The sequence below is a fragment of the Micromys minutus genome (assembly GCF_963924665.1).
Source record: "Micromys minutus genome assembly, chromosome: 1".
Classification (NCBI taxonomy): Eukaryota; Metazoa; Chordata; class Mammalia; order Rodentia; family Muridae; genus Micromys; species Micromys minutus.
The window spans coordinates 93,307,908-93,452,086 of NC_137969.1; the positions used below are offsets into that span (position 1 = coordinate 93,307,908).

General features: G+C 37.8%; 3 protein-coding genes and 1 pseudogene across 4 annotated transcripts; all 4 read left to right on the top strand.

The window, feature by feature from the left end:
* Positions 1-7,700: 7,700 nt before the first annotated feature.
* Positions 7,701-102,263, top strand: LOC308438992 (cathepsin 7-like; the record flags this gene model as incomplete). The annotated part of the gene is made up of 7 exons (XM_080940562.1): positions 7,701-7,826; positions 98,860-98,982; positions 99,091-99,234; positions 99,727-99,951; positions 100,393-100,555; positions 101,037-101,154; positions 102,167-102,263. The coding sequence occupies 7 exons, from the start codon at positions 7,701-7,703 to the stop codon at positions 102,261-102,263; spliced, it is 996 nt and encodes a 331-aa protein (XP_080796688.1).
* On the top strand, positions 14,987-15,793 carry LOC308436152 (E3 ubiquitin-protein ligase RNF138-like; the record flags this gene model as incomplete). The annotated part of the gene is made up of 1 exon (XM_080936970.1): positions 14,987-15,793. Exon 1 carries the CDS (start codon positions 14,996-14,998, stop codon positions 15,791-15,793), a length of 798 nt encoding a protein of 265 aa, XP_080793096.1. The 5' UTR covers positions 14,987-14,995.
* Positions 32,059-38,588, top strand: LOC308436194 (necdin-like; annotated as a pseudogene). The gene is made up of 2 exons: positions 32,059-32,066; positions 38,014-38,588. The product of its transcript is annotated as a necdin-like (transcript).
* A 20,166-nt stretch (positions 102,264-122,429) lies between the features above and the next one.
* Positions 122,430-127,526, top strand: LOC308438983 (cathepsin 8-like; the record flags this gene model as incomplete). Its single annotated transcript, XM_080940549.1, has 7 exons — positions 122,430-122,555; positions 122,830-122,952; positions 123,046-123,192; positions 124,728-124,952; positions 125,390-125,552; positions 126,386-126,503; positions 127,427-127,526. 7 exons carry the CDS (start codon positions 122,430-122,432, stop codon positions 127,524-127,526), a joined length of 1,002 nt encoding a protein of 333 aa, XP_080796675.1.
* Positions 127,527-144,179: the final 16,653 nt, after the last annotated feature.

Here is a 144,179-nt window from a genome sequence, read left to right on the forward strand (position 1 = left end):
CCTACTGGCACTCAGCATGAAGAAGAACAAAAATAGACCCTTTCTTATCTCCTTGTACCAAGGTCAAGTGCAAGTACATCAAAGATCTCCACATTAAACCAGATACACTGAAACTATTAGAAGAGAAAGCAGGGAAAATCTTAGAACACAAAGGCACAGGAGAAAATTTCCTGAATAGAACACCGATGGCTCATGCTCTAAGGTCAAATGTCGAGAAATGGGACTTAATAAGATTGCAAAATTTCTGTAAGTCTAGGACACTGTCAAGAAAACAGAATGGCAGCCACCAGATTGGGAAAAGATCTAATGAACCTCATATCTGATAAAGTCCTAATGTCCATGGTAAAGAAAGAACTCAAGAAGTTAGACACCAGAGAATCAAACAACCCTTTTAAATAATGGGGTACAGAGCTAAACAAAAAGTTCTCAATTGTGGAATATTGAATGTCTGAGAAGCAAATAAGGAAGTGCTCGACAAGAAGGAGAGTAACAGCTGGAGTGTTTAAAAAAGAAGTAATTTAAAAAACACTAATCTCATCCCCAGTTTCATACCACAAGACTTTCTGTAGTAATCCTTCTTCTCACTACCTTCCAAAACTTTCTTCAGAACTGCCCATATACTCAGACATAAAGCAACTTTTGATAGATACCAAAGATAAATTAATAATAACAATAATGGAATAATTTCCTGCATCCTAAGTGATCATCACATATTAAAACTGGATGTCTACAACATCTGAATAATATGATGTTTACAAAACAATATAGAACAAACAACTCTACTGGAAGAAGGTGAGGAGGAAGAGAAAGAGGAAGCAAGGGAGGGATGGAGGGAGAGAGTGAGAAGGAGAGGGAGAGGGGAAGGGAGAGGAAAGGGGAGAGGGAAAGAGAGAGAGAAACAATGTTTATTTGAATTCAGAGACTGGGGATGTTGGCTCAGGCCTGGAAAGGTCTGCACCAGGTCCACTGGACATATATTATGGCTTCCAAGATAGTGTTTTTATGAAATTTCTGAGTGTGTGAATTAGTGGAGCTGTATTAGTTATGCCTTCACTTGGGCATTTTTGATTCTGATGATATGTGCTTTCCACCTTTGATGTGATAGTTTTATTTTTATTTATTTTATATTTTTAATTGAACAACACTATTTTAAAAATAGTGATAAATGTACAATTTAGAAGCATTTTGCATAAAGTATATGAATACATTTTTGTCAGTACTTGATTTTAATAGTATGCATTAAAATCTTACTACATACAAGGAGCATAAAGTACATGTAAAACAAGATGGAACCTGGAAATAGTCAAAGTTTTCTTGCTGTGTAAAGATTAACCATAATAATTTTTCATTTTTCCTTTTTTTTTTTGGCCTTTGAATTTCTTGAACTTTATATAGTCTGTGAGTTGTTTCTGGAGTGTTCAGAGTTTTCTGGTATTAGTATCCAATTATCAGTGACCACATATTATGTCTGTTCAAGTTCCTCATCTCATTACTCATCCTCCTGTCTCCAAGAGGATGTTCCCCCGTGTCTCTCTACTCTCTGGGGTCTCTAGTCTCTCGAGGGTTAGGGGAGTCTTTTCCTAATGAGGGGTAACAAAAAGAGAGATAAATTCTGCAGTTAGCTTATCTGCTTTCTAGCATTAGTGGCTTATGGGTTCAGAGGGAGTGCTTGGTAGAGTTTTGGGGTAGGATAAAAAGGAGATTGGGGGAGGTTATGAGGATAATATCTCTGCAGATCACTGGAGATGAGTTTCTGGGAACTGCCACAGATGATCTACTGTATAGCTAGGGATGAGACTGTAATACTAGACTTGGTGGAAGGGTAAAGGTTTGCTGTTAGCCTACATGCCTTTCTTTCAGGAGTAGCCTGTGGTTTCTCAGGGAGTTGGGTACCTGTATAGAGCAACCTGTGGAGGGAGGAAGGTTGGAAGAATAAGAACTTGGAGGAGTGGAAGACAATAATCAACATATTTAAATTTAAAATTGTTTTAAATAATAAAAGATACAATAACAACCCAAATATCAAGAGAGAGTCTTAAGATAATAAAGGATGATTTTTTTTTGTCTTGTCTCTTGGCTTTTTTCTGTGTGTCACTCAAAACAAGAGAGCTAGGAAAGCAACTGGTCCATTTAGGAAGAAATTAACAGGAACTTCCTAATAGAACTACCCAATCCCATTCCACAATGGCAGGCCATTTTGGAGCCTTGCTATCCTTTGTGTCAAGGAAGAAAAAACTTTCATTTACATGTGAAATGACTTTCATTGACATGGTGCTATGCATATAGGCAGTAAGGTGCCCTTGAAACCTGGTCATTATTTTCGAATTGTAGGGTTTTCCTTGTAAATCAGCCCTGAACAGTTATGCTCTCCAGTGCTAGGCACCCATGATTATCTTTTCATTATTCAGTTTGGCCAGTGAGTTCTTTTCTCTCAAGAATAGAGTAGGTGTGAACATGTGTATGGATGTTGTACAGCAGAAGGAAGTTGAATATGAGCATCCGGATGATCTGAACTGTATGTAGGAATACTTGCAAGGCTTTGAAGCAGCAGCGCAGATGTTTTGAGGCCAGGTGCTGCTCTTCCTTTTGCTCATTTTCCTGCTGATTGTATCATAGGCCTGAGGAGATAATTTACTATGCTGCTCTTCCTTTTGCTCATTTTCCTGCTGATTGTATCATAGGCCTGAGGAGATAATCTACTACTGTAATGCTGTTAAAACCAAAGCTATTAAATGAACTCATGACTTATTATACTCTCAAGTTAATGGATCTCTCAGACCTTTTATGGAAGCTTCTACTTGAGGTGGATGTCAATGGACACAAAGAACTATAATAGCTCAAGCAGACTAAGATACTTCAGAGAGGCAATCAGGCAATGGAATAGTTCTACACACGCCTTCCTCCGTGGTTCAGATATTACTGTGGAAAGCTGAAAGGATGTGTGAGAGCCCGAGGTGGTTGATGACAACAAGGAAATAGTGTCTTCTGAATGCAGCAGGACAACTGTACATATGAACTCTTAGTTAATGTGAAACACACATGTGTAAGACAAACAAAATGAATCCCAGCATGAATAAGGCAGCTAGGCATAAAATCCCCTTCTGAGACATGGAGCAAATTTTAGTTTCTGAAAGAGGCAGAATCATTGATCTCTAAGACTATATACTCTGATAGATCAACCACATCAGTCAAAGACCACACACCCACAGATATTTGAGGATCAACAATTAGTTGTGATATTTCAGAAAATGTCACAGAAAAGTGAGTAGCTAAAGTTGCTCAGATCTCAGAAGGAAAGTAGAGTGGGATGAGTGTGAGCTAATAAGACACAAGAAATCTCAAAGAACTAATTAGAGGAAAGATAGAATTCCAGGGATCAGGTCTATAGATTTTTAATGTTCTGGTTACTGAGGTTCCTCTGTCAGGATGGAGTGTGAAAGTCTCTGTAGCCAATGTGATAATGTGAACATACTAGAGTCATCTACAGCTTGATGCTGTCTTGGTTAGATCTAATTCTGTAGAGTTTGAAAAGCTTTATAGTCTCATTTTCTCTCATGCGAGCACTTTCCTGTTGTCCTTGAGAGTCTGTGGTAGAATAGCAGTAAGAACGGGTTGAAAATTCAGGTGAGATCAGTGTATAATGAACTGTGATTAACTTCAGCACAGGTGAGAGTCTAATAGTTTAGACAGACTTCCAAGCACCAAGCAGCACTCACCATTAATGCGTCATAATGGAGGACACCAGCAAGCTTTGGCCAGACCCTCCTTTGAGAGTCACATAGTGGCCTCTCATTAATGTTATTATAGATTACTCCCCCACCTCAAGGTCTCTGGAAAATACAGAGAGTCTCTATCTCAGTGTACCTCCACTAAAGACAAGCTTGTACTCCATATATATACCACTATTCAGAGCCCCTCAAAGTGAAATTCTAGACAGACTTTTAGGACAAAAGACAAGATTCACCAACTTTCTGTACATACAGAAGGTATCTTTCCCTAAATTAATTCCACTTAAAATTAGTAATATAGCTAAACAATGTTAATACATTTAAATTCACAAGTCAAAAATATTATGGCGTTCTTGTATCTAAAACTTCTGAAACCTTAATTTCTTAATACACACTATGAAGATTTGTGAATATGGAAATTCTAATGAATGTTTAGGATAAGGCCAAGAAAATTATTTAATTAATGTTTTAAATTTCATTTCCAAGAGGTTTTAAAAAATATAGCATAAACTTATACTTTACTCTACTTTCTCTTATGCCAAAAATGGATATAGCAATATTTGGCACAGTATTAGATTCAAAAAGCATGATATTAATTTTTACTAGAAAATATATGTGTATCTACAGAACAGGTCATTTCATCCATTTCATTACTGAGCTCCTCTCCAGTTGAGGTCATCTTTTGTTAAACATTTATACGGGACATAAATATCTTCTTATCCTTTATACATTTAGAAAAATCTATTCACATACATTCTTTCCAGATGTCTTTCTCACCAATTTTCCTAATTGCAATCTTTCTAAGTCCCTGACCATCCAGACACTCCAATGACTAAAGACCACATGTCAATAATTATACATCTGGCCATTTCTTCTTCCAAACAAACTGTAGTACTGTGGGTACTGACCAGTGTTCTGCTCACTATGAAGATTCCCCTTTACCAGGTCACTGTAGGAAGAGGCAGTAATGCTGCCACCATCCATCAGTGTTTAAAGCTACCTCTGAGATGATCAGCCTTGAAAACTAGGTCCAACTCTGTGTCCCACTTCAAATTATTCAGGCCAGGCTGGCTCCAGGCAATGAGTTACCAAGTATTGTGAGATACTTACATATTGTCTTCCTGTCAGTCTTATAACCACTATTCATGGGCCTTTTTAAACTTCAGTTAGGTTAATACCAACCTAGGAACTTGAGAAACCTTAAATATCTGAATGTAATTTTCTGCAGTTCTGGTTCGGTAGATCATGGGTAGGTTTAAAAATTAGCTTCCCTAGGGGATGAAGTTGCCACTGATTATGAACTCACAGGTATGAAACTGTGCATTAATGATGAGTTGCTTTATATGAACAAATGTATACATAAAAGTGTTCACTGAAGCAAAAGATGCAGATTAAAAGTGATTTTTTAAAAAAAACGATCCTTATTACCTTCCTAATGTGATGAAATAATATTAAGTTTGGCCATGATAGAACAGTTTAGAAAAGGCAGGTGAGCTTTGAATCCTTCAACTATATTTTTTGACCACACTTGGTTTTTGAGGCCATCTGAGAAGATCCCTAAGTTTGTACAAGAACATGGTCATGATTTGATGAATGTGCTTTGCACAACTGGTGCTACACTGGATAAAGAAACTCTAAGTTGTTGCCTAAAAGGAACTGTGATACTCATTATGCAAAACTAGAAACATCTCTAGAAATAGACTGGTTGAGTTTAAATGTTATGCAAATTTGTTAGTGTAGGATTCAGGATAGATAGGTATCATACATATCCTGTCTGATCAAAGGGAACAACAATGTTACAATGAATGTACAAACAGAATATGGGGTATGAATGTCATAGAAAAGTCATATTACTTGGATAAAGAGAATATTTTGACATTAGCTACTGGTGACTGGTTGTGCATTCAATATTAGCATAGTAGAAATTTACTTCACAGTGAAAATGGTGAGGTATAATACACTGTCTATAGTGCCATGCAAATTCCTAAACAAAGCAAGCAATGCTGAGACTGAGGACAAGGTTTGGAGGATTATTGTTTAATCATTTTCTGATTTCCTGAAAGCAAATAGAATCTTCCCAGAGATCTACTTGGTGATTTCTTTTTTTTTTTCCAATGATGGTGTTCTTTAGGTCACTGAGATTTTTATCTAAAATGGTAAATGTCAGAAATTTTAGGTAATGCGTATGTTACTCAATGAAATGATTGATAGGTCTGTTGTTACCTTATGATGGATGCTCAATTTAACATCAAGCAGAAAAATTTGAGTCAGTTTTGTGAGACTACAAGCACCAGAGCATTCATTTCCCTCCTTAGTTTTGGCCTTGAACAATACTTCCTGTATAAAGATATCCATCTAACCTTGAACTTCTGAGACCTAATATTTTCCTCATGACAGTTTAACAAGGCATGCAAAGGTCCATGTTCACAAAGGATCCCAATGTTGTTTTGAATTAAACATGAAATACAAGACTAGAATATCCTGACTAGTCAACTCCAAGATGATAAACTAAACCTCTTATTTTAAAATAAGTCCTAACACAAAATCTTACATTGCTTTACATGGAAACTCCTCACCTCCACTTGATGACACTGTTGACATAAAATACCCATTTATTATGTTGTCTAAGCCAGGAATGTTTGTTTCCTAACTTCTTGTGTGAATGACTCTAAGTTCCCCTTCACACAGACCACTCAGAGAGCCCACACCCACCCCTCTAGGATAGATAATATCAGATCTCAGTATGACCTTGGAGACCCAGTCCAGTGACCCGGTAGTTAATCAGAAGAAGGGAAATAATGATTGGGAGGGCTTAGTAGCTTGAGATGTGGGATTTAAACCCGAGTGAGGTGTTGCCTGGTCAGATTCTGACACCTCAGCAACCTCTGAAGAACTCTGGAGTACAGCAAGGCAGCAGTGATCACCCCAGGTGAGGCCCTACCTTTGTCAAGGCAGAAAGAGAAGTGAGCCTGGAGGAGAACCTTGAGAGACTCCTTGGAGAATCAGGCAGAGGCCCAGAAATGAGAATGACCTAACTTTCATGACCCTACTGTGTGCAGGTAGAGGAGGGTGGGGAAACCAGAGAGGAACCAGACACTTCCTGTGTCCAAGTTTATATAGGTTCCAGTTTAGTGTAAATTTTTGTCCAGAAAGGAGAATGACAGCTGGTACCATGCACACCAGGTTCATGCTCATTTCATCCTGAGCCCACAACGATCATTATATTGCACATCACCCCTGGATAAATGGTTCTTTTTTATGATTGAGATGGGCAGAAGGAGGAGCAGGTGGCATGCTACTTGTTGATTCTTTCTTATGGGGTGTGTTGGTTAAGAGTCCCAGCAAGGCTTGATTCTGAAAGTTCAGAGTATCTTTAATACTCCATCATCACAGTATCTCTGGTTTCCTATGACTTTTCCATTTGAACCTTTTCTTATTGAGTTAATGAATGTGAGGCAAAATGCAACGGTTAGATAGAGTACTAGGAATTTTGATTTTTCTAATATTTTTAAAGCAGGACAGTTTAGAATGTCTTCACTCAAGAGAGAAAGTTTTAAATGAGCCCAGATCCTGCTCTGTATTAAGAAAGTCTATGATGAAATGTAATCTCAACTTTTGGGGAAAATTTGTACATAGAATCAGATGACACACAAGAGAAGTTTTGTATATTACAAATCCTTAGTTAATTATTACAAGCCCCCAATTAAGTAGAATTTGAAATTTTATGCCTATGCCATTTCTGACCATGTAAGTTTATAGAACATGCCAGTTTATATTTCTAGAATTTTGCCCACATGCTGTGTAATTTTAAAATAGCTGCACAAGAAGTCCAAACTCATATTTAGCAATTTCCAAAATCTTGAGTAAATATTTGGGAGAGTAGTTTGAATATTTTCATCCAGCATCAATGACTTAATTTCTCAATTAAGTCATACTCTGACTGATTTTCTTCACTCTCTAGGTGCTTGGGACATGACTCCTGTGACCTTTCTGGCTATACTATGGTTGGGAGTGACCTTGGCTGCTCCATCACCTGATTACAATTTGGATGCTGAATGGGAGGAGTGGAAAAGAAGCTATGAGAAAACATATAGCCCAGTATGTCAAATGGACACACAAAGAGGGTCCCTGTAGAAAATTTTAATTTCTGTTGTGGGCTCATGGATATAATAGCATCCTTAGATGCCACAGCCACCTGAAGTAGGAATGTAATACGGGGTGAGCACATGGTAGTTCTTGTCTCTCTTAACTAGGGTGTTGAGAGTGGCTTACAGTGTTTTAGTGGTATTGCTCTATGTGATCTCTAGACATTTGTAGTAATGAGTTCACCTGGTCAGCTAGGGCAGAGGCATAATCAGAAGTAAATGCTGCCCATTACATTTATTTCCAGGAGGAAGAAAAACAGAGGAGAGCACTGTGGGAAGAAAACGTGAAAATGATCAAACAGTACACTGTGGAGGATGGCCTGTGGATGAACAACTTCACTGTAGAAATGAATGAATTTGGTGACATGGTGAGTGTGACTCTAATTGTATTATACTTTTGCCTTTGTTGTTTTGTTGTTTAAATGGAGTCTTGATGTTCTTTTCTGTGAAGACCAGTGAAGAAATGAAAATGATGGTAGATAGTTCAACTCTGACTCTACAAAATGAGAAACGCATCCAGAAACGCAACATCAAAATCCCCAAAACGTTGCATTGGAGAAAGGAAGGCTATGTGACTCCTGTGCGAAGCCAGGTTTGACAACATCACATGGCTGTATTACCCAACTATTAAAAGTACAACACAGTATTGGCAGTCTTTGTTATTTGACTGTAAAATGACATGCTATTCATTAAGCTCTTTTCTACAATCTGAGAGGTACAGGTACTGTCCTTAGCATTCTGTTGCTAGTAACAAATGTTTCTTGATTGTCCCAAAGAATGAGGAATTCCTAATGCATGCATGCCCTAGCACTTGCAGGGTCTGTACACGCATAGTGTCATTTTCATGAATTACTTACTCTTAAATATCCACCTATGGTTCAACTGTATTTCTTTTCAGACTTTATTTAAGGACATTCATCATACCTAGAGACTAGTATATCATGGCTGCTTATTCAGATGCTTGCGTTTGTTTGTTGGGCTAGCCATTGTAGCATGAGACACTGCCCAGTGGAGACTGATTATTCTTTCCTAGGCATCCATCAAATGTTAACAGTTCATTATTTGATAAAGAACTCCATTGTACAAATTATTGTTCCAGTATGTTTCTTCATAGATGACTGTCTTTTCTTCCCTGCTCAGGGAGCATGTGGTGCATGTTGGGCTTTTGCTGTGGCTGGTTCCATAGAAGGACAGCTGTTCAAAAAAACAGGCAAATTGTCCCCACTAAGTGTTCAGAACCTAGTAGACTGTTCTAAATCTTTTGGCACTATGGGATGTAAAGGAGGCAGGATCTACAATGCCTTCCAATACGTGAAGAACAATGGAGGTCTGGAGGCTGAGGCAACCTATCCGTATGAAGCAAAGGTGAGTGAGCTTCTTGTATTGTCATTCCAGTTAAGGTTGGGCAAGAGAAAAATGTTAGTTAAATACACTGTATTCAGGGTTCATATTGACTGTAGAATCTTATGTAGTTGTTTCTGCTTCTATGCACATGGAGAATATGTTAATCACTTTATAAATAATATTGACTTAGTTACAAATCGCCCAGAAATATTTCATTTCCTCAAATAATTTATACAGACCAGAGGTAGGTATGTCAAAGTACAGCGCAAAGAACAGACATCCTTTGTTGTGCATTTGACTCATGATATCCAGAGGGTAGATGGAGTTAACCAAGTCTCTTAACTTTTTACTCTTTAAAGGAAGGACACTGTAGGTACCATCCAGAACATTCTGTTGCTAAGGTCACTCGCTTTTTGGTTGTCCCAAGGAACGAAGAAGCCCTAATTCAAGCTCTAGTAATGAATGGGCCCATTGCTGTTGGAATTGATGCTCAACATGAATCTTTTAAAAAATATACAGGAGGTAAGCTTATGTTCTTCTAGATATTGAAAAAGGATGCTTGTGACTTTTTGGGACATGCCAGGTTGATGTCTTAATATTGTGTAAAACTTGAGGCTTTGTTACTTTGGCACTTGCCCATGAAAAAAAATCATGTGTGGCATTTCTTTGTGATATAACATCTGATGCATATGAGCACTTCATTACTTATTATTATCATCATTTAGTTTTATTTACCCCACTTTGCTTGGTGTATCTCAAGATGTGAAGGAATTTTCTTTCTAGAACTAAGTTACAGAAAGCATCTTAAATTAATTATGTTCTATTGTGGTTTCTTGGAGTGGTGTTTTGTTAGAGAAAACACAAGAAGTGTTTGTCAACAAAGTTATGTTCATTTTTACATTTCTTATATTTTGTTGAGAACTTGAATGAGGATTTCTGTCAGCAATGATTTTGATTTTTTACTGTAATTTCTGTCATTTCAATTGAATTAGAAAATGTCTCATTTGCTGCTGTTGACCATGATCACTATCAGGCTCCTGGTGTCTTTTATTCCCTTGATCTTCTGTTTCAGGTATATATCATGAGCCGAACTGCAAACGTGATTCCCCCAACCATTCTGTGCTGTTGGTTGGCTTTGGCTATGAAGGCCAAGAGTCAGAGGACAGAAAATATTGGTTGGTAAAAAACAGGTAGGAATTGCTAAACTTATTCCTACTTTAGGTTTCAAATATACATCGTGTTTATTGTTGGAGTTTACATACAAGTCACAGAAAGCATGGTTGAAATTAAGTTGAAAAAGAAACCCGTTTTTTTTTTTTTTTTTTTTTTTTTTTTTTGTTCAAATGTGTGTGGTGTGTGTGGGTGTGCATGCACGCATGTGCAAGGGCATGCATTTATGTATAGACCTGATGTTGACATCAATCATCTTCCTAAGCTGTTCTCCACATTATGTATTGATGTGGTGAATTTTATTGATGCTGTATTTTTCTATGTTGGGTAGTGTGCTTGTCTAGTACCTCCTATTTGTTTCCTGACTTCTGCAAACTATTTTCCTGTGGAAGAATGCCCAAGTGCTCCTAGATACCAATCCCTATCTTCAGCTTCATTTTGGCTTTAAGAAAAACTTAAACTCAAACTCAAAACTTTACAGTTGTGTAATCTGCCTTTACTTTTCAGTACTTTTCTATGCCTAGAAGAATAATTATATAATACATTGTCACATAATTTGGATTCTGTCACTGGTTTCGTTGGGACAAATAACATATTTGTCCTGTTTGGAATTTGTTATATCTGAACAACCTGTGAATGGAAAGATGTCCTAAATTTTTGTGCTGAAAAATTTACCACCATCGGTACCCCAGAATCGATCCTCCAAATTTTCTGATGCAATCTAATTTATTTGGTATCTAGCCTCATACTCAAACTAAGATTTATTGTAACAATCCACTGTATTGTGTCTTTTCTACTAAATAGAAAACATGTTTTATTTCAGTCATGGTGAACAATGGGGTGAAAAGGGCTACATGAAGATTCCCAGAGGTCAGAACAACTACTGTGGAATTGCTTCTTATGCCATGTACCCTGTACTGTGAGCTGCCTGGAGATAACCGTGTAGGAAAGGGCAACACATCCAGAAGAGCTTTGTATTCTTCCAAGTGGTGACTCTGCTGTGTGTAGAAAACACGTCAGTCATTAGAAAGCTAGGGTAAGATGTGAATTCTGTGATGTGATTCCTCTAGTAAGACATGGCTGCTGGTGTAATTGATGTTTTGCCTTGGTCTGTACTGAGAACTTTTGCAATCACTTGATCTTATTTTATTTTTCATTGTACCAAATGATGTCTTTAAGAAATAAAAGTCAAATTAAAATATGGGATCTGGCATGTATTTTTTTTTGGAGCAAACACAAAGTTCATCTTTTTTTATGATATTATATTTATTTTTTGATTCTTTTTTATTGAAAAACTATATTTTAAAAAACAAAGATAAATGTACAAATTTTAAGTATTTTTGCATAAAAGCATATGAATACATTTTTAAAGGTTGTAATTAAGTATTTGTGGGTACATATATATATATATACATATGTATATATGTAACAATAATATAGAAAAAGAGGCTATTAAATTAAGGGGATAGGAGAGAAACTAGGAGGGGTTGTAGGGAGGAAAGGGGGATGTGATACAGTTCTATTTTAATTAAAATATATTCTTTTGTTTTTGTTGAACTTCACAGAGTCTGTGACTTGTTTCTGGGGTGTTCAGAGCTTTCTGGGGTTAATATCCCATTATCAGTGACTGCATATTCTGTCTGTTCTTTTCTGACTGGGTTATATTACTCAGGATGATATTCTCTAGATGCATACATTTTCTTAAGAATTTCGTTAAGCCATTGTTTCTGATAGCTGAGTAGTACTCCATTGTGTAAATGTACCACAATTTTTGTATCCATTTATCTACTGAACAACATCTGGGTTCTTTCCAACTTCTGGCTATTATAAATAGAGCTGCAATGAACATTGTGGTGCATGTATCTTTGTAGTATGTTGGAGCGTCTCTGGGGTAAATGCCCGGAAGTGGAATAACTGGGTATTCAGGTAGTAATATGTTAATTTTTCTGAGCAACCACAAGATTGATTTCCAGAGTGTTGTATTAGTTCACAACCCCACCAACAGTGGAGAAGTGTTCCTCTTTCTCCACATCTGAGGTATCATCTGTTGTCATCTGAGTTTTGGATCTTGGCGAATCTGATTGGTGTGAGGTGGAATCTCAGGGTTGTTTTGATTTGCATTTCCCTGATGGCTAAGGATGTTGAGCACTTCCTTAGATGTTTCTCAGCTATTATATTCCTCGATTGAGAACTCTTTGTTTAAGTCTGTACCCCATTTTTTAATAAGGTTGTCTAATTATCTGGTGTCTAGCTTTTTGAGTTCTTTGTATACCTTGGATATTAGACATCTATCTGATGTAGGGTTGGTAAAGATCTTTTCCCACACTGTTGGCTTCATTTTGTTTTCTTGACAGTGTCTTTAGCCTTAGAGAAACTTTGCAATCTCATTAAGTCCCATTTGTCAATCTTTGACCATAGAGCTCCAGCCATTGGAGTTTTGTTCAGGAAACTTTTTCCTGTGCCTATAAGTTCTAAGGTTTTCCCTACTTTCCCATCTAATACTTTCAATGTACCTGGTTTAATGTGGAGATCTTTGATCCACTTACACTTGAGCTTTGTACAAGGAGATAAGAAAGGGTCTATTTTCATTCTTCTGCATGCTGAATGCCAGTTAGACCAACACCATTTGTTGAATAGGCTGTCCTTTTTTCATTGAATGTTTACAGCTCCTTTGCCATAAATCAAGGCCTAATATCCAAGGTGTACAAAGAATTCGAAAAGCTAGATACCAGATAATTAAACAACCCTATTAAAATGGGGTACAGACTTAAACAAAAATTTCTCAATTGAAAAATATTGAATGGCTGAGAAACATCTAAGGAAGTGCTGAACATCCTTAACCATCAGGGAAATGCAAATCAAAATAACCCTAATATTTTACCTCATACCAGTCACCTTGGCCAAGATTCAAATCTCAGATGACAACAGATGCTGGTTTGGATGTGGAGAAAGAGGAACACTTCTCCACTGCTGGTGGGGTTGTAAACTGATACAACTGCTCTGGAAATCAGTCTGGTGGTTCCTCAGTAAAATGGACATAGTACTACCTGAAGACCCAGTTATTCCACTTCTGGGCATTTACCCCAGAGACGCTCCAACATACAACAAAGATACATGCACCACAATGTTCATTGCAGCTCTATTTATAATAGCCGGAAGCTGGAAAGAACCTAAATGTCCTTCAGTAACTGAATGGATACAAAAATTGTGATACATTTACACAATGGAGTACTACTCAGCTATCAGAAACAATGGCCTAACAAAATTATCAAGAAAATGTATGCATCTACAGAATATCATCCTGAGTGATATAACCCAGTCACAAAAGAACAGACATAATATGCAGTCACTGATAATGGGATAGTAAGCCCAGAAAGCTCTACACCCCAGAAACAACCCACAGACTGTGTGAAGATCAAGAAAAAAAGAAAAAAATAATCTATTTTAATTAAAATAGAACTGTATCACATCCCCCTTTTCTTCCTACTGCCTTTCCCAGTTTCTCTCCTATATCCTCAAATTAATAACCTCTTTTCCTATATTATTGTTACTTATATACATATGTGTATGTATATGTACACACAAATACTTAATTACAACCTTTAAAAATGTATTTGTATACTTTTATGAAAAAATGCTTAAAAATCTGTATATTTATCTTTTTTTTAAAAAAAATAAAGTTAAAAGGAAAGAATTTTGACGAAGTTGAACATTTATACAATTAATAGTAAAGACTATTTTGGGATAAAAATATGAGAGAACAATAATGGTAGCAGACAAAATGAAGACAGTGATGCTAAGCTGAGAGGCTTTTTCAGGTGGACTTAACTGATTCAGAAGACATTGACATTTGAAGACTCATCTGAGGTCCTTTCCTGATTCACAGGAATAGCTGGGGATGGTAATTATTTGGTGCTCCATTGTTATCTCATAGGATCACAAAGCTGACCAGGGTTGAGCAATACTGAAACAGTAACTGCTCCTAGGCATGCAGGCTGACCTTCTGCTTCATGATGTGATTTCTTGCTTAGCTACCCTCCAGGTTTGATAGAAGGGGGCCTCAATTGGGAAATTACTCCTGTCTCTCAATATAAACATGTGATAGTTTGCTTATACAGCAAACCCACTGGGATATCCTTGATTAGTAACTTAGCTTTTTCCCCTGTATTTGAGATTCCCTGGCAACTTGATACAGAGGCTCATCTACTTTTGCAGAACTAGAAATGGAGAACTGTGGTAAGTCCTTACTCTCAGAAATTCTCTATTGTCTTAAGTGTTTGGGGATATGAGAAGACCAATGTAGATCTGTCTTGCTCTCACACTAAGGCTCTTGCTCCTTGAAAAATTAATGAGAAAGTCGACTTTAGTTTCCACAGCCAGGCATCCATCTCATAATATCTGCTAACTTCTGAGCTAGAAAATTTTGGAAAGATTTTTTTTTTTTTTTTTTTTAAAAAAAAAACATTTTGTTGATTCCCTCCCCCCTCAGGGCTCTCTCCGGGCGTCGGGCTCTCTCTGGGCCACAGCCGCCACCACCACCATCACCACCACCACCACCACCTCAGCTCCTGCCGGCACCGCCGTCGCCTCTCCCGCCCACCCCTCGCCATGTCCGAGGAGCTCTCGGTGGCCACGTCCTACACGGAAAATGACTTCTACTGCCCTGTCTGTCAGGAGGTGCTCAAGACGCTGGTGCGGACCGCGGCCTGTCAGCACGTTTTCTGTAGAAAGTGTTTCCTGACTGCAACGAGAGAAAGTGGAATACATTGTCCCCTATGTCGAGGAAGTGTGACTAGAAGAGAAAGAGCATGTACTGAACGGGCCGTATATCTTGAAGAAATTATGAGGAAGGTTTCTGGTAGCTGCAGATGCTGTTCAAAAAAGATTAAATTCTATCGCATGAGACATCATTACAAATCTTGTAAGAAGTATCAGGATGAATATGGTGTTTCTTCTGTCATTCCAAACTTTAAGATTTCTCAAGATTCAGTAAGGAGCAGTAATAGGAGTGACACATCTGCATCTGATAATACAGAAACTTATCAAGAGGATACAAGTTCTACTGTGCATCCCACCTTTAAGTGTCCCTTATGTCAAGAGTCAAATTTCACCAGACAACGTTTATTGGATCACTGTAATAGTAACCACCTATTTCAGATAGTTCCTGTGACATGTCCTATTTGTGTGTCTCTTCCTTGGGGAGATCCTAGCCAGATTACTAGAAATTTCATTAGTCATCTAAATCAAAGACATCAGTTTGATTATGGAGAATTTGTGAATCTTCAGCTAGATGAGGAAACCCAGTATCAAACGGCTGTGGAAGAGTCTTTTCAAGTAAACGTGATGTGTATAGACATCTCTGCCTCCTTGCTACCTACAAGTGCCATCTTTAAGGAGAAGACATGAAGTCACCGTTTTCAGTAATTTGCTGTGCTTATTAATAAAAATAATAATCAGTCTACTTACTGTATTAGGTTTTCAATTGAAAATAAAGGTGGGCCACCCTAATTCCATTTTCTAGACAAATACTTTAACAGCGTGGAAAGGGTTGTATTTCACTTGTGTGGTGACAAGGGAATCTGTTTTTTAATTCCTTGTATTACATATTCTGAATGTTTCTTTAAGTTGTCTTTGATATTTGGTATAGTTCCTTCTATTTAGTACAGAGATAACAGCAAATTCTGAACGATGTGATTCCTATAAAACTAATAAACCTGATAAACCTGAGCCATTTGTCAGAACTGCAGAATGGAAACTTGAAACGCTAAGTGGGATAATCCAAAGGGATTTTTTTTTAAAGTAGAGATTCTAACTGAGGAATACAATAAGAAAATTGTATTTATATAATGTTTAGTATTTTTGAAGACTGGTGAGATTTCTTTAATAATTTTGACTTTGAAAGCGTATTGTACAAATGTTTCTTTTTTTTTGCTATTAGAAGAACATATCAGTAAAAGAGGAAAAGTTTTCTTTGGTGGTTATTTCAATCTAGGTTGAGTAATTTGTAAACTAAATATGTTATAGGACAGTCCTTTGTAGTAAGAGTTTCTCACTAGCTGATGAAACTTTTAGTCAGTGAGTGATACATACACTTTGTTTTTTAAAAATCCAAAGTTGCAGATGTATGAGGATATGTACATAGACTTTTGCATGTATATATACACATATATATCTTTGCCTAGAATTTGTCAGGTTATGTATAGAATTTCTATTAAAGAGTTTTAATAATGGACAAGCAATATAGGATTGAAGTATTTATCTCATTTGTTTAAAATTTTGTATGTTACCAAGTTTTTAAAACAGTAAGCCAAATATATGGTACAGTTGGCTGTTATTACACCTGAAAAATGTGTTAAATGGTGCTCAGTTGTTATATTTGAAAATGATTCATAGCTGATGTGTGGTGAGAGATTTTTACCAGCTACTGTTCACTACATTTTAGTCAAAACCAAGTTTGCTCTTAATCTTTGGTATAAAGTATTGTAGAGAAGGCCAGTTCACAGAGTAAAGGGTGAAGAGGGAATTCTGACATTCCACACTAACATAACACTGTTATGCTTTAAAATAACTAAACGCAAAAGAAGATCTCTGAAGTAGTTTGCTGCTAATATATACATATATTGTACAAAAGGTATATTTTGATTTTCTTAATACCCTTGTTGACTTTTCTACAATGAACATTTTTTAACTTGATTTAATAAAAATGTTAATTTTGGATGTGCAGTTTTGTAAAAACCTTTCTCAGTTAAACAGTAATGACTTTATTTATGTTCAGTAATATAGACTCACAAGAAGCCAAAAAAAACATTTTGTTGTTCCTTTGTCAGTTACAAAGTATGCACCCCAATCTGACTTATCTTCCTGTTCCTTTGTGGCCACCCTTGCAAACTCAGGCTAAAAATACAATATTAAAACAAAATAAAAGAAGGAAAACCAAATCAAAGCATAAAAAATCTTATTGTGGAAACCACATCATTCTATAATGTGTGACACAGTATGTCTCTTTGTCAATGTGTTTTATATTATGATTTTTTTTTGTCTATCCAGCTTTATTTACTACATTGTAAGGTGCATTGCAATGTTCATTGTAAAGAGTCATTCTGGTTAGAAGCATCTAGCATTTCTTCTGCGCTATCAATTCTGCCTACTATTGTAGAAGTTTTCAATAAGTTCTGATAGAATCCTAAACATCATGGGTTATTGCCCATGCATTTTCTTGCCCCTAACAACTAGATGCTAAGATCCTGTTACTGAAGACACCTTGAGTCTCAGAACAACGATATATCAACTTGGTACTGACATGAAACTTTGATTCCTCTAACTAGCTTTCACAGTGCTGGAATGGACTGTGCACACTACTGAAGAAGAAAAGTAGCCACCATCTTTAGAGAATCATATGAGCTCCAGTAACGCTTAACCCGGAAATACAACCCATGGGTGCAATAGTGGCACAAGCACAATTTTAGTTATCAACTATCTTTTAAATTGGACTAAATCCTTCTACACAGGATGAAATCTATGCATGACATAATTGTTGGGACAGAAATCAATTACAATGCTTCAGTCTTTGATAATTTTCCATTGGTTGATATGTCTGGTTTTGTACCAGTACTGCATTCATTTGTTTTTCATTTTATTTTATTTTATTTTTTTAACTTTCTTTAAAAAAACAAAGATAAATGTACAGATTTTTAAGCATTTATACATAAAAGTATACAAATATATTTTTATAAGGTTGTAATTAAGTATTTGTGGGTACATGTACATACCAATATGTATATATGTACTAATAATATAGGAAAAGAGGTTATTAATTTGAGGAGATAGGAGAGAAAATGGAAGGGGCTGTAGGGAGGAAAGAAGGATGTGATTCAGTTCTATTTTAATTAAAATATATTCTTTTTTTCTTTTATTCATGATTTTCACACAGTCTCTGGGTTTTTTCTGGGGTATTCACAGCTTTCTGGGGTTAATATCCCATTATCAGTGACTGCATATTATGTCTGTTCTTTTGAGACTGGGTTATCTCACTCAGGATGATATTCTGTAGAAACATCCATTTTCTTGAGAATTTTGTTAGGCCATTGTTTCTGATAGCTGAGTAGTACTCCATTGTGTACCACAATTTTTGTATCCATTCAGTTACTGAAGGACATCTGGATTCTTTCCAGCTTCTGGCTATTATAAATAAAGCTGCAATGAACATTGTGGTGCATGTATCTTTGTTGTATGTTGGAGCATCTCTGGAGTAAATGCCCAGAAGTGGAATAACTAAGTCTTCAGAAAGTACTATGTCCGTTTTTCTGAGGAACCACCAGACTGATTTAAAGAGTAGTTGTATCAGTTTACAACCCCACCAGCAGTGGAGAAGTGTTCCTCTTTCTCCACATCCTCGGTAGATCTATTGTCATCTGAGTTTTGGATCTTGGGCAAGGTGGCTGGTATGGGGTGGAATCTCAGGGTTGTTTTGATTTGCATTTCCCTGATGGCTAAGGATGTTGAGCACTTCCTTAGATGTTTCTCAGCCAGTCGACATTCCTCGATTGAGAACTCTTTGTTTAAGTCTGTACCCCATTTTTTAATAGGGCTGTTTGATTCTCTAGTATCTCACTTTTTGAGTTCTATTTATACCTTGGATATTAGGCCTCTATCTGATGTGGGGTTGGTAAATATCTTTTTCTACTCTGTTGGCTGCCATTTTGTTTTTATGATAGTATCTTTAGCCTTAGAGAAACTTTGCAATCTCATAAAGTCCCATTTGTCAATCTTTGACGTTAGAGCTCGAGCTATTGGTGTTCTGTTTAGGAAATTTTCTCCTGTGCCTATGAGTTCTAAGGTTTTCCCTATTTCCTCATCTAATACTTTCAGTGTGCCTGGTTTAATGTGGAGATCTTTGATCCACTTGCACTTGAGCTTTGTACAAGGAGAAAAGAAAGGGTCTATTTTCATTCTTCAGCATGCTGAGTGCCAGTTGGACAAACACCATTTGTTAAATAGGCTCTTGTGTTTCCATGGAATGTTTACAGCCCCTTTGTCAAAAATCAGGTGACCATATCATTGAGGGTTCATTGTTGGATTGTTATATTCTACTCCATTGATCCACGTGCCTATTTCTATACCTGTACCATGCAGTTTTCTTGTAATATTTTAATTGTAATATTATAAAAAATTGCCTTGTAATATCACTAGAGGTCAGTGATAGTGATTCCAACAGATGTTTTCTTGTAGTTGAGGTTGGATTTCGCTATTCTAGGTCTTTTGTTATTCCAAATGAAATTGCACATTGCATAAATGAAATCAGTGAAGAACTGGGTTGGAATTTTGATGGGGATTGCTTTTGGTAGGATTGCCATTCTTAAAATGTTGATCCTTCCAATCCATGAGCATGGGAGATCTTTCCTTTTTCTGAGATCTTCATCGATTTCCTTCTTTAGAAGTTTGAAGTTCTTGTCATACAGGTCCTTCACTTGCTTAGTTAGAGTCACACCAAGGTATTTCATATTTTTTGTCACTGTTGTGAAGGGTATCTTTTCCCTTATTTCTTTCTCCACATGTTAGTCTTTTGAATATTGAAAGGCTACTGATTTGTTTGAGTTAATTTTATATCCGGCCACTTTGCTGAACTTGTTTATCAGCTGTAGTAGTTCTCTGGTGTAATTTTGTGGTCCCTTAAGTACACTATCATGTCATCTGTAATTAGTGATGTTTTTACTTCTTCCTTTCCAATTTGTATCCCTTTGATTTTCTTTTGCTGTCCAAAAACTCCGGCCAGGACTTTCAGTACTATGTTGAATAGGTAGGGGGAGAGTGGGCAGCCTTGTTGAGTCCCTGATTTTAGTGGGATTGCTTCAAGTTTCCCAGTGTTAAGTTTAATGTTGGCTGTTGGTTTGCTGTATATTGCATTTATTATGTTTATATGAGCATTGGATTCCTGTTCTTTCCAAAACTTTTAACATGAAGTGATTTTGAATTTTGTCAAATGCTTTCTCAGCATCTAGGGAGAAGACCAAGTGGTTTTTTTCTTTGAGTTTGGTTATATGGTGGATTACATTGATGGATTTCCATATGATCAACCATCCCTCATACCAGGAATGAAGCCTACTTGATCATGGTGAATGATCATGTTGATGTGTTCTTGGATTCGGTTTGCAAGGATTTTGTTGAGTATTTTTGCAACAATGTTTATAAGTGAGATTGGTCTGAGGTTCTCTTTCCTTGTATGGTCTTTGTGTGGTTTAGGAATGTGGGTTATTGTAGCCTCAAAAATTGAGTTAGGTAGTGTTCCATCTGATTCTATTTTGTGGAATAGTATGGAGAGTATTGGTATTATGTCATTAATAAATATCTGATAAAAGTCTGCACTAAACCCATCTTGTCCTGGGTTTTTTTTTAGAGCCATGATATAAAAATCTTTAATGAATGAATATTTCAAAGAAAAAACAAATAAATAAAATTGTAATTATAACTAATGAATCAAAAATACACATTTCTACATATGACCAAAATTATTATAGGTTTACTAATTCAACTTTTTTTTTTGTTTTGTTTTCTTTTTTTCTTTGACTTCACACAGTCTGTGAGTTGTTTCTGGGGCAGTCCGAGCCTCTGGGGTTAGCATCCCACTATAAGTGACTGCATATTATGTCTGTTCTTTTGTGACTGAATTATCTCACTCAGCATGGTAATCTCTAGATGCAGCCATTTTCTTAAGAATTTGGTTAAGTCATTGTTTCTGGTGGCTGAGTAGTATTCCATTGTGTAAATGTACCACAATTTTTGTATCCATTCATCTACAGAAGGACATCTGGGTTCTTTCCAGCTTCTGGCTATTATAAATAGAGCTGCTATGAACATTGTGGTGCATGTATCTTTGTTGTATATTAAAGTGTCTCTGGGGTATATGCCCAGAAGTTGAATAACTGGGTCTTCAGGTAGTACTATGTCCAATTTTCCGAGGGATCACCAGACTGATTTCCAGAGTGGTTGTATCAGTTCACAACCCCACCAACAATGGAGAAGTGTTCCTCTTTCTCCACAACTTCGCCAGCATCTGCTGTTATCTGAGTTTTGGATCTTGGCCAATCTGACTGGTGTGAGGTGGAATCTCAGGGTTGTTTTGATTTGCATTTCCCTGATGGCCAAGGATGTTGAGCACTTCCTCAGATGTTTCTCAGCCATTCGATATTCCTCAATTGAGAACATTTTGTTTAGCTCTGTACCCCATTTTTAATAGGGTTGTTTGATTCTCTTGTGTCTAGGTTTTTCAGTTCTTTGTATATCTTGGATATTAGGCCTCTATCTGATGTGGAATTGGTACAGAACTTTTTCCATTCTATTGGCTGGTGTTTTGTTTTCTTGACAATGTCCTTAGCCTTACAGAAACTTTGCAGTCTCATTAAGTCCCATTTGTTAATCTTTGACCTTAGAGCATAGCCACTGTTGTTTCCTTCAGAAAATTTTCTCCTGTGCCTATGTGTTCAAAGGGTATTCCTACTTTCTCATCTAATAGTTTCAGTGTATCTGGTTTAATGTGGAGATCTTTGATCCACTTACCCTTGAGCTTTGTACAAGGAGATAAGAAAGGGTCTATTTTCATTCTTTTGCATGCTGAGTTCCAGTTGGACCAGCACCATTTGTTGAATAAACTGTTTTTTTTTCCATTGAATGTTTATGGCTTCTTTGTCAAAAATCAGGTGACCATATACTTGAGGGCTCATTTCTGGATCTTTTATTCTATTCCATTGATCCATGTGCCTATTTCTGTACCAGTACCATGCAGTTTTCAGCACAATTGCCTTGTAATATAGCTTGAGGTCAGGGATAGTGATTCCCGCAGAAGTTTTCTTGTTGTTGAGGATGGATTTCGCTATTCTAGGTCTTTTGTTATTCCATATGAAATTGCACATTGATCTTTCCAACTCAATGAAGAACTGGGTTGGAATTTTGATGGGGATTGCATTTAATTTGTAGATTGCTTTTGGTAGGATTGCCATTTTTAAAATGTTGATCCTTCCAATCCATGAGCATTGGAAATCTTTCCAATTTCTGAGATCTTCTTCGATTTCCTTCTTTAGAGGTTTGAAGTTCTTGTCATAAAGGTCTTTCACTTGCTTAGTTAGAGTCACACCAATATATTTCATAGTTTTTGTGACTATTGTGAAGGGTATCTTTTCCCTAATTTCTTTCTCCACATGTTTGTCCTTTGAGTATAGTAAGGCTACTGATTTGTTTGAGTTAATTTTGTATCCAGCCACTTTGCTGAACTTGTTTATTAGCTGTAGGAGCTCTCTGGTGGAATTATTGGGGTCCCTTAAGTACACTATCATGTCATCTGCAAATAGTGATGTTTTTACTTCTTTCTTTCAGATATTTATCCCCTTGATCTTGTTTTGCTGTCTAATTGCTCCAGCTAGGACTTCCAGTACTATGTTGAATAGGTAAAGGGAGAGTGGACAGTTTTGTCGAGTCCCTGATTTTTGTGGGATTGCTTCAGGTTTCCCACCGTTAAGTTTGATGTTGGCTGTTTATTTGCTGTATGTTGCTTTTATTATGTTTAGGTATGGGACTTGGATTTCTGTTCTTTCCAGGACTTTTAACATGAAGGGGTTTTGAAGTTTGTCAAATGCTTTTTCAGCATCTAGTGAGATGACCATGTGATTTTGTTCTTTGAGTTTGTTTATATGGTGGATTACATTGATGGATTTTCTTATCTAAAACCATCCCTGCATCCTAGGGATGAAGCCTACTTGGTCATGGTGATTGATCGTTTTGATGTGTTCTTGGATTCGGTTTTCACGTATTTTGTTGAGTATTTTTGCATCAATGTTCATAAGTGAAATTGTTCTGAAATTCTCTTTCCTTGTAGGGTCTTTGTGTGGTTTAGGAACGAGGGTTATTTTAGCCTCAAAAAATGAGTTAGGTAGTATTCCATCTGATTCTATCTTGTGGAATAGTTTGGAGAGTATTGGTAATATGTCCACAATAAATGTCTGATAAAATTCTGCAGTGAACCTGTCTGGACCTGGACTTTTTTTGGTTGGGAGGCTTTTTTATGACTTCTTCTATTTTTTTATGTGTTATGGGATTATTTAGATGGTTCAACTGGTCCTCGTTTACCTTTAGGATTTTGTATGTTTCTAGGAATTCTTCCATTTTCTCCAGTTTTTCCAACTTTGTGGAGTATAGGTTTTTGTAGTAGGATCTGATGATTTCTTGAATTTCCTCAGTTTCAGTTGTTATGTCTCCACTTTCCCTTCTGATTTTGTTAATGTGTATACTCTCTCTTTGTTTTCTAGTTCATCTGGCTAGGGGTTTATCAATCTTGTTGATTTTCTCAAAGAACCAGCTCTTGGTTTGTTGCTTTTTTTCAGTGGTTCTTTTTGTTTCTATTTGGTCTATTTCTGCCCTAATTTTGATTATTTCTTGCCGTTTACTCTTTTTGGGTGTATCTGCTTCCTTTTGTTCTAGGGCTTTTAGCTGTCCTGTCAAGTTTCTGATGTATGCTCTCTCCACTATCTTTTTGGAAGCACTTAGGGCTATGAGTTTTTTTTTTCAGTACTGCTTTCATTGCATCCCATAGGTTTTGGTATGTTGTGTTTTCGTTTTTGTTGAATTTTAGAAAATCCTTAATTTCTTTCTTTATTTCTTCTTTATCCCTGCTATTGTTTTTTTTAAACGACTTTATTTTAAAAAACAAAGATAAATGTACAGATTTTAAACATTTTTTGCTTAAAATTATACATTTTTGTCATTACTGTTTTTTCAGACATTAAAATAATTTTTACATAAAACCATGTGAATATATTTTTTAGTCAGTACTTGATTTTTTTCAAGGGCTTGACAGTATGCATTGAAAACCTAATAGTTACAATAAGCGTATAGTACATGTAAAACAAAATGTAACATGGAAATAGTCAAAGTCTTCTTGTTTTGTAAGTATATATATATATATATATATATATATATATATATATATATATATATATATATATATATATATATATATTGTTTTCTTTATTTCTTGGACTTCATACAGTCTGTGAGTTGTTTCTGGGGGAGTGCAAGCCTCTGGAGTTAGCATCCCACTATCAGTGACTGCATATTATGTCTGTTCTTTTGTGACTGGGTTATCTCACTCAGCATGGTAATCTCTAGATGCAGCCATTTTCTTAAGAATTTGGTTAAGTCATTGTTTATGGTGGCTGAGTAGTATTCCATTGTGTATATGTACCACAATTTTTGTATCCATTTATCTTCTGAAGGACATCTGGGTCCCTTCCAGCTTCTGGCTATTATAAATAGAGCCGCTATGGACATTGTGGTGCATATATCTTTGTTGTGTATTAAAGTGTCTCTGGGTTATATGCCCAGAAGTGAAATAGCTGGGTCTTCAGGTAGTACTATATCCAATTTTCTGAGGTATTGCCAGACAGATTTCCAGAGTGGTTGTATTAGCTTGCAACCCCACCAACAGTGGAGAAGTGTTCCTCTTTCTCCGCAGCCTCGCCACCATCTGCTGTCATCTGAGTTTTGGATCTTGGCCAATCTGACTGGTGTGAGGTGGAATCTCAGGGTTGTTTTGATTTGTGACTCTAACTAAGCAAGTGAAGGACCTGTATGACAAGAACTTCAAACCTCTAAAGAAAGAAATTGAGGAGGATCTCAGAAAATGGAAAGATCTCCCATGCTCATGGATTGGAAAAATCAACATCTTAAAAATGGCCATCCTACCAAAAGCAATCTACAGATTCAACGCAATCCCCATCAAAATTCCAACCCATTTCTTCATCGAATTGGAAAGATCAATGTGCAATTTCATATGGAATAACAAAAGACCTAGAATAGCGAAATCCATCCTCAACAACAAAAAAAACATCTGCAGGAATCACTATCCCTGACCTCAAGCTATATTACAAGGCAATTGTGCTGAAAACTGCATGGTACTGGTACAGATATAGGCATGTGGATCAATGGAATAGAATAGCAGATCCAGAAATGAGCCCTTATGTATATGGTCACCTGATTTTTGACAAAGGAGCAATAAACATTCAATGGAAAAAGGACAGCCTATTCAACAAATGGTGCTGGTCCAACTGGCACTCAGCATGCAAAAGAATGAAAATAGACCCTTTCTTATCTCCTTGTACAAAGCTCAAGTGTAAGTGGATCAAAGATCTCCACATTAAACCAGATACACTGAAACTATTAGATGAGAAAGTAGGAAAAACCTTAGAACACATAGGCACAGGAGAAAATTTTCTGAAGGAAACAACAGTGGCTCTGCTCTAAGGTCAAAGATTAACAAATGGGACTTAATGAGATTGCAAAGTTTTTGTAAGGCTAAGGACATTGTCAAGAAAACAAAACGGCAACCAACAGAATGGGAAAAGATCTTTACCAATACCACATCAGATAGAGGCCTAATATCCAAGGTGTACAAGAAACTCAAAAAGCTAGACACCAGAGAATCAAATAACCCTATTAAAAATTGGGGTACAGAGCTAAACAAAACGTGTTCAGTTACGGAACACCTAATGGCCGAGAAACATCTGAGGATGTGCTCGACATCCTTAGCCATCAGGGAAATGCAAATCAAGACCCTGCTATTGTTTAACAAAGCATTGTTTAGTTTCCATGTGTATGTGGGCTTATTGTTGTCTTTGTTGTTGTTAGAGACCTGCTTAGACCATGGTGATCTGAGAGGATGCACGGGAGTATTTCAATCTTCTTATATTGATTGAGACTCGGTCTGTGTCCAATTATGTTGTCAATTTTTGAGAAGGTGCCATGGGGTGCTGAGAAGAAGGTATATTATTTTACTTTAGGATGATATGTTCTGTATATATCTATTAATTCTAGTTGGTTCAAGATCTCTGCTAGTTTTACAGTCTCCTTGTTCAGTTTCTGTTTCCATGATCTGTCTATTGGTGAGAGTGGAGTATTAAAATCTCCCATTATTTTTGTGTGGGGTGAAATGTATTTTTTGAGCTTTAGTAGGGTTTCATTTATGAATGTAGGTGCTTTTTTATTTGTAGCATATACGTTAAGGATTGAGAGTTCCTCCTGACAGATTTCCCCTGTAATGAGTAAAAAGTGTCCTTCCTTATCTTTTTTGATAACTTTTGGTTGGAAATTTACTTTATTGGATATTAGAATAGCCACTCCAGCTGGCTTCTTGGGGCTGTTTGCTTGAAAGTTTTTTTCCCGCCCTTTTACTCTGAGATAGTGTCTGTCTTTGTCTCTGAGATGAGTTTCCTGTATGCAGCAAAATGCTGGTTTTTGTTTATGTGTCTAGTCTAATAACCTATGTCTCTTTATTGGGGAGTTGAGTCCATTTATGTTAATAGATATCAAGGAATAGTGGTTTCTGTTTTCTGCTATTATTGCTTTTGTAGGTTGAGTTGTGTCTGTGTCTTTTTCTTCTTTTGGTTTTCTTGCTAAGGGGTTTTCTTGTTTTTACTAGGATGTAGTTCCCCTCATTGTATTGGGTTTTCCACCTATAATTGGTTGTAGTGCTGGGTTTGTGGTCAGATATTGTGTAAATTTAGATTTGTCTTGAAATATCTTCATCTCTCTATCTATGGTGATTGATAGTTTTGCTGGGTATAGCAGCTTGGGCTGTCAGTTGTGCTCTCTTAGGTTGTGCATGATGTCTGTCCAGGCTCTTTTAGCTTTTATAGTCTCTGTTGAGAAATCAAGTGTGATTCTGATTGGTCTGCCTTTATATGTTACCTGACCTTTTTCCCTTACTGCTTTTAGTATTCTTTCTTTGCTTTGGGTACTTGGTGTTTTGACTATTATGTGTCCGGAGGAATTTTTTTTCTGGTCCAACCTTTTTGGATTTCTGAAGGCTTCTTTTATGCTCGTGGTCATCTCATTCTTAAGCGTAGGGAAGTTTTCTTTTATGATTTTGTTGAAGATATTTACTGTGCCTCTTAGTTGATACTCTTCTCCCTCTTCTATTCCTATTATCCGTAGGTTTGGTCTTCTCATTGTGTCCTGGATCTCCTGGATATTTTGGGTTAGGAGCTTTGTGTTTTTTTGCATCTTCTCTGGCTGTTTTGTCTATGTTTACAATGTTTTCTTCTGCCCCTGAGATTCTCTCTTTCATCTCTTGTAGTCTATTGGAAATGCTTCCTTCTGTGACTCCTGATTTCTTTTTTACGTGTTCTACCTCTAGGGTTATCTCTTTTAGTGTTTTTTTTATTGTGTCAATTTCCATTTTAAATTCCCTCTTCCATTCCTTCATCTCTTTGGTTCTGTTTTCCTCTAGTTCTTTGAGTTTTTTGAGTGTTTTTCTTGTTTCCTTTTTAAAAGCTTCTGATTCTTTTTGCTTTTACTCCTGTTCTTGTTTAAGGATTTCTATCAGCGTCTTGAGGTATGCTTTCAGGTCTGAGTCTTCTTTTTCTGGAATGTTTGCCATTCTGATGTTTGCTCTTATGGGAGATCTGGGTTCTGGTGTTGCCAGGTTGTCTTGGTTTCCTTGGGATATACTTTTTCACTTTCCTCTTGCCATCTTGTTGTTTTTTAAGGATCTCTATCATCATCTTGAGGTATGATTTTAGGTCTGCATCTTCTTTTTCTGGTGTGTTTGGCATTCTACTGTTTCCTGTGATGGGAGAGCTGGTTAGTGGTATTGCCAGGTTGTCTTGGTTTCCCTGGGGTACTTTCTTTCCCTTTTCTCTTGCCATCTTGTTGTCAGTCTTGTGTCCCTGGATCACTGCTGGATCACTGCTGGCTCACCACTGGCTCACAGATGGCTCATCCCTGGCTCACTGCTGGCTCACTACTGGCTCAATGCTGTTTCAGAACAGTGTCCCTGGATCATCACTGGCTCACCACTGGCTCACTGCTGTTCCTGGTGGTGGGTGGTCTGAGTGTTCCTCACACCTTGTTGTCTGGCTGGTAATAGCAGGAAGCAGAGTTACTGGTTCCTTGGTGCAAGCTGGGGCAGGGAGGGAGAATGAGGGACTGCATGCTGGCTCACTGCTTGCTCACTGCTGTTCCTGTTGGTTGGTGGTCTCATTCAATTTTTTTATAATGATTCTAATATATCTTGAGTTCTGGAGTGGTAATCCCTCCTGCCCTGTTATGTTTTTACTCAGGATTATTTTGGCTGTTTTGAATCTTTTGTCATTTCATGTGAATTTTAGGATAGTTTTTCTGTTTCTATGAAGAATCATATTGGAATTTTAATTGTGACTTGCATTAAATCTGTAAACATCTTTTGGCTAAAAGGTGTTATTTTTCTATCCTATCCTTTCCTATTCTACCCTACCCTAACATTACCTACTCTACCCTATCCTATCCCATCTTATCCTATCCACAGAATATAGGATGTCTTTCTGTTTTCAAGTGTTTTTTTCTATCTCTTTCTTTAGAGATTTAATTTTTATTTCAGGTTGTTCTATTTCCCCACTAGGTTTATTCCTATGTATTTTGTTTTGTTTGAACTTATTGTGCATGGGAATGCATCCATGGTATCTTACTTTGTATGTTTGTGTATAGGAAAATGATTGATTTAGGCCAGCTGATTATATTTTATTCTTTGCTGTATTTATTATATTTCTTGAAGTTTTCTTTTTTATTAGTTATTTTATTTGTTTACATTTCAAATGTTATCTCCCTTTCCTGGTTTCACCTACACAAACACCACCCCTCACTTCTATGAGGATACACCCCCACCCACTCCTGTCTCACTGCACTATGATTCCCCTATGCAGGGGCATTGAGTCATCACAGGACCAAGAGCTTCCCCTCCCATAGGTTCCAGTTAAAGCCATCCTCTGATACATATGCAGCTAGGGCCACCCCTTTGGTTGGTGGTTTAGTCCTGGGAGCTCTGAGGTTCTGGTTGATTGGTATTGTTATTCTTCCTATGGTGTTGCAACCCCCTTCAGCTCTTTCAGTGCCAGTGCTCAATCTGATAGTTGGCTGCAAGCATCTGCATCTGTATTGGTCAGGCTCGGGCAGATCCTCTCAGGAGACATCTATATCAAGCTCCTGTCAGTAAGCACTTCTTGGCAATCAGCAATAGTGTCTGGGTTTGATGACTGTATATGGGATGGATCTCTAAGTGGAGCAGATTCTGAATGGCCTTTCCTTCAGGCTGTGCTCCATCTACTCTGTCCATATATTTCCTTTAGGCAGGAACAATTGACTATGCCTAACCTCTGGATATGGTCTCTACAGTTTTCTCTTTCTTTTGTTGTGCATTTTAGCTACTGTATTCCTGTTGGGTCCTGGGAGACTCTTGCTTTCCTGGCATCTGGGACTTTCCAGTGGCTACCCTCAGTTCTCCATTCCCCTCATTGCTATACACCTCTGTACAAATTACTGACTCTGTACATCCATCTTCACTGTCTCCTCCCATACTTGATCTTGTCCCCCTTTCCCCTTCTCTTCCTCTCTTCCTCCCAATACCCTCCCATCCTTTACCTCCTGTGATTATTTTGTTTTGCCTTCTAAGTAGAACTGAAGCATCCACACTTTGGTCTTCCTTCTCCTTGAGCTTCATATGGTCTTTTGTATTATGTGTATTTCTAGTTTTTTGCCCAATATTCACTTGTCAGTAACTACATACCATATGTGTTCTTTTGTGATTGGGTTACCTCACTCAGAATTATGTTTTCTAGTTCCATCCATTTGCTTATAAATTTCATAAAGTCATTGTTTTTAATAGCTGAGTAATATTCCATTGTTTAAATATACCACATTTTCTGTATCCATTCCCCTGCTGAGGGACATCTGGGTTGTTTCCACTTTCTGGCTATTATAAATAAGACTGCTATAAACATAGTGGAGCAAGTGCCCTTGTTATATTTTGAAGACCTTAGAAGCTGTAAAAATCCCCTATTCTCATGGATCAGCAGTATTAATACAGTAAAAATGGTCATCTTACCAAAAGCAGTCCACAGATTCAATGTAAACACCATCAAAATTCCATCTCAGTTCTTCACAGAGATAGAAAGAGCGATTCCCAAATTCATTTGAAACAAAAACAAACCCATGATAGTGAAAACTGTTCGCAACAATAAGAGAACTTCTGGGGAATCACCGTCCTTGAAATTAAGTTCTACTACAGAGCAATAGTGATAAAAACTGCATGATATTGGTACACACACAAGGTACATCAAAATGGCATAGAATAGAATTCCCACACACCTATGGTCAGCTGGTCTTTGACAAAGAAACCAAAACCATCTAGTGGAAAACATACAACATATTCAACAAATGGGCTGTCTCAACTGGCTGTTGATATTAGAAGAATGCAAATTGATCCATTCTTATCTACTTGAACAAATCTCAAGTCCAAGTGGATCAAGGACCTCCACATAAAACCAGATACACTGAATCTAATAGAAGAGAAAGTACAAAAGTTCCTCAAATACATGATACAGGGGAATATTTCCTGAATAGAATGGCTTATGCTTCAAGATCAACAATCATCAAATGGGACCTCATAAAATTGCAAAGCTTCTGTAAGGTAAAGGATACTGTAAACAGGACAAAACAGCAACCAACAGATTGGGAAACACTTTTCTTTCTTTTTTTTTTTAAACAATCCTACATCCGATAGAGGGCTAGTACCCAATATATGCAAAGAACTCAAGAAGGTAGGCTCCAGATACCCCAAAAATGGGGTAGGGAGTTTAACAAAGAATTCTCAACTGAGGAATATTGAATGGTTGAGAAGCACCTAAAGAAATGTTCAATATCCTTAGTCATCAGGGAAATGCAAACCAAAACAACCTTGAGATTCCATCTCACTCTGTCAGAATGGCTAAGATCAAAAAATCAGGTGTCAGCAGATGCTGGCAAGGATATGGAGAAAGAGGAACTTTCTTTCACTGTTGGTGGGATTGCAAGCTGGTAAAATCACTTTGGAAATCAATCTGGCGGTTCCTCAGAAAATTGGACAGAGTACTACCTGAGGACCCAGTTACACCACTCCTGGGTCATATACTCAAAAGATGCTTCAACATATAACAATGACACATGCCCCAGTATGTTGAAGTTTTCTTGTAGAACTTTTGGGATCACTAATGCATAATATCATGTCATCTGAAAATAAAGATAGTTTGCCTCCTTTTTCTATTTATCTTTTCAGTTTACATCTCTTGCCTTATAGCTCAAGCTTAAGCATGCAATAGTTAGGGTGTCTATTGCTGTGATGACCAAGTACAACTTGGAAAGATAAGGAATTAATTTCCTTATATTTAATTGATCATAGAAAAAAGTCAGGACAGAATCTCAAACATGAGGGAAACATGGAGGCAGGCGATGATGCAGATGTTATTGTGGAATGTTTCTTACTTGCTAACTCTTCATGGCTCGCTCAGCATGCTTTGTTACAGAACACAGGATCACCAGCTCAAGATTAACCTTAGTCACTTTGTTCTAGGACCTCCTATATTAATTATGAAAATGCCTTACAAACTTACTTATCGGACAATCTTATGGCATTTTCTCAGTTCAAGTTCTCTCCTTTCTAATGAGTCTAGCTTGCATCAAGTTGGAATACAAACCAGCAGGCACAGAGAGAAGATTAAAAATATGTGCGTGTGAAGAGTGGACAGCCATCTCATGTTATTGACTTAATTTCCATTGCTTCAAGTGTTTCTCTACTTAGGATGATATGACTTGTAGATTTCTTATGTATAACTTTTAGTATGGTGAGGTAAGTTCTCTCTAGCTGTATATTATCTTTTATATTTACATGAAGATTTACTAAATTTTGTCAAAAGTTTTTGCTGCATTTATTTACATGATTATGTATTCTTTACTACATTTATAGATTTGCATATGTCGAACCATCCTTGTATTTCAGGGTTGAAGCCAACATGGTCATGGTATATAATTTTTTTGCTGTATGGTTGCATTCTGTTGGCAGGCATTTTAAAATCTATATTCATCATGAATATCAGCCTATATCTATTTTCTAATTAATTAATTAATTAATTAATTAATTAATTAACATTCTAACCAGTGCTCCCTCCCAGTTCTCACCTCAGAGACGCTCTCCTCATTCTGCCTTCCCTTTTCTCAGAGAAGTTGGGCCCTTCTTGTATATTCCTCCACCCTAGCACATAAAAACTCTGCACGGTTAAATGTATTTTCTTCCACTGTGGCCAGACAACGATTTCCTATTGGAGACCAGACTCCACAGTCAGGGTGCAGCTTTAGGAACAGATAGCCTGCAATCCAGTTGTTGGGAGACAGCCATGGAAACTGAGTTACACATTTGCTACTTATGTGCCAGTATCCTCTTTCCAGCCTGAGTATGCTCTATGGTTTGTGTCCATGTTGACTAATTCTCTTGGTATTCCTGTGGAGTTTCTATCTCGTTCAGAGCCTACAAAACTTCCTCCAACTCTTCTATAAGGGTCCTGCCCTCTGTCCAATGTTTGACTGTGGTTATCTGCATCTGTTTTAGATAGCTTCTGAGTAGAGCTTCTCAGAGTACAGTTATGCTATCTTCTGTCTGCAAGCATAACAGAATATTATTAATAGTGTCAGGAATTGTGTTTGCCCATGTGATGTTTTTCAAGTTGGAGGAGTTGGGTATTCCTTTAGTCTCTGCTCTACCTTTGTCTCTGCATTTCTTTCAGACAGCACAAATTTTGGATCAAATTTTTGCCAGTGAGTTGATGTTCTCATCCCTGTTCTGGGGTTGCTGCCTTGCTACAAGGAGGTGGCCTCTTCTGATTTTATGTCTCTACTGTTTGGCATCTTAGCTAAGGTCACATGCATTTCCTTCTTGGAGCCTCCCTGTCTTATTAGGATTTTATTGTTGTGAACAAACACAATGACCAAGGCAACTCTTATAAGGACAATATTTAATTGAAACTAGATTATAAGTTTAATCCATTATCATCAAGGTGGGAGCATGGCAGCATCCAGGTAGGCATGATACAGGAGGAGCTGAGAGTTTTTACATTTTTATCTGAAGGCTGCAAAGAGAATGCTGACCTTCAGGCAGCTAGAATGAGGGTCTTAAAGTCCAGATCCATAATGACGCACCTATTGCCACAAGGTCAAACTTCCAAATAGTGCCACTCTGAACCAAGCACGTTCAAACCATGACATTCCACTCCACGGTCCTCATAGTCTAGTTCAAACACACAGGTTTATGGTGGCCATAGCAAAAAGTACATTTAGTCCAACTTCCAAAGTCCCCATAGTCTATAGCAGTGTCAGCAATGTTAAAGTCCAAAGTCCAATGTCTCTGATGTAAAAAAAAAAGGTTTTTGGGGCCTCTGAGACTTTTTCAAAATACCCTAAAGACACAGAAATGGTTAGTCAGACTCAGAGATTTTCCAGTCACCTCAAGGCTATGAGATCTAGCCTGTGCCTTACAAAACAAACAAACAAACAAACAAACAAAAACAAAAACAACAAAAAACAAAAACAAAAACAAAACAAAAAACAATGGCTCAGAGTAATTCTCAGAAATAAACAAAATAACAAAAACAAAAACCACATATACCAAATGATAGCCACCTGGCTCTCTAGAAATCCCTAGATAGGGTCCTGACACATGCCATAGTTAACTCATGCTCTAATCACCCAATTCTGAGAAACAAAACTAGGATAAAACCACTCAAAGTTTTGACATATATGAACAAGGTTCTGAAAATGTAAAAGTTTTAGTGGACAGGTCAAGCTATACTGACCAAGCTGAGTTAAGACAAAACAAAAATGACTGCTTTAGGAATAGCTCCCCTACCCTTCCCTGTACTGAATTTCAAGGAGCATGCAAATTGTCAACAACCTTACTGCCATAGTTCCCCCCCACCCCCCGTTTTCTTCCCTCTTTCTCTCTTTTTTTTTTTTGAAAATTATACTGCTGACCACTGGTAAAATAGTAGTTCAACCCGCTCACAAAAAAGTATAAAAGATGTGTAGTTTTTGAGTTCAGGGTTGGCTCTCCCTGCGAGGATGAGCAACCCATGCACATGGAATAAAACCTCTTACCATTACAGTGGTCTAAAGTCTAATTGTGTTCTGTGGGTTGAGCTCCAGAGCTAAGACTCTGCGGGGTCTTACAACATCGCTTCTGAGATCCATCCAATCCCTTAACTGTAATCCCTGAATCAAGACAGGAACCAGCTGGGCAAACCCCAAACTCTGCATCTCCATGTCAAAATGTTTTCAGATCTTCAGCTGCTTTTTAATTTTTGTTGACTACAATGAACTTCTTTCTGCTGGGCTTGTTCCACTTCCTATTAGCAGCATTCCTCAGGAGACAGCCTATGACTCTGGCTTCTCAAAAAATCTTCAGGTTTCAAAGGCAACTTCTGTGTTACAGCTTCTGCTTTCAGTGTCTGTAACCACACATGATCTGGGATCCTCCAAAGGACTTGTGTCACTTCTCCAGCTCTGCCCTCTGTAGCACTGTAGGCTCAGGTTGATACACTCCACTGCCACTGCTGTTCTTGGTGATTATCCCACAATACACTGGGGTCTTCCACTGCAACTAGTCTTTAACAATAGCTTTTCACAGGCTCTCTTCAACTTCTTTGCATGACCTCTTCAGTCCTGGGCACCAACTACAACTGAGGCTGCACCTTCACCAATGGCTGTCCCTGACCTCTCAGTGCCAAGCCTCAGTTGCTTTTTAGGACTCCTTTATGCCTTCAGAAATGGTACCATCTGGGGGATTCTTAAACATTACTAAGTACAGTGGCAACCAATTTACAACCTTGGCAAACTCTGGAACACAGCTTCTTTGTTTTCTCAGAAAACACTTCCAAAATGTCACCTCAGTGATGCTGGTCTCCTTTCAATCACCACCAATTTCTTAGCCCCAACTAACCAGTATCAATTGTCCCAGTAGTCCCTTTTATTTTTCACTCAAAATCCAGAACCACATAGCCAAAGCGGCCTTGTTCTGATGCTTGCTGGGGCTGGAACATGCCCCTGCCCCCCCCCCTTTCTATTACCAGCTTTCTGCCTTCCAACTCCCTCACTGCCTAAGCTTGGCTTTCCTGGAGCTTGCTATATAGATTGACCTTGAACTCAGAGATCTGCATGGCTTTGTCTCCTGGGATTAAAGGTGTATACCACTATCCCTGGATCTAAACGTAGCTGAATGGGATCTTACCCTCAAATTTTTTAATCTGTTTTCTCCTAGAACACAGGATTGGACTCCATTTCACTTCCTTGTGCCCCTTTAATACTTGAAGCATATATTTTATATTCTTTCTTTTTAAACTTGCTACACTTGTTCAATATGCTCTTCATGAGACTTAACCAGAGAACAAAGCCTTTAGTGGGCATTTTAGAGATTTTCTTTGTCAATGCAATTAATTAAGTCTCTTTACCTTAGACTCAGGTAGACTCTTTAGACAAGCACAAAAAGCAGCCACAGTCTTCTCCCAAATACCACAAATCCGGTCTCTAGGTCACATACTGAAACTCTTCTCCACTGAACTCTCTTGGGCCAGGTCTGCACAGCTCAAATCAGTCTCAGCAACAAAGTCTGTCATATTTCTACTGTTGATTATGCTTCACTTAAAGCATTCTACTGCTCTCCAAATCCAAAGTCTCAAAATCCACATTCTTCCAGACAAAAGTATGGTCAGGCTTATCACAGCAATGTCCCAGTCCCTGGTACCAACTTTTGTCTTAGTTATGGATTTATGCTGTGAACAGACACTATGACCAAGGCAATTCTTTTAAGGACAACATTTCATTGTGTCTGGCTTACAGGTTCAGAGATTCAGTTCATTATCATCAAGGTGGGAACATGGCAGCATCCAGGTAGGCATGGTGCATAAGGAGCTGAGAGGGTTTACATCTTGATTTGAAGACTGCTTAGAGAATTCTGACCTCCATGCAGCTAGAATGAGGGTCTTAAAGCCCATGCCCACAGTGACACACATATTGCCACAAGGCCAAACCTCAAAATAGTGCCACTTCCCCAGGCCAAGCGTATCCAAATCATGGCATTCTTTATCTCAGGTCTCTAGGGCATCCTAGAGATTTCTGCTACCCCAGTAGAATATGAGACATTAGAAGGCAAACATCAATTTTTGAGAGCATTTGCTTAAACAAGGGCATTGTTTCTTATCAAAGGTCTTGGCATATCTAAGATTATAACAAAATGAAACAGATTTTGTATCATGCCTTACAAAGCTTTCCCAAGTTAAGCAAAGGCATAAACAACAGTGAGAAATAGGTGTCCTTATGTCGGAGGCTTGCTCCAGCAGGTCTGTTTCTCTCCTCACGATAGCTGAGGGAGAAGAGCGTTGACAGGAGCAAGACTTGGAATTCTGAGATATTTAGGGTTGCTTTCAATATTAAAATGTTCACCTACCTTAAGCTTAACTTACTTTGCAGTGGTAGCCTGTCTGAATCCAGTCATTAGGAAGAAGATATTAATGGGGAAAAACTTGGTTGTGAGAACATCAACTCTTCCAACCCTCTCCCTTGCTGTTTGAGCAGGATCCACAAAGGTAGTTCTTGCTTCTCTGGACACTGCCATTGAAAATTTTCTTTCAGCTTAGAGATGAATCATATTCATAGATTACACTATGTTCTCAGGAGGACAACCTTTGTCAAACTGTTTTTCATTATAACCATGTCTTTGACATTCAAAGTTTCCTGTTTTGGACCATAAATGATGAAATAAATCACTCAAAGTAATGCCTGGTCTAACCATCAGCTCTTCATACTTCCCATGAAAGTCTGGGTGCAACTGTTTGTCTTTTAGGAGATCATTTTCTTTTTGTATCATGGCTCTATGCTAGTATAAATTCTCACATCCTCCCATAATCTAATGTGGGATATCTGAGAATAATTGAAGAGTTTCGATTTTACATTTCTGAGACTCTTTATGGTTTAGTAAATAAAACTACTATGCAGACATTTCTCTCTGTTGTTTGATCCTTATTCTTGAGTTGAATGTGGAATAGCTTTGTCCTGGTTGAGTTATTATCTGCCCTTTCTCCTTTGTTCTAAGTAGTGAGATGTATATATATATATATATATATATATATATATATATATATATATATATATATATATATATATATATATTTCTATTTACTTACCCTATTAGAATGTGTTATACTTTTTCCCCCTAGAGTAACATCCTATTTGGCAAAGCTAATTCACTCATTTAGGTGCTCAAATAATATGGCATTATGCTCTGGGTTATTGGTATAGCATCCCAGATTAGTTTGACTTCTTTACTTCTCCCACTGGGATGTAGATCACTGTTATCCCAATCTTTCTTCTAGGCATTTTTCTGTCAGGGAACATCTTTCTGGCAGTGGGGATGGGGAAGGAGATGTGAATGAATATTTGACTAGTTTGCCCTTGAATAATAGATACAGGCCTCTCCTGATTAGGGAAATTTTGAAACTTTTGGAAGTCAGGTTGATGTATGAGGATCTCTTTACTGAGTGATGACATCTTGTAAGATGAGGATTCTCCTTCTATTCCTCATCGTTGCGTCTTAGAACTTAATTTAGGTCTGAGTACTCTGCAGCTAAAACTTGAGAATTTGTCCTCCAGGTTTTGATTAATTCTGGGTTGGCTTATAGGTCAAGACGTGAGCTTATTTTCAACATTTCTGAGGCTTCTTTTTGTGCTACAGAATACGCCTAATTGTGTGACAGCTTTGTTAAACACTGCCATCTGGTGACCACTTTCCTGCACAGAGTATTAGGGCTGCACCCTAGGCTGAGCAATCTCCACACCAGGGAGTTTTCCCTTGTCAAAGCACTTAGCACAGAAGAGCTGGACTGGGTGGTGCTGAACAACCACATGCACATGACAGGCCTTCTGCTCCTGATCCTGAGCCTCATCTATGTGAAGGGCCATGGGACCAGAAAGGGTGAGGTCTGGGATGTACTGTGCATCCTGGGACTGAGGCTCTTGAAGAAGTACTGCACTTTTAGAGGTGTGAGAAAAATTATCATGGAGGAGTTTGTCCAGCAGAATTATATGAAGTGCCAGCTTGTGCCCCACATCAAGCCTTTCAAGTACGAGTTCTTCTGGGGGGTTCAGAGCTACCAGTGAAATCACCAAGATGCAGATCATGAAGTTCCTGGCCAGAGTCTTTAAGAAGGATCCCCAGGCTTGGCCTTCCAAATACAGAGAGGCTCTGGAGCAGGCCAGAGCTCGCTGGAGGGTAATCTTGCTGCCCAGCTCTCCCCACACCCAACCCTGCAGCAGTGTCTCTGAGGACTAAAAAGGTCCAGGGGCACATTGATAGTTTCTGACCCATACTAGGGCTGCATAAGGGTGGGGTTGGTTCATTAGAGTATTCCGGATTCACAGTGCATTATTTCATGTATAATTATTTCATGTATAATTTCCCACACAATGCTTATATACCTTGTAATGCAATGTATTCAGTTGTGTACTTGTCTAGTGTTTAAGACTGATGCATCTGTGTTTATAAATAAGAAAGTTGGTACTTTCACTTTTGTGCTTTCTTGGATTTTTGTACAAGAAATATGCTGTGCTAAACTTGTGAACTACATTGAGGTGAGGTGTTCAGTATCTTGTTCTTTGTATGGGACTGATGATCTGTATCAACAAAGAAGGCCCTGGAGATTTAGCAGGACTGACTAGCAGCACAGACCTGACCAAGAGAAAGGTCAAGGCCTCTCTCTCTATGACTTCAACTGGCACAGGAAGCACCCATGTAGAATGGACTAGTTTGAACTGTACTGTTCTTAGTGTAGCCCTTAACACACTTTACAAAACATGCACACAACCACATCACAAATAAACTTAAAAGTAAGCATTAAAAAACGCAATTCCCATCAAGACCCCAAGAACAATTGGTCTAGACATTAAAAGGGCAATTACTTCATATGGAAAAACAAACAAACAAACAAACAAACAAAAAACCCTGCCTTAAGCCTAAGTTACTTTCCTCCTGCCACCCATCCAGATGATGCTCAGTCTAGCCATAGAACTAAAAGAAAAAAAAGGACAGAAAAGTCTAAAGCATGGTTTCTAAGCACCTCAACATCTAGGTCCCTTGTTGGCCCAATCATGTGATCAGGAAGGCTGTTGTGACCAACGTGGTGTGGGAGGCTATGAGCATTATCCACTTTAATGTCCTTGTAATAAGTTTACATGATGGATGTGGCTTGAGGTACGTGCTTTCTCAAGATTACTTTTGCTATTTTTACTTGTAGCTTAGATATGGGTGATGTCTTCATTCCAGACAGAATATCAATTCCTTTTAGAATTTTTTGTAGAAGGATTTGTCAATGTAAGACTAGCTTGGTGTGTGTGTGTGTGTGTGTGTGTGTGTGTGTGTGTGTGTGTGTGAGAGAGAGAGAGAGAGAGAGAGAGAGAGAGAGAGAGATGAAAGATGAGAGATATTTTCTATAGAGAGGCATAAGGATCATTTTATTTGTCTGGTGAAAACTATTGCAATTTCTCATCACATGCAAATTGGATTGCCTACTATATGATAAATAACAGGTTGGTCAAGTTATTAACTAGTAAGAAAGTACCAGGCTCTTAGATGGGCACTATCTGTGAAACTTCTTGGCTTCCTGAGGGGATGGGGAAAGGCTTATGATGCCCTAATAAATAAGTAATAAATAACAAATAAGTAAAAAAAAATTTTCCTTGGGCTTTTACTGGTTCCTTGTCCAATTTCTTTCAGATATTGAAAAGGATAGGCAAATATTGTGGTATAGTTGACAAACAACGAACCAGTGTCCCTTGCTGTCTCCCAGTTAGTGGTATTTTCTTATGTGTCTCTACAGAACATAATACCTTGCTTTCAAGGACAGTGTGCTCTCATTTCCTTAAGAAATGTTATCTTTTTAGTCTCTGACCAATTTATCACAGATTGTCGCACTTCACAGTGCAGAAACTATTTCTTTCTAGCCTTTAAAAATTTGCCTTTGATCTACATAAATTGGTGATCTTTCTCCTTCCAGCATCCAAATCAGCTATCACCACTATAAAAGGTGAGAGATTACGCTAGAGTGCAAGCCAGGGCTCAGTAGGGGGCGCTTGGTTTCTGCTCTCTAGTCAGTTTTTGATACTTAATATTATCGTCAAAATCGCCAAATAACTTAGCTTGCTTAAATACTTTTGCACATTTTAACAAAGAAAAATTAATGACTCAGTTTATTTTGATTCAAACAAGCATAGTGAAAATGGAGACACACACAGAATGCTGGAGAACATTCATTTACTTTTACTAGGATGAGTTAGAAAAGCATTCTCCTCTGGGATAAAATTCGTGAAATCTCCTTGCAGCCCAGAGTTAGTGATGAATTCCAGGACATCATCAATATCAATCCACAAGTCTGGCTGCAAATAGAGTATTTCTGTAAGGTCTATCAAATACTTCTGTTGCCCTTCCATACAAAAATATTACAACTGGGGGTGGGATCTGAGGAAAGTCCTTCCTCATTAGGGGAAGAAAGGAAATCAAATGATCAGCGTATTAATAGGCCAGTCCCTGTTTGGATGGGTGCTTCTATTTTCAGGTGCTTTTGTAGAGAATAAAGTAAGCTAATTCCAGTTCCACTCAAGTTTTGCACGGCATGTATTTACCTTGAATGCATTCAGAACAATTCTTCAAAATGTGGCCATATAATAAGCCTATCATGGGAATGGAAAAATATCTTGGCATTTAACAGCACATACTGCTCTTACAGAAGACACAAGTTCAATGGCTATCATGACCTTTACAACCACTTGTAACTCAAGCTCTTGGAGGATCTGACACTTCTGATCTCAGGGCACCTGCACTCACATACACTTCTTCATAATACACACAAATAAAGGCAGGATAGACAAAGCCACTTTATTTGTCATAATATGTTGTGATCAAAACATACCAAATGTCATGCCATAACATGCAAAGGGACAATGCTGGGAAGCAGTGGGAAATTCAGCCAGAGTCTAACTCAGCCTATAAGATTGGGATTCTACTGACAGTGTCCTTTGCCTAACAGAAGCTTTGCAATTTTATGAGGTCCCATTTGTTCATTTTGATTATAGAATATAAGCCATTGCTGTTCCATTCAGGAAAATTTCTCCTGTGCCTATGTATTCTAGGCTCTTCCCCACTTTCTCTTCTATTAGTTTCAGGGTATCTGGTTTTATGTGGAGGTCCTTGAACAACTTTGACTTGAGTTTTGTACAAGGAGATAAGAATGGACTGATTTGCATTCCTCTACATGCCGACTGTCAGTTGAACTAGCACCATTTGTTGAAAATGCTGTTTTCCCCCCATTGTATGTTTTTAGCTTCTTTGTCAAAGAACAAGTAACCATAGCTCTGGGGACTCATTTCTGGGTCTTCAGTTCTATTCCATTGATATACCTTCCTGTCTCTGTACCAATGCAATGCAGTTTGTATCACGGTTGCTCTGTAATACAGCTTGAGGTCAGGGATTGTGATTCTCCCAGAAGTTCTTTGATTGTTGAGAATAGTTTTTGATATCCTGGGGTTTTGTTATTCCAAATGAATTTGCAAATTGTTCTTTCTAACTCTATAAAGAACTGAGTGGGAATTTTGATGGGGATTGTACTGAATTTGTAGATTGCTTTCAACAAGATGGCAATGTTTACTCTATAAATCCTGCCAATCCATGAGCATGGGAGGTCTTTCCATCTTTTGAGATCTTCTTAAATTTCTTTCTTCAGAGAATAGAAGTTGTTGTCATACATACAGGTCCTTCATTTGCTTGGTTAGAGTTACACCAAGGTGTTTTATATTTGTGACTATTGTGAAAGGTGTTGTTTCTCTAATTTCTTTCTCAGCCTATTTATTCTTTAGGTAAAGGAAGGCAACTGATTTCTTTGAGTTAATTTTATATCCAGTCACCTTGTTGAAGTTGTTTATCAGGTTTGGGAGTTCTCTGGTGGAATTTTTGAGGTCACCTAAGTATACTATCTTATCATCTGCAAACAGAGATATTTTGACTTGTTCCTTTCCATTTTGTATCCCTGGACCTCCTTTTGTTGTGTAGCTGCTCTGGGTAGGACTTTTATTACTTTATTGAATAGGTAGGGGGAGAGATTCTGTAAGGTAAAGGACACTGTCAATAGGAAAAAACTACAAACAATAGATTGGGAAAAGATCTTTACCAATCCTACATCCAATAGAGGACTAATATCCAATATATACAAAGAACTCAATAAGTTAGACTCCAGAGAATCAAATAATCCTATTTAAAGATGGTGCAAAGAGCTAAACAAAGATTTTTAAACTAAGGACCAAATGCCTTAGAAGCACCTAAATAAGTGTTCAACATTTCTAGTCATCAGGTAAGTGCAAATCAAAACAACCCCAAGATTCCACCTCACATCAGTCAGAATGGCTAAGATCAAAAACTCAGTCCAAGAAAGCAGGAGAGGTCTGTGCCATGTTAAAGAAAACTACCATCTCTTTAGTAGATGAAATTATTTTTATTTTCATCCATGTTTGTTTATGTTTTGAGTGTTCCATATAGTATATTTTCATTACATTTCCCCATTCTCCAACTCCTTCTTACCACATACTTCTATCCCACCTCAAACCCCATCATAGCTTTTGCTTTAATGAAATTAAAACAAAACAAAACAAATTCCCAAAACCAGAATAAAACCAAAGCAAACCAGAAACAGCACACAAAAAGTAAAGTAGTTCAGTTTTTGGTTGCTCACTACTTCTGGAGTGTTTATGATCTCCATTGAGGAAAGCTGGTTTCCCCTCTGTGAGCAGCTATCAGTTGAAAATAGCTTCTTGTCAAGGATGGGACATTGTGCCTACTTTCCTATTTCTGTGCTGGGATTTTGTGTTACTTGAGCTTGTGTAGGATTCTGTAAACTGACACAGTGTGAGTCCATACATACATCATCTGTGACATGTCAGAAAACTCAGTTTCCTCGAAGTTGTCAGCCACCTCAGCTCTTGCAATCTTCCCATTTCCTCCACTGCATAGATTCCCGAGTCTTGAGTAAAGGAATGGCATGAAGACAACCTATGGGAGCTGTTTTTTTTTTTTTTTTTTTGTCTTTCCGTCTCTGCTTAGTATCTGGGTGTAGAAGACCATGAAGTTAAACATTGTAAATTGTGTAAAACAACAATGGCAGCAGGAACAACATAAATCCACAACAACCAAAATTAAATCTAAAACTAAAACCAAAACCTTTCTTCTACTTAAGACTGTTTTTCATGACTGTGGGAATAGCAGGGAGGGAGCTACATCTTTCCTATGATTTCACTCAGCTAATTGTTTTATCCTTAGGGTGTTATTTTAGGCTCCTTGAACTTACATTTACTTTTATCACTGTGCTGAGATAACACTTTACTAAAGCAACTTAGAAAAAAAAGATTTTATTTGCCTCATAATCTGAAGGTAGAGACCATAGAAGGGAAATCATGGTTGCATAGGTGGGTGAATCTGGTCCTACTGTCTTCAGAGTAAGAAGCTAAAAACAAAAAAATGTTTGTGTTCAGATCACTATCTCCATTTTTTAAAAATTGAAAATAGATTCGTCTCTTGTACATTACACCCTGACCATTCTTCCACCTCCCTTCATTCCTCTCATCTGCCCCACTTCTTTCTTCTATAAATTCATTCTTCCTGTGATTACCTTCACAAGAAAGCAGACCTCTAAAAGAAAATAACAAAGGAGAAAAAAAACAAAATACAGTAAGAAAAGGCAAAAGACTTGTCTCAGGCAGGGTTTCTATTCCTGCACAAACATTATGACCAAACAGGAAGTTGGGGAGGAAAGGGTTTATTCAGCTTACATTTCCACATTGTTGTTCATCTCCAAAGAAAGTCAGGACTGGAACCCAAGCAGGTCAGGAAGCAGGAGCTGATGCAGAGGCCATGGAGGGATGTTACATACTGACTTGCTCCCCTGGCTTGCTCAGCTTGCTTTCTTGTAGAACCCAGATGGACCAGCCCAGGGATGGCACCACCCACCATGGGCTGGGACCTCCCTCACTGATTACTAGATGAGAAAATGCCTTACAGCTGGATCTCATGGAGGCTCTTCCTCAACTGAGGCTCCTTTCTCTGTGACAACTCCAGCTTATGTCAAGTTGACACACAAAAACAGCCATTACATGCCCTAATATTGAGGCTGGGCAATGCATCCGATAGAAGAGAAGAGTTCCAAGAGCAGGCAAAAGAGTCAGAGACATACCTTCTCCCACGGTTAGGAATCCCACAAAAACATAAAAATTAACATCTAACATGTACAGAGGGCCTGGTACAGATCCATGTGCAGAATGCATGACTGCTGCATCAGTCCCTGTGAGCCCATGTGAACCCTGTTTAGTTTGAAACAACTAAGTGAGTCATGCTCTCCTGGCATCCTCCATCTGCTGGGACTCCTGCCTATCTTCTGTTGGGTTCCCCAAGATGTGAAGAAGGGCACAGTGGAGACCTCCAATTTTAATACTGTCCTGATAATGTAAGGCTGTGAGTTTTTGCATCCACAAAGTCTCTCTGATGGTGATAGAGAAGGCATTGATCTGTGACTGTAGTAGGAATCATTTCATTGATTTTCTTTTTCTTTTATTGTTAGTTATGTTTGATTCTACTTTACATCTCTAGGCTACCAATTTCCAGTTTCTAGATATCCAAGTCATGTTGAATATGGTTTTGTAGAGTGGGCCTAAAGTTAAATATCAGTTGACCACACCCACAAGTTCTAAACCATTATAGCCCTAGCATGTCTTGCAGGCAAGACAGATTGTAGGTCAAAATTTTTGTTTGGGTTGATGTACAGGTTTCAATTTTAGTGGTATGCAGAGTACTTTCCCACATGAAATAGACTAGAATGTAGGGGTGAAAGCTTCATGTGAGCACCACCTCTAACCTCTATGTTCAATGAACTGAGTAGGTGCTGTGCTAAACAATGTGACCCCACTGTCATTTCTGGAGGGTGACTCTCTGTCCCACCATTGACTTCAGTTCTTTTGCTCTGGAATCCTAGACCACTGGAATGCTTTCATCCACATCAGGATCTTGTGCACCATGCTAAACCATTTAACAAACATCCCAAGAGCATAGCCAGAGATGCATGCTCATGGAGATTACTAGTCTTCATTACATTTATAAAAAAATTTGATATTATAAGATCCCCATAATAACTTTAAAAACAAACTCATATGACTGAGCATAGACTCTCATACTTTAAAAATGCATTTTCTCTGGTGGTGCAAAAACCTACCCAGTCCATCTAAGAATCTGTAGTCCTTATTAGTCCCAAAAATGTCCAATTGCCCAAAATTTCTTCCAAGACTCAACAAACTCTCCCAACATTGCTCTCATTAAAGAAGCCAAGACAATATTGAGAGTATACCCCCAAATCCAAAAAGGAGAAAGGAAGAGATAGTGATAGCAAAACCACTAATAGCACCTAAATCCAGTATGACAAATACCAAATTCTAAAACCATCTTTTATTTATCCTTACAATTTTATTTAAAAAAGAGAGATAAGTGTACAGATTTTTAAAAGCATTCTTTTAGAGGCTTGATAGCATGAATTGAAATCCCACTAGTTACCATAAGCATAAAGTACATGTAGAACAGAATGTAACATGGAAAAAGTCACAGTTTTCTTGGTGTGTAGATTAAACATAATGATCTTTGAATACCAAAAATTGCCACAAGGGTATATTTCTACCTCTTAGATTATTAATGATTTAAGGTCCAGGTGTACCACACTCCGAAAGGGTGCTATATACTTAATGTTTTGCCTAAGAAGGACTGAGGCTTTCACTATTTGACCTTTGTTATTCTTGAGCTTCATATGGTCTGCGACTTGTTTTAGGGGTATTCAGAGCTTTCTGGGGCTAGTATCCAATTATCAGTGACTGAATATTATATTTGCTCTTTTGTGACTGGGTTACCTCACTCAGGATAATATTCTCTAGATACATCCATTTCCTTAGGAATTTCATAAAGTCATTATTTCTGATAACTGAGTAGTACTCCATTGTGTAAATATACCACGATTTTTGTATTTGTTCATCTACTGAAGGACAACTGTGTTCTTTCCAGCTTCTGGCTATTATACATAGGACTGCTATGAACATTGTAGTGCATATATTCTTAATGTTTGTTAAAGCACCTCCGGGGTATATGCCCAGAAGTGGGATAACTGGGCTTTTAGGTAGGACTATGTCCAATTTTCTGAAAAACCACCAGACTGATTTTCAGAGTGGCTATACCAGCTTACCACCCCACCAACAGTGAAGGAGTGTTCCTCTTTTTTTTGCAATATTACAACGGAATTGTGTTAAAAACCACATGGTACTGGTACAGAGATCAGCAGGTTGATCAATGGAACAGAATAGAAGATCCAGAAATTAACCTTCACACATGCAGCCATTTTTGATATTTTTTGATTTTTGAAAAAGGAGCTGAAAACATTCAATGAAAAAAGAACAGCGTATTCAACAAATGGTGTTGGATCAACTGGCACTTAGCATGCAGAAGAATGAAAATAGACCATTTCGAGACAACACGGGACTGGTGAGAACCAGGTGAGAATGGATTCCGACTAGCCAGGGGGCAGAGAGATCTCAGCGGAGCACTCAGAAAGTGTGTACCTGCCTGCCTAGCTTGATCCAGGGATACAGGAACCTGGTGGCATCAGGCCCTCTGTTCTCAGCCGGCCGCTTCCTGGGTGCACAAAAGGCACTTGGAACATCAGCCACCAGGAACAGCAGAGATCTGGGGACATAGGCCGCGTACAAGGGAAAGGTCAGAACCAATCACTGACAATAAAATGGCAAGAGGAAAGTGAAAGAATGTACCTCTGGGAAACCAAGACAACCTGGCAACACTAGAACCCCGCTCTCCCATCACAACAAACAGTGGAATGCAAAACACTCCAGAAAAAGAAGACTCAGACATGAAATCCTACCTCAAGGTGATGATAGAGATCTTTAAACAAGAACAGGAGGAAAAGCATAAAGAACTATAAGCTTTTAAAGAAGAAACAAGAAATACACTCAAAGAACTAGAAGAAAACAGAAGCAAAGAGATGAAGAAATGGAAGAAGGAATTTAAAATGGAAATTGACACAATAAAGAAAACACTATAAGAGAAAACCCTAAAGGTAGAAATCCTAAAAAAGAAACCAGGAGTCACAAATGCACACATTTCCAACAGACTACAACATTGAAAACATAGACAAAACAGTCAGAGAAGATGCAAAAATCAAAAAGCTCCTAACTCAAAATATCCAGGAGATCCAGGACACAGTGAGAAGACCGAACCTAAGGATAATAGGGATAGAAGAGGGCAAAGAATATCAACTAAGAGGTACAGTAAATATCCTCAACAAATCCTGGAAAAAAACTTCCTACCCTTAAAAATGAGATGACCATTACCATAAAAGAAGCCTACAGAACTCAAAATAGGTTAGATGAGAAAAGAAACTCCTCCCAACACATAATAGTCAAAACACCAAGTGCCCAAAGCAAAGAAAGAATACTAAAAGCAGTAAGGGAAAGAGGTCATGTAATATACAAAGGCAGACAAATCAGAATCACACTTGATTTTTCAACAGAGACTATGAAAGCTAGAAGAGCCTGGACAGACATCATGCACACCCTAAGAGAGCACAAGTGCCAGCCCAAGCTGCTATACCCAGCAAAACTCTAAATCACCATAGATGGAGAGATGAAGATATTTCAAGACAAATCTAAATTTACACAGTATCTGACCACAAACCCAGCACTACAACAAATTATAGGTGGAAAATCCAATACAACGAGGGGAACTACATCCTAGTAAAAATAAGAAAACTCCTAAGCAAGAAAACCAAAAGGAGAAAGAGACACAGGAACAATTCAACGTACAAAAGCAATAATAGCGGGAAACAGCAACCACTATTCCCTGATATCTACTAACAGAAATGGACACAACTCTCCAATAAAAAGATGTAGGCTATCAGACTAGATACATAAATAAAACCCAGCATTTTGCTGCATCTAGGAAACTTATCTAAGAGATAAAGACAGACACTATCTCAAATTAAAAGGTTGGGCAAAAAACTTCAAAGAAAATGGCCCCAAGAAGCAAGCTGGTGTGGCTATTCTAATATTGAATAAAGTAAATTTCCAACCAAAAGGTATCAAAAAAGATAAGGAATGACACTTTTTACTCATCACAGAGGAAATCTGTCAGGAAGAACTCTCAATCCTTAACATATATGCTCCAAATACAAAAGCACCCATATTCATAAAAGAAACCCTACTAAAGCTCAAAAAATACATTTCATGCCACACAATAATAGTGGGAGACTTTAATACCCCACTCTCACCAATGGACAGATCATGGAAACAGAAACTGAACAAGGACACTCTAAAACTAGCAGAGAGTATGAACCTACTGGATTTAATAGACATCTACAGAACATATCATCCTAAAACAAAAGAATACACATTCTTCTCAGCACCTCATGACACATTCTCAAAAATTGACCATATAATTGGACACAGAATGAGCCTCAATCAATATAAGAAAATTGAAATACTCCCATGCATCATTTCATATCACCATGGTCTAAGGCTGATCTTTAATAACATCAAAGACAACAAAAATTCCATATATACATCGAAACTAAATATGCTCTATTAAATAATAGCAGGATCAAAGAAGCAATAAAGAAAGGAAATAAGGATTTTCTAGAATTCAATGAAAATGAAAACACTACATTCCCAAACCTATGGGATGCAATGAAAGCAGTACTGAGAGGAAAACTCATAGCTCTGAGTGTTTCCAAAAAGAAACTGGAGAGAGCATGCACTAGCAACCTGACAGCTCAATTGAAAGTTCTAGAACAAAAGGAAGCAGATACACTGAAGAGGAGTAGATGGCAAGAAATAATCAAACTTAGGGCAGAAATAGACCAAATAGAAACAAAAAGATCCATCCAAAGAATCAACAAAACCAAGAGCTGTTTCTTTTAGAAAATCAACAAGATTGATAAACCCTTAGCCAGACTAACTAGAAGGCAAATATAGAGTTATCTAAATTAACAAAAGAAGAATGGAAGTGGAGAAATAAGGATGGAAACTGAGAAAATTCAAGAAATCAACAGAATCTACCAGAAAAGCCTATACTCAACAAAGCTGGAAAAGCTGGAGAAAAGGGATGAATTCCTAGACAGATACAAGATACTAAAGTCAAATCAGGACCACATAAATCATTTAAATAATCCCATATCACCTAAATAAATAGAAGCAGTCATCAAAAGCCTCACAAACAAAAAAAGTTCAGGTCCAGATGGGTTCAGTGCAGAATTTTATCAGACATTTACTGAGGACATAATACCAATACTCTCCAAACTATTACACAAGATAGAATTAGATGAAGTACTATCTAACTCATTTTTTTGAGGCAACAATAACCCTCTTTACTAAACCACACAAAGACCCTAAAAAAAGAGAGCTTCAGACCAATTTTACTTATGAATATTGATGCAAAAATACTCAGCATAATCCTTGCAAACCAAATCCAAGAGCACATCAAAATGATCATTGGCCATGATCAAGTAGGCTTTCATCCCTGAAAAGCTGGGATTGTTTAATATACAGAAATCCATCAATGTAATCTACCATATAAACAAACTCAAAGAACAAAACCACATGGTCATCTCGCTAGATGCTGAGAAAGCATTTGACAAAATTCAACACCCCTTCATGTTAAAAGTCTTGAAAAGAACAGGAATCTAAGGCCCATACCTAAACATAATGAAAGCAATATATAGCAAACCAATAGCCAACATCAAACTTAACACTGGGAAACTTGAAGCAATCCTACTAAAATAAGGGACTCGACAAGGCTGCCCATTCTCCCCCTACCTATTCAACATAGTACTGGAAGTACTGGCTGGAGCAATCAGACAGCAAAAGGAAATAAAAAATATACAAATTGAAAAGGAAGAAGTAAAAACATCGCTATTTGCAGATGACATGATACTGCACTTATTTAACCGCACAATTACACCAGAGAACACCTACAGCTGATAAACAAGTTCAGCAAAGTGGCTGCATAGAAAATTAATTCAAATAAATCAGTATCCTTCTTTTATTCAAAGAACAACCGTTTGGAGAAAGAAATTAGGGAAAGGATACCCTTCACAATAGTCACAAAAACTATGAAATACCTTGGTGTGACTCTAATAAGCAAGTGAAGGACCTATATGACATGAACTTCAAACCTCTAAAGAAGGAAATCGAGGAAGATCTCAGAAAATAGAAAGATCTCCTATGCTCATGGATTCAAAGAATCAACATTTTAAAAATGGCCATCTTATTAAAAGCAATCTACAGATTCAATGCAATCCCCATCAAAATTCCAACCTAGTTCTTCACTGACTTGGAAAGAGCAATGTGCAATTTCATCTGGAATAACAAAAGACCTAGAATAGAAAAATCCATTCTCAACAACAAGAAATCATCTGCAGGAACCATTATTCCTGACCTCAAGCTATATTACAAGACAATTGTGCTAAAAACTGCGTGGTACTGGTACAGAAACAGGCATGTGGATTAATGGAATAGAATCTAAGATCCAGAAATGAGCCCTCATATATATGATCACCTGATTTTTGACAAAGGAGATGTAAACTTTCAATGGAAAAAGAACAGCCTATTCAACAAATGGTGTTGGTCCAACTGGCACTCAAAATACAGAAGAATGAAAATAGACCCTTTCTTATTTCCTTGTCTCAAGCTTAAGTGTAAGTGGATGAAAGGTCTCCACATTAAACCAGATACACTGAAACTATTAGATGAGAAAGTAGAAAAAAAACCTTTGAACACATAGGCACAGAAAAAAATTTCTGAACAGAATAACAATGTCTCATGCTGTAAGGTCAAAGATTAACAAATGGGACTTAATGAGATTGAAAAGTTTCTGTAAGACTGAAGACACTGTCAAGAAAACAAAATGACAGCCAACAGAGTGGGAAAATATCTTTACAAACCCCACATCAGATAGAGGCCTATTATCCAAGGTATACAAAGAAATTAAATGGCTAGACACCACAGAACCAAACAACCCTATTAAAAATGGGGTACGGAGCTAAAGAAAAAGTTCTCAATTGAGGAATATGGAATGCCAGAGAAGCATCTAACGAAGTGCTCGACATCCTTAGCCATCAGGGATATGCAAATACATTCAACCCTGAGATATCACCTCACACCAGTCAGATAGGCCAAGATCCATAACTCAGATGACAGCAGATGCTAGCAAGATTGTGTGGTGGGGTTGCAAACTGATACAACCTCTCTGGAAATCAGTCAGGAGATTTCTCAGAAAATTGGACATAGTAGTACCTGAAGATCCAGCTATTCCCCTTCTGGGAATATACCCCAGAGACACTCCAATATATAACAAAGACCCATGCACCACAATATTCATAGTGGCTCTATATATAATAGCCAGAAGCTAGAGAGAACCCAGATGTCCTTCAGTGGATGAATGGATAAAAAAATTGAGGTACATTTACCCGATGGAATACTACTCAGTTATCTGAAACAATGACTTAACGAAATTTTTAAGAAAATGGTTGCATCTAGAGAATATCATTCTGAGTGAGATAACCCAGTCAGAAAAGAATAGACATAATATTCAGTCACTGATAATGGGGTACTAACCCCAGAATGCTCTGAACACCCCAGAAAAAAATTCACAGACTGCGTGAAGTTCAAGATAAAAAAAAAAAAAAAAAACATTATGCTCAATCCTTACACACCAAGAAAACTTTGACTATTCCTGGGTTACATCCTGTTTTACATGTTCTTTTTGCTCATTGTAACTAGTAAGACCTTAATGCAAACTATCAAACCTTTTGAAAAAAAAAGCCAAGTACTGACAAAAATGTATTTTTATACTTTTATGCAAAAATGCTAATAATTTGTTCATTTACCTTTGTTTTTTAAAATAAAGTTGTTCAAAAGAAAAATAAAAGAAAATAGAAATTGGGAAAAACCTTAGAAGACAAAGGCACAGGGAATGTTTTCCTGAACAGAACACCAGTGGTTTGTGTTCTAAGACCAAGGATCAAGAATGGGAGTTAATGAGATTGCAAAGTTCCTGTAAGGCTAAGGACACTGTCAAGAAAATAAATCAGCAGCCAACAGATTGGGAAAAGATCTTTACCAACCCCACATCTGATAGAGGTCTAATATCCAATATATACAAAGAACTCAAGAAGCTAGACTCCAGACAATCAAAAAATCCTATTAAAAATGGGGTACAGAGCTAAACAAAAAACTCTCATCTAAGAAGTATTGAATGGAGTGAGTCAGTGGTGAGCCAGCGTGCGGTCACCCACTTCCCCCTTTCTGCCTCAGCTTGCTGTAGGGAATCAGTAACCCTTCATCGAGCTATTCCCAGCCAGACAACATGGAGTGAGGAAATGCACTCAGACCACCATCCACCAGGAACAGCAGTGAGCCAGGGGTGAGCCAGCATGCTGTCCCCCACTTCCTCTTCCCCACCCCATCTTGCTCCAGGGAATTAGTAACCCTGCATCAGGCTATTTCCAGGGGACAACACGGTGTGAGGAACGCACACTCAGACCACCCCCCACCGGAAAGAGCAGTGAGCCATAGGTGAGCTGGTGGTGATCCAGGGACACAGGTCTGGAACAGCAGTGAAACAGCAGTGAGCCAGTGGTGAGCCAGCAGTGAGCCAACAGTGATCCAGGGACACAAGACTGAAAACAAGATGGCAGGAGGAAAGGGAAAGAACATACCCCAGGGAAACCAAGACAACCTGGCAAAACCAGTACCCAGCACTCCCATCACAGCAAACAGCAGAATGCCAAAAACACCAGAAAAAGAAGACACAGACCTAAAATCATACCTTAAGATGATGATAGATATCCTTAAACAAGAACGGGAGGAAAAGCATAAAGAATTATAAGCTTTTGAAGAGAAAACAACAAAAACACTCAAAGAACTCAAAGAACTAGAAGAAAACAGAACCAAGAGATGAAGGAATCGAAGAAAGAATTTAAACAGAAATTGACACAATAAAGAAAACACTAAAAGAGATAACCCTAGAGGTAGAACACCTAAAAAAGAAATCAGGAGTCGCAGATGCATGCAATTCCAATAGACTACAAGAGATGGAAGAGAGAATTTCAAGGGCCAAAGACAACATTGGAAACATAGACAAAACAGTCAGAGAAGATGCAAAAACCAAAAGCTCTTAACCCAAAATGTCCAGGAGATCCAGGACACAATGAGAAGACCAAACCTAAGGATAATAGGGATAGAAGAGGGCAAAGAATATCAACTAAGAGCCACAGTAAATATCTTCAACAAAATCATAGAAGAAAACTTCCCTACACTTAAGAATGAGATGATTATGAGCATAAAAGAAGCCTACCAAACTCCAAATAGATTGGATCAGAAAAGAAACTCCTTCCAACACATAATAGCAGAGCACCAAGTGCCCAAAGTAAAGAAAAAATATTAAAAGCAGTAAGAGAAAAAGGCCATGTAACATATAAAGGCAGAGCAATCAGAATCACACCCGATTTCTCAACAGAGGCTATGAAAGCTGGAAGAGCCTGGACAGACATCATGCAGACCCTAAGAGAGCACAGGTGCCAGCCAAAGCTGCTATGCCCAGCAAAACTATCAATCACCATAGATGGAGAGACTAAAATATTACAAGACAAAACTAAATTTACACAATATCTGACACAAAGCCAGCACTACAACAAATTACCGCTGGAAAACTAATTACAATGAGGGGAACTACATCCTAATAAAAACAAGAAAACTCTTAAGCAAGAAAACCAAAAGAAGAAAGACATACAGGCATAATTCAACCTCCAAAACCCAAAATAGCAGGAAACAGCAACCACTATTCCTTGATATCTGCAAACAGAAATGTACTCAGTTACCTAATAAAAAGACATAGGCTATCAGACTGGATACATAAACAAAACCCAGCAATTTGTTGCATACAAGAAACTCATCTCAGAGACAGAGACAGACACTGTCTCAGAGTAAAAGGGTGGGAAAAAAACTTTCCAAACAAATGGCCCCAAGAAGCAAGCTGGAGTGGCCATTCAAATATTGAATAAAGTAGATTTTCAAACAAAAGTTATCAAAAAAGATAAGGAAGGACACTTTTTACTCATTACAGGGGAAATTTGTCAGGAGGAACTCTCAATTCTTAACATATATGCTCCAAATACAAAGCACCAATATTCATAAAAGAAAGCCTACTAAATCTCAAAAAATACATTGTGCCCACACAATAATAGAGGGAGACCTCAATACTCCACTCTCACCAATGAACAGATCAGGGAAACAAAAACTGAACAAGGATACTGTAAAACTAGCAGAGGTTATAAACCAACTGGAATTAATAGATATCTACTGAACATATCATCATAAAAAAAAGAATGCAACTTCTTCTCAGGACTTCATGGCACCTTCTCAAAAATTGACCACATAATTGGTCCCAAAATGAGCCCCAATAGATATAAGAAGATTGAAATACTCTCATGCATCCACGCAGATCACCATGGTCTAAGGCTGGTCTTTAACAACAACAAAGACAACAAAAAGCCCACACACACATGGAAACTAAACAACGCTTTGTTAAACGATAGCAGGGTCAAAGAAGAAATAAAGAAAGAAATCAAAGATTTTCTACAATTCAATGAAAATGAAAACACAACACACCCAAACCTATGGGATGCAATGAAAGCAGTACTGAAAGAAAAACTCATATCTCTGAGTGCTTCTAAAAAGAAACTGGAGAAAGCATACATCAGCAACTTGACAACACAGTTGAAAGCTCTAGAAGAAAAGGAAGCAGATACACCCAAAAAAAGTAGACAGCAAGAAATAATCAAACTTAGGGCAGAAATCGGCCAAGTAGAAATAAAAAGAACCATTGAAAGAATCAACAAAACCAAGAGCTTGTTCTTTGAGAAAATCAACAAGATTGATAAACCCTTAGCCAGACTAACTAGAGGGCAAAGAAAGAGTATCCAAATTAACAAAATTAGAAAGGAAGTGGTGAAATAACAACTGAAACTGAGGAAATTCAAGAAATCATCAGATCATTCTACAAAAGCCTATACTGAACTAAGCTGGAAAATCTGGAGGAAATGGATGAATTCCTAGACAGGTACAAGGTACTAAAGTTAAATCAAGACCAGGTAAACCATTGAAAGAATCCCATAACCCCTAAAGAAATAGAAGTAGTCATCAAAAGCCTCCCAACAAAAAAAGCCCAGGTCCAGATTGCTTTAGTGCAGAATTTTATCAGACATTTATTGAGGACATAATACCAATACTCTTCAAACTATTCCACAAGATAGAATCAGATGGAATACTACCTAATTCATTTTTTGAGGCTACAGTAACCCTCATTCCTAAACCACACAGAAAACCTACATGGAAAGAAAACCTCAGACAAAACTCACTCTTGAACATTGATGCAAAAATACTCAACAAAATCCTTGCAAACCTAATCCAAGAACACATTAAAATGATCATTCACCATGATCAAAAGGCTTCATCCCTGGCATTCAGGGATGGTTTAACATATGGAAATCCATCAATGTAAGCCATCATATAAACAAACTCAAAGAAAAAAAAAAAACCAACTCATCATCTTACTAGATGCTGATAAAGCATTTGGAAAAATTAGCACCCCTTAATGTTAAAAGTCTTGGAAAGAACAGGAATTTAAGGCACATACCTAAAAATAATGAAAGCAATATACAGCAAACCAACAGCCAACATCATACTTAATGGTGGGAAACTTGAAGCAATCCCACTAAAATCAGGGACTCAACAAGGCTGCCCACTCTTCCTCTATCTATTCAACATATTACTGGAGGTCCTTGCTAGAGCAAATACACAGCAAAAGGAAATCAAAGGGATAAAAATTGGAAAGGAAGTAGTAAAAACATCACTGTTTGCAGATGACATGATAGTGTACTTAAGGGACCCCACAAATTCCACCAGGGAACTCCTACAGCTAATAAACAAGTTCAGCAAAGTGGATAGATATAAAATTAAATGAAGTAAATCAGTAGCCTTCCTATATTCAAAGAACAAATATATGGAGAAAAAAATTATGGAAAATATACCCTTCACAATAGTCACAAAAACTCTGAAATACCTTGGTGTGACTCTAACTAAGCAAGTGAAGGACTTGTATGACATGAACTTCAAACCTCTAAAGAAGGAAATCGAGGAAGATCTTAGAAAATGGAAAGATCTCCTATGCTCATGGATTGGAAGGATCAACATTTTAAAAATGGCCATCTTATTAAAAGCAATCTACAGATTCAATGCAATCCCCATCAAAATTCCAACCCAGTTCTTCACTGACTTGGAAAGATCAATGTGCAATTTTATCTGGAATAACTAAAGACCCAGAATAGCGAAATCAATCCTCAGCAACAAGAAAACATCTGCGGGAATTACTATCTCTGACCTCAAGCTTTATTACAAGTCAATTGTGCTGAAAAAAAACATGGTACTGGTACAGAGATAGGCAAGTGCATCAATGCAATAAAATAGAAGCTCCAGAAATGAGCCCTCACATATACAGTCACCTGATTTTTGACAAAGGAGCTGTAAACATTTAATGGATAAAGGACATCCAATTCAACAAATGGTGTTGGTCTAACTGGCACTCAGCATGCAGAAGAATGAAAATAGGCTCTTTCTTATCTCCTTGTACAAAGCTTAAGTGCAAGTGTATCAAAGATCTCCACATTAAACCAGGTACCCTGAAACTATTAGATGAAAAAGTAGGGAAAACTTTAGAACTCATAGGCACAGGAGAAAATTTCCTCAACAGAACACCAATAGCTGGAGCTCTAATGTCAAAGATTGAGAAATGAGACTTAATGAGATTGCAAAGTTTCTGTAAGACTAAAGACACTATCATGAATACAAAACTTCAGCCAACAGAGTGGGAGAAGATATTTACCAACCTCATATCTGATAGAGGCCTAATATCCAAGGTATACAAAGAACTCAAAATGCTAGACACCAGAGAATCAAACAACCCTATTAAAAATGGGGTACAGACTTAAACAAAAAATTTCTCAATTGAAAAATATTGAATAGCTGAGAAACATCTAAGGAAGTGCTCAACATCCTTAGCCATCAGGGAAATGCAAATCAAAACAACCCTTAGATTCCACCTCACACCAGTCAGATTGGCCAAGTTCCAAAACTCAGATGACAATGGATGCTGTTGAGGATGTGGAGAAAGAGGAACACTTCTCTACTGCTGGTGGGGTTGTAAACTGATACAACCACTTGGAAATCAGTCTGGTGCTTCCTCAGAAAAATGGACATAGTACTACCTGAAGACCCAGCTATTCCACTTCTGGGCATTTACCCCAGAGATGCTCCAACATACAACAAAGAAACATGCACCACAATGTTAATTGCCACTCTATTTATAATAGCCAGAACCTGGAAAGAACCCAGATGTTTTTCAGTAGATGAATGGATACAAAATTTGTGGTACATTTCCACAATGGAGTACTACTCAGCTATCAGAAACAATGGCTTTATGAAATTCTTAAGAAAGTGGATGCATCTAGAGAATATGATCCTGAGTGAGATAACTCAGTCACAAAAGAACAGACATAATATGCAGTCACTGATAATGTGATACTAACCCCAGAAAGCTCTGAACACCCCAGAAACAACCCACAGGCTGTGTTAAAATAATGAAAAAAAGAAAAAAAGAATACATTTTAATTAAAATGGAACTGTATCACATCCCTTTTTCCTTCCTACAGCCCCTCCCAGTTTCTCTCCCCTCTCCTCAAATTTATAAGCTCTTTTCCTATATTATTGTTATATATATACATTTGTGTATGTATATGTACCCATGAATATTTAATTACCACCTTATAAAAATGTATTTGTATACTTTTATGCAAAAATGCTTAAAATCTATACATTTATCTTTGTTTTTTTAAAATAAAGTTAAAAAATATAAAAAAATTAAATATTGAATGGCTAAGAAGCATCTAAGGAGGTGCTCGACATCCGTAGACATCAGGGAAATGCAATTCAAAACAACCCAGAGATTCAACCTAATGGCTAAGATCAAAAACTCAGATGTGACCATTATTTTTTAATTTGACTTTTGATGGTATCATTGTTGTTCTAATAGGCAAAGGAATTAATGCTTCTCCAAGATTCTGATCTGTAACAAATTTCTTTTTCTTATGATCTTGTCAGACTTTATTTTTTTATTTAAATTATTCTCATCTCGAGGCCATGGTGTTTAAATAAATTCAAATCTATAAAAAGTTTCTCTGTACCATCAATAAACGATAAGGGTTTTAGTATTCCCACCATTTTTTTCTCCAGAAGGCCTATTTATAGCAGACTGTTAAAAAAATCCAACATTTTTTTTATGTGTTCTGCCTCACTACTGGGGTATGTGAACTCTGCTCATGTAGACAAAGTGTGGAATGCTAGCCTGCATTTACCCTACACTCAAAGGAATTTCCAATAATACACTACTCAGGGAGTGGGAACATGCAGCCTAAGGAGGGGACCTCAGCTTGAATGTGAAATGACATAGGTTGAGGCTGAAGTTAGGGTTCCCTGTCTCCTGGGCATCCAGACAATCCTGGAAACTCCATGGAGGATTCAGAATGGAGGAGAACCTAGAGGTTCATGATGAGTTTGTGGCTGACTTTCCCAAGCTTTTGGAAATCGAATGCCACTGGGTTATGGGGCATTGGGAACAAGAACTTACTGACAATTATCGTTAGCTTGGTGGGCTAAGCCTGGAGGACCCATCTACAGGAGACTAAGACAGTGCAGCTCTATACAGGAAGGCTTTCTGCATGCTCCCCATGTTAGTTTTTGATGAGAAAGACTTGGATTCAAACTGTTTATTGATTGTTTGTGGAAAAGGGGCTGCATATCATCTCCTCAGTGTAGACCCAAGATCAGAAGGGACACTTATTGTCTAAACTCTCAGGACCCATCTGGATACCTTATTAGCATGAAGAACTTTTCTCTGATATATATGACCATGGGTCATATATGTGGGGAGAGTGGCACATGTTACAAGGCCAGGAAAATGATAGGGAGCATGGATCCACCTACCCTCTCAGGTGAGTGCCTAGATACCAGTATCTCTGAACCTACTCAGTCTTACCAAATTTCCTGTCACAGTCCACCACCTCACAAACAATCTCACAAAATGCCTTTATTTATTTATTTATTTATTTTTATTTTTTAAACGACTTTATTTTGCAAAACAAAGATAAATGTACAGATTTTAAACATTTTTTGCTTAAAATTATACATTTTTGTCAGTACTGTTTTTTCAGACATTAAAATAAATTTTACATAAAACCACGTGAATATATTTTTTAGTCAGTACTTGATTTTTTTCAAGGGCTTGACAGTATGCATTGAAAACCTACTAGTTGCAATAAGCGTAAAGTACATGCAAAACAAAACGCAACATGGAAATAGTCAAAGTCTTCTTGTTTTGTGAATATATGTATATTTTTTTGTTTTCTTTATTTCTTGGACTTCATACAGTCTGTGAGTTGTTTCTGGGGGAGTGCAAGCCTCTGGGGTTAGCATCCCACTATCAGTGACTGCATCTTATGTCTGTTCTTTTGTGACTGGGTTATCTCACTCAGGATGATCTTCTCTAGATGCAGCCATTTTCTTAAGAATTTGGTTAAGTCATTGTTTCTGGTGGCTGAGTAGTATTCCATTGTGTATATGTACCACAATTTTTGTATCCATTCGTCTTCTGAAGGACATCTGGGTTCCTTCCAGCTTCTGGCTATTATAAATAGAGCCGCTATGAACATTGTCGTGCATATATCTTTGTTGTGTATTATAGTGTCTCTGGGGTATATGCCCAGAAGTGGAATAGCTGGGTCTTCAGGTAGTACTATATTCAATTTTCTGAGGTATCACCAGACAGATTTCCAGAGTGGTTGTATTAGCTTGCAACCCCACCAACAGTGGAGAAGTGTTTCTCTTTCTCCGCAGCCTCGGCAGCATCTGCTGTCATCTGAGTTTTGGATCTTGGCCAATCTGACTGGTGTGAGGTGGAATCTTAGGGTTGTTTTGATTTGCATTTCCCTGATGGCTAAGGATGTCGAGCACTTCCTCAGATGGTTTTCGGCCATTCGGTGTTCCTCAACTGAAAATGATTTGTTTAGCTCTGTACCCCATTTTTAATAGGGTTATTTGATTCTCTGGTGTCTAGCTTTTTGAGTTCCTTGTACACATTGGATATTAGGCCTCTATCTGATGTGGTGTTGGTAAAGATCTTATCCCATTCTGTTGGTTGCCGTTTTGTTTTCTTGACGATGTCCTTAGCCTTACAGAAACTTTGCAATCTCATTAAGTCCCATTTGTTAATCTTTGACCTTAGAGCTTGAGCCATTGGTGTTTTGTTCAGGAAATTTTCTCCTGTGCCTATGTGTTCTAAGGTTTTCCCTACTTTCTCATCTAATAGTTTCAGTGTATCTGGTTTAATGTGGACATCTTTAATCCACTTACACTTGAGCTTTGTACAAGGAGATAAGAACGGGTCTATTTTCATTCTTTTGCATGTTGAGTGCCAGTTGGACCAGCACCATTTGTTGAATAGGCTGTCCTTTTTCCATTGAATGTTTACTGCTCCTTTGTCAAAAATCAGGTGACCATATACATGAGGGCTCATTTCTGGATCTTCTATTCTATTCCATTGATCCACCTGCCTATTTCTGTACCAGTACCATGCAGTTTTCAGCACAATTGCCTTGTAATATAGCTTGAGGTCAGGGATAGTGATTCCCGCAGATGTTTTTTTGTTGTTGAGGATGGATTTCGCTATTTTAGGTCTTTTGTTATTCCATATGAAATTGCTCATTGATCTTTCCAATTCCATGAAGAACTGGGTTGGAATTTTGATGGGGATTGCATTGAATCTGTAGATTGCTTTTGGTAGGATGGCCATTTTTAAGATGTTGATCTTTCTAATCCATGAGCATGGGAGATCTTTCCATTTTCTGAGATCCTCCTCAATTTCTTTCTTTAGAGGTTTGAAGTTTTTGTCATACAGGTCTTTCACTTCCTTAGTTAGAGTCACACCAAGGTATTTCATAGTTTTTGTAACGATTGTGAAGGGTACCTTTTCCCTAATTTCTTTCTCCACATGTTTGTCCTTTGAGTATAGGAAGGCTACTGATTTGTTTGAGTTAATTTTGTATCCGGCCACTTTGCTGAACTTGTTTATCAGCTGTAGGAGTTCTCTGGTGGAATTTTTGGGGTCACTCATGTACACTATCATGTCATCGGCAAAGAGTGATGTTTTTATCTCTTCACTTCCGATTTGTATCCCCTTGATCTCCTTTTGCTGTCTAATTGCTCCAGCCAGGATTTCCAGTACTATGTTGAATAGGTAGGGGGAGAGTGGGCAGCCTTGTCGAGTCCCTGATTTTAGTGGGATTGCTTCAAGTTTCTTGCCATTAAGTTTGATGTTTGCTGTTGGTTTGCTGTATGTTGCTTTTATTATGTTTAAATATGGGCCTTGGATTCCTGTTCTTTCCAGGACTTTTAACATGAAGGGGTGTTGGATTTTGTCAAATGCTTTCTCAGCGTCTAGTGAGATGACCATGTGATTTTGGTCTTTAAGTTTGTTTATATGGTGGATTACATTGATGGATTTCCTTATGTCAAACCATCCCTGCATCCCAGGGATGAAGCCTACTTGGTCATGATGAACGATGGTTTTTATGTGTTCTTGGATTCGGTTTGCAAGGATTTTGTTGAGTATTTTTGCATCAATGTTCATAAGTGAGATTGGTCTGAAGTTCTCTTTCCTTGTAGGGTCTTTGGGTGACTTAGGTGCGAGGGTTATTGTAGCCTCAAAAAATGAGTTGGGTAATATTCCATCTGATTCTATCTTCTGGAATAGTTTGGCGAATATTGGTGTTATATCCCCAATAAATGTCTGATAAAATTCTGCACTGAACCCGTCTGGACCTGGGCTTTTTTTGGTTGGGAGGCTTTTGATGACTTCTTCTATTTCTTTAGGTGTTATAGGGTTATTTAGATAGTTTACTTGGTCCTGGTTAAACTTTGGACCTTGTATCTCTCTAGGAATTCGTCCATTTCCTCCAGATTTTCCAATTTTGTGGAGTATAAGTTTTTGTAGTAGGATCTGATGATTTCTTGAATTTTCTTAGTTCCAGTTGTTATGTCACCACTTTCCTTTCTGATTTTGTTAATTTGGATACTCTCTCTTTGCCCTTTAGTTAGTCTTGCTAGGGGTTTATCAATCTTGTTGATTTTCTCAAAGAACCAACTCTTTGTTTTGTTGATTTTTTCAATGGTTCTTTTTGTTTCTATTTGGTCTATTTCTGCCCTAATTTTGATTATTTCTTGCCGTCTACTCTTTTTGGGTATATCTGCTTCCTTTGGTTCTAGGGCTTTTAGCTGTGCTGTCAGGTTGCTGATGTGAGCTCTCTCCAGTTTCTTTTTGGAAGCACTTAGGGCTATGAGTTTTCCTCTCAATTCTGCTTTCATTGCATCCCATAGGTTTGGGTATGTTGTGTTATCGTTTTCGTTGAATTCTAGAAAGTCCTTAATTTCTTTCTTTATTTCTTCTTTGACCCTGCTATCTTTTAACAGAGAGTTGTTTAGTTTCCATGTGTATGTGGGCATTTTGTTGTCTTTGTTGTTGTTAAAGACCAGCCATAGAGCATGGTGATCTGAGAGGATGCATGGGAGTATTTCAATCTTCTTATATCGATGAAGGCTCGTTCTGTGTCCAATTATGTGGTCAATTTTTGAGAAGGTGCCATGTGGTGGTGAGAAGAAGGTGTATTCTTTTACTATAGGATAGTATGTTCTGTATATATCTATTAATTCTAGTTGGTTCAAAGTCTCTGCTAGTTTTGCAGTGTCCTTGTTCAGTTTCTGTTTCCCTGATCTGTCCATTGGTGAGAGTGGGGTATTAAAGTCTCCCACTATTATCCTGTGGGGTGAAATGTATTTTTTGAGCTTTAGTGGAGTTTTTTTTATGAATGTGGGTGATTTTTTATTTGGAGCATATATGTTAAGGATTGAGAGTTCCTCCTGACAGATTTCCCCGGTAATGAGTAAAAAGTGTCCTTCTTTATTTTTTTTGATAACTTTTGGTTGGAAATTTACTTTATTCGATATTAGAATAGCCACTCCAGCTTGCTTCTTGGAACTGTTTGCTTGGAAGTTTTTTTCCCACCCTTTTACTCTGAGATAGTGTCTGTCTTTGTCTCTGAGATGAGTTTCCTGTATGCAGCAAAAGGCTGGATTTTGTTTATGTATCCAGTCTGGCAGCCTATGTCTCTTTATTGGGGAGTTGAGACCATTTATGTTAATAGATATCAAGAAATAATTGTTTCTGTTTCCTGCCATTTTTGCTTTTTTGGGTTGAGTTGTGTCTGTGTTTTTTTTCTTCTTTTAGTTTTCTCGTTTAGGAGTTTTCTTGTTTTTACTAGGCTGTATTTTCCCTCCTTGTATTGGGTTTTCCACCTATAATTCGTTGTAGTGCTGGGTTTGTGGTCAGATATTGTGTGAATTTTGATTTGTCTTGAAATATCTTTGTCTCTCCATCGATGGTGATTGATAGTTTTGCTGGGTATAACAGATTGGGCTGGCACTTGTGCTCTCTTAAGGAGTGCATGATGTCTGTCCAGGCTCTTCTAGCTTTCATAGTCTCTGTTGAGAAATCGGGTGTGAGTCTGATTGGTCTGCCTTTATATGTTACCTGACCTTTTTTTCTTACTGCTTTTAGTATTCTTTCTTTACTTTGGGGACTTGATGTTTTTACTATTATGTGTCGAGAGGTATTTCTTTTCTGGTCCAACCTATTTGGAGTTCTGAAGGCGTCTTTTATGCTCGTGGTCATCTCATTCTTGAGGGTAGGGAAGTTTTCTTCTATGATTTTGTTGAAGATATTTACTGTGCCTCTTAGTTGATACTCTTCTCCCTCTTCTATTCCTATTATCCTTAGGTTCGGTCTTCTCATTGTGTCTTGTATTTCCTGGACATTTTGGGTTAGGAGCTTTTTGTTTTTTGCATCTTCTCTGGCTGTTTTGTCTATGTTTGCAATGTTGTCTTCTGCCCCCGAGATTCTCTCCTCGATCTCTTGTAATCTGTTGGAAATGCTTGCTTCTGTGACTCCTGATTTCTTTTTTTGGTGTTCTGACTCTAGGGTTATCTCTTTTAGCGTTTTTTTTATTGTGTCAATTTCTGTTTTAATTTCCCTCTTCCATTCCTTTATTTCTTTGGTTCTGTTTTCCTCTCGTTCTTTTAGTTCTTTGAGTGTTTTTCTTGTTTCTTCTTTAAAAGCTTCTGAATCTTTTTGCTTTTCCTCCCTTTTGTGTTTAAGTAACTCTATCAGCGTCTTGAGGCATGATTTCAGGTCTGTGTCTTCTTTTTCTGGAGTGTTTGAAATTCCGATGTTTTCTACTATCGGAGAGCTGGGTTCTGGTGTTGCTAGATTGTCTTGGTTTCCTTGGGATATACTCTTTCTCTTTCCTCTTGCCATTTTTGTTGTCAGTGATATGTTCTTGCCTTTCCCTTGTATCTGGTCTGTGTCCCTGGTACACTTTCCGTGTGCACTCCGCAGAGATCTCTCTACTCCCCGGCAGCCCAGGTTCCGGGTGGCAGCTGGGCCAGGCTCCGCTTTGCGTCCTGAGGTCGCCTCTGTGTGGAAACAAACGTTCCTAAGATCTGTTCCTGGTCACAGATGCTCAGCCTCTCCGAGCCACCTTTCCAGCTGGCAGGTGGGCCAGGCTCAGCTCTGCGTCCTGAAGTCGTGTCCGGGTGGGAACAGAAGTTCCTAAGATCTGTTCCCGGTCACTGGATCCGGGAGGACAGGGCAGGTCACGGCAGGGGGTGCCCTTTCCGTGTGCACTCCGCAGAGATCTCTCTGCTCCCCAGCAGCCTAGGTCTCCCACTCACCAGTTGCTCAGCCTGTAAGAGCCGCCTTTCTGGCTGGCAGTTGGGCCAGGCTCTGCTCTGTGTCCTGAAGTCGTCTCCGGGTGGGAACAGAAGTTCCTAAGATCTGTTCCCGGTCACAGTTGCTCAGCCTGTACGAGCCTCCTTTCCGGCTGGCAGTTGGGCCAGGCTCCGCTCTGTGTCCTGAAGTCGTCTACGGGTGGGAACAGAAGTTCCTAAGATCTGTTCCCAGTCACAGTTGCTCAGCCTCACAAAATGCCTTTAAAAGAATAGAGTTAACCACTAAATTCCCAGCTGACTATGTCTCACTGTCATGTAGGTGATGAGGGATCTCAGGGTCATAGAAAACTTTAAGTTCATCTCTTTTGTGAGCGAAAATTCAGTACTAGTGGTAAGGAAATGATGGACCCAATTCTTTTTACTGAGGAAATGCAGATAGTTAATTTCTGCTGTTTCAAAAAAAAATCCATCATTTTCCTAGGTCTTTTATCAGTCTGTCCAACAGTGAATCCCATCCAACAGTGAATAAAAGGTGGACCTTTCTAGTTACCTACTAATGACTGTTGGTGCACTCTTTGGTACATTTTAAACCATGTAAAACAGTCAAGAAAATTTAAGTTTTACCCTTTTTGCTGATTATTTTGATTTATTTTCTATTGCTCTGATCAAAGTCCATTACCAAAATTAAGTTTGGCATTTGTCTTCGTCTTTCTATTGATATAACGAAACATTATAATCAAAGCAACCAAACCCAACCATCCAAACAAACAAAAACACAAATGAAACAAACAAAAAGCATATTGTCAAGAAAAGGGTTTATTCAGTTTACACTTCCACAATATGTTCATCAGCAAATTAAGTCAGGCCAGGAACTCAAAAAGAGTTCTGGAGTCTGGAGCTTGAGAAGAGACTACAGAGGGGTGCCACTGACTGGTTTGATCATCATGGCTTGCTCAGTCTGCTTTGGATCATTAGTCCAGGCATGCCAGCACCCACAATGGGCTGTAACCTCCTACATCAACCACCAATTATGAAAATTTCCTGCAGCCAGTTCATATGGGGGTATTTTCTCAGTTGGGGCTCTTCTCCTTTCAGTTAACTCAAAGTTGTGTCATCTTAATATAAACCAGGCAACTCACTCAGGTATTACTGGTATTAAACCTCTGTCTGCATTAAGCTGAACATCCTGGGAAGAACAGTAGTCCATAAAGATTTGCATATTCGAGGCAGCAGAGGAATAGAAACAGACAACAGATAGACTGTCAGAAGGAAAGCTTCTCATTAAATTCTGAGGGTTTCTCACATTCACCCTACTCAAAGGTATTCAAAAGTACAACATGGATTTTAACTAACATGCACAACACCAACTCTCAGTTTTAAAGGGAAGAAGTGACTAAACAATATTGCTATATGATTCATTGTTTCCAATGTTCTCCTTGCTGCTTGAAACAGCAGCCAGCAATGGGAATTTGTTTAAGCTACGGCACTGGTTAGCATGAATTTTTAATTTTATGTAGTTATCAGTGGGGCATATAGTTCATTTATATTTTGTGAAAAGCCGAGGCACCAGTAGGCATAGTTATCCCAGTGTCAGCATGGGAACTAGTGGAGTTCAAAGAAAATATTCCAGCTCTCCCCAGGCCCATGCTCTCAGAAATAATGTCTAGACTCACAATATATTTACAGATATCTTGGCCATACATCTAGACTCTTCTTTGACTGTATCATAACTTAACTTATTTATTCTAATCCACATTATGCTACGTGACTGGTTACCTCTATTCAGGTAGCATAACTTATGTATCCTCATATCTGTCCATGTGAATCTCCCATGCCTGGTTCTGTCCCAGAATTCCTTTTGCCTCACAGATGTCCAACTTCTATTGTACTCTCTTCTCTCGGTCATAGAATTTTTAATTAACAAGCTATGCATCCACATAATAGCAAGACAATCTGTATATAGGAATTCATTTCCAAACAGAAGTAGTATGTCTTTCAGGTGGGGAACCCCATGTAACCATAGGCTTTGTTCATCACATACCAGCCACTAACTATGTGGTGATCCCAGCCTACTAGATTTATCTATCGTAAAATGGTGCAAGGATTTCCCCTTTTTAGTCTGTGGATAAATCTTGATAGAAACTTTATTATACCCATCATATTTATGACTATTTTCAATAATTTTGAACAAATCAAGATAGAGAAACAAACAAATCTACCTATCTGCAGTGAAGTGAAATTGGATATTATAAATCACGAGTTTGGGCTGAGATGAAAGAGAAAACACATGCCATAAGATTATATTCTCCCAGAGACCCGTTTAGTTTGTTATTTAATAATAAATCATCTTTTCTAAATCTGTAGAAGAGATTATAGGAAATACAAGCCTTAAGAGGGAGTTTGCATCCCTCACACAGGTGAAGAGCTAATGCAGCCAAACAAATGGAATACCCAACTGAGAAATAATCAACAGATCCAAGACAATGTGACTCACCTGCCGAACTCAAAAGCAAAATCAAATTAAGAATGTATTATCTTTTGTAGAATTTAAAATATAGTTTTCTCCTTTACACTACTGTATTGCATTGATTAAGTTGGAGTTCATGAGTAAGAAGGGATGTAATCCTTTGTGGTAATTAATCACCCTGATTTTTGTTTGTATATGTTCCCAAAAGAAAAGTTTGGAAGGAAGACAGCAATGAGTCTGCTTAGGATAGGCCTACGAGAACTTCCTCATAGGATTTATCATTTTATTCTATAAGGGAAGGCCCATTTGATACCTGAGCATTTATTGCATCCCAAACAGGGTGCATTCCTTTGCATGTGTAATGGTTCTTGGTAGCCAGGGCTTCAGACAAGACCATGGCAAATGGGGTACACATGAAGGATGGTCATGGTTTTAGAGTGTGGAAAATGTTTCTTGTGACTCATCCATGAACAATTCTTATATTTATGGCAAGACCCCCAAGATTAATTTTTTATTGTTTGATTTTGCAGGCGAGTTTATTTCACTGCAGTAGACTATAGGTGTGAATGTGAATAGTGAGGTTGTACATCAGAGGGAAGTCGGATATGGACCTTCACACAATCTGAACTGTGTGCGTGAGGATTTGCATGACTCTGAATCAGCAGGGCAGGTGTGTCCTTTGCTCCCGTGATGTTCTTCCTGTTGATGACTATTTTCCTGTAGATTGTGTCTATCCCTTAGAGCTCAGAGAGTGCCTCATTTTAGGAATAAAATTTATGAGTCACTGAGACTCAGAATGGTGGAAGTTCCTGTATACTTCCTGCCTAACCGTAGCGCATAGATCATGTGTTCTAAGATGGCTATTAGCTACATTTGTATGAGGTTGAAGAATATGTGTACAAAAACAGTGCAGATACCTTTATACATTAGAAAAAGTATTATGACTAGAGTATTAATTCAGCCTTATGTGTGTAGTCTGATGGATGGTGTATGATCAGCTTCACTATGTATATCTTTTTACAGTGAACAAGACCAGAGGCATGTTGCTAGCTCCTGTTCCATAATCCCATACATCCGTTATGAATGTCTTTAAGCTGTGAATGTTCTAATAGAACTATACAGGAGTACCTAGGATCACAGTGTTTTGAAAAGCTAATTCTATCCTCAGAAAAAATTTACTGGCAGTTGCAAGTCCCTCAACAATTTCTAATACATGCTTTACTCTGGGGCCACAATAGTGTTAAAGGTATGTAAATCTTAAGTGGTCTCAAAGAAAGAGATCAAGTAGAGACATCCTTCTACCCTTATTTCCAAGGAATTTTTTGACACTATGAAAGAATTATAGAAGGAGAGTGATTTGTTTTTGCAAGAAATATCTAATTCATTGATGTGTCAAGATGCATATTGGGAAGTGGGAGTCATATTCTTTAAGACCACCTCAGCTTGGTTACTGATCCTACATCTAGACACTATCTTGTCTTAGGCTATAACTTAATCTTTCACATTTTGACCACTATTTCCTGGTTAAAACTTATATCAGAATTATCAACAGTGAATTGTTAAGTCTTTTTTTGTTTTTTATTTTATTTTATTTTTATTTTTTTATTTTTTAAACTTTATTTTAAAAAACAAAGATAAAATAAAAAAATTTTATACATTTTTGCATAAATGTATACAAATACAATTGTGTCAGTGCTTTTTTTTTATTTTTTTCTTATTTTTTTGAGGTTTGATACTCTGCATTAAGGTGTTACTATTTACAATGAGAAAAAAGTACATGTAAAACAGGGTGTAACCCGGAATTAGTCAACCTGTTCTTGGTGTGTAAGGATTTAGCATGACTTTTCTTTTCTCTTCTTTTCTTTTCTTTTCTTTTCTTTTTTTTTCTTTTCTTTTCTTTACTTCTTGAACTACACACATCTGTGAGTTGTTTCTGGGGCAGTGCAAGCCTCTGGGGTTAGCATCCCACAATCAGTGACTGCATATTATGTCTGTTCTTTTGTGACTGGGTTATCTCACTCAGGATGATATTTTTTAGATGCAGCCATTTTCTTAAGAATTTGGTTAACTCATTGTTTCTGATGGCTGAGTAGTATTCCATTGTGTAAATGTACCATGATTTTTGTATCCATTTATCTACTGAAGAATATCTGGGTTCTTTCCAGCTTCTGGCTATTATTTTATTTTATTTTTTCCCAGCAAACCATTTTTTTTTTTTACAGGAAACAGATGTCCCCCTTTTTAGTATCTCACATATACCCAGTACATGACATCATGTCCAATCTTCACCCCCAAACACTCAATAACAACAGAACAGTTTTTTTTTTTAATTTTTCATTTTTTATTGACCTTTCCTGAAGCATAAGTTTTTTTTTTTTTTTTTTTTTTTTTTTGTCAATGTTTGGCTTTTATTTTTTTCAAAGGTTTGATACGCTGCATTAAGGTCTTACTAGTTAAAATGAGCATAAAGTACATGTAAAACAGGATGTAACCCAGAATTAGTCAACGTTTTCTTGGTGTGTAAGGATTGAGCATAATGATTTTTTTCCTTTCTTTCTTTTCTTTCTTTCTTTTTTTCTTCAGCTTCACACAGTCTGTGAGTTGTTTCTGGAGTGTTCAGTGCTTTCTGGGGTTAGTATCCCATTATCAGTGACTGCATATTATGTCTGTTCTTTTGTGACTGGGTTATCTCACTCAGGATGATATTCTCTAGATGCATCCATTTTCTTAAGAATGTCGTTAAGTCATTGTTTCTCATAGCTGAGTAGTACTCCATTGTGTAAATGTACCACAATTTTTGTATCCATTCATCTTCTTAAGGGCATCTGGGTTCTTTCCAGCTTCTGGCTATTATAAATAGAGCTGCTATGAACATTGTGGTGCATATATCTTTGTTGTGTACTTCGGTGTCTCTGGGGTATATGCCCAGAAGCAGAATAGCTGGATCTTCAGGTAGTACTATATCCAATTTTTTGAGGAATCGCCAGACTGATTTCCAGAGTGGTTGTATCAGTTTACAACCCCACCAACAGTGGAGGAGTGTTCCTCTTTCTCTACAACCTAGCCAGCATCTGCTGTCATCTGAGTTTAGGATCTTGGCCAATCTGACTGGTGTGAGGTGGAATCTCAGGGTTGTTTTGATTTGCATTTCCCTGATGGTTAAGGATGTTGAGCACTTCCTTAGATGTTTCTCAGCCATTCGATATTCCTCAATTGAGAACGTTTTGTTTAGCTCTGTACGCCATTTTGTAATAGGGTTGTTTGATTTTCTGGTGTCTAGCTTTTTGAGTTATTTGTATACCTTAGATATTAGGCCTCTATCTGATGTGGAGTTGGTAAAGACTTTTTTACATTCTGTTGGCTGCCGTTTTGTTTTCTTGACAATGTCTTTAGCCTTACAGAAACTTTGCAGTCTCATTAAATCCCATTTGTTAATCTTTGACCTTAGAGCTTGAGCCATTGGTGTTTTGTTCAGAAAATTTTCTGAGATCTTCCTGGATTTCCTTCTTTAGAGGTTTGAAGTTCTTGTCATACAGGTCGTTAACTTGCTTAGTTAGAGTCAAACCAAGGTATTTAATAGTTTTTGTGACTATTGTGAAGGGTATCTTTTCCCTAATTTCTTTCTCCACATGTTTGTTTTTTGAGTATAGGAAGGCTACTGATTTGTTTGAGTTAATTTTGTATCCAGCCACTTTGCTGAACTTGTTTATCAGCTGTAGGAGTTCTCTGGTGGAATTTTTTGGGTCACTTAAGTACACTATTATGTCATCTGCAAAGAGTGATGTTTTTATCTCTTCCTTTCCTATTTGTATCCCCTTGATCTCCTTTTGCTGTCTAATTGTTCCAGCCAGGACTTCCAGTACTATGTTGAATAGGTAGGGGGAGAGTGGACAACCTTGTCGAGTTCCTGATTTTAGTAGGATTGCGTCAAGTTTCCCACCGTGAAGTTTGATGTTGGCTGTTGGTTTGCTGTATATTGCTTTTAGTATGTTCAGGTACGGACCTTGGATTCCTGTTCATTCCAGGACTTTTAACATGAAGGGGTGTTGAATTTTGACAAATGCTTTCTCAGCATCTAGTGAGCTGACTATGTGAATTTGTTCTTTGAGTTTGTTTATATGGTGGATTACATTCATGGATTTCCTTATATTAAACCATCCCTGCATCCCAGGGATGAAGCCTAATTGGTCATTGTGAATGATCGTTTTGATGTGTTCTTGGATTCAGTTTTCAAGTATTTTGTTGAGTATTATTGCATCAATGTTCATAAGTGATATTGGTCTGAAGTTCTCTTTCATTGTAGGGTCTTTGTGTGGTTTAGGAACGAGGGTTATTTTAGCCTCAAAAAATGAGTTAGGTAGTATTCCATCTGATTCTATCTTGTGGAATAGTTTGGAGAGTATTGGTAATATGTCCACAATAAATGTCTGATAAAATTCTGCACTGAACCTGTCTGGACCTGGGCTTTCTTTGGTTGGGAGGCTTTTGATGACTTCTTCTATTCCTTTAGGTGTTATGGGATTATTTAGATGGTTCACTTGGTCCTGGTTTTACTTTAGGATCTTATGTCTCTCTAGGAATTCATTGATTTCCTCCAGATTTTCCAACTTTGTTGAGTATAGTTTTTTGTAGTAGAATCTGATGATTTCTTGAATTTCCTCAGTGTTAGTTATTATGTCTTCACTTTCCTTTCTGATTTTGTTAATTTGTATAATCTTTCTTTGCCATCTAGTTAATCTGGCTAGGGGTTTTTCAATCTTGTTGATTTTCTCAAAGAACCAGCTCTTGGTTTTGTTGATTCTTTCAATTGTTCTTTTTGTTTCTATTTGGTCTATTTCTGCCCTAATTTTGATTATTGCTTGCTGTCCACTCTTCTTGGTTGTATTTGCTTCCTCTGTTTTTTCTAGGGCCTTTAGCTGTGCTGTCAAGTTTTTGATGTATGTTCTCTCCAGTTTCTTTTTGGAAGCACTTAGGGCTATGAGTTTTCCTCTAAGTACTGCTTTCATTGCATCCCATAGGTTTTTGTATGTTGTGTTTTCATTTTCATTGAATTCTAGAAAATCCTCAATTTCTTTCTTTTTTTTTAATTTTAACATCTTTATTTTACAAAACAAAGATAAATGTACAATTTTCAAGCATTATTTGCATAAAATTATACAATACATTTTTTGTCAGTACTTTTTTTCAGATTTTAAAATAATTTTTACATAAATCTATATGAATAGTCAGTACTTGATCTATTTAAAGGTTTGACAGTATGCATCGAAAACCCAAGAGTTACAATGAGCACAAAGTACATGCCAAACAAAATGTAACATGAAAATAGTCAAAGTTTTCTTGTTGTGTAAAGTTTTTTTGTTTTGTTTTGTTTTCTTTATTTCTTGGGCTTTCTACAGTCTGTGAGTTGTTTCTGGGGCAGTGCTAGCCTCTGAGGGTTAGCATCCCACTATCAGTGACTGCATATTATGTCTGTTCTTTTGTGACTGGGTTATCTCACTCAGAATGATTTTCTCTAGATGCAGCCATTTTCTTAAGAATTTGGTCAAGTCATTGTTTCTGGTGGCTGAGTAGTATTCCATTGTGTAATAGTACCACAATTTTTGTATCCATTCATCTTCTTAAGGGCATCTGGGTTCTTTCCAGCTTCTGGCTATTATAAATAGAGCTGCTATGAACATTGTGGTGCATATATCTTTGTTGTGTACTTCGGTGTCTCTGGGGTATATGTCTAGAAGTGGAATAGCTGGGTTTTCAAGTAGTATTATGTCCAATTTTCTGAGGTATCGCCAGACTGATTTCCAGAGTGGTTGTATTAGTTTGCAACGCTACCAACAGTGGAGAAGTGTTCCTCTTTCTCCACAACCTCGCCAGCATCTGCTGTCGTCTGAGTTTTGGATCTTGGCCAATCTGACTGGTGTGAGGTGGAATGTCAGGGTTGTTTTGATTTGCATTTCCCTGATGGCTAAGGATGTTGAGCACTTCCTCAGATATTTCTCAGCCATTCAATATTCCTCAACTGAGAACGTTTTGTTTAGTTCTGTACCCCATTTTTTAATAGGGTTATTTGATTCTCTGTTTTCTAGCTTTTTGAGTTCTTTGTGTACCTTAGATATTAGGCCTCTATCTGATGTGGAGTTGGTAAATATCTTTTCTCATTCTGTTGGCTGCTGTTTTGTTTTCTTGACAATATCCTTTGCCTTACAGAAACTTTGCAATCTCATTAAGTCCCATTTGTTAATCTTTGACCTTAGAGCTTGAGCCATTGGTGTTTTGTTTATAAAATTTTCTCCTGTGCCTATATGTTCTAAAGGTTTTCCTACTTTCTCATCTAATAGTTTCAGTGTATCTGGTTTAATGTGGAGATCTTTGATCAACTTACACTTGAGCTTTGTACAAGGAGATAAGAAAGGGTCTATTTTCATTCTTTTGCATGCTGAGTGCCAGTTGGACCAGCACCATTTGTTGAATAGGCTGTCCTTTTTCCATTGAATGTTTACAGCTTCTTATCAAAAATCAGGTGACCATAAATATGAGGGCTCATTTCTGTATCTTCTATTCTATTCCATTGATACACATGCCTATTTCTGTACCAGTACCATGCAGTTTTCAGCACAATTGCCTTGTAGTATATCTTGAAGCCAGGGATAGTGATTCTAGCAGATGTTTTCTTGTTGTTGAGGATGGATTTCGCTATTCTTGGTCTTTTGTTGTTCCATATGAAATTGCACATTGATCTTTCCAATTCCATGAAGAACTGTGTTGGAATTTTGATGGGGATTGCATTGAATCTGTAGATTGTTTTAGGTAGGATGGCCATTTTTAAAATGTTGATATTTCCAATCAATGAGCATGTGAGATCTTGCCATTTTCTGAGATCCTCCTCAATTTCTTTCTTTAGAGGTTTGAAGTTCTTGTTATACAGGTCCTTCACTTGCTTAGTGAGAGTCACACCAAGGTATTTAATAGTTTTTGGGACTATTGTGAAGGGTATCTTTTCCCTAATTTCTTTCTTCACATGTTTGTTTTTTGAGTAAAGGAAGGCTACTGATTTGTTTGAGTTAATTTTGTATCCAGCCACTTTGCTGAACTTGTTTATCAGCTGTAGGAGTTCTCTGGTGGAATTTTTTGGGTCACTTAAGTACACAATCATGTCATCTGCAAAGAGTGATGTTTTTATCTCTTCCTTTCCTATTTGTATCCCCTTGATCTTGTTTTGCTGTCTAATTGTTCCAGCCAGGACTTCCAGTACTATGTTGAATAGGGGGAGAGTGGACAACCTTGTCGAGTTCCTGATTTTAGTAGGATTGCGTCAAGTTTCCTACCGTGAAGTTTGATGTTGGCTGTTGGTTTGCTGTTTATTGCTTTTAGTATGTTTAGGTACGGACCTTGGATTCCTGTTCTTTCCAGGACTTTTAACATGAAGGGGTGCTGGATTTTGTTGAATGCTTTCTCAGTGTCTAGTGAGATGACCATGAGATTTTGATCTTTGAGTTTGTTTATATGTTGGATTACTTTGATGGATTTTCTTATGTTATACCATTCCTGCATCCCAGGGATGAAGCCTACTTGGGCATGATGAATGATCATTTTGATGTGTTCTTGCGTTCGGTTTGCAAGGATTTTTTGAGTATTTTTGCGTCAATGTTCATAAGTGAGATTGGTCTGAAGTTCTCTTTCCTTGTAGGATCTTTGTTTAGTTTAGGTACAAGAGTTATTGTAGCCTCAAAAAATAGGTTGGGTAGTATTCCATCTGATTCTATCTTTTGGAATAATTTGGAGAGTATTGGTGTTATATGTGCCATAAATGTCTGATAAAATTATGCAGTGAACCTGTCTGGACCTGGGCTTTCTTTGGTTGGGAGGCTTTTGATGACTTCTTCTATTTCTTTAGGTGTTATAGGGTTATTTAGATGGTTTATCTGGTCATGGTTTAACTTTGGGACCTTGTATCTGTCTAGGAATTCGTCCATTTCCTCCAGATTTTCCAACTTGTGGAGTATAAGTTTTTGTAGTAGGATCTGATGATTTCTTGAATTTCCTCATTTTCAGTTGTTTTGTCTCCACTTTCCTTTCTGGTTATGTTAATTAGTATACTCTCTCTTTGCCCTCTAGTTAGTCTGGCTAAGTGTTTATTAATCTTGTTGATTTTCTCAAAAAACCAACTCTTGGTTTTGTTGATTTTTTCAATGGTTCTTTTTGTTTCTATTTGGTCTATTTCTGCCCTAATTTTGATTATTTCTTGCCGTCTACTCTTCTTGGGTATATCTGCTTCCTTTTGTTCTAGGGCTTTTAGCTGTGCTGTCAGGTTGTTAATGTAATCTCTCTCCAGTTTCTTTTTGGAAGCACTTAGGGTTATGAGTTTTCTTCTCAGTACTGCTTTCATTGCATCCCATAGGTTTGGGTATGTTGTGTTTTCGTTTTCGTTGAATTCTAGAAAGTCCTTAATTTTTTTCTTTATTTCTTCTTTGACTCTGTTATCCTTTAACAGAGTGTTGTTTAGTTTTCATGTGTACTTAGGCTTTTTTTGTCTTTGTTGTTAAAGACCAGCCATAGACCATTGTGATCTGAGAGGATGCATGGGAGTATTTCAATCTTCTTATATCGATTGAGGCTCGTTCTGTGTCCAATTATGTGGTCAATTTTTGAGAAGGTGCCATGGGGTGCTGAGAAGAAGGTGTATTTTTTTAATTTAGGATGATATGTTCTGTATATATCTATTAATTCTAGTTGGTTAAAAGTCTCTGCTAGTTTTGCAGTGTCCTTGTTCAGTTTCTGTTTCTATGATCTCTCCATTGGTGAGAGTGGGGTATTAAAGTTTCCCCCTATTATTGTGTGGGGTGAAATGTATTTTTTGAACTTTAGTAGGGTTTCTTTTATGAATGTGTGTGCTTTTTTATTTGGAGCATATATGTTAAGAATTGAGAGTTCCTCCTGACAGATTTCTCCGGTAATGAGTAAAATGTGTCCTTCCTTATCTTTTTTGATAACTTTTGATTGTAAATTTACTTTATTCGATATTAGAATAGCCACTCGAGCTTGCTTCTTGGGGCTGTTTGCTCGGAAGTTTTTTTCCCACCCTTTTACTCTTAGATAGTGTCTGTCTCTGAGATGAGTATCCAGTCTGGTAGCCTATGTCTCTTTATTGGGGAGTTGAATCCATTTATGTTAATAGATATCAAGGAATAGTTGTTTCTGTTTCCTGCCATTATTGCTTTTGTTGGTGAGTTGTGTCTGTGTCTTTTTCTTCTTTTAGTTTTCTTGTTTCGGAATTTTCTTGTTTTTACTAGGCTGTATTTTCCCTCATTGTATTGGGTTTTCCACCTATAATTCGTTGTAGTGCTGTGTTTGTGGTCAGATATTGTGTAAATTTTGATTTGTCATGAAATATCTTCATCTCTCCATCTATGGTTTTGATAGTTTTGCTGGGTATAGTTGCTTGGGCTGGCACTTGTGCTCTCTTAGGGTGTGCATGATGTGTGTCCAGGCTCTTCTAGCTTTCATAGTCTCTGTTGAGAAATCGGGTGTGATTCTGATTGGCCTGCCTTTATATGTTTCCTGACCTTTTTCCCTTACTTCTTTTAGTATTCTTTCTTTGCTTTGGGCACTTGTTGTTTTGACTATTATGTGTCGCGAGGTATTTCTTTTCTGGTCCAACCTATTTGGAGTTCTGAAGGCTTCTTTTATTCTCATGGTCATCTCATTCTTGAGAGTAGGGAAGTTTTCTTCTACGATTTTGTTGAAGATATTTATTGTGCCTTTTAGTTGATACTCTTCTCTCTCTTCTATTCCTATTATCCTTAGGTTTGGTCTTCTCATTGTGTTTTGGATTTCCTGGACATTTTGGGTTAGGAGCTTTTTGTTTTTTGCATCTTCTGTGGATGTTTTTTCTATGTTTACAATGTTGTCTTTTGCCCCCGAGATTCTCTCTTCGATCTCTTGTAATCTATTGGAAATGCTTGCTTCTGTGACTCCTGATTTCTTTTTTTGGTGTTCTGCCTCTAGGGTTATCTCTTTTAGTGTTTTCTTTATTTTGTCAATTTCTGTTTTAAATTCCCTCTTCTATTCCTTCATTTCTTTGGTTCTGTTTTTCTCTAGTTCTTTGAGTTTTTTGAGTGTTTTTCTTGTTTCTTCTTTAAAAGCTTCTGATTCTTTTTGCTTTTCCTTCCATTCTTGTTTAAGTATCTCTATTAGCATCTTGAAATATGATTTCAGGTCTGTGTCTTCTTTTTCTGGAGTGTTTGGAATTTTGATGTTTGCTGTTATGGGAGAGCTGTGTTCTGGTGTTGCCAGGTTGTCTTGGTTTCCTTGGAATATACTCTTTCGCTTCCTCTTGCCATTTTGTTGTCAATGATATGTTCTTGCCTTTCCCTTGTATCTGGTCTGTGTCCCTGGATCTCCACTGGTCCAGGTAGCAGATGGGCCCAGCCCTGTTCTATGCCTCAGAGTCACCGGGTGGGAACAGAGGTTCCAAAGTTCTGTTCCTGGTCCCCTGATCAGTCAGGTCGGAGGATGTGCCCCGCGTGCGCACTCCGCAGAGATCTCTCTGTTCCCCGGCCGCCAACATCTCCCACTCACCAGTCTCTCCACTGTAGGAGCTGGCGGTCTGCGTGGCAGATGGGCCCGGCTCATCTCCGCGCCCTGAAGTCGCTGCCAGGTGGAAACAGAAGTTCCAAAGTTCTGTTCTTGGTTCCTGGATCAGGCAGGTCGGAGGGCGCGCTCCACATGCTCACTCCGCAGAGATCTCTCTGCTTTTTGGCCGCCCAGATCTTCCACTCACCAGTTTCTCAACCCCTAGGGGCTGGCAGTCCCCTTAAGATGTTTTCTAGTTCCATTCATTTGCCTTAGAAATTCATGAAGTCATTGTTATTAACAGCTAAGTAATATTACATTGTGTAAATGTACCACATTTTCTGTTTCCATTATTCTGTTGAAAGACTTCTGGGTTCTCTCCATATTCTGTGATTACAAATGATGCTGTTATGAAAATAGTGGAGAATGTGTTTTTGTTATATGTTGGAGCATCTTTTGGGTATATGTCTAGCTGGGTCCTCAGGTAGTACTATGTCCAGTTTTCTGAGGAACTTCCAGAGTGATCATCAGAATAATTGTAACAGCTTAAAATCCCACTGACAATGGAGGAGTGTTCCTCTGTATCTACATCCTTACCAGCATCTGCCTTCACTTTGGTTTTTGATCTTAGCCATTATCTTAGGTGTGAGATGGAATTTCAGGGTTGTTTGATTTGCAATTCCCTGATGATTGAGGTTGTTGAACATTTATTTGGGTACTTTCTGGCCATTCAATATACTTTATTTAAAAATTCTTATTTAGTTTTTTACCCCATTTAAAAAATAGGATTATTTGGTTCTCTAGATTCTAACTACTTGAGTTCTTGGTATACATTAGATATTAGCCCTCTATAAGATGTAAGTTTTGTAAACTTTTTCCAGTCTTTTGGTTGCTGTTTTGTCTTACTGAGTGTCTTTTGCCTTACAGAAGCTTTGCAATTTTATAAAGTCTGATTTGTCAATTCTTGATCTTAGAGCATAAACCCTTGGTGCTCTGTTCAGGAAATTTTCCCCCTTGCCCATGTATCCAAGACTTTTCCCAATTTCTCTTCTATTAATTTCAGTGTACCTGGTTTTATGTGGAGGTTCTTGATCCCCTTGGACTTAAGCTTTGTACAAGAAATAAGTATAAACCAATTTGTATTCTTCTACATGCTGACTGCCAGTGGAACCAGCACAATTTGTTGAAAATGCTTCCTTTTTATCCACTTGTTGGTTCTAGCTCCTTTTTCAAAGATCAAATGACCATAGGTGTTTGGGTTCATTCCTGGGTCTCCAATTCTGTTCCATTGATCAACTTGCTTGTTTCTGTACCAAAACCATGAATTATTTATCACCATTGCCTTGTAATACAGCTTGAAGTCAGGGATGGTGATTCCATCAGAAGTTCTTTTGTTTGTGATAATAGTTTTCCATATCTTTGATTTTACTAAAAGACTAGATATATTAACAGGACCTAGCACTTTGCGGCATACAGGAAATGCACCTTAGTGACAAAGACATACACTACCTTAGAGTAAAAGGCCGGAAAATATTTTTCCAAGCAAATGGTCCCAAAAAACAAGCTGGAGTAGCTATTCTAATATCAAATAAAATCAGGCTAGACAGATGGCTCAGCAGTTAAGAGCACTAACTGCTCTTCCAAAGGTTCCCAGTTCAATTTCCAGCAACCACATGGTGGCTCACAATGCTTTGTAATGAAAACCAATGCCCTCCTCTGTTGTATCTGAACACAACAACAATTTACTCACATTAAATAAATAAATAAATAAATAAATAAATAAATAAATAAATAAATAAAATTGACTTTAAACCAAAGGTTATAAAAAAAGATCAGGAAGGACACTTTTTACTCATCAAAGGAAAAAAATACCTAGATAAACTCTTAATTCTGAACATCTATGTTTCAAATGCAAGGGCACCCACATTTATAAAAGAAACTTAACTAAAGTTCAAAGCATACACTGCACCACAGACAATAGTAGTGAGATACTTCAATACTCCACTCTCATCAATGGACAGAGAATGAAAAAAGAAACTGAAAAAAGACACGGTACAACTAACAGAAGTTATGAATTAATGGAGTTAACTAATATCTACAAAACATTCCATCTTAAAACAAATGAATATAGTTATTCTCAACAGCTCATGGTACCTCCTCCAAAATTGACCATACAATTGGTCACAAAACAGGCCTCAAAAGATACCAGAAGATTGAAATAATTCCATGCATTCTATCAGATCACCATGGACTAAGACTGGCCTTCAATAACAATAAAAACAATAGGAAGCCAACATACACATGGACGCTGAACAATGCTCTACTCAATGATAACTTGGTCAAGAAAGAAATAAAGAAATTAAAATCATTTTAGAATTTAATGAAAACAAAGGCAAAACATACCCAAACTTATGGGACACAATGAAAGTAATGCTTAGAGAAAAAAACCCATAGTTCTGAGTGCCTGCATAAAGAAATTGGAGAAAGCATACACTAACAGCTTGACAGAACACCTGAAAGCTCTAGAACGTAAAGAAGCAAATATACCCAACTGTAGAGGACAGCAAGAAATATCCAAACTCAGGGCTGAAATCAACCAAGTAGAAACAAAAAAGGACTCTAAAAAGAATCAACAAAACCAGCAACTGGTTTACTGAGAAAATCAACAAGATAGATAGACCCTTAGCCAGACTAACCACAGGGCACAGAAACATTATCCAAATTAATATAATCAGAAATGAAAAGCGAGGCATAAGAACAGAAACTTAACAGAGGCAATTCAAAAGTCACCAGATTCTCCTACAAAGCATATACTCAATAAAACTGGAAAATATGAAAGAAATGGACAATTTTCTAGACAGATACCAGGTAACAAAGTTAAATCAGGATCAGATAAATCATCTAAATAGTCCTATATCCCCTAAAGAAATAGAAGCAGTCATTAAAAGTCTCCCAACCAGGAAATAAAGGGACAAATAGAGGAACAGGAATTGGAGAAAAGATCATCCAGAGACTGCCTCAGCTGTGGATCCATCCCATATGCAGCCACTAAACCCACACACTATTGCTGACCTCAAGTAGTGCTTACTGGCAGAAACCTGATATGGATGCCTCTTCAGAGGCTCTGTCAGTGCCATACTGATACAGAGGAGGATGCTTACAGCTAACCATGGGACTGAACACGGGCACCCCAATGAAGGAGATAGAGAAAGTACTGAAGGAGCTGAAAGGGTCTGTAACTCCATGAGAAGAACAAAATAATCAACTAACCAAGCCTACTACAGCCCCCAGAGTCTAAAATACCAACCACTGAGTTCAGTTGGAGAGACCCATGGCTCCAGGTGCATATGCAGCAGAGGATATCATTGTCCAGCATTAATGAGAAGAGAGAGACCTCTGGTTCAGCGAAGGCTCATTTTTCCAGTGTAGGGGCAGGCCAAGGCACTGAGGTGGGAAAGGGTGGTTGGGAGAGGGAGCACCTTCATGGAGACAATGGGATGAGTAGAGGGGATAGGATTGGGGAAAAGGGAATAACATCTGAAATGTAAATACAGAGAATATCCAATAAAAATAGGTCTAATTTGGCTTACAGTTTCAGGATAGCTGTCCATCATGTGGTGTCAGGAACTTGATTCTAGCCTACAGAATGCTTGTGTTTACATTGATTACATAATGTAGGTGATCCTTCATATGGATGCTCAGAGGCTTGTTTCCATGGCGATCTCAGATCTTTTCAAGTTGGCCTTTAAGACTGATCATCACAGGAGGTTTGACCATTAAGAAAACTGTTATGACAAGATAGACTGCTAACTTTTAAAAAGACTCTTGGCTAAGTGAAACCCATATAATGCAAATATTACCAGCTGCAATTGTTTGTATCTATAATTAGTAGGATTTACATTTTATATTACCAATTACTTCCATGGCACAAATTCAGTAAATGATATGAAAATTGGCCCAGCATTCCTGGCTGTCAGGGTTGGTCTTTCATATCTTCTTGCTTCCCAGGAAACCTGAAGGGCTGAGGGCCTTAGGCTCTAGACTCAGGCTCTGTGGTGAGCATTCTTCCTGTCACCAGACTCTTACTACGCTTCACATCTGATTACTATGTTATTTCAGCAGTTTCTTCTAGAGTCACGAGATGCCCCACGCAGCTCCCATGCGTCCATTTCTATTTTATTCTAAGAATTTTGCTTCAGTCCAACCAAAGCCTAGCTTTCTGCCAACAGACTTCTGGATTCTTCCAGTGGTATCAGTTGTCTTTATTGGGCTTCTCCTTGCAGGTCACCATTAATTCTTATGCTAACATGTGGTGGACAATTCATTATTTCTTTTGGGCTTAGACCTCATGGTGAGTGTCATTCAGGAAATCAGGAGTATCTCTGTCATCATATTACCAAGCAGTCTCTTCATGGGAGATGAAATAAAAAGCATCAATTTAAGGCAAACATCAAACAAGAAAGTTCTTTAGAAGATGTGCTGTCAGAGCTGTCCTGCTCTCATCCAAGTGGCAAGATGGCTACCCCTGTCCTAAACACCAAGGAAGAATGACTGAGGTGGTGTGAATAACTACTGCTTTATGTGCCTGTCCTGTATTGTCAATGGATCATTACTTTGCAGTTGGAAAATGAAATGAGCTCAATAGAAGCACCATTCAGTAGCTGCTTGCATGTAAATATGTCTTGCTCTAATATGATTCTATAAACACTCTCATTTATACAAAAATAAAGTCTCCCAACCAAAAAGAAGACCCAGGACCAGATGGGTTTTGTGCAGAATTCTATAAGACCTTCATAGAAGACCTAATGCCAATCCTCTCCAAACTATTCCACAACATAGAAACAGAAGAAACACTATCCAATTCATTCTTTGAAGCCAGAATTATGCTTGTACCTAAACCACACAAAGAACCCACAAAAAATAAAGAGAACATCAAAGCAATTTCCCTAATGAATGTTAATGCAAAAAGTACAGAATACAATTCTCACAAACTGAATTCAAGAACCCATGAAAATGATCATTCACCATGATCAAGTAGACTTCATCCCACGGACGCACGTGGGGGGGCATTTGATCATCTCATTCTTAATTTCTTTCTTTATTTCTTCTTTGATCATGCTATCATTTAATAGAGCATTGTTTAGTTTCTAAGTGTATATGGGCTTCTTTTTTTTTGTTGTTATTAAAGACCATCCTTAGACCATGGTGACGTGATAGGATGCATGGGAGTATTTCAATCTTCTTATATCTATTGAGGCTCGTTTCTTGACTGATTATATGGTCAATTTTGGAGAAGGTGCCATGAGGTGCTTTGAAGAAGGTGTATTCTTTTGTTTTAGGATGAAGTGTTCTGTAGATGTCTATTAAATTCAATTGGTTTATAACTTCTGCTAGTTTCAGTGCATTCTTGTTCAGTTTCTGTTTCCATGATCTATCCATTGACGAGAGTGGGGTGTTGAGGTCTCCCACTATTATTTTGTGGTTTGCAATGTAATTTTTGAGCTTTATAGGGTTTCTTTTATGAATATGTGTACTCTGGTATTTAGAGCATATATGTTAAGGATTGAGAGTTCCTCCTGACAAATTTTCCCTGTAGTGAGTAAAAAGTGTGCTTCCTTATCTTTTTTGATAACTTTTGGTTGAAAATCTACTTTATTTGATATGAGAATGGCCACTGCAGCTTGCTTCTTGGGGCTGTTTGCTTGGAAGGTTTCTTTCCAACCTGTTACTGCTTTTAGTATTCTTTCTTTGCTTTGGGCACTTGGTATTTGGACTATTATGTGTTGGGAGGAATTTCTTTTCTGGTCCACTCTATTTGGAGTTCTGTAGGCTTGTTTTATGCTCATGATCATCTCATTCTTAAGGGCAGGGAAGTTTTCTTCTACAATTTTGTTGAAGATATTTACTGTGACTCTTAGTTGATATTCTTCCCCCTCTTCTATTCCTATTATCCCTAGGTTTTATCTACTCATTGTGTCCTGGATCTCCTGGACATTTTGGGTTAGAAGCTTTTTGGCTTTTGCATCTTCTCTCACTTTTTTTCTCTGATTTCCATGTTGTCTTTGACCCTTGAAATTCTCTCTTCCATCTCTTCTAGTCTGTTGGAAATGCTTGCATCTGTGACTACTGATTTCTTTTTTAGGTTTTCTACCTCCAGGGTTGTCTCTTTTAGTGTTTTTTTAAAATTGTTTCCATGTCCATTTAAAATTCCTTCTTCAATTCCTTCATCTCTTTGGTTCTGTTTTCCTCTAGTCCTTTGATTTCTTTGAGTGTTTTTTTGTTTCCTCTTTAAAAGCTTCTATTTCTTTATGTTTTTCCTTGTGTTCTTGTTTAAAGTTCTCTATCACCATCTTGAGGTATGATTTCGGGTCTGAGTCATTCTTTTCTGGAGTGTTTGGCATTCTGCTGTTTTTTTCTGTGATGGAAGATTGGGTTCGGGTGTTGCCAGGTTTTCTTGGTTTCCCTGGGGTATGTTTTTTCACTTTCCTCTTGCGATCTTGTTGTTTGTGATTATATGTGGTCTTGTTGTCAGTGATTCGTTCCTATCTATCCCATGTATCTTGCCTGTGTTCCTGTATCTCTGCTGTTTCCGGTGGCAGATGGCCTGAGCATTTGATCTACATGCACGGGCCCTCCAGGTGGAATTCCAGTCTTTAAGGCATAGTTCCTGCTCCCCTGAACCAATGGGGGCCACTTTCCACAAACTTGGCCCAGACCTTTCTGTGCCCCGGATACTGGCAGCTCAGTCTCAGCAGGACTGTGTCCCTGGATCTTAGCTGTTCCTTGTGGCAGATGGCCTGAGTGTTTGGTGGGTTACTTCTCTTACAAACACTAGTCTAAGGGGTCCAATATACTTCTACAACTGTCTAGGCTATAACCATTAGTCTTAGTTCCTAACAGAAGTTGATTGTAAGACCCTAAGTTTTACATACCTGAGTCATAGAAGGTAAGAAATATGAGTAGAGTACTAACCTAGAAGTTTCATTCCTACTGAATAGCTTTCATAGTGCAGGAAGGTGCTATGCACACTAATACTGTAGAAAAGTAAACATTAGTATTACTCATAATGGAACTCTGGGATGTACAATAGTGATTAGCATCATACTACATGCCCACTTATGCAATAGTAGCATGAATTTCATGGGTCTATATTAATATCTGATTCACAAGATGAAATAAATACCTCAGACCATTATTCACATAAAATATACTTCTAAAATGCTACCAAATCACCATGATATTAATAAACTTAAAATGACTTATTATATCCCCCAAATTAATGTATCTGTCAACCCACTTATGGTTGCTACTACTTGAAGCAGATAGTCATTAAGACAAAGACACTTAGTCAAGAATACTAAGAGCCTGCAAAGTGCTCAGTGGGAAATGAAACAGATACACAACTACTCTTCCTTCTGGTTCAGATATCACTGAAAGGATATGGTGTAAGACCCAGAGACAATTGATGACTACAAGGAAACAAAATTTTCAGGGCACATTAGGAGAGCTGTACAGATGAACTCACATTTAATGTAAAAACAGAGAGTAGACACATCTAAGACAAACAAAATGAATCCCCGCATAAATAAGGCAGCAAGGCATGAAATGGTATTCTTGGACATGGAGCTCCTGGAAAGTTTTATCTTCTAGAGGAAGCAGAATTATCGATTTCTAAGACTATAGGCTCTGGTAATCCAGCCACTTTGGGAAATTTCCATACACCCACAAATTTTTGCAGAGCAATAATTAGTCTTCATTAAAAAAAAAAAGTGTCATGGAAAGTTGTATAACTAAGGATGTTCAGATCTTGGAAGGAAAGATAGAGTGGGGTAAGTGTCAGCTAAGAGCTCCCATGAAACTCTCAAGGATCTAATCAGAAAAATGAACATAATTCTAGGGATCATTTCAGTTGCTTCTTACTGTTCTAGAACATCCTCTAGAGTGGTGTAATGGGGAAGGTCCTGTAAGCAGTGTGCTGATGTGAACATATTATACACTGAGAAAGTTGTTTAAAGCTTGATGCTGTCTTGGTGAGACCTGATCCTGTAGAGGTTGAAAAGCTTTACAATCTCCTTTTATTCTCTTCTGAGAATTGTACTTTTGTCCTTGAGTGTCTGTGGTAGAATAGCAATAAGGACTCATTAAAAATTCAGGCAAGATCACTGAATAACGACTTGCAGCAAAGGTGAGAGAGTCTGATGGTTTAGGGAAACTTCTGAGTATCAGGCTCATCCTTCATGCATCATAATGAAGGACACCAGCAAGCTTTGGCCAGACCCTACTATCAGTCAATGAGTGACACACTGGCCTTTCATTAATGCTATTATAGATTTCTTTTTCTCCCAAAAACTCTGGGAAAGAATTGTCTCTGTCTCAGAGTACCTCCATTGGATACAAACATTTACTACATATATGAGACCCTGTTCAGGGCCTCACAAAGAGAAATTCTTGGCAGACTTTTAGGACAACAGACCAGATTCACAAACTTTCTGTACAAAAAATGATATCTTTCTCTAAACTACACTTCAAATTTGGATATAGATAAATAATGTTAATATATTTAAATTCACAAGTCAAAAAGTATTATGAAGCAGTTGTATCTAAAACTGAATATTTACATTTCTTATTACACAATATGAAGTTTTTTTGCATATGAAAAATTAAACAATTTTAAGAAGCAGGCTAAGGAAATTATTTAATTAAATGTTTTAGATTTCATTTCCAGGAGGTTCTCTTTTATAAAATGTAGGATAAACTTACACTTTACTATATATGCTTTTATACTTATCATAGAGAATGAAGCAGCAATCACAGGGCCTGCATGGATCTGAACTAGGCCCTCTGAATACATGCAGTGGTTAATTAGCTTTGGGCCTTTGTAGGACTTTTAACAGTTTGAGTGGGTCTGTATCTGACTTACCTATCTACACCTGGGACACCTTTCCTCCTCCTGGGTTGTCTCTTCCATCTTTACCTGAGTGTCTGTGTCTAGTCTTATTCTCTCTTATGATGGGTTCAGTTGATATCTCCGTGAGTCATGCTCAGCTCTGAAGAGGAGCACTGGACTCAGGGAAAATGGGAGGTGGGAAGAGGGTTACAGGAAAGACCAAATGCAGATGAGGTTTCAATGAAGATGTATTGTATGAGGGAAGAATAAAGAAAAAAAAGTCTTCCTAGATCTCGTGGATGAAACTGACACTGATCCTGACCTCACATGAAAGAACCAGTTTGCATCCTGTCTCCATCTGCACCCAGAGCTCAGTCTGTCCCATGGCCCTGTGGACCCAAAACCTGCACATAGAGAATTGCTCTCTCAGGAGTGCTCTCACTCCTAAGTCTATAGGTGACACCCCACTTTCTCTGCACTGACTGTCCAAGGAGAGACCTACTGGGAATTTGTAGGGCCCTGAAGCTGTGTGGTGGCCGGGTATAAGATTATTCCTTTCTCCATCTGTGCCCAGAGCTAAAGCTGTCACATAATCCTCCAGACCCAAAACCTGCCCAGAGAGAGCTGGTCTCAGAGGAGCACACTCAGTCCTAAGGTCACAGGTTCACAGGCCCACAGCTGTGACAAGCTCCAGTCAGAGACAGTGAGACCAGCTAACATCAGAGATGACAAGATGACAAGAGGCAAGTACAAGAACACAAGCAACAGAAATGAAGAAAACTTGGCATTATTAGAACCCAGTTTTCCTACTACAGCAAGTTATGAATATACCTACACACCAAAAAAACAAAAACAAAAAAACCCAAAAAAAACCAAAAAACCAAAATTTGGATTTAAAAATCACATCTCATGATGATGATAGAAGACTTTAAGAAGGACATAAATAAATCCCTTAAAGAAATACAGGAGAACAGAGCTAAATAAGGAGATGTCCTTAAAGGTGAAGCACAAAAATCCCTTATGGAGTTAAAGGAAAGCACAACTAAACAGGTGAGGGAATTGGACAAAACCATGAAGGATCTAAAAATGTAAATAGAATTAATAAAGAAATCACAGAAAGAGACAATCCTGGAGATAGAAAAACCTAAAAAAGATATCAGGAATCAAGATGCAAGCATCACCAACAGAATAAAAGAGATTGAAGAAGATATCTCAGGGGTGGAAGATACCATACAAAACATTGACACAATAGTCAAAGAAAATACAAAAAGCTAAAAAGCTCCTAACCCCAAACATCCAGGAAATGCAGGATGCAATGAGAAGACCAAACCTAAGTATAATAGGTATAGAAAAAAACAAATATTCTCAACTATAAGGATCAATAAATATCTTCTTTAAAACTATAGAAGAGAGTGAAACAGCGGTGAGCTAGCTTGTGGTCCCCCACTTTCCCCTCCCCGTCCCTGCTTGCTCCAGGTAACCAGAAACCCTGCATCTGGCTATTCCCAGCTGAACAACAAGGAGTGAGGAACGCACTCAGACTACCCTCCATCAGGATCAGCAGTGAGCCAGCACCAGACAACACAGAAGTGAGAAACTGTACTCAGACCACCCGCCACCAGGAAGAGCAGTGAGCCAGCGGTGAGCCAGCTGTGATCCAGGGACACAGGTCTGGAACAGAAGTGAACTGGCGGTGAGCCAGCAGTGAGCCAGCAGTGATCCAGCAGTGATCCAGGGACACAAGACTGACAACAAGAGGAAAGGGAAAGAACGTACCCCAGGGAAACCAAGAAAACCTGGCAACACCAGTACCCAGCTCTCCCATCACAGGAAACAGTAGAATGCCAAACACACCAGAAAAAGAAGACACAGACCTAAAATTATACCTCAAGATGATGATAGAGATCCTTAAAAAAGAACGGGAGGAAAAGCATAAAGAATTAGAAGCTTTCAAAGAGGAAACAAGAAAAAAAAGTCAAGGAACTCAAAGAAGTAGAGGAAAACAGAACCAAAGAGATGAAGGAATGGAAGAAAATTTAAAATGGAAATTGACAGAATAAAGAAAACACTAAAAGAGACAACCATAGAGGTAGAACACCTGAAAAAGAAATCAGGAGTCACAGATGCAAGCATTTCCAATAGACTACAAGAGATGGAAGAGAGAATCTCGGGGGCTGAAGACAACATTGAAAACAGACAAAACAGTCAGAGAAGATGCAAGAACCAAAAAGCTCCTAACCCAAAGTGTCCAGGAGATCCAGGACACAATGAGAAGACCAAACCTAAGGATAAAAGGAATAGAAGAGAATGAAGAATATCAACTAAGATGCACAGTAAATATCTTGAACAAAATTGTAGAAGAAAACTTCCCTACCCTTAAGAATGAGATGACCATGAGCATAAAACAAGCCTACCAAACTCCAAATAGATTGGATCAGAAAAGAAATTCCTCCCGACACATAATAGTCAAAATGCCAAGTGCCCAAAGTAAAGAAAAAATAATAAAAGCAGTAAGGGAAAAAGGCCATGTACTTATAAAGGCAGACCAATCAGAATCACACCCGATTTCTCAACAGAGACTATGAAAACTAGAAGAGCCTGGTCAGACATCATACAGACCCTAAGAGAGCACAGGTGCCAGCCAAAGTTGCTATACCCAGCAAAACGCTCAATCAACATAGATGGAGAGACTAGATATTCCAAGACAAAACTAAATTTACACAACATCTGACAACAAACCCAACACTACAACAAATTATAGGTGGAAAACCGATTACAACGAGGGGATCTACATCCCAAGAAAAACAAGAAAATTTCTAAGCAAGAAAACCAAAAGAAAAGAAGAAAGACACACAGGCACAATTCAACCTCCAAAAGAAAAAATTCAGGAAACAGCAACCACTATTCCTTGATATCTGTTAAAATAAATGGATTCAGTTCCCCAATAAAAAGACATAGGCTATCAGACTGGATACATAAACACAACCCAGCAATTGGTTGCATACAAGAAACTCATCTCAGAGACAAAGACAGACATGATCTCAGAGTAAAAGGGTGGGAAAAACTATCTAAGCAAATGGCCCCAAGAAGCAAGCTGGAGTCGTCATTTTAATATTGAATAAAATATATTTTCAACCAAAAGTTATCAAAAAAGATAAGGAAGGACACTTATTACTCAATACAGGGGAAATTTGTCAGGAGGAACTCTCAATCCTTAACCTATATGCTCCAAATACAAAAGCCCTGATATTCATATAAGAAACCCTACTAAAGCTCAAAAGGTACATTGTGCCCCACACAATAATAGTGGGAGACCTCAATACCCCATTCTCACCAATGGACAGATTAGGGAAACAAAAATTGAACAAGGATACTGTAAAACTAGCAGAGGTTTTAAGCCAACTGGAATTAATAGATATCTACAGAACATATCATCCTAAAATAAAAGAATACACCTTCTTCTCAGCATCTCATGGCACCTTCTCAAAAATTGACCACATAATTAGTCCCAAAATGAGCCTCAATAGATATAAGAAGATTGAAATACTCCCATGCATCCTCTCAGACCACCATGGTCTAAGGATGGTCTTTTACAACAAAAATGACAACAAAATGCCCACATAAACATGGAAACTAAACAATGCTCTGTTAAATGATAGCAAGGTCAAGAAAGAAATCAAGGATTTTCTAGAATTCAATGAAAACAAACAAACAAAAAACAACAACATACTCAAACCCATGGAATGCAATGAAAGCAGTACTGAGAGGAAAACTCATAGTTTTGAGTGCTTCCAAAAAGAAACTGGAGAGAGCATACATAATCAACTTGTGAGCACAGTTGAAAGCTCTAGAAAAAAAAAAAGCAGACACGCAAAAGGAGTCGATGGCAAGAAATAATCAAACTTAGGGCAGAAATCAGCCAAATAGAAACAAAAAGAACCATTGAAAGAATAAAAAAACCAAGAGCTGGTTCTTTGAGAAAAATCAACAAGATTGATAAACCCTTAGCCAGACTAACTAGAGGGCAAAGAGAGAGTATGCAAATTAACAAAATCAGAAAAGAAAGTGAAGAAATAACAACTGAAACTGAGGAAATTCAAGAAATCATCAGATCATACTACAGAAGCCTATACTCAACAAAGCTGGAAAATCTGGAGGAAATGGATGAATTCCTAGACAGATACAAGGTACTAAAGTTAGATTAGGACCAGGTAAACCATCTAAATAATCTCATAACACCTAATGAAATAGAGGCAGTCATCAAAAGCCTCACAAACAAAAAAAGCCCAGGTTCAGATGGGTTTAGTGCAGAATTCTATGAGACATTTATTGATGACATAATACCAATACTCTCCAAACTATTCCACAAAATAGAATCATATGGAAAACTACCTAACTCATTTTTTTTGAAGGTACAATAACCCTCATTCCTAAACCACATAGAGACCTTACAAGGAAAGAGAACCTCAGACCAATCTCACTTATGACCATTGATGCAAAACTACTCAACAAAATCCTTGCAAACCAAATTCAAGAACACATCAAAACGATCTTTCACCATGTTCAAGTAGGCTTCATCCCTGGCATGCAGGCATGGTTTAACATACAGAAGTCTATCAATGTAATCCACCATATAAACAAACTCAAAGAAAAGAAGCACATGGTCATCTCACTAGATGCTGAGAAAAATTTGACAAAATTCAACACCACCTCATGTTAAAAGTCTTGGAAAGAACAGGAATCCAAGGCCCATACCTAAACATAATAAAAGCAATATACAGCAAACCAACAGCCAACATCAAACTTAACGGTGGAAAACTTGAAGCAATCCCACTAAAATCAGGGACTCAACAAGGCTGCCCACTCCCCCCCTACCTATTCAACATAGTACTGGAAGTTCTGTCCGGAGCAATTAGACAGCAGAAGAAAGTCAAAGGGATACAAATTGGAAAGGAAGAAGTAAAAACATCACTATTTGCAGATGACATGGTAGTGTACTTAAGTAACCCCACAAATTCAACCAGAGTACTCCTACAGCTGATAAACAAGTTCAGCAAAGTGGCTGCATAGAAAATTAACTCACACAAATCAGTAGCCTTCCTATATTCAAAGGACAAACATGTGTATAAAGAAATTAAGGAAAAGATACCCTTCACAATATTCATTGCAGCTCTATTTATAATAGTCAGAAGCTGGAACGAACCCAGATATTCTTCAGTAGATGAATGGATACAAAAATTGTGGTACATTTACACAATGGAGTACTACTCAGCTCTCAGAAACAATAGCCTAATGAAATTCTCAAGAAAATGGATGCATCTACAGAATATCATTTTGAGTGAGATAACCCAGTCACAATAGAACAGACATAACATGCAGTCACTGATAATGAAATAGTAACTCCAGAAAGCCCTGAACATCCCAGGAACAGCCCACAGACTGTGTGAAGATCAAGAAAAAAGAAAAAAAGTATATATTTTAATTAAATTAGAACTGTATCACATCCCCCTTTTTTCCTACAGCCCCTTACAGTTTCTCTCCTATCTCCTCAAATTAATAACCTCTTTTTTTATAGTATTGTTACATATATACATATATGTATGTATAGGTACCCACAAATACTTTATCAAAACCTTATAAAAATGTGTTTGTATGCTTTTATGCAAAAATGCTTAAAAATCTGTACATTTATCTTTGTTTTTAAAAATAATGTCAAAAAAACTGTAGAAGATAACTTCATTAACATAAAGAGATGCCTATGAACATGCAAGCCTACAGAACTACAAGTAGATTGGACCAGAAAAACAACTTTTCTTGTCACATTATAGTCATAACACCCCAAATGAACAAAAAAAAAAATATTAACAGCAGCATATTTTTGGAACATTTCATCCTAACACAAAGGAATATATTTTTTTCTTAGCACCTTATGATACCTTCTAAAACATTGACCATATACTCAGTCATAAAACAGGCCTCAGCAGATACAAGAAGATTGCAATACTCCCATGCATCTTATGAGATCAATATGGACGAAGGCTGGTCTTATATAACAACAAAAACAGCAGAAAACAACCCATATACACATGGAAGCTGAACAATGCTTTAGTCAATGACAATTTTGTCAAGGAAGAAATAAAGAAAGAAATAAAGGACTTGTGCAAAGCTCAACTCAAAATGGATAAAAGACCTCCACTGAAAACCAGATACACTGAAACTAACAGAAGAGAAAGTGGAGAAGAGCTTAGAACACATAGGTACAGAGGAAAATGTCCTGAGCAGAACACTAATGGCTTATGCTCTAACATCAAGAATTAATAAGTGGGATCTGATAAAATTGCAAAGCCTCTGTAAGGGAAAGGTCACTGTCATTAGGCAAAAACTGCAACCAACAAACCGGGAAAAGAGTTTTCCTACTCCTACATCGAATAGAGGGCTAATATCCAATATACACAAACAATTAAAAAAGTTATACTCCAAAGAAATTCTATTAAAAGTCCTATTAAAAATGAAGTATAGACCTAAACAATGAATTCTCTACTGAAGAATACCAAAATAGCTGAGAAGCATATAAATGATCAATAAATATCCCTAGTCATCAGGGAAATGCAAATCAAAACAACCCTGAAATTTCACTTCTCACCAGTCAGAATGGCTAAGATCAAATGACAGGTGACAGCAGATGTTGTGGAGGATGTAGAGAAAGAGAAACACACCATTGTTGTTGGGATTGCAATCTGGCAAAACCACTCTGGAAATCAGCCTCATGATTTCTTAGAAATTTTGATATAGTACTACCTAAGGACCTAGCTATACCACTCATCAGTATATACCCAAGAGATGATTTAATTTATAACAAGGACACATGCTTCACTATCTTCATAGGAGTCTTATTTATAATAACCAGAAGATGGGAAGAACCCAGATGTTCTTCAACCAAGGAATGGATACAGAAGATGTTGTACGTTTACACGATGAAGTACTATTCAGCTATTAAATACAATGATTTCATAAAATTTTAGGGAAATGGCTAGAACTACAACATACCATCTCAAGTGTGGTAACCCAGTCACAAAAGAACACACTAGGTATGCACTCATTGGCAAGTGGATACTAGCCTAAAAGCTGAGAATACCCACGAAAAAAATTCACAGACCACATGAAGCCCAAGAAGGAAGACCAAAGTATGGATGCTTCTGTCCTTTTAAGAAGGGGAACAAAATACTCACGAGAGGAAATATGGGGATAAACATTGGTGCAGGGACTTAAGAAAGAATCACTCACCTTGGCATCCATCTCATATGCAGCCACCAAACCCAGTGACTATAGCTTAAGCCAAGAAGTACTTGGTGGCAGGAGCTTGATATAGATGTCTCCTGAGAGGCTCTGCCAGAGCCTTACTAATACAAATGAGGATGCCTGCAGCTAACTATCAGACTAAGCATGGGGACTCCAATGGAGGAGCTATAGAAAGGACTGAGGGAGCTGAAGAAGTTTGCAACCTCATAGGAAGAACAATATCAACCCACCAACTCCTACCCCCAGAATTTCTCTGAACTAAAACACCAATCAATGAATCCACATGGAGGGAGCCATGGCTCCAGCCACATAGGTATTAGAGAATGGCATTGTCTGTTATCAATAGGAGGAGAAGCCCTTTGTGCTGTGAAGGCTAGTTTTCCCAGTGTAGGTTAATGCCAGGGCACTGAGGTGGGAGTGGGTGGTGGGAGTGAAAGCATCTGCATAGAAGCAGGGGAAGTGTGAGGGGGCATGAAGAAGAGGTAAAGGGGATATCATTTGAATTGTAAATATATAAAGTATCCAATTAAAAAAAAAGATTAAACTGGTCCAAAACACTCCTAAAGCATTTCATTAACTTAGAATCTTTGTATTCTCCAGATCCTATTAATCTCAATGTACATTCCGGAGATTCGTCACTCCAAGCAGGCCAGCATACTCAGATGCACAGTTGTGTTCATCCACTGTAATTAGAAATGTTCAGTGAGTGTTATGTGCAGTTTATCCGTCTGTAATATCTTTCAATATTCAAAAGTTCAATTATAGGTCACAGAGGAAATGAGTTTGCATGAAGGAAATAATGCAGAGGAATGAACGTAAAGTAAGGGAAACTGGACATGTGGGACACAATCTCTGAAATGAAGATGCATAACAACTACTGTCTCAGAACAAAAAAGAAAGAACCAGTACATAGGTGATGAGTTACCTTATATGATAAAACTTATACATGAAAATGTTCACAGTGGTGAAGCATGCAGACGAAGGGTGGTACTAACTACCTTTCTAGTATAGAGCAATAACATCAAGTCAAGTCAAGACAGAGCAGCTTCTAAAGGGAAGGTGAGCTACAATCTGATTCCTTGATCACAGTTGATATTTGAGGGCATCTCAGAGATTCCTTAAGGCTATATAAGAAGGCAGTCATGATTTGATGAATGTGCCTGGTCATCTGGTACAATAATGGATAAAAAGGTAAACTGTTGCCTAAGAACTTATCCTGTGACACTCACTAGATTATAACTAGGAATATTTTATTAAGGACTATTGTATATAAGGCTATCAAAATGAGGACAGCTGCCCAACTCAACACATGTTCACATAACAGAGTTTAAAGTCAAGGAGGAGGCTTGGGATCTAAAATTGCAAAAGTATTGCAGCAAAACGGTATCAGAGTGGAAGGGCTCTCTGGCTGGATACATGTTGAAGCTGTTTTCTACAGACAGGTAATGATGAGTGGTCACCATGGAGGAAGAGAAAGTTGATTAGATTTGATGGGTGATCAGATAACAATAATGACTTGTAGTGATGACATATCATGATTCTTTACAGAAATAGAATATTAGAAGGAAGTGCATAACATTGTTATCAGAGTTTCAGAATTCTGAATGGGGCACACCAGGTATTATTAAGTAGAAAACGAATGATTAGGCATTTCAAAGACTTAAGATCGTAATACTGTATTACTCTTTATGACTTAAAATATTTTTCATAGTTTATGTTATATTTTAAATTTTATTGGTTATGTTCAGATTTTGTACAAGTTGGGTATAGGGTGTAGAGTAGAAAGGTATCATACATGACTTTATTGATTAAAGGAAGCAACAAAACTCCACATTGAATACAGAAACAGAATGTGGTGTATCCATGTAATAAAAATAATGTAACTTGAGAAGAGAATGATAATTTGAATGTACATTCTGGGGACTACCTTATTTCCTTATATACACCCTTTTAATACTGGTACTGTGGAAATTACTTCCAACATGGCTATGGTAAAAACAAAAACAAAACCATTCCACCTATGGTAGCAAGCAAATCCCTAAACAGAGAAAATAAAGTGACCAGTGTTGGGGTTAAAAACATGGTTTACAGGATTATTATGTCTGTAGTTTTCTGAAGGTAGATGAAAATCTTTCCTACTATATACTTGGTGATGTTTACATACCAATGGTGGTGTCCCAAAAGTCATTAAATTTTATACCTAAAATGTTAATATGGGAAAATTTAGACAATATGTGTTACTGAATGAGAAACTAGACAGGTCTGATGGTGCTTAGTAATCAGTACTCCACTTAATGCCAAGTAGAGAAACATCATAGTTTCATGAGAGCACATGTACTAGGGCCTTCATTTCTCCACTTGGCTTTGGCCTCGAACAACACTTTCTATACAGTTACCCTGCAAGTTTAGCCTTTTTTATGAGTATTAGTTGTGTTCTTCCGTGACACTGGAAAGAATGCATGCCTTGTTCTGTGTTCTCATAGGATCCCGATAAAGCTATATATTAAACATGAAATACAAGTGTAGAATATACTATCTCAGCCTACTTCGTGCTGGCAACACATATTTTACTCTAAACGAAGTGCTAGGAAGAGGTCCTCACAGTGTCTAGGAAACTTCCGAACTCTCTTTTTGAGGTACGCTGTGACAAAAATGACTGGCTATCATGTGCTCTATAGCCTAAAGGTTGTTTCTGTTACACGCTCCGTGAAGGTCTAACTGTCCACTAAAGGCAACCCACATCCACCCCTCCAGGACAGGTAAGATGATCTCAGTAGAAGCCTGGAGGCCGGATCCAGTGATCCTTTTGGCCAATCAGAAGAAGGAAAAGGTTGATGAGGAGGACTGACTTGGTACTTAAATTCTGAATGAGGTGTTGCTAGGCCAGATCCTGACAGCCCAGCAACCTCTGAGGAGCTGGTGGAGTGTACCAAGACGGCAGGAATCTCCACAGGTGCGGCCCTGCTTCTGCTTCTGCTGGAAGAAAACCTTGGGAGAGTCCTTGAAAAGTAAGGCAGGCCCCCGTAAATATTTTTTAAACTTCAGCAGCCATATTGGGTGGAAGTTGGGGAGGGTATAGATGTCAGAGGGGAAACCAAGTCACTCTTGGATCCAGGTTTTTATCATTTCCGGTCCTTTGCACGTCTGGTAATGTTCAGAGAGAAGGCACAGTAGGATATGTTCATTTCACCCTGAGCATAGATATATAATTTTTAAACATCACCATCAGATAGAAGCTTATTTTCATGGTTTTTATATGCAAAGGAAATGGTCAGTGTGATTTCTCTAGGCAATAACTATTGGAGGCCTGGCTTATGAAACCTGGCTTGTCCTGATCATGAAATCCTAAAATGTCTTTATGTATTGCCTCATCATCACTGGTAGCATTGGCTTTCAATATCCTTCCAATGTGAGATTTTTTTTCTCTCACTGAGGTACTGAAAGTATGCCAGTGTCTCAAGGTAGAATAAAGTACTTGTAGCTTTCATCTGTATATTTCTAAGGAGGGAAATCTAGGATATTTTCTTTGGAAAGAGAATGTCTCAAACAAACTCATCTCTAGCTCTGTATTAGAAACGGATGTGACACAATCTAAGCCCCTAGCCCAGAAGAAACTTCTGACGTACAATCACATGCTACATTTCCAGTGCATGCCAGTTTTCATGGCTAGAATTTAACCTACACCCTGTATAATTTTATGATAAAACTAAATGCCATCCAGAAAAATTTTAGTCCAAATTAATATTTAGCCATTTCCAAATTATTTGAGTAAATATCTAGCAGAGTAGTTAGAATTTAAATCCAGCATGGATAGAATAATTTATAAAGATTGTTGGTGTAGTCTCTGATTTGTTTTTCTTTATTCTCTAGGTACTTGGAATATGACTCCTGCTGTCTTTCTGGCCATTCTATGCTTGAGAGTAGCCTTGGCTGCTCCTACGCTTGATGACAGTTTGGATGTTGAGTGGGAGAAATGGAAGAGGAACAATGCAAAAACATATAGTCCAGTAGGTCACATGGACATGAAAAGAGGGTCATGATAGAGAATTCTCTCTGATGTTGGGTTTTCAAGGGTATAATAGCAGTCATAGAAGATACTACCTGAGGTAGTAATGTAATATGGGCTGAATACAAGATGGCCACCATGTCTGTTCATCAGGGTGTTGAGAGTGGCTTAGAGTGTTACACTGGGATTGCTCTATATGATCTCTAGACATTTGTAGTAATGAGTTCACCTGGTCAGCTAGGGCAGAGGCGTAATCAGAAGTAAATGCTGACCATTACATTCATTTTCAGGAGGAAGAAAAACAGAGGAGAGCAGTGTGGGAAGAAAATGTCAAAATGATCAAATGGCACATGGTGGAGGATGGCCTGTGGATGAACAACTTCACTGTAGAAATGAATGAATTTGGTGACATGGTGAGTGTGACTTGAATTGTTTTACACTTCTGCTTTTTTTTTTTTTTTTTTTTTTTTTTTTTTTTTTTTTGCTGTTTACATGGAGTCTTGATGTTCTTTTCTGTGAAGACCGGTGAAGAAATGAAAACAGTGATGGCAGATAGTTCATCTCTTACTCTAAGAAATGGCAAACGCATCCAGAAACGCAACATCAAAATCCCCAGTGTGCTGGATTGGAGAGAGGAAGGCTATGTGACTCCTGTGAGAGTCCAGGTATGATAGCATCACATGTTTGTATTACCCAACTACTAAGAATACAACATGCTATTGACATGTCTCATTTGACTGTGGTATGACATGCTGTTCACTTAACACTTTTCTATAACCCGAAAGCCACAGGTACTGTCCTTAGCATTCTGTTGCTAGTAACAAGTGCTTCTTGGTTGACCCAAATAATGAGGAAACCCCAATACATTCCTTAGCAATTACATGCCCATACATGTACAGCTTCATTTCCTTGCCTTACTTTTTTTGAATCTCCACCTAGTGGTTCCATAGATCATAGCTTTATGTGTATATGTGTATGCTTGTTGGGCTACCCACTGGAGCAGGAGACACCTCCCTAAGGAGACTGACCTCTCTTACCTAGGTATCCATTAAATGCTTAGAGTTCACTTTTCTGACAAAGTATAGAACTGGTTGAGTTATTGTTCCAGTTAGAATTTTTTATTTTTTGTATATGGCATTCTGTTTTTCCCTGCTCAGGGAGCATGTGGTGCATGTTGGGCTTTTTCTGTGGCGGCTTCCATAGAAAGTCATCTGTTCAAGAAAACAGGCAGACTGATCTCACTGAGTGTACAGAATTTAATTGACTGCACAGTAACCTATGGCAATAATGGCTGTACTGGAGGCAAACCTTATGCTGCCTTTCAATATGTGAAGAACAATGGAGGTCTGGAGGCCGAGGCAACCTATCCATATGAAGCAAAGGTAAGTGAGCTTCCTGGATTGTCATTCCAGTTCATGTGGGCAAGAGGAAAATGTTAGAAAAATAAACTATTAAAATTTTGCTCACATTGACTGTAGAATCTCTCTGTGCACCATCAGTGCTGCCATTACAGTACCCAGCACTGCACAGTTGTTTGAATCCAAGGTGCCAGTTTCTATACACATGGAGAATGGGCAAACCATTCCACATATAATACAGTTCTGCACCATGAAATTTTCTTATGGATAAGAGATATTGTTGAAGACATGAGAGCTGATTTTCAGCTCCAAAGACCTTTGTAACATTTCACTGCCTGGGATCATGAATACAGAAGCACAGACACAAGGTGTTTCATTGCAAAGTATAGAGTGCTATTGTTTTTGGATCATGCTTTCCAGAGGGTAGATTGAAGTCACCAAGTCTTGTAACTTTATCTTTTATAGCTGCGGCACTGCAGGTACCGTCCTGAACGGTCTGTTGTTAAGGTCACCCGCTTTTTTGTTGTCCCAAGGAATGAAGAAGCCCTAATGCAAGCTCTAGTAGCTCATGGGCCCATCGCTGTTGCAATTGATGGTTCACATCCATCTTTTAAAACATATCGAGGAGGTAAACATGTTTTCTTCTTAATAGTAATGAAGACTGCTAGTACCTCTTTGGGATGTACCATGTTGATGTCCAATTATTGTGTGTTATCTAATGTATGTAAGCTTTTGTGCTTATCCATGCACTAATCAACTATATTGTTTCTAGGAGACGTGATATTTCGATGCACATGAGCACTTCATTATTTATCACTATTATTTAGCTTTGTAAACTCCACCTTTCTCCACTTGATATATCTTAAGTTTGCCTTTCTAGAACTGAATTCTAAAGAGTACCTTGAATTAAGTAATTTGTGTTCTGTTATGATTTCCTGAAATGACTTTCTATTAGTAAAACTATAAGATGTCAAAGAGTCTTCTGATATGGGTTTAAGGAATGATTCTTTGTCATTCCAATCAAGTCAGAAAATGTCTCACTTACTGTTACTGCCTGTGGTCACTATCAGCTTCCTGGAACCTTTCATTCCCTCAACTTTATTTTTCAGGTATGTATCATGAGCCAAAGTGCAGAACTGATGTTCTCAGCCATGGTTTATTATTGGTTGGATATGGCTATGAAGGCCGTGAGTCAGAGAACAGAAAGTACTGGCTGCTAAAGAACAGGTATAAGTTCCAAAACTTATTTGGTTTTAAGATCTAAATGAGCTTTTTGTTAGTAGTTAGATTTCAGATACTAGTCACAGAAAGCATTGTTGCATTAAACTGAAAAAGGAACACGTTTCTTGTTGTTCAAATGTGTGTGTGTGTGTATGTGAGTGTGTGTGTGAGTGTGTGTGTGAGTGTGTTTGTGAGTATGTGTGTGTGTGTGTGTGTGTGAGTGTGGGGTGTGATATTGATATTCGTTGTCTTCCTCGGTGCTTTCCATCTTATGTACTGAGGCTCAAGTTTCTCTGATCCTAGAGTTTTTTATTTTGGGGTTATGCTTACTGAGTTTATTCCAGTTTTGTCCTGGTTTCTGCAATTACAGTTCGACTGAAAACTTCTTATCTTTACAAAAATACTATTTTCATTTATTTGCAAATTGTGTGCTTGTATGAATGATTTTTTTTTGTGTGTGGAGATAGATGCTTCTTTATTCCAGAAAACATAAATTCCCCCCAGTGATCCAATTATAGAGGACTGTGAGCTTACTTACATGGGTGCTGGGCAGAAATTTCTTTTTTCTGTTGAAGAAGTCTAAGGTGACCCTAGTCTGAAGCTGTATCTTCAGCCTTATCTTAACTTTAAGTAGAACTTGGGATTAAACTCCAGAACTTACATATATGTAACCTTGCTGAACTCTCTCTTTTACTGCATCAATTAACATATATGGCCACTGAGTTCAGATTTTATTTTTGGTTTCTGTGGGGCCCAATATCATATTTGTGGCATTGATGTTCTGTTTTTCAATTGTTATTTCTGAACAACCTGTTGGTGGAAAGACATCTCAATCTTCCATGCTGTGACTTTTATTGTCTTCTATGAGATAATTATTGTTACTCTGGTAGTTGACCATCTGCCCTTTCTGATGTTTTCTGTTCAGTTGGCCTGTAGTTCAGTGCTCAGATGCAGATTTGTTGTAACAACCCATTCTACTGTTTCTTTTTTTCTAAATGAAAAACCTGATTTCTTTCAGCTATGGTGAACGATGGGGAGAAAAGGGCTACATGAAGCTTCCCAGAGGTCAGAACTACTGTGGAATTGCTTCTTATGCCATGTACCCTGCACTGTGAGCTGCCTCTGTGTATCAAGGAACAAAGATATTAAGGCAACAGACACAGAAGAACCTTATCCTATTCAAAATGGCCAGCCTGTGCTGTATAAAAGACATTTGGGTCAATGAACAGCAGGGTAGGATGGGAAATTTGTGGTATGCTTGCTTTAGTAAGTCATGACCACTTCTGGAACCATGTTCTGAACTGATTTGTATAAGTGACTCCTGTAATGATGTGATTTTAGTTTTTTTCACTATACCAAATGCTGCTCTTAAAAATAAAATTTAACTACAAAGGAATCTATCATTTCTACTTTTGTGCAGTTAGATAACCCTAAGTCTTCTTGAAAATAGAACTTATTGTGGTTCTGATGTTATAAGTGGAGGAGTGGGTGGGTCTTTTTTAATGGACACTACTTCATAGTTGGTTTTTGTCTGTTTATACAAACAACTCTAGTCTAGAGAATTACATGAAATGTCTGTGCTTGACATTTTTAACTGACATTACTTAACTCAGCTTCAGTTATTGCCTCTCTGTGCATGAAACCGAGCCACTTGCTGCTCCATTGTACGGTACTTGGCTGTGACTATCCCCCTTCACCATTTCAATCTTTTATGACCTTCTTCATACTGAGTCAGAGACATCAAGGTAGTTCTAGCTTCAGCTACAGGAATACACTTTGAGAAGTCTATTTCCTTACCATACTGAGTGCTGACATGGTCATTTATAACCAGGCTTTCACATGCACAGAACTAGTATATTTCTGCTTATAGATTTTATAGCTTGGGCATACTTATCTGATGCAGTTTGCTTTGCCACAGGCATGTATTTACAGAAAAATAGCAACACATACTTCTTAATACTTATCCCATTGGGATATTCTATGTATCACTATCTGTGGGCTCAAGAGTTTAGGGCAGGCATTAGACTATATCCCCAGTGTAGTCAGGTCTCATTTCAGCTTCTCAGTGCATGACTTGAGAGATTGGCTTTTGGGTTTCAATAACCTTACTTGCATGGCCATTATCTAGAGATAGTTCAGGGAAGTAATCTTCTTAATATCTAGGTTGACAAGTAAGTCTGCTTAGCCAGAATTTGCTTTGCTTCACACTTTTTTTTGTTTAAATCTATCCTACTTATTACTTTTATAAAGACATTGCATTATTAATACAACAAATTTGTGGTTGGGCATATGATTAACTGCAATAGAATTGGAAGGGGTGGTACACTTTTATAGTGACATTTTTTCCTATACTTGATTGCAGCTACAAGTCAAAGCAAAATTTATCCTATTGCTGTTATCCTGAACTTGAAATTCATCCCCACTTTTCATTTTATCTGGATCAATTCCCTGTCTGTCTCTCATTAGAAAAATAACACATGTCTAAGAGATAACAAGAGCTATAACAAAATAAAATATAAGATGAAACTAAATCCCCACATTTAATTTGGACCAGGCAAACCAACAGAAAGAAAATAAGGGCCCCAAGAGAAGGGACCCTTATTCATACACCGAGGAGTCCCATAATAGTACTAAATTGAAAGCTATAAAATATGTACAGAGGACCTGGTACAGACACATACAGACCATGTACATACTGTTTCTGTCTCTGTGAACTCATACGAGCCTTGCACAATTGGTTCAGAGGGCTTTATTCTCTTGCTGTCCTCTATACCCTGTAGCTCTTATAGTGTTTCTGCCATTTCTCTAGGGTATTCTCTGAAATCTGGAGGGAGGGATTTGGTAAAGACAACCCATTTAGAGCTATGTGTTTGCAAGAATTTTATTGAGTATTTATTGAGTTCATGAGGGAAATTGATCTAAAGTTCTCTTTCTTTGTAGGGTCTTTGTGTGGTTTAGGAATGAGCGTACTTGTGGCTTTAAAGAATGAATTGGTTAGTGTTCTCTCTGTTTCTATTTTGTGAAATAGTTGGAGAGTATTGATATTAGGTCTTCTATGAAGGTCTGATAGAATTCTGTACTAAACCCATCAGGTCTTGGGCTTTTTAAGGTTGGGAGGCTTTTGATGACTGCTTCTATTTCTTTAAGGGTTATGGAGTTATTTAGATGGTTTATCTGATCCTGATTTAACTTTGTTACTGGGTATCTGTCTAGAAATTTGTGCATTTCCTACTGATTTTCCAGTTTTGTTGAGTATAGGCTTTTGTAGTAGGATCTGTTGATTTCTTGAATTTCCCCAATTTCTGTTGTTATGTCTCCCCTTTAATTTCTGATTTTGTTAATTTGGATACTCTCTCTGTGCCTCTATAAGAGTGGTCCCCCACACAACCCTCCACCCCCCCCATCTCTGCCCTAGCATTCCCCTACACTGGGGCATTCGGCCTTCACTGGACCAAAGGCCTCTCCTTCTGTTGATGCCTGATAAGGCCATCCTGTGCTACATTCGCAGCTGGAGCCATGGTCTCTCCATAGGTACACTTCGTTGGTGGTTTAATTTCTGTGAGCTCTAGGGTGTCTGGTTGGATGATATTATTGTCCTTCCTATGGGGTTGCAAACCCCTTCAACTTTTTCAGTCCTTTTTGAAACTCCTCCATTGGGAACCCCATTCTAAATCCAATGGTTGGTTGAGTGCATCTGCCTCTGTATTTGGCAGGCTCTGGCAGAGTCTCTCAGGAGACAGCTATATCAGGCTTCTGTAAGCATGAACTCCTTCGCATCCATAGTACTGTCTGGGTTTGGTGACTGTATATGGGCTGGATCCCCTAGTGGGGTGGTCTCTGGATGACCTTTCCTTCATTTTCTGCTCCACACTTTGTTCTGGTATTTCTTTCTGTGGATATTTAGTTACCATCTAAGAAGGACTGAAGCATCTTGAGTAATCCAAGCTTTTGGGCTAATATGCACTTGTCAGCGACTGCATACCATGTGTGTTCTTTTGTGATTGGGTTACCTCATTCAGGATATTTTCTAGCTCCATTCATTTGCATAAAAATTTTATAAAGTCATTGTTTTTAATAGCTGAGTAGTACTCCATTGTGTAAATGTACCACATTTTCTGTATCCATTCCCCTGTTGAAGACCATCTGGGTTCTTTCCAGATTCTGACTGTTATAAACAAGGAGACCTATATTCTGCTGCTTGTGCTGCCACCACGTCTCTAATGATCCCTGAGAAGTTCCAGCACATCTTTTGATAGCCTTTGCTATTACTGCCATTAAGGGTGTAGGCAGAGATATGCTCACCTGGTGTTGAGGAAAGCAGACATTGAGCTCACCAAAAGGGCTGGAGAACTCACGGAGGATGAGGTGGAGCGTGTGATCACCATCATGCAGAACCCATGACAGTACAAGATCCCAGACTGGTTCCTGAACAGACAGAATGATGTGGAGGATGGAAATACAGCCAGGTTCTGGCTAACAGTCTAGAAAACTAGCTGTGTGAAAACCTGAAGCACCTAAAGAAAGTTTGAGCCTGTAAGGGGCTGCGCCACTTCTGGGGCCAAGACCACTGGCCACAGGGGCCATATTGTGGGTGTATCCAAGAAGAAATGAGTCTCTGAGTCTTTGCTATTAAATAGTTTATATACCCTCAAAGAAATACTACTTGAGAACCCAGCTATACCACTCCTGGGCATATACCCAAAAGATGCTCCAACAAATAACAGACAATATAGCAGCCTTGTTTGTAATAGCCATGTGTATGCTTTAATTGGTGGTTTAGTCCCTGAGAGCTCTAGGGTGTCTGCTTGGTTGATATCATTCTTTCTATGGGGTTATATTGAACATTTTAAAAGCTGATAAAAACAATGTGTTTTCTGCAGTATCAAGTATTCATCCATGATTAATTCTTATGAGAAAATAAATATCACATTCTTTTCATTAGTATATAAATATTTCTTCTTATAAAATAGAAAGATTATATCTGTGCCAAAGAATTGATTGGAAAGTAAACTTTGGAGTTGAAGAGACAGACCATGGTTTAGCAGCACTGGCTGACCTTGCACACTACTCAGGTTCATTTCACAGTGTCCACATGGCAGCTTACAACCTTCTTTAACACCAGGTTTAAGGGATCTGCAACCCTATTTTTGCTTTTGAGGTTACCAGTCATGCATTTGGTGCACTTATATGTAAATGATATGCACTTTTTTTAAGGCATACACTTTGCAGTCCAGGTCCATTATTCCTTTTTGCACATTAGGCCATGAATTCATGGGGTCCGGGCTCCAGAAACTCAGGCTGCTTTCCCTTAGTCCTCTCAAAGTGAGCTTTTCTGGGGGCACAGGCTGGCACTTCAGCTGAGACCAGGTGACCTTCTCGTTGGCTTCCTTTTTCTTCGGATCCTTCTCCTTCACCTGCTTCAGGAAGCTGTCTCTGCTCTTTGAGTGCTTGATGTGCTCCATCTGCACATTGATCCTCTTGGCCAGAATTTTGTCCTTAACTTGTTGGTTTACAATGGTGCCCACAGCATGCTGGGTGACATTGTAGACTCTTCCAGTTTGCCGTGGTAACACTTTCAGGGCATTCCTTTTTGAACATCACCCATTCGCTAGATGTCTACAATATCACCCTTCTTGTAGATTCCCATGTATGTAGCCAAATGAACAACTCCATGTTTTCTAAATGGCCTAGAGAACTTATTGCAAGTGCCTCTTCTTTTTCCTTTTGTGTTCTTCATTTTGGTGAGTTAACTGGAAGATGACTGCAATGGCCCATAAGCACATATCTTTATTGCAAAAAAGAAAATATGGCTTATTTAGTAAATGTCTCACATTGCTACTTTGTATATTCAGGCGGTGGGATCACAAAGGAATTGCTGACAATCAGGAGTCAGGGGTGGAAAAAGCAGAAGAACCTTATTTGAAAGGACTTGACCAGTCTCTTTCTGATCAGGGTCTAGCTGGTCAGAGGGTAACCCTTGCTACGAAGGCTTTTACAAGATCATAATTTTGAACACAACAACATTCAGAGGAAGTCTTTCGTCTCAGAGACTGTAAGAAAATGTGTTGGTTTTCACATTTTTTGTTAATCTTTTCTTGGACTAACTTGCCATTTGGCAAATTCTTGGGTCTTTGAGAAATAAAAGTAAGAGTGAATTTAGTAATCATCTCTCTCCAGCATTATTAAAGAAAAAAGAAGTTAGGCTTTTGTGTATTCTTAACCCTTTATGTTCTGGAAAAGCTATTAATAGCAGGTGAGGAGGAGCCAGAATGTCCTGCTTACTCCCACAGCATACTAGCAAGATCAACCTCCTACTTTCCTGATGATTGGAGGTCTCTGCTTATGTGAGGTGATGAGTGACCTAGTGACATACGTAATTCCAGTAATCTTTTCGGTGAGCACTAGCTCAGTGCCACTGTGACAGAAATACTGATCCTAATGCTTTTTTAGTGAGGAAAAAGAGGTATCTTGTCTCTTTTTGTTGTAAAGAAATGCTCCACACGTCAAGTTCTTTTAGCAGTCTATCCCAGAGTGGAGCTTGCTTACTGTCTTTCTTTTATTTTGGATTTTTATTGGTTATTTTGTTTATTTAAATTTCAAATATTGTCCTTTTTCCAAGTTTCCCCTTCACAAACACCCCAACCTGTGCCCCTCCCCTACATCTCTGCTTCCCATTCACCTATGTACTCCTCCATCACTGTATTAGCTTTCCCATATGCTGTGGCATCCAGTCTTCACAGGACCAAGGCATCCCCTCCCACTGATGCCAGATAAGGCCATTTCCTACATGTGCAGCTGGATCCACAGGTCTCTTCATTTGTGCTCATTGGTTGTTTGTTTACTGCTTGGGAGCTCCAGGGAATCCATTAGTTGATATTTTTATTCTTCTAGGGGGTTTCAGTTCCCTTCAGCTTTTTCAGTGGTGCCTTAACTCTTCAGGGGTCCCTGTGCTTAGTCCGATGGGAAACTAGAAGATGGTTCTTTGAGAAAATCAAAAAGATAGGTAAAGCATTAGCCAAACTATCTCTTAGAGATCGAAGACTATTTCACTGCAGGGGCCAGGATCATCACTGGGGACGTCACTGGGGAATCTGTGGAAGATATTATTCTATAGACCCTCTAATCTAGTATTTTCTGTGGGTACCCAAAGCAATGCCATTCAAGTGTGTCTTTATCTATTCTATAAATCTTTACCCACAGCTCATATTTTTTTCCAAATGTAGGTTTGGGTGATATTGTTTGAACTGGGAAAATGTGTCTAAAAATGAAGAAGATATCAAACAAAATAATGACAAACGCCTTTAGATAGCATTAAGAGGATTGAGACTAGCGTGTGCATTCAGTACTATGTGTGTACCCAGGTAGTCACTACATGAGCATCTTTACTGTGCCCACCTTCTCATAACTGCTAGAAGTTCATGTTATTCCCACACTGTGATTTCCCTTTCTCTTCCCACAACATCTGAGAGGTGACTGCCCAGTAGACATTAACTGCCCTGTGGTCACCATGTTATGAGAAGTTAATTTTAACCTCTGAGTTATACTTACACTAGCAATCTCTCACAACTCCTCTTGAAGTACTTACTCCAGCTGCTGAATAGTGTGAGAAGTAAAGATTATAGAAGTCTCAGACAAAGAGAGAACAGTAGAGACATCTTTTTATCCAGTGTTTTCAACTTCTTGAATTAATGTAAGAAAATTCTGGAAGAAGACGGATGATGAATTTGGAGGAACTTTGGCTACAGATCAAAGAACCTGTTCAAGGAGTCAGTAGTTCAGTGCTCCTTAAGGGAGGGCAGATACTATAGGTTAGGAGGTGCAGGCTTTATATTAAGCCTCACAATTGTGCCAGAAAGAATGAATCATGGGTTATATTCTTCATAATGTGACTTTGCAATGAATACTTCATTGGTTGATATGTCATGGTGCAGATTTGTCAGTAGGAAGAATTTTTTTTAATAACAACTCACCATGCTGAGTACTGATTCCACACTTATATTGAATGCTACTTAGCTGTTATAGTTATCTTTGACCATATTTCTTGGTTTATTGTTTTATATTTTCCTTTTCTACATTTTATTTCCTGGTTAGATAAAATGTTAGAACAAGTCAGATATTAAATTTTCTGTTGGGTACATTTTTTCTTTTATTGTCTGAGAATATTGCATTTTTTTTGTTTGGTTGCAAGATTCAGTAGATCTGGTTACTATACCTGGACTAAAGGAAGTTTCTCTCTTCATCACTAGAAACATCAGTATACAGGTCACTGGGTTTTAAAGATCTGTGTTTGGAGATGCTATTAGATTATGTCTGGAAATATTGACTAATGCTGCTGAATCACCTGCTGAGGAGGAAAAGCATTATCACTTTGGGAATGCCACAGTTCTTAACTGTTGCTCCTAGGTCCTAGGTGTTCCGGGGCCATCTGTCAGAATCATTCTCATGGACCTCACTAATCACCCTTATCATAGCACTTTGGGGATTATCATACTTGCTTCACAGAATATAAGGCAGTCAAAGGAATAGAGATAAGGTAGTACTTTAAACTCCTTCATGTCAATAAGGAATAGAACCAATAACTGAGTTGTAGCATCACAGTTAGTAAGAATAGTTCAACAGTACACACCATTATTCTTGCAATGGTCATTGCAGTAAAACACGAGAAAACACATGAAGTGCTCTCTTCATAATAGGCAAGATTCAGTGTTTCTTTGGCAGACTTCATGATAAATGAGGGTGGTCTATTCTTAATCAAAAAGTGAAGTCTTCAGAATAATTTATTGTAATATCAGTGAGGAACTGCTATGTCTTTAAAGGTATGATTGATTAACTATCACCTAGAGAATAAGTCAATGAGAATTTGAAGTTTCATAATGCTTTTAGTAACGATGATGATCTAATTGCTTTTAGTAATAAGTGTATTAAGTTGTCACTGTAGCTAAAACATGGCCATTTTCCTCATTCATCACTAACTTCATCTCTTTTAACTACTTTATATCCTTTACATATTCTTCATGTACCTGATAAAAATGTATAGAGAATATATGATATGCATATTTTGGGGTTAAAAATAGAAATCTCAGTGACCCAGCAGCCTGATAAGAATGTGGAATATTGGGCTAAAGAGATGGCTCAGTGGTTAAGAGCACTGACTTATCTTCTAGAGGCCCTGAGTTCAAATCTCAGCAACCACATGATTTCTTACAACCATTTGTAATGAGATCTAATGTCCTCTTCTGGTATATCTGAGGACAGCTACAGTGTACTTATATATAATAAATAAATAAATCTAAAAATCAGGAGGAATATTGTGTGGAGATTTTCAGCCACATAGGTACTCTTTAGTTTTTGAGGTTATTTGAGGAGTATAATAGAAGTAAAGTATATCTCAGGTCTAGGACCTCTCTGGCCACAGGTAGTTAGCGAGATCTAGAATATGAAGCAGAAATTTCCTTATACTGATGGGTTCTTAAGTCCACTTAAACATAAGTTGATTTTTACATTGATAAAAGTGTTTTAGAAATGCCAGGAAGATAGTCTCTCAATTTAATGGAAGTAGTTTTGTGATAATAATCAATGGTCAATCATGACAGTAGAAATAATAACCCTTTGAATTTATAAGGATGATAGTGTACATATTAAAACAACATTCAGGTAAATATTAAAATTGAAGTAATAGATTTGATGGTGATTTGCTTATAAAATGTTACTTTGTCCTATTATACCCTATAACTATTAGTTCCCCTGCCCTAACCCAAAGCTCCTTGTTCTGTATTTTTCGTTTGTTTTATCTGATCAACAACTCAAATGAACTGCTTTCTTTCTTTCTTTCTTTTTTTTTTTTTTTTTTGAGGGGAAAAAAACATTCAGTTTATTTTCAGACATACAGTATCAGCAAGTAAAACTATGGCGTAGTCCACACATTCATTCTCGGGGTGTGAGAAAGCCACGGCTGGTGTGTTCACAGTGTAAACAAGTAAGCAGACGAACCAGTGAGCACTTTATCACGGGGTTCACTTACAATCCCAAAAGGAAAGGCACGACTTGGCAAAATCCAAAAAAACAAACAAACAAAAAATAGCAACAAAAGTTTTGGATCCTAAAATCAATTGCAACAACTCAGGAGACGCTGCGGGCGTCTCCATCTTTTTTGGCAACAGCATTTAAACACGGCAGGAAGAATGTTCTTCCCGGAAACTGGAGATGTCAGTCTCTCCTTCCTCATCAAACCATCGGGAACACTCTTACAACAGCTGTTCAGAATTATCACACGAACAAAAATATAATTATAAACAAAAGTTCCAAAGAACCAACCACGAAGACTTTTTGAACTCGGGGGGAGGGGGGGGAGAAGGTCCTTCTCACCGGTACAACTCTTAGGTTTAAGACCTGGCAATACTTGGGTGGTCACAAAAATAGCAAAATAGAGACTTTTTAGCTACAAAAATAGATAATTGAGGTAGATAAATTAAAGCCCTCACATCTAACACTTGATGGCCTCAACTCTATAGCCTTCGTGACGGTAGGGGTCAGGCGGTGAGTGTGAACATCTTAATAATCGAAATAAACAGAAAGGATATCATGTGGAAGAGAGAGGAGACCATCCTGGCGCTGCTGGGAGTTTCCCCCGAAGAAGAAACACAGTCCCCCAATGCAGCAGACACTAAAGACAACCACATAGTATCTCCTGAGGTGCTCCACTCTGATGCCTGTCCACCCGGGAGTCTGGGAAGGTGGTTAGTGGGAGATGAGGAGGGTGTAGGTGGCACTCAGGACTCTTAAATAAGCAGGATAATTGTGTGCTCCCCAGGGACTACCAGGGACCAGGGTATGCGTGTACGCGGACGGTTCCCTATCCAAGGTTGGGTTAATTGAACCACCTTAGTTTTCTGGCATTCTTCTCTCTTAAAGTACATTTAAAAAATAAAAACAAAAATAAGCAGAAGATGAAGACAGGGTCGGGAGGCATAAAACCAGATTCCTACATTTTCCCGCATTAGTCACCATGGAAGGACACAGTGCCCTCACCCCAGGACCGGGTTAGCACTTGTCACTTCCACTGTGGTCCAACTGAGTCCCAACTGTTTCACTTCTAAACAGGGGACAGTCTTTGGAAACAGCCATGAGGTCACACAAAGTTTCTAGTATGTCCCAAATTAACAAAACTATTTTTTCAAAAAACCCGCTTCTTTCCAAAATGTTTATATTAAAAAAGTCTGATTTTCTTTTTTTTTTCTTTTTTTTTCTTTTTTTTTTTTTGGTATTTTTTTGGTTTGTTTTTGTTGTTTTTCTGGGATTTTTTTTTTTTTTTTTTTGGTTTTGTTATTTTCACTTTTTCTCCGTTCATTTTCACTTTTTTTGGAAAGCAGCCCAATTACAGAGATTGTAGGATTTTCCAAGGGTATGTCAACCATATGGTCACAAGCCATATCACTTGCTTATCAGGAAGAAGGGGGGCTCAGGAAGGAGATGGGTTATCGAAACTAAACAATGAAGCAGATCCTAGAATCTCACTAGGGCGGCCTCTTCCTCCTTAGCTGACCACAATCTTATTTTCTTTCGGAAAGTGAGGGAACTGGTGTTTGGTCACCCCTTCGGGGACAGCAGGCTTCTTCATGTTCCCACTCATGGTCCAACTCACGCTGGTCTGGGAGCCATCAAGCCTGGAAAGCGTGGCATTGCTCACCACAGAGCTGGCCCCCAGTGACACAGGCAGGGTGAGAAATGAACTGTTTTCTTATATGGCACTGAGGATTATGTTAGTCTGTGACTACTGTGAGGGAGACACTGTATGTGATATAACTCCATTGAAACACACACACACACACACACACACAGTCACACACACATACATACACAGTGAGAGAGACAGAGACAGAGACAGACAGAGACAGATGGATGGATGGAGGGAGAGAGAGACAGAGACAGAGACAGACAGAGACAGATGGATGGATGGAGGGAGAGAGAGACAGAGACAGAGAGAGAGAGAGAGAGAGAGAGAGAGAGAGAGAGAGAGAGAGAGAGAGAGAGAGAGAGCATATCACCTAGCTGTAATTCCTACACATCATAACAATCATCTTCCTTGTAAGATTTGCCCAGAATTATGATGGTGACACTTTTATCATGGTGAAAATCAACTTCTCTTGAAATGTACTTAAGGATTTATTAGTAAGGAAATTCTTACTTGGTATTGTAAATCTAGCTAACTACCTGTAGCCAGAGGGGTCATAGATTCTAAAGGAGAATCTCCTATAGCTACTTTCTTAGAAAAATATAATTTATAATTCTTCTCTAATTAGTTTTTCTCCTAAACATAGAAAACCATTAACTTTCACCATGTATCAAAGGAACGTCTTTTGTCATTAAAGGACTATTACAGAGAGTAACACTTGTGAAAATGTAGAGTATGAGACCATGGAGCAATTCTAACAGATGCACCTATAATGTGGTTGCTCCATCTATTCTTCTATAAAAAGTAAGAAAAAAGGAAAGAAAATGGGGGAAGGAACATGATAAGAGCCTTAAGAATAGTAATTGTGCTGCTTCGTAGTGATTTCCAACATGACATTGAAGCTACGCCATTGAAATCTCAACAATATAGTTAAGTAAATAACAGCTGTATAATGACATCACCCATTGATTTGCCAATGTAGATACAAGAATTGCCTACCATTGATCAAATTTAGAGACAGCCAATTTCTGCTAAGAGATGGAGAATCAGTTTTCTCCAGGAACAAGTTTCTTAGTAGGTTATTCAATCTGAAGTGGCTAGCCACAAGCACATGTATATCAAAGAACACTAAATGAACTAAATATAGAATATATATCTGTACATGTAAAGATTCATACATGTATGTATATATTTAAAAATAATAAAAAGAGGTTATCAAATTGAGAGGAAGTAGGGAAGACATTGGAGATATGGCAGGGAGATAGGGGTCAAAAGGATGTAAACATAGTACTTACAAGTAAAATTGTAAAAGTACAAAAGGTAAATAAAGACCCAAACATTTTATTGCTTCATAAATTGTTAGGATTTGATATTTTCAATCACTACATGTAAAGGTAAATTATTTTATAATATGCCTCACTTCTAGAAACTAATTTATCACATCATTTTTCTGAATACCACTAAACACAGTTTAGGATATTCATTAGACTATTGTTTGAGCATAGTAACACATTTTTATCATAAATGCAAAAGAACTTGTTAAATGATTTAAGATTCATTAATTAATAGAATGGTGTTCATGACTTTCCTTGAACACTGATTGTGAAACAGGAATATTGGCATCATTTTCTGTCTCTTTCTATAGTGGACATTTAGGCTTACTGCTGAAGAAACTTCTTTGTCCATTTCTCATGCACTGCCTCTATTGTGTTTTTCTCTGGCTCTGTTACCCACATATGTGTTTTACTATGAAATTCTGGAGGATAACCAAGAAAGAGAGATAAGAAATATTGTTATGGAAGACTACAATGGGTGGATTAAAGGGGAAGGAATAAAGGAAATGGGTAAAGGAGGGAATATGGAAGATGGCTAACAACAGTAATGGCCATTTGACTGCATATATGGAAACTGGCTTCCTAAAATATTTATGGACTAGAAGAGACAATGCCAACCACATATGTTTCACCAACAATTGAAAACTACAGTGCTAGGAATAGATTGCATTTAATTGTTTGGCCATAGGGATTCAATCACAACATAAGATACAACTTATTTCCAAGGTTATTAGCTGTTCTGCACAAACTGATGGTAAGGCTCTATTCCTAAAGACAACACACATATCTCTCTGATCAGAGGAAATGACCTGGTGTCTATCTATGTCCTTCTTCCCTACAGAGTATTGTTTATGGTATTTGAAGGTGCACTACATATTATCAGATGAGACTAATATCTATTAACTCAGTTACAAAACACGAAATCTACAAAGCTGGCCTGCCTGAATGATATGCTAGTGTAATAGTGGCACAAACATTGCTAGACTGACTAACCACTATCTCATTGAATTTAAGATCCATTCTATGAGATAGCATTCATGCCTGACACTACTCAGGTGCCCAAGAACCGGAGAGTAGATAGTCATGGGCCTAATGAAAAGCTGAATACTCTTCTTCTGCTAAAGGAACAGATCTCTAAAATAACTCCTAACAATATTCTACTATACCCATAGGTCATTGTGTTTCTCAGCCACCATAAAAAAGGGTTAATCCTGTAGGAGATGAGACTAATAAAGAGACTCAGAGCTTGACAAAGTACAGAGAATGAGAGATCTTGGAATACTCGGTCCTAAATGGGATGTCTTCATCAAGATCTCCCCGCCCCCGGGCTCAGGAAGCTATGTGGAAAAGGAAGTAGAGTGATTATGAGACCTAGAGGGGACAGATGACACAAAGGAAACTGTCTTCTAGACACTACAGGTGACACACATGTGAACTCACAGATACAGGGACAACAGTCACAGGATCTGAACAAGTTTCAGATAGTGTTCTAGGACTGAGTGGAAGAAGTAGACAAGAGCTCAGACCTCTAATTTAGAAGCCCTTTCTAACATATGGTGATTTGTAAAGAAAAAAAGCTCTTAATGGAGTCTTACTGGGCACATAAACCATATTTAAGGACAGGTTTTATGTCCAGAAGCCAGTAGTCAACAAAAGGAAACTCAGTAGTGTTTTGTGAAGTCTTATATTGGTGTTTTAAACTCATTGCCCTTTTGCTTGAACATTATATGTTCATATTTTGTGTTTTGTGGTGTTTATGTGTGAGTTTGTGTGTGTTCACGTGTGTGTGTGTATGTGTGTGTGTGTGTGTGTATTTTTTGTGCTTTTTCTTTGACTTTTAAAAATTATGTTTTCTTTAATTTTTCTTACTGCATTTTTTACTTTATAAAAGCGAGAAAGGCCGCCTTGGGTTGGGTAGATGGGAATTGTGAATAGAGGAGGTAATGAGGGAGGATATTCATGATAAGAACATATTTATAAAAAATGTTTTCAATTAAAACAACACATTGCATGAAATTCTCAAAGGACTAATTAAGAATAGCATAATTAAGCATGTGGCCCATGCACGGTGACCCCAATAAAGGAGCTAGAGAAAAGACTGAAGGAGCTGAAAGGGGTTGCAACCTCATGGGAAGAACAACATTATCAACCAACCAACCCCTCCAAAGTTCCCAGTGATTAAAACACCAACCAACAAGTACGTAAGAAGAGACCCAGGGCTTCAGTTGCATATATAGCAGAGGATGGCATTGTCTTGAATAAGTGGGAGGAAAGACCTTTGGTCCAATAAAGGCTTATTTTTCTAGAGTAGGGGAACACCAAGGTGCTGAGGTGGAAGAGGGTGGTTGGGAAAGGAAGTACATTTGTGGAAACAAGAGGAGAGGTCACTGGAGTGGGGTAAAGGAGATAATATTTGAAATGTAAATACAGAGAATATTCAATAAAAATAAAAAAGCATAATTTCTATGAAAGAGGCCATCTCTATAATTTGATTACAGTCTAGATTTAACTATCTTTATTAATGAAGACAGCAGAATTACCATAACCAATATGCTAATGTGATTATTTCATTTTGTGTAAAACCCTTCAAAATCTGATGTTAGGCCTGTGATAGACTTGAAGATGCCGAGTTCCAAAACCTATTGTATCCTATTCTCTCAGATGAAATCCTAACTATTATCTTTGAGATAAACACTGATTCTTATATTGTAGATGACCTAGGCAGAAGGCAGGCCACTTTTGAGAGTTAAGACCAAGTCCAGGCCACTTCAAGCATAACTGAGTTGAGGTAAGACATTCAGGTTTTCGTAAACATGAGAAATATGCAATAGTCAACCTTCATGAATGATTGATGCACTAGGAAGTTTTGACCAGAATAGCTTTTGAGATGATGAATAACACAAGTTCTTTCTCTTAATAAGATACAGAAAAGGGATTAATTAGCTCATTAAGTGTCCCTTCAATGGGGACAGTGGTGTGATATTTTGACATGGTCAGCATCCTTCAAAATGCAACCCTTGCCAGAATTTTAGAACAATTATCAGGAAGAGAATTATATTCGTTCTGTTTACAACAAAGGAGTTTTTCACTCCCCACATTTGATATGACTGTGAGTTTCCAATCTTAGGATGCAAAACAGTTGTTTCATGATGATTCCTCTGTACAAAGCCTAATCTAACAGATATTCAAGAAGAAAACACCGAGGAACACCAGCACAAATGTCATTTTCTTCACTGGCTGTGCTGCCTCTTAAATCCTAAGCTCTATGAGTTCTTACTTCAGCGTTTTATCCTTTTCAGTGGGAACAGTGGAGAATTACTAAACATGAAGTATTGGTACCAATACTTAGTCCCACTGATGCACCCTGGATTATAGGTAAGGCAAAGATCTGTTAATGTGTCACTATGCAATCAGACTTGTTCCTCCCTAAGCTATCATCTAGTGAATCAAACCTATATAACAAGTCATCTCTCTCACATTGATCACATTTCCTGGGATTTGAATGCACATTTTATAGTTTATCCTCCATTTTGGAGGGTTGCAACATTATTACCTACCTCCTCCGAACTTCCTTGGAATGTGAACTTTCAGGACAATAGAGTAAAAAGGAAAGAATGCTTGCAGAGTTCCTTCTATTTGGTACATTAGGCTGCATCATGTCTTTCTTACAGAGGCTTTTTTTCTGAATTCATGAATCAACCCAAGTCCTACATCCTCCAGCATGATACAGTAGGATCCCATATGGTTGAGAATGTCCAAAGCCATAACAAAATTCCTGTGTACTTCTCAGAGTTTCCAGTTGCTGATATGGTTTACCTTTGGATAAAATATAGTTTCTAAAGAATAAATCATCATTTGAAAAAGAATTTCTTAATATAACTTTTTGTATCAGAATTATTTAATTTAAAAATTTTAGTGATTCAGTTATAAGTGTAAGAAAGAAATGATATATGGAATAATAATTGCTTCCTTCTATTGACTTCTCAGTTTTTGTTACCTAATTTTTTTTGTAGACATAGCAAAATAGAAAGGACACAAATATAATGCTAGTACATTCTGAAAATTGGGCTTCAAACATTTCAATTTCCAAACAATCTCATGTATAAACACTTTGATTTTTTTATTTGAATAAAGTTAAAGAAGAAATATTAACATAATATTTTCACTTTTGCCTTATACTATGGGAAAGCCTAAAATTTCAAATAATAGTTAAGGTAAAATTTGAAAAAGAGGTATGGCATGCTAGCACATTGTTTTTTCATAGGTGTGTGGATCTTGCTTCGGTCTTCAGCTTGATTCTGTTGATCAAGATGTATGTTTTTATGCTAACACCATGCAATTTTTACTACCAAACTCTGAAGTACAGCTTGAAATGAGGGTGAAGTAAAACTGCCAGGGAAGGGAGTCATGTTGATGGAGTGAGACCCTGGGTGTGGCTTGGACTAAGTTACAGAGGTGTGTGTGGCTGCATACTAGAAGCGGGCCCATAGACTGTGAGGCCAATACAGAAATAAGCCCATTTCCTTTAAAAAAAATATTTACTGCAACAGACAATACTTACAGCATTTCTTTTATTGTTCAGGATTGTTTTAGCTATTCTGTCTTTTAAAAAATTGTTTGTTTTGTTTTTTCTATATGAAGTTGAAAATTTTTATTTCAAGGTTTGTAAAAATTTGAGTTGGAATTTTAATAAGGATTAAATTAAATATGTAGATTACTTTTGGTAGAATAGCCATTTTTACTATGCCAATCCTACTGATGCACATGGGAGACCTTTCCATTTTCTGATATCTTCATTAATTTTCTTTTTCAAAGACTTGAAAATTTTATTATACAAGACTTTTAATTGTTTGGCTAGAGTGACCTAAATACACTTCATATTATTTGAGGCTATTACTCAAATATATTAATAAGTCAGTAAACTAGTTACCAAAAAACAAGCTGAGTAATCTAAAGTATGAAGTACAGATGCAAACAGAATTTTCAATAGTATGTCAAATGCCCGAGAAAAACATTAAAATAAATGCTCAGTACCCTTAGCCATAACAAAAATGCAAATCAAAACAACTTTGAGATTCTATCTCACACCTGTCAGAATGGCTAAGATAAATAACACAAGCAACAGCCCGTGCTGGAGAAAATATGGAGAAAGGTGAAGACTCTTTCATTACTGGTGGGAATGTAAACTTATACAACACAATGAAAATCAATATATTCACTCTTCAGAAACCTGGGAATTAATCTGTCTCAAGATCCAGCTATACCACTTTTTGGCATATACCCAAAGATTGCTTCATACCAAAGAATGCCCATAGGTGCATCAATTAAACTATGACCATTGTACCTTTATACATAATAACTAGAAATTGTAAACAACCTAAATGTTCCCCAATTGAAGAATGGATAAAGGAAATGCAGTAATTATCACAATGGAGTATTACTCAACAACTATTTAAAAAGTGATGTCATAAAATTTGCAGGCAAGTGGATTCAATTAGAAAAAAAATCATTCAGACTAAGGTAACTCAGACCCAGAAATAATTCAGAAATTAATTGTTCATCCTTACATAAATATCTTTTAACATTTTCCTACCTTTAGAAATCTCTTGGCTGAGTTTAGTTTTTTTCTGAATGTTGGATGGTATAGGCTGTATGGTTGACATGTATCATATCTTACATCCTGTGTCTGAAGAAGGAAAAGACGCAGTAATCAACAGTCAAATCAGATAAGGTGCTTACATTTATCATCAAACTACATAGATTGAGTAAAGGAAGAGATGTTGACAATAGCAATTAGAGACTCATTTATTTCTAAACAATCACACCTTTTAATATAACTACAATGGAAATTTCATTCAAAATGCCTAAGGTAAGAAACTACGCAATCCACAGACATAGACAGAGTAGTACACCGAGAACACATAATTTCAGGTGCTGAGTTTTGGGGAAGGAGTAGAGGATTATTGTTTATTGGGTCCAGAGTCTGCTGCCAAAAGTGGAAACCCATTAATAGAGGTACTTGTAAATAGATGCACAAAAGTGGCAAGTACCGAACATCAATACTGTGTGCACACAAAGTAAGAAACATATAACACAATGCAAACTTCAATTCATACTTGCTGATGAGTGTCTGATGCAATCTCCAATACAAAAATTACCAGAGTATCTCATGAGATCCAGAGTGCCAGGGCGTTCAATTTCTCCTTTAGGTTTTGGCTACAAACATCACTTTCCAGATTGAGTATCACCCATACTTAAGCTATTTTTGAGAGGAAGTTATTTTCTACCTTCAGAAAGGGAGACCCATCCCAGAGTCTATAATCGTACAACATCCTATGGCAGCTATGGAGTAATCATGAAATACTAGACTGGAATGAACATACTCAGTCCATTCCATGGAGGCCAAGCAAAGTGTCCCAGTCTAGTATAAAGTGATTGTTTATATTAGATAGTTTTATGTCAACTTAATGTAAGCTTGTCATCAGAAAGAATCCTCAGATGAGAAAATTTAATCTATAAGATTGGGCTGTAGGCAAGCCTGTAGGTCATATTCTTAATTATTGACTTAATGGGGGATAGAGGGTATGGGGTTATGAATGATGCCATTGCTGGTATGGCAGTCATGGGTTTTATTAGAAAGCAGGCTGAGTAAGCCACAATGAGCAAGCCAATAATCAGCACTCCTTCATGGTCTTTGCATCAGCTCCTGCCTCCAGGTTACTGCTCTACTTGAGTTCCTGTTCTGACTTCCTTTGTTGATAAACTGTAAGGCAGAAGAGTAAGCTTTAAAAATCCATCCCTTCTCAAGTTTCTTTTGACATGGTGGGTGTGTTATCACAGCAAATGTAACACTTAGACATTGTCAGACGAAACCTCCATACGGCTTTACCAGGAAAACATTTTTTATTGAGCCACTCAGGAGTGAAAAGCAGTAAGTATCATGTGATACAAGGAGGAAATGCTGGTCCTCTTCTTCCTCTGTTAAGATCCCCAGGGTCAGCTCCATGACATCTCATGAAGTACCACACACTCAGCCCTTCAGGATAGGTGGGATCAGATCTTATGTGTTCCAGAGCCTGGAGGCCTAATCTAGTCACCAGCATAGCAAATCAGAAGGGCAAGTCTGACTTCCTGGCCTGAAACTGTATTTAAAGCTCAAGTGAAACACAGCAGAGTCAGATCCTGGGATCTCAGCCACATCTGAAGATCTGAGTTTGTGGAGTGCATAAAGGCGTTAGAAGGCTTCCTGGTAAGGTCCTGCCTCTCCTAAGACAGAACAGGAAATGACAATGGATACGAAAACTGGGAGAATCTGGTATAACCTCCATGAATGAGACTATCTATCTTCTCAATATCTATAGTGTTATTGTTTGGAGGTGGAAGAATGTAGAAAAATTAAGGTGAATAACAGACACTACCTTGTTAACTTGACATTTGATCTCTTAAAATAAAAATATGAGTCTTTTTGCAAAGAGAAAGAGCTGGCCCCTTGTGCCTCAGGTATCATTTCTTTTGCCTTGCATTTTGCCACTGTGTAAACTGCATTTCTTCATTGACCTGTGCAAATGTATTAGCAGATGACATAGTCCTCATGAGGCTCTAGAGTGAGTGTAGTTTAAGAGGCACACTAAGTTATAATTTTAATCCTGTAGGTACTTCTCTCTTGTATTCCACTTACACTGGTATCCACTGGCTTTTCCTTATGACACTTTTATTACTGAAGTAATGGTTATAGTGTATAGCGACAAAGATGTAACCAAGGGAATATTACTGATTTTATTTGATATTTTTAATGACAATAGTTGAGAAAAATTTCATTCAAGATGGGAGTTTTGAAGACAAGCCCACATAGTGACTAGTAGGTAGTGGTATGAAAGTCATTTGGCCATAGCTCTCAGGGTTACGTTGAGCTAAAAATCAGACACCAGATAAGTTCATAAAAACCCACGTCCTACATTCCTGACTGTGTAACATTTAAATTTTGAGCTTTATGGACATTTTCCTGATAAGGTAAGTTTACAATAAACAGGATGTTTCTGCTCCTAAAATTTGGGATACATGTGGTGCATTTTGGAGGAGTAACTAAACACCATTCATGGGATATTTAACCACAAGTATATATTTATCCATTTTCAGAATCTGTGGACAGATATTTTCAAAAAGTGCTTTAAGTAATTTTATCCAATACACGTGTCTATTTCTCAGAAGAGTGACAGGCATTTTGGAATAGCATCAGTTGATCGATTTTATTTCTCTCCTCACTAGGTGCTTGAGACATGAGTACTGCTGTCCTGCTGGCCATCCTGGGCTTGGGAATACTCAAAACTACTCAGTCATCTGATCCCACTTTGGATTTCAAATGGCAGGAGTGGAAGATAAAATATAACAAAAACTACAGCCTGGTTAGTACTAAGAACACTATTCAGCTGAACCTCGTGGAGAATGGTCCATGTTGAGACTCATGGGTGCAACAGAAATCATCCTTGGTTAGGGAATTGCTGAAAGTCATACACCAAAAATACAGGATGGTTAAAATTTCTGATCTTAAAATGTGAAGAGTGGCTTTTTCTACAGTGTCCTGAGACTTGTCTCATGACCTCTGGCAGTGAGTCCTCTTTGTCAGCTGGTGGACAGGTTTAATTAGAAAGAAATGTCATGCATTATATTTATTTTCAGGAGGAAGAAGAACTGAAGAGAGCAGTATGGGAAGAAAACATGAAGGTGGTCAAACAGCATAATATGGGATATGATCAGGGAAAAAATAACTTCACCATGGAGGTCAATGCCTTTGGTGACATGGTGAGTTTGACAAGGACCGCATCACAATTTTTGTTTTCCAGTTTTTAAATGAAATCTTTTGCTCCCTAATGATTCATGCATTTTTCCTTTAAGACTGATAAGGAATTCAGGAAAATGATGACTGACATTCCAGTCCAGAATCTTAGGAAGAAGAAAAGTATCCGCCAACCTCATTTTGGTCACCTCCCCAAATTTGTGGACTGGAGAAGTCGAGGCTATGTGACTTCTGTGAAGAATCAGGTATAACAGTATCACACGACTGTCTTGTTCAGTCACTGGGGAGAAAAAATAGCATTTACTTCTTTTTGTGTTGACTGTTGAGTGGCCCACAATCTAGTTTTTAATAATTTAATTTCATTTTTTTACTTATTCAATTTGTTTTTTTTTTAATTTACGTTTTTTACTCATTCACTTCACATCTAGTACTCTGCCCCCATTCCTGGTCACCTTCTCACACAATGCCTTTATTATCTTCCTTCCTTCCCTTCTGAGCAGGTGGTAGCCCCTGAGTATACTCCCGCACCAGCACTTCAAGTCTCTGCAAGGCTAGGTGCTTCCTCTACCATTGAGGCCTGAGAAGGCAGTCTTCCTGGTAGAACATATCTCACATACATGCAGCAGATTTCTGGATAGCCCTTGTTTAGTTGTTCACTACACACATAAAGGTCAGGCTACCTATCTGCTACATTTAAGTGGAGAGTCTTAGGTGTAGCCTGAGTGTTCTTTGATTTGTGGTTCAGTCTCTGAGAACCCTAAGGATCCAGATTATTTGACTCAAGTTGGTCTTTCTCTGGAGTAATGGGACCTCATGAAAATGCAAAGTTTTATAAGGCAAATGATAGTGTCAATATTACAAACTGGCAGCTCACAGATTGGGAAAGGATCTTTACTAACCCTACATCTGAATGAAGGCTAATATACAAAATTTAGAAATAACTCAAGAAGTTAGACACCAACAACACAAATAACCCAGTTACAAAGTCAGTGAGAGAACTAAACAGAAAATTTGCAACAGAGGAATCTAGAGTGGCCAAGAAGAGCTTAAATGTTTAAAGTCCTTAGTCATCAGGAAAATGGAAATCAAAACAGGTATGACATTCCATCTTACTCCCATCATAGTGGCTAAGATAAAAAACTCAAAGAGGGGCCACATGCTGGAGAGCATATGAAACAAGGCGAACACTTCTTCATTTTTGGTGGGAGTAAAAACTTGTACAAGCACTTTGGAAATCAATTTGGTATTTTCTTAGAAAACTGGGAATATCTCTACCTCATGACCCAGCTATTGGGCATTTACCCAAAAGATGCTCTAAGTCTCTCAAAGGAAATTGTTCAATTATGTTCATAGCAGCTTTATTCATAATAACCACAGTTCAATTTTAATATTATCTTTTTACATTTTTGAATGTTCCATATGTTGTACAATGTGTTTGGATCATATCTACCAACCATTATCTACCTCTACCTAGTGGTCCCATCCAATCCCTCTCCAGGTTGTGTGCCTTATTTATTTCCGGTAATAGCAGTCAGACAATTTCATGTTCTGCCCATATGTTCATGCACATACATGCATATGTGTATGTAGCCAAGAATTTGGTAACAAACAAGCTGGGGACAGTCAGGTTCGCAGGAAGAGTGAAACTTCCTCCCTTTGCACCAATAACCTTCAAACAGCTCATTCTTTGGCACAGTATTCAGCTATAAGATTTGGAGTTGCAATGATTTTTTTTTTGTTTGGATGGTTTTTGTATGACTGTCTTTTCTTCTGTACTTAGGGCAGATGTAATTCTTGTTGGGCTTTTTCTGCGGCTGGTGCCTTAGAAGGACAGATGTTCCGGAAAACAGGCAGACTGGTCTCACTGAGTCCACAAAACCTAGTGGACTGTTCTAGACCTGAAGGGAATTATGGCTGTCATATGGGCAGTACATTCTATGCTTTAAAGTATGTGAAGAACAATGGAGGTCTGGAGGCTGAGATAACATATCCATATGAAAACAGGGTAAGTGGATTGTCTATGCTATTGTCATTTCACCCATCACAGGCAAGAGAAAACTGTAGAGATAATCCAGTCCTCAGAACTCACACTGGAAGGTAGAATACTGTAGACCATCAAGGCCTCAGCCTGTGCACACCCTTATGATGAGGAGGCTCTATGTAGCTTTTCCTGCTTCTTGCACACACAGAATACTGGAACTCATTACACATATAACACATATTTCTTCCTGTGAAAATTTCCTATAGATGTATGAGGTGTCATTGAAGACATGAGCTCTGATATTTGTTTCAAATCTTTCAGTTTATTTCACTTCCTGGCATGTTCTATAACAGCCCAGACTTGAGGATTCTCAATCAAAATGCAGCATTGTGATTTTGACTCATGTTTCCCTGCAGGTGGATGGAAATAGCTGATTCTCTTAACCTTTCTACCTTTTATAGGAAGGACACTGCCGCTACCGCCCTGAACGTTCTGTTGCTAATGTCACTGGCTTTGCTTTTGTCTCAAGGACCGAGGAAGCCTTAATGCATGCTGTAGCAACTGTAGGGCCCATATCTGTTGGAATTGATGCTGCACATGAATCCTTCAAGTTTTATAGGGGAGGTAAGCATGTGTTCTTCAGTGGTTTTCCACCTGTAGGTTGTAACCCCATTGGGGCAGGTCAATGGACACTTTCATGAGGTTGCAATATAAGATTTCCTGCATATCATATGATTACATTGTGATTCATAACAGTAGCAAGTTTACAGTTATGAATAACAAAGAATAATTTTATGGTTGGGGGTCAGCAAAACATGAGGAACTCTACTGAAGGATCTAATGATTTCTATGAACCACTCTTCTAGATACAATTAAGAATGCTTGTGACACCCCTGATAGATTTTACTGTGTATAACATTTGATGTACATAACTAGCAATATTTGATGTAAATAACTAAGAAATAGCTAGTAAGAATATGCTCGAATACATGTGAGCACTTTGCTGTTGAGTATCTGTCAATCAGCTGAGAAAGTGAAATAAATTGGGAAACATTTTATTCCCATAATCATAATAAATAATTATTATTATGCTTAAATTACTCAGCTTTCTCCACTTGATGTGTCTTAAATTATGGAAAGGTTTCCTTTTGAGAACAAAATATTAAAGAGTGCCTTGATTTATTTATTTATGTAAAGTTCCTGAAATGTGGTTCTCAGTAAAAATGCAAGGAGAAAAGAATTTGGATGTGTAGGTAGGGAAGTATTTATTAACAAAGTTATGTTTCTTGTCTCTCATTGCATTTAGATGAAAACATGTATCAGAATTCCTATCAAAAATAGGTACAATATTGACTGAACATTTTTTGTCCAATTAGAAAATGCCTTGCTTGTTTCTATTGACCATCATCACAATTAGATTTCTGATAACCTTTCACACCTTTGATTTCATTTTTCAGGTATTTATTATGAGCCAAAGTGCAGCAGCAATGCCATCAACCACTCAGTTCTGGTAGTCGGCTATGGCTATGAAGGAAGAGAGTCAGATGGCAGGAAGTACTGGCTGATTAAGAACAGGTATAAACTGCAATTTTTATTTACATTTAAGTTTCTACTTAGAGTCAGAATGGGGATGAGTCCCCATAAATGTTCTCCAACATACAATAAACAATGAACGATTTTTTTGTGACCAGTTGTATGTGTGTAGTGCTCCTATTTGTGTGTGTGTGTGTGTGTGTGTGTGTGTGTGTGTGTGTGTGCATCCAATGCTGAGATCAGTTGTTTTCCTTAGCTGCATACCAGAGAAGCAACATATTTCATTGATGCTAGAGGTATCATTGTTCCTCAGCCAGCTTCTCAAAGTGTGGCCTCACTTTTCAGTATTTCTGGCAAGCTGAAACGATAACCCCACATTTAAAAAATTATTACTTTCACTCATGTAAGGGTGCTTGTATAATTTTTTATTCTACATGTAAGCAGTTGCCAATGGAGATTTGAATTGGATATTAGAGTATCTGAAAATACATTTTCAGGAGTCTGTGAGCTGACTGACTTGGGAGCTGGGAAAGGAACAAGTGTTCTGTGGAAAAGTCCATGTTCTTTGGCACAGGTCCAACTCAAGGCCTAAATGGGATCCTGGATTTGAATTACACACCTTTCTCTTTTATGACCAGCACTTGACCCTTTGAAAATTATAGCTGGGTAACCAACTGATAGTATGTGGGTTGTGCAGATTTAGTCACTAGTGTCACTGAGTACTATTATGCTTGTGACACCTATTTTCTAAAAGTTGGCATATTGTTGGTCTGTAGGTGTAAAAATATCCTGACTTTTCACTGCTACAATTTTCACAGTCATATGTGAGATTACTTTTGCTTCTGAAAGGCTGATGCTCTGCCTTTTTGGATCATTGTTTAGAGCTGGGTTTACACATGGAGTTATTGTAATGAATCCATTGTCCTATGTTCTTTCTACTAAATGGAAAATATGATTCCTTTCAGTTATGGTGAAGGATGGGGCATGAATGGCTACATGAAGCTTGCCAGAGGCTGGAACAACCATTGTGGAATCGCTTTATTTGCCCTTTATCCTAGAGTGTAAACTATCTGATGGTAACAAGGAAGGGTTGGAGTGGAGACAACCTGTAAAGTGGGGGCACTTCCTCTTCACCATGAGCAGCCAGTACTGCAAGGAGAGAGCACATAAGTACCATAGACCATGCTCTGATGTGAATTGAAATCTGTTATGTGCTTACTCCAGCAAGACACAATGACTACTGCAACTGAAGTGCTTCACTGATTTGAATTTGTGTCCCACAATAGCTTGACTTTACGTCTGTCTAATGATTATACAAAATAATATCTTTAAAGAATTTTTAAGTTCAAATGGAGTGTATGACTTCTTTTTGTTTCGAAAGTAGTTACTTTTAAATTTTATGTACTTTATTTTATTTAATGTATGTTTTAGTCAAAATATAATTACATTGCCCCCTTTACTTTCCTCCCTCCAACATCTCCTCCCTCTAACTCCTCACATACCTCCACCCTCATTTACTCTCAAACTGAGTATTTATTTATTTTCAATTTTTTGATGATTATCATTATATATACATATGCGTATATGTGTATATATTCATGAATACATAATAAAACATGATGTATGTGTATTCCATTTTTGTTCTTTCTGTGGTCATGACTTCAGAACTAATCACATTTTATTGGGTAGTTGATTAGAGGTTCGTCCCTGGAAGAGCTCATTCTCCTCTTTTTTGTATTTATAATTTTTGCATGCAAGACTCAGGGAATACTGTGGAAGATGGGGCAGAATGACTTAGATCCAGTGGATTATGAACTATGCAATAAGACTGTATGTCCTAAAAATGGCTGCTTAAGCAATATACATACAATGACAATGCAGTAGCCTTACCAACTGGGAATGAGAAACATCTTGAGAGTTATCACCATTAATATTAATTACTGAGCTACAGGTAACTAATACAGTGACTTTTTGTAATATATATATATATATATATATATATATATATATATATATATATCTCAGTATGAAGATATGCATTTGTGTGATGTTGGTGTTCTTAGAAAACAGGGAGTGGCACTTTTGTTATAGTTTAATTTCTATCTTTGGTTATACGTGTGTGTGTGTGTGTGTGTGTGTGTGTGTGTGTGTGAAATGATATTTTGTGTATCTACTATCACTGTGAATCTCACTTGCCTTACCTCAATGCTGTGTAGCACCGTCCCTGTGAATGTATTGAAGACATCAGCACAACTGGCTCTGCAATTATATGATTATTATTCAAATGACACTTTCAGAAGTTTCAGTGCCTCAATATGTAAGAGAACTCAAACATGCCTTTTTAATAAAAATAGCTGGAATCACTGTTCTATTGCATCATTTGTTTCTGTTGTTAATGTTAAATTTATCTATCAGATACACTGAGATTTTCTATAAACATATGTATGTATATGAAAAATATGGCACACATGTACACACACATTGAATGCATACATTCATATATGTTTATAGTGGAACATACAAATATACATACACATTGTTTAGTACCAACTCTATACTCTACTGTCTAGTGTAGATCTTAGAATGCATCGCATCCAGAGTGTATAAAAGATGATGAGTTAGTGTTTTCCTATTTTACTTTCCCAGTGGTTTTCCTTTGGAGAGAAATCAGTGTTTCTACTGACTCTCACTACATGGAGAATACATAGGATGGGGTCAGCAAAGTGGCCCTCTCACTACCTAGATCTTTGGCCAGATCAAAGTCTCATTGTGGTATTGACTTTGTTATACCAGATTACCTCATAGGAATCTCAATGCCGGGAAATTTTAATAATTTATCTAAAGCAACTATCCCAGTGCCACTGCCCTTCCAGTCAGAGATGCTCCAATCCATGTATTAGACCTAATGTCCGGTAGGGGCTTACTACAAGCCAAAGTCCTTTAAAATACAAATTTCTTCCTTGATTAGGGATCAGTCATAAGTTGGCATATAACTGATGACCATAGACAGAGATAAAATCCCACTAAGCTTTGTATGTTGTGATATATGACAATTTCCTATGAATATAATTTGAGTATCATATTTTGTTCCAATTTGTTGAGTCTGATAACATGCCCTCTAAAGACATTGTTCAATCATAGAACATGGTGTTTCTTGTGAAGGAATGTTGTGCTAAATATTAATCGAGGCGTTTTATCCTATATTAGATTATCTAATTCCTAAATAAAAGAGACAAACTTTTATATTTATATTTAAAGCACTATATCTGGGAAATATCAACATCTATGCTATTTTTGTCTATTTCCCTGTCATTAACCTAGATATATAACTTGCCACATTTGTTTGAAACTCTACTACTCAAACTGGCAGGCCTTTATGGCCATGTTCTTATTATCAACCTACCTCATGGTATCTTCTTTCTTCCTCCACTCTTCTCCCTTTTTTCATGGGTGGTCTCTGCCTGTGATCCCAAGCCTAGGAACTGAAGCCCTGCCTATTTCTCTTCTGCCCAAGGAAGGCTGTAGGTATTTTTATTCAACCTGTAGTTTTTAATTAGGGAGAAAGTTTTGCCCAACTAAAGCTGGCATACATGAGAATTTAGTCATCTTGAGGTAAATATACCTTAAGGTACAGAATTAAGCATACAGCATATAGCAACAGACCAAACATAAATGTAGGAAGGCATATTATAGCTGTGAGATGGTATATTGCATGGAGTTTTCTATAAACAGTCCATATAATTCTAGACTAAGTAGTCTCAATAAAGATGGTAAGTCATTGGCCAAATATTGTAGCAGGCACTGTTGAGTCTGTGTGTAGGCTCCCTCTCAACCAAACTTTGAGGCATACTTTTGCAGATTTTTTTCTAGCAGGTTGTAGCCTTTTTTGTAATTCTGACTTTTGTTTTTGGTTAAGATGTTTTGACCTTTTCCTTTCTTTTAGAAAAATAGTTCAACCTCTGGTCTATTTTAGAAAAAAAAATCCATTTCTAAATCATGCCTTTCTTAATTTTCTATCTATCCTTACCTCTATATATCTTGAATACACACACACACACACACACACACACACACACACACACACACATACATATATATGCATCCACACACTCTATATATGAACACATATCTTTATATGTGTTCAGCTAGTGCCAGGCCAGACCATATTCCTGTAAGTGATCCTGTTCTCCTACACTCAGAAGATGCTTAAAGTTTCTGGACATGACCAAGGAAAGCTGACCATTTATGGACATTGGCTTATGGGTTGTTTGTCTCTGGATTTTAAGTGTGGCTTGTGAGTTACAATAGTAATATGTGGCTCTCAGTCTCATTGGATGTATAAAAGCTAGTTCTGGGAAACCTATCAGGGCAATTGTTCTCTTAGGAGTGTCATGGCCCAGGTATAATTATAATTGAATTGGTGAACCTGGAGAAGACCCATGAAAAGTAAAAGCAGTGAGCATTGCCTTTAAATAGATGGATGACTCTCTGTGTGTCTCATCCATATAGTACATATGTCTGACAGGCTACTTTCAGTGGCAAGTGCTATGGTCACTACAGGCACAGAGGCAGTGAACTGTGACCATGAGCAACTGATTTTATTTGGAAATATTCGTCATATTGACTATGAAACAGACATGTTATGACTGCTATTATAATGCTTGTAAATGTCTGTCATGCAGTCACTGAATAGGATAATTATAACTCAGCAACTGGGAGGAGACTAGAATGTCATCCTTGTGAAGTTTCAGGGTAGTCCTTGTCCATTTACGATATATTCATCAATAACCTGGGGGAAAAGTTTCCCTCATAGTATCACAGACAAAGTAACAAATGGATGATGCAACGAGACATGCAGCTCCTAAGCAATTTGGCCCAGTCAAGTGACATGACACTTGAATATGCTGTGGTCACACAATGTCTCACAGGAACAACTGGAACATATGCTACTTTAGGGTTCCCTTGTTATCTCAGGGGAGCTAGAATCAATTTTGTGAATAGATTAGTGAGGCAGCTTGCTTAGCTGTCCTACCAACATGGTAGAGGGGCCTATGGATAGAGAAATTACCACCAGGAATGTACCCTATGGCTCAGTTATGACAAGTGGATGATGGGCTAAGTGGGCACACCTAAGGCAGAATCCTTGCTTAGTAGCTCTGTGAATTTTTGGAGAAGCTGTTGGGACTCAAAAGTCCACTCAATATAAGTGCACCATTAAACTTTGAGAAAGGTTATGGTTGCTTCCCTGCCTTTCTGAAGTATGTTGGGTAGCTAAAAAAGCTGAAAGGGTTTACTTTAGCATTTTATGATCATCTGCAATTTAGTAGAAAAGGTGTCCTCTCAGCCATTCATCCCTAGTCTTTGATCTGTATTCAGGATTTTAATGAAGATGATTTTTATGGTTGAGAACATACCTTTTGTCTTTGCCTTTTCATGAGCAGGGAGCTTATTTTGGTTGTTGTAGCCTGAACTAATCTTTCTAAAGATGCCAGTCTGTTCTATCAGTAACAAGCATTCCTTCTAAGACGGTTCATATATTGTGTTTAATTGCTCAAATGACTGATATTTCTACCTGCTTTATTGGTGCAGCTTTCCAGCTCATTTGAAACTCATTTTTTGTCAGAAGAGTGGAAATCAGAATTGCTCTGATCTTTAGCTCTCTTCCAGGAAAATTCTTGATAGTACCATCCTTGTTGTGCTAACCTCTTACCTTCCAAGAATGACTGCTTACAAAGACATCACCACTGGTATCGTAGAAGCATCTACATAATGAAAACCACTACCCTCTTTTTGATTGGATTTAAACTTCCTGACAGGGAATATCTCTTCTGGGAATGGCATGTGAAGTTCTTTTTCTTTTTCTTCTTCTTCTTCTTCTTCTTCTTCTTCTTCTTCTTCTTCTTCTTCTTCTTCTTCTTCTTCTTCTTCTTCTTCTTCTTCTTCTTCTTCTTCTTCTTCTTCTTCTTCTTCTTCTTCTTCTTTTTCTTCTTCTTCTTCTTCTTCTTCTTCTTCTTTTCTTTTTATTCTATCTTTTCTTCTCCATCCTCTACTCCTCTTCTTTTCCTCATCTTCCTTTTCCTTCTTCCCCCCAAGTCCTTTCATATCCTCTTCCCCATCCAACTTTAAGTTCTTTCTCAAAACAAGGAAACAAAAACCTAATACAGCAAACCCCCACAACCAAGAAAACAAAATAAAACCATATGTTAAAGAAGACAAACATGCACAAGTAAAAATGCTTTCAAATTGTAATCAAATAAAAGTATGTGTGTGTGTGTGTGTGTGTATGTGCAAGCACTAGCACACACATACACACTCACCCACCTACACACACGATGTGGAGTCCATTATAGGTTGATCAACTACTTCTGAACATGAGTCTTGACTTGGAGTAGTTGTCATTCTACTAGGAGAAATTAATATTCAGTTTCATAGCAAGTAAAAGTAACAAGTCTGTTGTTAACCTTTACCCTAGTTGCTGGATTTTCATTCATTCAGCCATTTTAAAAATGATAATAAAATAAAATATAATATAAAACAAAACTATCACATCAGAGTTGGAGAAAGTAAACCCAAAGAAAACAGGCTGAGAGAAGACAAGAAACAGACCCTTTGTTTGCATACTCAAGAGTTCCATAATGTCATTAAACTGCAGGACATAATATAAACGAAGAGAACATGGTGCAGATCCCTGCACACCTGTGCATCCTGCCTCAGTCAATATGAGTTCATATGACCTTTGCTCATTCTGACTTAGAGGGCCTTATTTTCTTGGTGTCTTTCATCACGTCTAGCTTTTACCTCATTCTGCTTCCTTTTTCTTGGGGATCCTTAATCTCTGAAGGCAGAGATTAGATATAAACACCCCATTAAGAGCTTTGTGTTCCAAAGTCTGTATAATGCCTGGCTGTGAGACACTATATTTGCTTCCATCTTTTTCAGAAGGAGGTTTCTTCAGTGATAGCTGAATAAAGATGCTCACCTATGAGTATAACTGTCATTAGGAGTCATTTAATTACTACAGTTTTTGAAAGACTAGTTGTGTTTGGTTTGTCTTAGGTCTCTTGCTATCTAGTTTCAATGTTGGAGGTAGGTTCAATATCATGGAGTGGACCTTAATTCAAATCAGTTATTGGTTGGTTACTCCCATAAGCTTTGCATCCCCAATACCCTAGCATATCATGCAAGCAGTACAACATTGTATATAAAGGGGTTGAAACTGGTTTAGTGTTTATATTTCTCTTTTGACAGACTGTGGAGTTTGTTTCTGTACCAGTGATCCTGAGCTATAGGGGAAGAGTGTCTTTGTAGGCACCAGCTCAACTTTTTTATGTTTAGTGAGTTGTCTTCACCAATGGGTCCTGAATGTCAGTATATTAAGAACAACTTACAATCTGGACAACTGTTTGGGTTCCTTAGGGATTCCTGTGGGACACCTTTATCACCAAGTCAACTAGATATAATCTAATCCTAGAAGCTTGGTTTTGTGATAAAAGATAACAAGTTGGTTGTCTGCCTCTCCCATTATTTTGTAATTTTATTTAGATAGACCTCAGATATGTTTTATTTTAGGAAATTTCTACTGTGTTAGGTAGTGAAAAATTTCTTAAGGCTTGCTATTTGAGTGAGGAAGATAGGAATTTCTTGAGCAAAAGAAATTGTTAAATAACTATATGTCAGCATTCATGTCTGAGTGTTTTTCACTAAATAGCACAATTTTATTAAAAAGACAAATTTTATCTGTTTTCTAACATCTGTAGATCTTTCCATTGAATCTTCTTTTCATCTGTTTCATTCAGAATACCCATGGAGGTCAGAAAATTAGTAAGAAGCAGTTTGTGTGCATGTGTGTATGTTAGAGGGAGCTTTGAAGAGAGGAAATAGAATACACTTGTGTAAAATACTAGAGGGAAATAAATGGAGAAAGAAAGTTTAAATTCTGATTAGATATTGGAAGGCAAGATAGAGGATACAGGGATTAAAAAACACCAAAACATTCTGAAAAAATCTTATGGAAATATATCCTAAAACTTCCCAAAAGTTTACACACAAATGCAATATTTTAGCAGGAACAATGCACTGAGTCACAAAGCATGGGAAAATCAAGCAAGCACTGAACTGAAACCTTGCTCCTCCTGGCTACCTTTCATAGCGCAGAAAGATGCTACTCACACAACCAGAGATGAAAAGTAGACATGACTCTTACCAAGCTGTGATGTATGTTGGATATGTACATTTTTTTTTGGCTGAGAAGACAACACCTCTGATTCAATAGTGTCCTGCACACCACTGAAGTTACTAACTAACTCATAATTAGATTTAACTTCTGCTCTACAAGATGAGTATCATATCTAGCACTATTGTTTTTCTTCTTTTTTTATATTCAGGCTTAAGATATTTTCTTTTTCTTTTTAAATGAACAACTTTATTTTAAAACACAAAGATAAATGTACAGGTTTTAAGCATTATTGCATAAAAGTATAAAAATACATTTTTGTCAATACTAGGTTTTAATTAAGGTTTGATCGTGTGCATTAAGATCTTACTAGTTACAATGAGCATAAAGTACATGTAAAACAAGATGTAACCTGGAATTAGTCAAAGTTTTCTTGGTGTGAAAGGATTGAGCATAATAGTTTATTCTTTTCTTTTTTTTTCTTGAACTTCATATAGTCATTAAATTGTTTCTGGAGTGTTCAGAGCTTTCTTGAGTTAGTATCGAATTATCAGTGACTGCATATTATGTCTGTTCTTTTGTGACTGGGTTATTTCATTCAGGATAATATTAACAAGATGCATCCATTTTCTTAAGAATTTGGTTAAGTCATTGTTCCTGAGAGTTGAGTACTACTCCATTGTGTAAGTGTACCACAATTTTTGTATCCATTCATCTACTGTAGGGCATCTGGGTTCTTTCCAGCTTCAGGCTATTATAAATAGAGCTGCTATGAACATTGTGGTGCATGTGTCTTTGTTGTATGTTGGAGCTTCTCTGGGGTAAATGCCCAGAAGTAGAATAACTGGGTCTTCAGGTAGTACTATGTCCAATTTGCTGAAGAATCACCAGACTGATTTCCAGAGTGGTTGTACCAGTTTACAACCCCACCAAGAGTGGAGAAGTGTTCCTCTTTCACTACATCCTCGCCAGGATCTGTTGTCATTTGAAATTTTGATCTTGGCCAATCTGTCTGGTGTGAAGTGGAATCTCAGGGTTGTTTTGATTTGTATTTACCTGATGGCTATGATGTCAAGCACTTAATTAGATGCTTCTCAGTCATTCGATATTCCTCAATTGAGAACTTTTTTTTAGCTCTGTACCCCATTTTTTATTAATTCTGATTAAGTTTTTTTTTAAGAATTGTAAATTTTTTATTTAATCTTTAAATGCTGTTCGTTTTTTTAGATTTTAAACATTTTTTTGCTTAAAATTATACATTTTGTCAGTACTTTTTTCAGATTTTAACATAATTTTTACATAAAACTATATGAATATATTTTTTAGTCAGTACTTGATTTTTTTCAAGGTTTGATAGTATGCCTTGAAAACTTAATAGTTACAATGAGCATAAAGTACATGTAAAACAAAATGTAACATGGAAATAGTTAAAGTTTTCTTGTTTTGTAAATATTTTGTTTTGTTTCGTTTTGTTTTCTTTATTTCTTGGACTTCATACAGTCTGTGAGTTGTTTCTGGAAGAGTGCAAGCCTCCGGGGTTAGCATCCCACTATCAGTGACTGCATATTATGTCTGTTCTTTTGTGACTGGGTTATCTCACTCAGGATGATATTCTCTAGATGCAGTCATTTTTTAAGAATTTGGTTAAGTCATTGTTTCTGGTGGCTGAGTAGTATTCCATTGTGTATATGTACCACAATTTTTGTATCCATTCATCTTCTGAAGGACATCTGGGTTCCTTCCAGCTTCTGGCTATTATAAATAGAGCCGCTATGAACATTGTGGTGCATATATCTTTGTTGTGTATTAAAGTGTCTCTGGGGTATATGCCCAGAAGTGGAATAGCTGGGTCTTCAGGTAGTACTATGTCCAATTTTCTGAGGTATCGCCAGACTGATTTCTAGAGTGGTTGTATTAGCTTGCAACCCCACCAACAGTGGAGAATGTTCCTCTTTCTCCGCAGCCTCACCAGCATCTGCTGTCATCTGAGTTTTGGATGTTGGCCAATCAGACTGGTGTGAGGTGGAATCTCAGGGTTGTTTTGATTTGCATTTCCCTGATGGCTAAGGATGTCGAGCACTTCTTCAGATGTTTCTCAGCTATTCGGTGTTCCTCAATGTACCCCATTTTTTAATAGGGTTGTTTGATTATCTGGTGTCTAGCTTCTTGAGTACTTTTTATACCTTGGATATTAGGCCTCTATCAGATGTGGGGTTGGTAAAAATCTTTTCCCACACTTTTGGCTGCTGTTTTGTTTTCTTGACAGTGTCCTTAGCCTTACAGAAACTTTGCAATCTCATTAAGTCACATTTGTCAATCTTTGACCTTAGAGCACGAGCCATTGGTGTGCTGTTTAGGAAATTTTCTCCTGTGCCTATGTGTTCTAAGGTTTTCCCTACTTTCTCATGTAATAGTTTCAGTGTACTTGGTTTAATGTGGAGATCTTTGATCCACTTGCGACTGAGGTTTGTACAGGGAGATAAGAAATGTCTATTTTCATTCTTCTGCAGGCTGAGTTCCAGTTGGACCAACACCATTTGTTGAATAGACTGTCCTTTTTCCATTGAATGTTCACAGATCCTTTGTCAAAAATCAGGTGATCATATTTGTGAGGGCTCATTTCTGGATCTTCTATTCTATTCCATTGATCCACGTGCCTATTTCTGTACCAGTACTATGCAATTTTTAGCACAATTGCCTTGTAATACAGCTTGAGGTCAGGGATAGTAATTCCCGCTGATATTTTCTTGTTGTTGAGGATGGATTTCACTATTACAGATATTTGGTTTTCCAGATGAAATTGCACATTTCTCTTTCCAACTCTATATAGATTTGGGTTGGTATTTTGATGGGTATTACATTGAATCTGTAGATTGCTTTTGGTAAGATGACCATTTTTACAATGTTTATCCTTCCAATCCATGAGCATGGGAGATCTTTCCATTCTGAAATCTTCCTCAATTTCCTTCTTTAGAGGTTTGAAGTTCTTGTCATACAGGGCCTTCACTTGCTTAGTTAGAGACACACCAAGATATTTCATAGTTTTTGTGACTTTTATGAAGAGTATCTTTTCCTTAATTTCTTTCTCCACATGTTTGTCCTTTGAATATAGGAAGGCTACTGATTTGTTTGAGTTAATTTTATATCCAGTCACTTTGATGAACTTGTTTATCAGCTGTAGGAGTTCTCTGGTGGAATTTGTGGGGTTACTTAAGTACATTACCATGTCATCTGCAAATAGTGATGTTTTTACTTCTTCCTTTCTAATTTGTATCCTTTTGATTTCCTTTGGCTTTCTAATTGCTCCAGTCAGGACTTCCAGTAGTATGTTGAATAGGTAGGGGAAGAGCGGGCAGTCTTATCGAGTCCCTGATTTTAGTGGGATTTCTTCATGTTTCCCACTGTTAAGTTTGATGTTGGCTGTTGGTTTGCTGTATATTGCTTTTATTATGTTTAAGTATGGGCCTTAGATTTCTGTTTTTTCCACGACTTTTTAACATGCAGGAGTGTTGAATTTTGTCAAATGCTTTCTCAGCATCTAGTGAGTTGCCTATGTGGTTTTTTTCCTTTGAGTTTGTTTATATGGTGGATTACATTGATGGATTTCCGTATATTAAACTATCCCTGCATCCCAGGGATGAAGCCTACCTAATCATGGTGAATGATCGTTTTGATGTGTTTTTGGATTCGGTTTGCAAGAATTTAGTTGAGTATATTTGCATTAAAGTTCATAAGTGAGATTGGTCTGAAGTTCTCTTTCCTTGTAGGGTCTTTGTGAGGTTCAGGAACAAGGGTTATTGTTGCCTCAAAAATGAGTTAGGTAGTGTTCCATCTGATTTTATTTTGTGGAATTGTTTGGAGAGTATTAGTATTAGGTCGTAAATAAATGTCTGATAAAATTCTGCACTGAACCCATTTGGACCTGGGCTTTTTTGTGGGGGAGGCTTTTGATGACTGCTTCTATTTCTTTAGGTGTTATGGGATTATTTAGATGGTTTACCTGGTCCTGGTTTTTCTTTATATCTGGTATATGTCTAGGAATTCATCCATTTCTTTCTGATTTTCCATTGTTGTTGAGTATAGGCTTTTGTGGTAGGGTCTGATGATTTCTTGAATTTCCTCAGTTTCAGTTACTATGTCTCAACTTTCATTTCTGATTTTGTCACTTTGGATACTCTCTCTTTGTCCTCTATTTAGTCTCGCTAAGGGTTTATCAATCTTGTTAATTTTCTCAAAGAACCAGCTCTTGGTTATGTTGATTCTTTGAATGTTTTTTTTTTTTTTTTTTTTGTTTCTATTTGGTCGATTTTTGCCCTAAGTTAGATTATTTCTTGCCGTCTACTCCTCTTGGGTGTATCTTTTTTCTTTTGCTGAAGAGCTTTCAGCTGTTCTGTGAAGTTGCTGGTGTATGCTCTCTCCAGTTTCTTTTTGGAAGCACTCAGTGCTATGAGTTTTTCTCTTGGTACTTCTTTCATTGCATCCCACAGGTTTGGGCATGTTGAGTTTTCATTTTCATTGAATTCTAGAAAATCCTTAATTTCTTTCTTTATTTCTTCTTTGACCCCACTATTGTTTAATAGAGCATTATTTGGTTTCCATGTGTATATGGCTTTTTGTGGTCTTTGTTGATATTAAAGACCAGCCTTAGACTAGAGTGACCTGAATGGATGCACGGGAGTATTTTAATATTTTTATATCTATTGAGGCTTGTTTTTTGACCAATTATGTGGTTAATTTTCAAGGAGTTGCCGTGAGGTGATGAGATGAAAGTGTATCCTTTTGTTTTAGGATGATATGTTCTCTAGATATCTACTAATTCCAGTTGGTTCATAACCTCTGCTAGCTTTACTGCGTCCTTCTTCAGTTTCTGTTTCCATGATCTGTCCATGGTAAGAGTCCGGTATTGAGTTCTCCCACTATTATTGTTTGTGATACAATGTATTTTTTGAGCTTTAGTAGGGTTTCTTTTATGAATATTGGTTCTTTTGTATTTGCAACATATATGTTAAGTATTGACAGTTCCTTCTTACAAATATCCCCTGTAATGAGTAAAACATATCCTTCCTTATCTTTTTTGATAACTTTTGGTTGAATATCTACTTTATTCGATATTAGAATTGCCACTCCTGCTTGCTTCTTGGGGCCGTTTGCTTTCAAGTTTTTTCCCCAACATTTTACTCTGAGATAGTGTCTGTCTTTGTTTCTGAGATGAGTTTCCTGTATGCAGCCAAATGCTGGGTTTTGTTTATGTATCCAGTCAGATAGCCTATATATTTTTATTGGGGAATTGAGTCCACTTATGTTAACAGTTATCAAGTAATACTGGTTGCTGTTTCCTGCTATTTTTGCTTTTGGAGGTTTAATTGTGACCATGTGTCTTCTTCTGGTTTTCTTGTTAGGAGTTTTTCTGTATTTACTAAGTTGTAGTTCCCCTTGTATTGGGTTTTCCACCTGTAATTTGTTGTAGTGCTGGGTTTGTGGTCAGATATTGTGTAAATTTATGTTTGTCTTGGAATATTTTAGTCTCTCCATCTATGGTGATTGAGAATTTTGCTGGGAATAGCAGCTTGGGCTGACACTTGTGGTCTCTTAGGGTCTGTGTGATGTCTGTCTAGGCTCTTCTAGCTTACATAGTCTCTGTTGAGAAATTGGGTGTGATTCTGATTGGTCTGCCTTTTTATGTTACATGACCTTTTTCCTTACTGCTTTTAGTATTCTTTCTTTGCTTTGGGCACTTGGCATTTTGAGTATTATGTTTGGGTAGGAATTTCTTTTCTGGTTCTACCTATTTGGAGTTCTGTAGTCTTGTTTTATGCTCATGGTCATCTCATTCTTAAAGGTGGGGAAGATTTCTTCTACAATTTTGTTGAAAATATTTACTGTGTGTCTTAGTTGATATTTTTTGCCCTCTTCTATTCCTATTATCCTTAGGTTTGGTCTTCTCATTGTGTCCTGGATCTCCTGGACATTTTGGGTTAGGAGCTTTTTGGTTTTTGCATCTTCTCTGACTTTTTTGTCTATGTTTTCAACGTTGTCTTCCTCCCCTGAGCTTCTCTTTTCCATTTCTTGTAGTCTGTTGGCAATGCGTGCATCTCTGACTCATGATTTCTTTTTAAGATTTTCTACCTCTAGGGTTGTTTCTTTCAGTGTTTTTTTTATTGTGTCCATTTCCGTTTTAAATTCCTTCTTCCATTCCTTCATCTCTTTGGTTCTGTTTTAGTCTAGTTCTTTGAGTTCTTTGAGTATTTTTCTTATTTTCTCTCTAAAAGCTTCTAATTCTTTAGCCTTTTCCTCCTATTCTTGTTTAAGGATCTCTATCATCATCCTGAGGTATGATTTCTGGTCTGAGTCTTCTTTTTCTGGAATCTTTGGCTTTCTGCCATTTGCTGTGATGGGAGAGCTGGGTTCTGGTGTTGCCAGGTTGTCTTGGTTTCCCTGGGGTATATTTGTTTCACTTTCCTCTTATCATCTTGTTGTCAGGGATCGGTTCTCACCTTTCCCTTGTAACTGGCCTGTGTCCCTGAATCTTTGAATGTTCTTGTTGGTGGATGTCCTGATTGTCTGTTCTGCACCCTATGGCTGCCAGCTAGGGACAGAAGGCCCAATGCAGGGTCCCTGGTTCCCTGAACTAAGTGGGCAGTGGGGGGTGAGGCATACTTTCCCTGTCTTTGGCAGAGATCCCTTTGCTTCCCAGGTACTTGGAATGCCTTTTCACCAGGCCTGTGTCTTAGATCTCTGCTCTTCCTGGTGGCAGATTGTCTGAAGGCCTGTTCTGCACCCAAAGGCTGCTGTTTGGGAACAGACATCAAATGCCAGGTTCCTGGTTCCCTGAACCAAGCGGTGTGGGGGGGGGGGTTGCACTTTCTGTGTGCTCGGCCTAGACCTCTCTGCTCCCCTGCTACTCGGAATGCCTTCTCACCAAGTCTGTGTCCCTGGATCTCTGCTTTTCCTGGTGGCGAATGACCTGAGCACCTGTTATGTACCCAAAGGGCGCCGCCTGGGAACAGCCAGCCCAATGCTGGGTTCCTGGTTCCCAGATTGAAGCAGGTGGGGGCACAATTTTTGCGTGCTAGGCAGAGATCCCTCTGCTCCCTGGCTACTAGGAATGCAGTCTCACCAGGCCTGTGTCTTTGGATCTCTGCTGTTCTTGGCGGCAGATGGCCTGAGCACCTGTTCTGCATGCACAGGCTGCTGCTGGCTGGAAACAGACACCCTAAAGCGTGGTACCTGCTTCCCTGAACCAATCAGGGTACGGGGCGGGCGCACTTTCCATGCACTCAGCACAGACTTCTCTGCACCCAGGCTACTTGGAACGTTGTCTCATCAGGCCTGTGTCTCTGGGTCTCTGCTGTTCCTGGTGGCAGATGGCCTGAGCTCCATACCACCGTTTTTCAAAGCAATGAAAACAATGCTAGAAAGGTCATAGACTCTAGAAATAACCTGCTACTATTAATCTACCAAGAGAGAACAGTATGCAACTGATTTCTATAAAATGTTTACACCCATTGATCAACCCTATCTCAATCCCTTTCATGGACCTTCTCTTTGCAGTGGATTTTATTAAACAGACCAAAAACTTGTTAAGGTACAGAGAATAAGAGTTGCAGAATATTCAGAGCTCATTGGCTCGTTTATGTCACATTCACTTTTATCACGGCTCATGGTCAGTTTCTCTTTCTATCATAGGTTTTTCATCCAATATTGCTATCAGTGTTGGACAACACTGCTACTCAAATCTGAAAGGTCATGCTGCAGTTTTTAGCCATTACTTGATTTCTTAGGTCATAGAAAAACTATACAGAATTTCAGAATTTCTGAGTACTTCTCTTCTTGCTTTTAGAGAATCTCCAAGGTGTAGTCAGGAATCAAGTTGTGGAACATTTCTCACCTTTGTGGAATATTCATGTAAGACACTGGTTGAGAGAAAGAAAATAACATGTTTTATGGGCACCGGAACCTCTACCTTGTTCCAATTCGTCAAGATCCAAGTCAATTTAGAACCTGGAGGTAACTTGGTTTCCCACATCAAAGTAACATCAAACAGGAAAGAAATCTACAGAATATTGCTGTTCCTGCCTTAATGTCCAGGCCATATGACTACTGTTTAACAGAATTTCCTTTCAGACAGTTGAGTAATCCACTTTACATGTTCTTCCACACTCTAACTCCATGAGCATAGTTCGCCAAGTGACTGCACAAACAGTCTCACATAAAACTTCTAGAAGAGCTATTGAAGTCTATCTCAATAGGGTACTTTAAGATGGGATGCTCCATGCCACCTGTAATGGTTTGAATGAATGTGTCTATAAGTTTGGGGCATTTGAATAATTGGTCCCTAGGTTTTGGCTTTTGTAGGGAAGAAGGAATTGTGACCAAGCTAGAGAAAGGCTGTTTTTTGGGATGTCTTATGCTTTCAAAAGATTCAGTTTTGATGGTCTCTCTCTGCTTCTGGTTCATGATTTGAGATGTGAGTTCTGAGTTGCCTCAATATCTGCTTCCTCTGTTCTACCACCAGGAACTTTTCCTCTCTGGATGTAAAGCAAAACAAACTTTTATTTCTATATGTTGCCTTTCTCATGGCATATTTTCACTGAAATAGAGGGAAATCAATAAAATACCATAGACTGCAATGGCCTTATACCCCAGCCATCATTTATATGAAGAGCTTAGAACTATTTGGCGTGTGATGAAGACAACATTTTTTCTCTATACACAAATAGTACTATAATCCTTACTGCAACTCTGAGATTTTTTTAGCCTTTTGAAATTTAATTATCCTGGGCAAAGTCAGAAAAGATAAACAACTATATTTGTCAACATTTATATTAATTTAAATACTATGACCACAGACTGACAAAGAAGATAGAGCACATGTAATATAATTACATTTACTAGAGAGCACTGTAGTATTTGTTATTCAATAATAAATTACCTTGTTAACTAATTAGAAATATTATTGAAAATAAAATCTAAAGATGGTATTTACAGATCTACACATATACAGGACTCATGGAGACTGACATGTGGGATACTTATACTGAGATAAAAATTTAAATTATCAAAATATAAAAGGTAACATTTACCACATCCCAAAGCAAACCTGGACTGAGAAAGTTTTTATGACTCTTTTAAAAATAACTATTCATCTTTACACTAGTGAATTATACATGCCAAAAAATAAGTCCTGTGGTAAGAAGAGATGCTGACTATTTTGATAAACGTCATAGCTCTGCATGTAATCAATAAAAGATGGGGTGAGGGACATTTGGATGGCTGAACTTATTTGTAGCAAGAAATAGCTTGTTTATCCTTACAGGTTAAATGCCTTTTCACAACCAGAGCTTTGGGGAAGCAGTCATAAGCCCATGTTCTTGAGGTGCACAGATGTTAGAGTTTCTTTCTCATGACTTCTTAATGAATAAGTGCTATATTTTGGGCAATACCACTGATAATTCACATATCACTGTCATTTTAATAAAGAAAAGTATAGAATTTAATATACTTACAAATGTTGTTCAGAACAATGAGAGAATTTATTTGGGTTC